Source organism: Neoarius graeffei, chromosome 26 (genome assembly GCF_027579695.1).
Source record: "Neoarius graeffei isolate fNeoGra1 chromosome 26, fNeoGra1.pri, whole genome shotgun sequence".
In the NCBI taxonomy this organism is placed as follows: domain Eukaryota; kingdom Metazoa; phylum Chordata; class Actinopteri; order Siluriformes; family Ariidae; genus Neoarius; species Neoarius graeffei.
In genome coordinates this window covers 3314005-3458183 of record NC_083594.1, presented here as the reverse complement: position 1 = coordinate 3458183, position 144179 = coordinate 3314005, and the positions used below count along the sequence as shown (strand labels likewise).

The window sequence follows — 144179 nt, the reverse complement described above, 5'->3', positions numbered from 1 at the left end:
AAGATGGTCGTTAAGGGTCTTTGTTAAATGATAACGAGGATAAGTTCGGAGTGACTGTTCGCACCCTGATGTTGATTATTTTCCAATAACAGCACATTGCAAAATCTTTTATTCCTCTTAAATAAAATGTGATTTCAGTATTTTATTTATTAAACACTGACACATTATACTTTTATCCATTTAACAGTTATTCCATGAAATCAAGTCATACATGAGCTGATCGCCGACGAGGCGCGTAGCACCGAGATTGAGTGGAATAACTGTTTTATTCTAACCACATTCACTGGATTTTGAGAAACGGAATATTTTTATTTTTAGCAAATTCGATAAACAAAAACTTTATACAAAACATCGGACAAAATTATTTCCGCTTAGAATGTAAACAAACCGGCGAAATGACAGGAGCAATTTGTGAAAAATGCGATAATAATTATTGAAAAATAAAAAAGATACGTTCTTACCATCAAATACTTTTATTTCATATTTTGTTGCTTTTTTTTGTATTTTTTTTGGGGTGGGTGGGTTCTTCTTCTTCTTTAAGGCTTTTTTTTGATGGTTGGCAAATCAACTTAAAGGTGCGTTACCGCCACCGACTGGGCTGGAGTGTGGAACAGGAGCTACTGGGAGGGGAACCCCAACTATATTCTTTTAGCTATTTTTGTTTCTTTTAAATGCTTGATAACAATTTTTGGGGTTTTGTTTTTGAGTAGAGTTTTTATTTCGTCCTCGGTTGGTTCAGCAACACGCTCCGCCATTTTGTTTTTCTCGACTCACGGTATAGAGGGCTACCGCGTGACGTCACCGTACCGCAAGATTGTGTTAGGGCGCCATATTGGAAGATCAAGTACATGCATACATACTCACAATATAAAACAAAGTACGAGCGAGAGTAAAGTGACACGATGGCTGATAATTCTGGTTATGTGAGTACATTACCAGCTGCAGACAGGGCACGGTATGTGGAGAAACTGGCTGTGATTGATGGGTTTGACCCATATGATAAGACTCGGGGCAAGGGAGAATGGATTTTTTTATTTCATAATTTATTTTTAATTTACTACTTATCTGTTTTTATTTATATATATTTGAATTATTTGGACATGGGGAAAAACTATATTTAAAATCCAAAGAGGGATGGAGGGAGGAAAATTAAAACAAAAGAAAGAAATGAAATATAACAAATGTGATAAAATTAAGGATGTTTTTATTCAGTAAACATTTTAAAAAAATGTTCTACAACACTCTAGCCTAGTGACTTACCAGTAACAAAATGGTCTGAACATATTCTGTACTGTTGTAGACTTGAAGTATTCAGATCCGCTGTGCATAAAGCAGCTAAATCCTCTCGCTGTCTCCCGGCAGAAAGCTCCTTGGTTTGCTCCCCTTGAGTCTCAATCACAGCTGGTATTCTGTAGAAAGACTTCTTTTCACCTTTCCCATCAGCTTTGTTAGAACCCTAACACAGCACAAAAGTTTACCATTGTAGGTTTTTGATGAACCAAGTGCCTCGTGGGTTCACATACCGCGTGCTGCCGTTATTTCCCTCTAATCACGAGTTTGTTGGTCTTCCAATATGGTGCAGGGTTTGTTTACTTCCGGTTTCGGGTGATGTCAGTGAAAGGGGTCTATATGAGCTGATAGCCTAGTAGTAGAGTAGCCAATCAGAGCACACGATTGCTCATATCCAGTGAATGTGGATAGAATAAACACACACACACACACACACACACACACACACACACACACAGATAGATAGATAGATAGATAGATAGATAGATAGATAGATAGATAGATAGATAGATAGATAGATAGATTGTTCCTGTTCTCACTTGCATTACAGCAGCTTTAATGGTTCCCTTATCAGCCTCTCATTTTTCTCTCTCTCTCTCTCTCTCTCTCTCTCTCTCTCTCTCTCGATGTTAATAAGACAAAAAAGAAAAAGACAGATTGTCACGTTAGCAAGAAAATGCAAAACGTAAACTCCTCAGAAAACTTAATGTTGCAACTTTACTGGACGCTCAGAGACTCATTCCATAAATTATCATTTAAATATTTCCTTACAGAAAACTTCACCCCTCCCACCACCACCACCAACAACAACAACAACAAGGAATGAAGTCAATCAGTGAAAATCATATGCTAGTTCAGGAGTCAGATGCATAAAACCCAAATCTCCACCTTCACTAACAGGCTGTTAAGAAGTCTTATCCGTGGCAAGAGAAAAGACATTTTGGAACGTTCAGCACCATCGGATTAATGATCTAAGTGGGTGTATGTATATTTTTGGCCCTGTATGTATAATTTTGACCCGGTGCTGATTTCAGAAAACCCAAAATAAATTAAAACTCCTGCACCAAATTCTTTTTTTTTCTCTTAAAGCTACATGTGGTCCAATCATTCTGCCAGAGAAAAAGAACAGTTCAGAGAAATCATTGAAAGTCCAATATTACCATGACAGTCATGTCCAGGATGGGTGTATGCAAACTTCTGACCTCAACTGTATATTAATTAGACAACCACTAACGGGAAATAACACTTAGTTTTTAGCTGATTGTTATATGATGGTGTGTTTCTGGAGCAATATTAAGTGTCGTCTAATTTCAGTGCATTTCTGCCCCCTACGTGGTGTTCTATATCAAGCAGAAATAGTGAACAAGCGAGCGAGGGAGTGATATCAGATGCCGAGAATATCCTGTCGTAGTTTTCAGACAAATGGCCTATTTAAAAAGTCTCCGAGGAGTTTCAGGCGCATTTCACACTGAGCCCTAATTGTGTTCTCTTCACTCAGATCCACCTGAGCGTGTGCTGATGGACCAAGAAATGGCTTTTACGAGCAAAACCTCTACCTTTTTTGTTCAAACCTCTACCTCAGCTCACCCTTGTGCTTTACTTGGCTCGGTTTCTCTAACAAATAAAAATTCAAGTTCAAAAGTCATTTATATTTGCAAGATAATGTTCTGGATTATTTTCAACTTGGATCTCATCTCGTCTCATTATCTGTAGCCGCTTTATCCTGTTCTACAGGGTCGCAGGCAAGCTGGAGCCTATCCCAGCTGACTATGGGCGAAAGGCGGGGTTCACCCTGGACAAGTCGCCAGGTCATCACAGGGCTGCACATAGACACAGACAACCATTCACACTCACATTCACACCTACGGTCAATTTAGAGTCACCAGTTAACCTAACCTGCATGTCTTTGGACTGTGGGGGAAACCGGAGCACCCGGAGGAAACCCACGCAGACACAGGGAGAACATGCAAACTCTGCACAGAAAGGCCCTCGCCGGCCACGGGGCTCGAACCCGGACCTTCTTGCTGTGAGGTGACAGCGCTAACCACTACACCACCGTGCTGCCCAACTTGGATCTGTGAGGTAAAATAAAATATATATTTGTTTAGGGAATGTTATCACCTGTATCTCATATTCCTCCTCCGATCTGCCATTAGGAAAGATGTATCAGATATTTTCTTAAATTAATATTAAAGCTATATATGTATACATTTCTATAAAATTCTATAAAATTGATGACATGGACCAGCATGACATAAGGTTCCTCAGTAATGAACAGAATGAATCAAAACAACTCCGAAGCCCCACAGTATCATGTTGGACACATTACAAAACTATTCACACATTCACTGTAAAGTATTTTTGATGGTTTTTGTTCTTCTTAGTAACAGACGTCACACTTGTTTCTAACGGGCCTCCATGGAAATATAAAACTGTGCTGAGATCTGTGTACTTTTTCTTAATGAGTGCTTGAATCAGATTCAAGGATTATGGGACTGTTTTGGATCAAACCATTATTAAATATTTATATATCTTTATTTAATTGGGTCTGTTTTTAATTAATCCTTTGTCCCCAATCATGACAAACAGTGGATAAGAACATGGCCCATTGTGGTAACCTCCTTCGCGTGGTACGACCAGATTATTATTAAATCTAACACAATCAGAAATGGGGCAGCATGGTGGTGTAGTGGTTAGCGTTGTCGCCTCACAGCAAGAAGGTCCGGGTTCGAGCCCTGTGGCCGGCGAGGGCCTTTCTGTGCGGAGTTTGCATGTTCTCCCCGTGTCCGTGTGGGTTTCCTCCGGGTGCTCCGGTTTCCCCCACAGTCCAAAGACATGCAGGTTAGGTTAACTGGTGACTCTAAATTGAGCGTAGGTGTGAATGTGAGTGTGAATGGTTGTCTGTGTCTATGTGTCAGCCCTGTGATGACCTGGCGACTTGTCCAGGGTGTACCCCGCCTTTCGCCCGTAGTCAGCTGGGATAGGCTCCAGCTTGCCTGCGACCCTGTAGAACAGGATAAAGCTGCTACAGATAATGAGATGAGATGTTTTGCCCATTTCATTAAGAACACTGAGATGAACAGAGGGAAAATTCTCTCCTTTACATTAAATTACAAAGTAAACCACTTTATGGACATATCCTCAACATAATATTACTGACAGTGTGTCTCACCTGAGGTCTCTCATCAGCCTGCATCCTCACACTGATATCCAGAGCTTTGGTGATGTCTTCAAGTGCCCAAGATCTCCTGGTGTTTCTTGAATAAAGTGTAGCAGGACCTTCTCACCACCTTCACACAGTGAGACTCATACCAATGTCCAATATCAAAGTACATTACCAACATCCAGTACCAATGTCCAATATAACTGTCCAGTGTCAATGTCCAATACCAGCATCCAATATCAATGTCCATTATAACTGTCCAGTGCCAATGTCCAATACCAATGTATAGTACCAACATCCAATACCAATGTCCAATATCAATGTCCATTATAACTGTCCAGTGTCAATGTTCAATACCAATGTCCAGTATAAATGTCCATTGTAACTGTCCAGTGTCAATGTCCAATACCAATGTCCAGTACCAATGTCCAATATCAATGTCCATTATAACTGTCCAGTATGACTGTCCAGTGTCAATGTCCAGAATTAATGTCCAGTACCAATATCCAATATAAGTAAAACTGTCCAGGGTGAATGTCCAATAACAGTGTCCAATATCAATGTACAGTGTCAATTTCCAGTATAACTGTCCAGTATCAATGCCCAGTATAACTGTCCAGTATCAATGCCCACACTGTAAAACATTTCAAATTGATTTAACTTGGAAATGCAAGTTCACCTGCTGCCTTGAAAATGCAAGTTAACTCAATTTGACGATTATCTTTGTTTCAACTCAGAAAAAGTCTCAATTAGTCAAGACAACTAAGTCATTCAAGTCTAACCTTTGAAAAGTTGCACAGATTAGTTCAAATTAAAACACTTTTCAGAGCTCATTGAGTTAAAGAGAAAAAGTAAGTGGACAGAACTAAACAAGTTAAACATGTTTTACAGTGCAGTATAACTGTCCAGGATCAATACCCAGTACAACTGTCCAGTTTCAATGTCCAATATCTATATCTAGTATCAATGTCCACTATAACTGTATAATTGATACTGGACAGTTATACTGGATAATTATACTGTCCCGTATCAATATCCAGTATCAATGTCCAAAATCAGAGCCTTCTAACAGACAAAAGCAAACATGAATAAACCTACACTGCCATCTAATGACAGCCTGAGTAAATACAAGGTTCTACAGATTTCCTGTGAGGGTTCCAGTTGATGGACAAAAAACCCAAAAGGTTTAACCATCTATGGTATGCATTATGATCGCAATGGGTAAAAAAATTTGTAAAGTTGCCTGAAGGTAACACCGTACCATAGAGGGTTAAGACTCTAGATTTAACTTGTGATATCTAAGGTAATTAATTGTCAATCTACAGTGAAAAGTGAAATATCTAGCACCCTTTAAGGGTTCTTTGTAGAACTCTTTGTAGAACTTAACAAAAGAAGGTATCCTCTTCAGAGGGAATTCCAAATTTAATCCCTTTTGGGAAGCTAAGAACCCTTAACTATCCAAAGGACACTCCCACTTTGAGGACTTTGAACACCATAGAGTCAATTTTAATGTTTTTGTTTAGTAAGTGGCAGCACAGTGGTTTAGTGGTTTGCACTGTCACCTCACAGCAAGAAGGTCCTGGGTTTGAGCCCCGTGGCCGGCGAGGGCCTTTCTGTGCGGAGTTTGCATGTTCTCCCCGTGTCCGCGTGGGTTTCCTCCGGGTGCTCCGGTTTCCCCCACAGTCCAAAGACATGCAGGTTAGGTTAACTGGTGACTCTAAATTGAGCGTAGGTGTGAATGTGAGTGTGAATGGTTGTCTGTGTCTATGTGTCAGCCCTGTGATGACCTGGCGACTTGTCCAGGGTGTACCCCGCCTTTCGCCCGTAGTCAGCTGGGATAGGATCCAGCTCGCTTGTGACCCTGTACAGGATAAGTGGTTACAGATAATGGATGGATGTTTAGTAAGTGTTCAATAAGTAATTAAGTGAAAAAGTGGACTTTTTTTTACCATTATTATGATTATTTCGCTATAATCAGCACGCCGCTGCTCTGCAGAAAGTCTCCACTGAAGCTGCCTTGAATTCCTTCATTGCTTGCGTGTATGAAATACAACCCCAATTCCAAAAAAGTTGGGACAAAGTTACAATTTGTACTTTGTCCCAACTTTTTTGGAATTGGGGTTGTAAAAACCAAGACATTTTTGCAACACATATACAGTATTTTTCTAATTCATAGCTGCTAGCAATGATGATCACAAAACAGCAGATGTGATTATTATTATTATTATTACCTTTGAAGCAATTTCTTCTACTTTCTTTCCCATAGCAGCAAGCAGCACACTGATTGCAATATAACAGTGAAGAGTTATAAAGGCTCAGTGACATGCATACAGTCATTCATCAGCATTTGTTGTTGTTGTGTGTTCTGCCTACAGGCAGGTCCTTCCTTATAGCTCCCATTCCATGGAGCATCTCTTCACCGTTACATAGGGACCACCATTCTTTACTCTGTCCAACATTCCTGCTCGGGGTCTTCCAGGAAGCATCCTCCCTTCTATTCTCCCCTCTATTACTAGCGGGAGAAGATCGCCATGCCGCAGAGAATGACCAAGCCATCTACTCTGTCTTCTATTGATAATAGATATGATAGCTCTCTTCTCACCAACACGTCGCAGTACTTCTTAGTTGTTTACTTTGTCTGACCAAGAGATATTCAAGACTTTTCTCCAAAGCCACATCTCACAGCTCTCCAGCTTCCGCACATCCTCTTTCTTCAAAGACCATGATTCGGCCCCATACAGTAGAGTGCTCCAGATGACAGTCTTAATAATTCTCTTCTTCAGATCAAGGCTGAAGGCTTTTGTGAGCAACTCCTTTCGTTTAGAAAACGCTTCCTTCGCACGGGCTATTCTTGATCTGATGTCTTTCTCACAATATCCATCCTGGGTAATCAGACTCCCAAGATAGTTGAAGTGTGTTACTTGGCTTAGTTGGTTGGCCCCAAGGAAGATCGCGACTTCCTCACCTGGGGCCTCATGTACAAAGACCTGCGTGGATTCCCCACTAAATATGTGCGCACGTCAAAATCAGGAAATTTGCATACGACCAAAAAAATCCGGATGTATCAATCAGTGCGTACGAAGGTTTCCACGCACTCTCCTGTTGTACATCCCAATCAATGTGGAATTTGGCGCACATGCACGAGCCCCGTTCCCCGCCCCGTCTCCTCCCTCAATTATTCCACACTGAATATGTTAATTAGTATAAATAGACCTGCAGTAAGGCCCGCGTTAGGTAAAAGACATGGCAACTTTTACTAAAGCGTTAATGTTAATTAAATGTTAGAAATCTCGCGTTAATCAAATTAACATTTAACATTTATTATTAACATTTAACATTAACATTTATTCGGGCAGCACGGTGGTGTAGTGGCTAGCGCTGTCGCCTCACAGCAAGAAGGTCCTGGCTTTGAGCCCCGGGGCCGGCGAGGGCCTTTCTGTGTGGAGTTTGCATGTTCTCCCCGTGTCCGCGTGGGTTTCCTCCGGGTGCTCCGGTTTCCCCCACAGTCCAAAGACATGCAGGTTAGGTTAACTGGTGACTCTAAATTGAGCGTAGGTGTGAATGTGAGTGTGAATGGTTGTCTGTGTCTATGTGTCAGCCCTGTGATGACCTGGCGACTTGTCCAGGGTGTACCCCGCCTTTCGCCCGTAGTCAGCTGGGATAGGATCCAGCTCGCCTGCAACCCTGTAGAACAGGATAAAGAGATGAGATTAACATTTATTCGCGTTAATCCCTGCCTTTAGCACAGTGTAATAGAATTCACATACATCACTTAATTGTTCTCATCTCATTATCTCTAGCCGCTTTATCCTTCTACAGGGTCGCAGGCAAGCTGGAGCCTATCCCAGCTGACTATGGGCGAAAGGCGGGGTACACCCTGGACAAGTCGCCAGGTCATCACAGGGCTGACACATAGACACAGACAACCATTCACACCTACGGTCAATTTAGAGTCACCAGTTAACCTAACCTGCATGTCTTTGGACTGTGGGGGAAACCGGAGCACCCGGAGGAAACCCACGCGGACACGGGGAGAACATGCAAACTCCGCACAGAAAGGCCCTCGCCGGCCCCGGGGCTCGAACCCAGGACCTTCTTGCTGTGAGGCGACAGCGCTAACCACTACACCACCGTGCCACCCACTTAATTGTTCTGTCACCTCCAATTAAAGTGATGTTCAAAGTGTATGCTATGAGACATGCAACGGTCACTGATTGTATGCCACTGAATGTGAATGTAGCCTATACCAAGATAACGGTATGATTCGCATCGTCCGCAGTGCCTGCGCCACAATGAGTGTCTATTTGAGTTACATGGGTTTTGAAAACAAAAAAACACCTTTAGTGCTCTAATGTGTACATTTTTTCAGGGACACCCTGTATTTGAGGAAATGTCTTCCTCTCTTAGTAGGCCCAATATTCCTAGCCACATTTAACCAGAAATAAAACATGTGCACATATTTTCCACAATAGGATTTTAATGACAAATGTATTCTAGCAGGGTGCCAGGGAACAACAGGAGGCCCCCAGTCCATCCCACCCGAGCAGGAAGAGGACCCCCAGCCGAGCGGATCCAGCGTCACTGTCACCTGCCCCCCTTCTCCACCGCCTGCCCCTGTCACCGGGTCCACAGGCCGGGTGCTGATGCGCGCGGTCCTTGAGTTGCAGGCGGAAATTTTAAAGGGGATAGAGGTGATTAACGACAACCTCGAGGGAATCCGCGAGGAATTGAAGGAACTGAATAACACATTAAAAGAATATCTTAAAAAATGAATGGTGTCCCGTGTCCCGTCTGTCCTTACCTTTCACATTGTGGCTATTAAGCGCTGCCGGGTTTGTATGCCATGTCGCTGTGGCACCTCGTTGTGAGGCCCAGGGTCTGGGTCCTCTGGCAGGTCTCACTCCATTATTGGCACGCCGTGCCGCTGCGCCACATTGTGTAACACGCCACACACCGCGGTTGTGTCTGATTTGTACACACTTGGAAGTCGTTTCATATATTGATCTTGGTAATTATGTGATAAGGCTACCCCACACAACATCAACTAATAATATTTCAGTCTGACACCTCGCGGCAAATGCGCGAGGAAGATCTATTAAGCTAGCTGCAATGCATGGTCCTGCATGTGCATTCTTTAATTTAATTAATTAACCAATAGTCAATGGGAATAATATCGAAATTATATTGCTGGGGTTTCTCATTTCCCGTAATTACAATATGGAAGGGATGGTTGATGGATCTGTTGGCATTTACCCAACAGTCTCGCATTATGTGTCTCGACAATGTCGTATGACTGACATACATTTCAATTCACGCATCCTGATGTTCCGATGCATTTTTGGATGCCTCTTATCGCCATGTCATGACTCTTGACCGAGTAGGCCTAAATGTAGTTGCGTTGCTCTGCCTCTAAGTGTCGCCAAGTACCAAGATGCACCAGAAATGTGCGTACGCCAGCCATGAGGTTTGCGTAGAGTACCGCACTTTTCCACGCCAAGTCAATCTTTGTACATACAAATGTTTCCGCAGAAAGTGACGTACGTAGCTTTTTTGTGCGTACGCAAGCTTTGTACATGAGGCCCCAGGTCTCTTATTGATTTTCATTACCTTGGTCTTCTTAATGTTGATCTTCATACCATATTCCATTGCGGTCTCCTGCATTTTATCCATCATGAGCTGTAGCCCTTCAACCAAACTGGCTAAGGTTGCTTGATCATCCGCATAACGCACTGTCTTTAAGAGATGACCTCCTACTCGAATACCTTCGTTCATATCGCTTAAAGCATCTCTCAGCATGACTTCAGCATATATGTTGAAAGTATGGGGGACAGTAAGCAGCCTTGTCTTGTGTCGTGACCAATCACTGCTGGGTCTGTCAAGCCATTGTTCAACCTGACTCTCGCACTTTGCCCTATATATAGCCTCTCAACCAGCCGCCGGTCACGCCAATCAATTCCTATGGATTTCAAAACTTCCAGGAGTTTTACCCAGTTTACTCTGTCAAAGGCCTTCTCATAATCCACAAAACACAAATACACATCCTGCTCGTGGTCAGTGCATCTTCTGCTCAATAGTCTCATCACCACAATAGCTTCTCTAGTGCCAACTCCTTTCCTAAAACCAAATTGATTGTTAGCATTATAAAGGCTCTATAATGATTTCCATATTGTTTGCAATTCATTATATTAAATTAATGGCATTTTTGTAGAGACTCTTATCCAGAGCGACATACAACATACCCAGAGCAGCCTGGGGAGCAGTTAGGGGTTTGGTGCCTTGCTCAAGTCAAGTCTAGTCTAGTCAAGTCAAGTCTATTTGTACAGCGCTTTTAACAATAAACATTGTCGCAAAGCAGCTTTACAGAATTTGAACAACTTAAAATATGAGCTAATTTTATCCCTAATCTATCCCCAATGAGCAAGCCTGTGGCGACGGTGGCGAGGAAAAACTCCCTCAGATTTCAAAGCTGTATAAATTCTCTGACTCCTCAAACTTGTCCCTAAAATCAACAGCCATGGGCTCAAGGGCACTTCAGCCATTCCTGCTGGTCCAGGGAATCAAACCGGTGACCTTTTGGTCCCAAAGCTGCTTCTGTAACTATTAGATTCATGCTTCCCCCATGAGATTCATCTCAAAGACCCTGTGCTTTAACTGCAAGAGATTGCATGATATCATTACAATTTAGTGATGACATTCCCATGCAGTACTACTTTGTAGAGAGTTATTGCTCTTGTCGCCTTACATTACGAACTCAAGGCAACACAATAATATCATCATATGATGTATAAACCATTTAACATCATGACTAAGGGTTAGGAGCAGTGAGCACAGACAGAACATGCTGCAGAAACAACCGCAAGTTTGTCCTGAATCTGGGAAATTGAAAATACATTTATTTTAAAACAGTAACAGTTTAAGACAGGTGCATCTTAAATAAATAAATAAATGGATAGACATACAGGATAGATAGATAGATAGATAGATAGATAGATAGATAGATAGATAGATAGATAGATAGATATGCAAAAGTTTGGGCACCCCTGGTCAAAATTGCTGTTACTGTGAACAGTTAAGCAAGTTGAAGATGAAATGATCTCCAAAAGGCATAAAGTTAAAGACGACTCATTCCCTTTATATTTTAAGCAAAAACAATTTTTTATTTTCATCTTTTACATTTTCAAAATGACAAAAAAACAAAAGGACCCGAAGCAAAAGTTTGGGGCATCCTGCATGGTTAGTACCTAGTAACTCCCCCTTTGGCAAGTATCACAGCTTGTAAACACTTTTTGTAGCCAGATAATAATCTTTCAGTTCGTACCTGCGGGATTTTCACACATTCGTCCTTGCAAAAGGCTTCCAGTTCTACAAGTTTCTTGGGCTGTCTTGCATGCACTGCTCTTTTAAGATCTATCCACAGATTTTCAATGATGTTTAGGTCAGGGGACTGTGAGGGCCCGGGCAAAACCTTCAGCTTGTGCCTCTTGAGGGATTCCATTGTAGATTTTGTGGTGTGTTTTGGATCATCGTCTTATTGTAGGACCCGTCCTATTTTTAACTTCAACTTTTTTACAGATGATGTGATGTTTGCTTCCAGAATTTGCTGGTATTTATTCGAATCCATGCTTCCCTCGACCAATGAAATGTGCCCTGTGCCACTGGCTGCAACACAACCCCAAAGCATGATGGATCCACACCCATGCTTCAGAGTTGGAGAGGTGTTCTTTTCCTGGAATTTGGCACCCTTTTTTCCAAACATTCCTTTGCACATTGTGGCCAAAAAGTTCTATTTTGATTTCATCAGTCCACAGGACTTGTTTCCAAAATGCATCAGGCTTATTTAGATGTTCATTTGCAAACTTCAGACGCTTAATTTTGTGGCTCGGACGCAGGAAAGGTTTTCTTATAATGACTCTCCCATGAAGGTCATATTTGTTCAGGTGTCGCTGCATAGTAGAACAGTGCACCACCACTCCAGGGTCTGCTAAATCTTTCTGAAGGTCTTTTGCAGTCAAACAGGGGTTTTTATTTGCCTTTCTAGCAATCCAACGAGCAGTTCTTTCAGAAAGTTTTCTTCATCTTCCAGACCTCACCTTGATCTCCACTGTTTCTGTTAACTGCCATTTCGTAATAACATTACGATCTGAGGAAACAGCTACCTGAAAATGCTTTGCTACGTTCTTGTAGCCTTCTCCTGTTTTGTCAGCATCAATTATTTTATTATTCAGAATGCGAGAGAGTTGCTTTGAGAAGTCCATGGCTGTTGATTTTAGGGACAAGTTTGAGGAGTCAGAGAATTTATACAGCTTTGAAATCTGCATCATCTGACCTTTCCTAACGAAGAATTTGAACAAGCCACAGCTCAATAAGCTAATTAAGGTCTGGAACCTTGGTAAAAGTTACCTAAGAACTCAAATGTATTGGGGTGCCCAAACTTTCGCATGGTGTTCCTTTTCTTTTTTCACTTTCCAATTGTACAAAACAAAAATAATACACAAATCTTGCAGAAAACACTGAAAAGAAATGCGTCGTGGGCAGCACGGTGGTGTAGTGGTTAGCGCTGTCACCTCACAGCAAGAAGGTCCGGGTTCGAGCCTCGTGGCCGGCGAGGGCCTTTCTGTGTGGAGTTAGCATGTTCTCCTCGTGTCCGCGTGGGTTTCCTCCGGGTGCTCCGGTTTCCCCCACAGTCCAAAGACATGCAGGTTAGGTTAACTGGTGACTCTAAATTGAGCGTAGGTGTGAATGTGAGTGTGAATGGTTGTCTGTGTCTATGTGTCAGCCCTGTGATGACCTGGCGACTTGTCCAGGGTGTACCCCGCCTTTCGCCCGTAGTCAGCTGGGATAGGCTCCAGCTTGCCTGCGACCCTGTAGAACAGGATAAAGCAGCTACAGATAATGAGATGAGAGATGAGATGAGAAATGCGTCGTTTTTACCTTTATGCCTTTTGGTGATCAGTTCATCTTCTGCTCACTCAACTATTCACAGTAACAGACATTTTCAGCAAGGGTGCACAAACCTTTGCATGCCACTGTAGATAGATAGACAGTCAGTCAGTCAGATAGATACACTACCGTTCAAAAGTTTGGGGTCACTTTGAAATGTGCTTATTTTTGAAAGAAAAGCACTGTTCTTTTCAATGAAGATCACTTTAAACTAATCAGAAATCCACTCTATACATTGCTAATGTGGTAAATGACTATTCTAGCTGCAAATGTCTGGTTTTTGGTGCAATATCTCCATAGGTGTATAGAGGCCCATTTCCAGCAACTCTCACTCCAGTGTTCTAATGGTACAATGTGTTTGCTCATTGCCTCAGAAGGCTAATGGATGATTAGAAAACCCTTGTACAATCATGTTAGCACAGCTGAAAACAGTTGAGCTCTTTAGAGAAGCTATAAAACTGACCTTCCTTTGAGCAGATTGAGTTTCTGGAGCATCACATTTGTGGGGTCGATTAAATGCTCAAAATGGCCAGAAAAATGTCTCGACTAGATTTTCTATTCATTTTACAACTTATGGTGGGAAATAAAAGTGTGACTTTTCATGGAAAACACAAAATTGTCTGGGTGACCCCAAACTTTTGAACGGTAGTGTAGATAGATAGATAGATAGATAGATAGATAGATAGATAGATAGATAGATAGATAGATAGATAGATAGATAGATGGCGCAGTTCTCTTGCCTTTACAGTAACACAACCTGGTGCTGATGCTGCAGCTTTGGGTGGGCGTGGTTTAAATGTGACGTCGCTGCCTAGACGGGGATAGCCGGGAAACAGAGGTGGGGAGATGAGGTGAGCACCAGAGACGGGTAAAAGAGAGAAAGAGAGAGAGAGAGGCTGAGCAATGCCTGCACTACAGATAACACAAAGGAAAAAGAGCCAGAGGAAGTGAAAATGATACCGCGCTCAGTCCGGCTGAGGAAATGAACAGAAACCCTGACAAGGTAACGGATTTTAATGCTTCTCTCTCCCTGTCCTGGTAGTGAAGAGTGGAGTTCATCCCTCACCTTCAGACACAAGTCTCCTTCATCACAGAGGGTTATTCTGATCAGATATTTCACAGGAATCTACATTACTGCAGTCCAGGATGTGATGCAATGACCAGGATGCTCTTATATCTCTAAATACAATACATTGAAATAATAATAATAATAATAATAATAATAATAATAAACAGAACTATATATAATAATGAAATTGTTTGTCTGAAGCCAGTGAAAATGAAATTAAAGCGCCATGTGAGTGAGAGCTTGATCATTTTGCCTGGAGGAGAGAGTAAGCACGTGCAGTGCGCGCACCCCGCTCGGGCTGCGCATTGGCTGCAGTGATGCGCGCTCCCGATTCCAAGGATCTCCTCATCAGCTCCTTATGTAGAAATGGCTGCCTTCTCTGCACCTCAGGGTTGTTTTATTTATTTATTTTTTAACTCTACATACTTATGGTGCTTGTTGCTGCTCTGCTTCCTCATTTTCGTGAAATTTTGCACGTCTGCAAATGTTACTGGGTGTTTTTTTAATGCTCAATGTCACCGTCAGACCACTCATGCGGTGAAAAAGTACCCAGTACGCATGTCTCAATAACCGGTTATTTGATATATCGCGATCTGGAGCGCTGTCGGAATATTTTCGAAACAGCATTACTACCCGTTTATCCTAAACACTTTACCATGAATCCATATCTAGTGCTTTCCTTTATCCGTCTATCTTTTACTTAATAATACTTATCTCCAAAAAACATGCGGCACATTGTCGCCTCATAGCAAGAAGGTTCCGGGTTTGAACCTCACAACCAACGAGGCCTTTCTATGTGAAGTTTACACGTTCTCCTCGTGTCTGTATGGGTTTCCTCCCACAGTTCAAAGACATGCAGATTCGTGCCAGTCCAAAGCCCAGCTAGACTGTGTCAGGAAGGGCATCCTGGAAAATAAAAAACGATCAGTGGCAGTTGGGCTGACCTCACAACAATGAGGGCTGCGACCACAGAAGATAGGTTGAGGTGTACGGAGCGAAACCATCCTGCTAAAACAGCTAAGTGGTACCTCCTGATGATCAGATGCCCGTTGCCATTCTGTGAAGGAGCTGTTGATCGGTTAGCACTCGAGTGTTTATTAATTCATCCGGAAGGGCATCCGATGTAAAAACCTGTCCAAATCAAATATGCGGATTATAAATTGGGAAGAATGATCCACTGTGGTGACCCCTAATGGAAGCAGCTGAAAGTTGATTTATCTAAAACCTGTCCATAACAATGCTGTTCACTGTGTAACAGTAACACGCTAGCTAACAGTTAGAAACAGTTAGCCAATAAATTTTAACCTAACAGACCTTGTACGCTAATTACAACAACAACGCATTATGATAAAAAGTTAGCTAATTACCGTGGGCTAAAAATGTCTTCTGAGACACTGAAAATGTGAACCATAGACGTTAATAAACGATTCCTTACAGTGAAATTCACAGTATCTTTTTATCCCTCTCCATGGAACGTCCACATGAACGAGCTGTTACTACAGAAACGCTAACGTATTAGAACGAATGATTTGCAGCTGCACCACTGTCAGAGCTGCTGTTGTAGAAAACAAATCAACACTTTCTGACCAGTCAGAATCCAGAACTCAACAGCACTGTTGTATATAGACTTATAATCTCATCTCATTATCTGTAGCCGCTTTATCCTGTTCTACAGGGTCGCAGGCAAGCTGGATCCTATCCCAGCTGACTACGGGTGAAAGGCGGGGTTCACCCTGGACAAGTCGCCAGGTCATCACAGGGCTGACACATAGACACAGACAACCATTCACACTCACATTCACACCTACGCTCAATTTAGAGTCACCAGTTAACCTAACCTGCATGTCTTTGGACTGTGGGGGAAACCGGAGCACCCGGAGGAAACCCACGCGGACACGGGGAGAACATGCAAACTCCACACAGAAAGGCCCTCGCCGGCCCCGGGGCTCGAACCCGGACCTTCTTGCTGTGAGGCGACAGCGCTAACCACTACACCACCGTGCTGCCCGCATTTCCTGATTATTAAAAATAAAAGTTGCAATATAAACATAATTAAGCTGGATGAATAACTGTGGTAAATAATCATAATATTTCACGACTGAGCAAAATATTTGTAACATAATTTTTTGATAGTGCACGCAGAACTCCAGAGCGTGATGTCCTCTTCCAGAATGGGCACGCCTAGTGACCCCCTCTTAGCCAGCCCAGGGCGAGACGGTTTTGGGATGGCACGAGGTGACACCTGGAGGCCAACTCTTCCCAAAACCTGCAGCTTCCCGACGTCCACCACACGTCACCTCAGACACCGGGCTAACAGCTTCCAGAGGAATCCGAAACGGCGCAAGCTCATCCATCCATCTCCGCCCCCTCCACCCAACACGCCTTGCCCTCTGGAGCAGCTGGATTTCAGTGACCTGCCTCCACGCCGCACTTTTCACGAGCTCCTCTTCAACGGCTGCATCATGTTCGGCATCGAGTTCGGTTACGCCATGGAGACGGCCTACGTTACCCCTGTGCTCCTTCAGATGGGTCTGCCTGATCAGTTCTACAGCCTCGTGTGGTTCATCAGCCCCATATTAGGTACCTCAGGAGCGTATGGCTACTTTTTTTTTTAATGTACTTCAAATTAAATAAGATGTAATTAATTAACTATAAGTAATGAGGTAATTAATTACATGATTAATTATAATATAACTTAATAATAAATCAAATAAGGATTAAAATAAGACAAATAATTAAAATTTGATTTCATAAAATGTGACTCTTTGATGCTAAATTTTCACATTTTTTTAAAATTCAAAAACTCATCATTCAGTGGGTTTCTTATGCCTCTCTCTTTTTAAAAAAATTATGTATATTAATAATAATTGGGATTAATGTAAGAAAATGAGAATAGAACATCAGACATCTTTCATCATTACATCACACCCTCTCTCTTTTGGTCAACCTCAGGGTTCCTGATTCAGCCGATCCTCGGCGCGTGGAGTGATCGGTGTATGTCACGCTTTGGCCGACGAAGGCCTTTTATCTTTGCCTTGGCCATCGGTAAGCACTGTGATATCACCTCACAATACACAGAGTCATTGTTTTCCGCTCTAGATTGTATCTAAAGCTGAGTAAAAGTGGATCATAGCCAGTTCATGTGACTCAGCATGGGTATGGGATGATAAAAAAATTAAAAAGAGAGAGAGCGAGACAGAATGATATGGAACAGGAATGAAATGCCCATCCTGAATTTTTGAGCACTATTTAATTAAATATTTATATTTTTAAAATATTCTGTGTCAGGTCTCATTGCGAAATTAGTGTATAAAATATCTGATTTCACATTATAAGAAGATAAAACACAAGAAGTCCGACCTTCTCATAACCGTATACGTACCTGCGATGACATAAATTCGAACTGCCGTGCTATAATGCTAAATGTAACTATAAATGGAAATAAGGTATGACGTCGTGTAAAATCCTGTGGTATAAGATGAATAAAACACTCTGGCATGTGCCGTTATAGGAAAAGAAACTTCGAGCTGGTAACAGTATCTGCTTCATCACACCACTCCGTCACTTATAATTTTACTCTCACATCCTGATACAGAGTATTATATTCCTTCCTCTCTTACTACAGAAAGAATACAACTCCATCACTGAAGCCTCGCTCAAAAGGATCCCCAAATCTAAATCTACAATAACGTTAACTCCACCAATCTCCTTGTTTTTATCTTTTAGTGCTCAAGTTCCCAACCCTGGTCCTGGAGAGCCCGATGTCCTGCACATGTTAGTGTTAGAGCAGGATAGTAACTTCTAGGGAAGCATATCAAGGATAAGAGAAAATTACAGTTGCTATTCACAAATTACAGTTAATATGCTTTTAAGCTTTCCAGTCCGTGTGGCGAGACTCTGTTTCAGGAATAACACGCTCTCTGTGCGACCAGGCGCTCTGCTCGGTCTAACGCTGGTGCTCAATGGGCGGGACATCGGATCTGCTTTGGCAGACACTGCTGATAATCACAAATGGGGCATCGTGCTGACTGTATGTGGAGTGGTTCTGATGGACTTCAGCGCTGACTCAGCGGATAATCCCAGCCACGCCTACATGATGGATGTGTGCAGTCCAGAGGATCAGGACAGAGGCCTCAACATCCATGCACTCCTGGCAGGTCAGAGTTCAGTGTTTATGAGCAGATTACAGCACTGTTCTTCCGTCCATTATCTCTGCCGCTTATCCGTCAGGGTCACAGGAGCCAATCCCAGCTGACATCAAGCAGGAGGCGGGGTTTACTCTGGGCAGGTTGGGAATCTGTCGCAGGGCTGATTACAACACTGGAACTTGGATAATACTGTATTAATATACTGTGATTATGAGCTTTTTCCTCCAATAGCGTTTACATCATTTCAAGCAACATTAGGCAGGAATTTTACGTTAAAATATCAGCTTCAAGGCGGCACGGTGGTGTAGTGATTAGCACTGTTGCCTCACAGCAAGAAGGTTCTGGGTTCGAGCCCAGTGGCTGGCGAGGGCCTTTCTGTGTGGAGTTTGCATGTTGTCCCCGTGTCCGTGTGGGTTTCCTCCGGGTGCTCCGGTTTCCCCCACAGTCCAAAGACATGCAGGTTAGGATAATTGGTGGTTAATTGGTGGCTCTAAATTGACCGTAGGTGTGAATGGTTGTTTGTCTCTGTGTGTCGGCCCTGTGATGACCTGGTGACTTGTCCAGGTCGAACCCCGTCTCTCACTTATAGTCAGCTGGGATAGGCTCCAGCTTGCCTGCGACCCTGTAGAACAGGATAAGTGGCTACAGATAATGGATGGATGGATATCAGCTTCAAAATCATTTCGATAGTACATTGACATAATAGGAAGAACGGCTTGTCTTCCATCCCAAATCCGTGCCTGGTTCACCAGTTATAGTGCTATGTAACTCTGGTGAGCATCCTGGAGAGAGATCTCGCAAGGACTGACGTCCTGTGAGAACTGTGTAATGCTTTACAGCACCACTGCCTTGCTACTTCTGGTGTTATCACACTTGCTTGATGTTTGGCTGTATTAGCAAAGTTTTCGACTTGCTAGCTTTTGATCATAAGCCAAGTCAGTCCATTTTGATGGAAGTTTGGCTGCTAGCTACATCTCGAGGTGATGTTAGCACAAACTTCCTAGATAACACTCAGACATCGGCACTGATAATAAGTGCTCGTGTTAGTTGCTGGCTAGCATCGATGGCTAGTTTGACATCCAACTTTGCATCATTTTGTGTCAGGGGCATCAGGTTTTGTAAGGTTAATTTAGTTGACTAGCTGGATATGTCAGTGTTATGGTTCTGGTTACATTAGCTTTGTTAGCATGCAACAATTTTGCACTGTGTGCAAACTTTGACAACTGAATGGTTACTGCAAGACAAGTTTTCAAGATATAACGTTGTTATGATGTCATTAAGTTTTTTTGTGGTTAGCATGTATAGTACATCTGATAACAGTGCTACAGAAACCATCATGTCGCTTACACACAAACTCCACATTCAACCGCTTAGCAAACAATGTACACTGACTGAAAATGTAAGCAGGATATTTCAGCAATAACCTGGCGACTCGTCCAGGGTGTACCCCGTCTCTCGCCCATAGTCAGCTGGGATAGGCTCCAGCTTGCCTGCGACCCTGTAGAACAGGATATAGCGGCTACAGATAATGGATGGATGGATATTTCAGCAAAACTAAAACTTTGTCATTCTCTTTTGTAAGAATCTCAAATGCGCAGCAAATGTCCAGCGAACATAAAACCAGCTTTACCGTGGTCTATGAGCTGATGTTGTTTCACGTAACGAACTTGTCTGTGTGAATGAGTTCAAGCTGCCCAGTGGCCACAGCGCCTACCGAATACAATGGTCACAGAATTCAGTGTTACACCACATCTGTATCCTTCAGCTTGTCAACAAGCACAGGGAGCTCAAAGCTCGAGTTGTCTTTACAGTAGTGGTATAAAAGTGAATTACTCTCCACAACTGTAGGGGGCGCCCAGGAGCAAAAAAATACAAATTCTCACATAACTGTAACATAAAAAATATCGTAATAATGGGTGTACAGTTAATGCACTGTATTTTTCATACTGTTTCACTAACTGTTAAATAATTCCTACAAAGATACTTTCGCAACATTGCCATGGTAGAGATCTGACTTGGTGGGGGGGTGGGGGGGGGTTGTCCTCCTATCGTGGCTTCTGTTTACATTTCTCAGGCCCGGACATTAGCTTCTGAACAGATCTCATCATCTCTACCACTTCTCCTTAGTTTTAACATTTGAGGTGGGGTTAGTTTGGGGTAAAGCAAAAGGCTTTTCACTGCAAATGAAGTTCACATCACAGACAGCAAGTGACTCTAAAACTACAAACCGCTCCTTCAAAAAGAGTTCAGCTTTACTACTGTGCAAATCATTCACTTAATCTGTGCAGGTCTGGGTGCTGGATTTGGCTACATTGTGGGCGGGGTGAACTGGGACCGCACCAAGTTTGGCAAGTCGATGGGAGGTCAGCTTCGGGTCATCTACCTGTTCACCAGCATAACCCTTGTAATCACTACAGCTCTGACGCTTACTAGCATCCCCGAGCGTCCTCTTCTACAGCCTCAAAAAAGGAGCTCGAAACATTTGAAGAGCCCCGTCCTACATCTGCCACCTTCTCCTCCTCCACCCCCCGCTGGAGCCTCTCGGGAGGAGGAAGAAGAGGAGGAAGGTCTCTACAGATACCAGTTTTCTGGCCGTAGGTACCCGGATTGCCTGGGACACTCGTGTAGTGCTAACGCGAGGCTCTGTGCGGGTCTCACCAGCCCCATCTCCCCTCTCAGCCCTCTGACACCCAAATATGGCAGCATTATCAGCCGAGACAACACTCTGACAGACATTAACGAGTTTGCGTCGTCCTTGGGAACATCATACATAGACAGTGTGCTGATTGACTGTTACACCGGACAGCATATGCCCCAATCGTTGAAGCCCGAGACCATGACTCCATGCCTTCCTATGGGAGAAACTCCTCCTGCTCAGGTGTCACAGCTGGTTGAGGCACAGTCACCAGCTGCCAACTCTCAGGAAAGGGAATTATCTCAACCGAACGGAGAGCTGCAGGAAGCAGAAAGATTAGAGGCTATTGATGAAGTTCAAGCCAGGGAATGCTTGGAGCTGAATGAAGCATCTGAGCTCAGTGAGGCTCCGCAGGATGGTGGCGGATTAAAACGAGGAAGCAGCACCTCAGGGATCCTGAAACGCCCTCAGAGTCTGGCCTTAATGGACGAGCCACTGATCGGCCCCAGCAACGGCCTGGAGAACGGGCGTCGACGCACTGTTACTTTCAGCCAACAGGTGAGTCTTTAGTGCATCTTCAGTGACAGAATAATGAGGATCACTACAAGGTATGGCCTTTCAGTCTGTACTGTAGTTGAAGAAAGAAGAAGAAGAAAGAAGTAAGCATTTTTCTTTATTTTAATAATATTAGACACACATGCTAGTGATGAAGAGATTTCCTGCAGTCATGTATTGTCACAACAGCTTTCAGGAAACTCTGCTTTTGTTCACACCTGGTTATCTCATGCATACCAAGTAGGTTTATCCACATAAAAACATGGGTGTAAAAGCAACCAAGATATTTATACATTTAAAAAAACAAAAATATATTAATTGATACGGTGAACAAGACATTTATTTATTTAATATTTATGGAAAGTGTGTTTAGTGTCAGCACTTTGCAACGTTCAGAAGCTGTAACTTTGTTTTCTGACACGGGAAAGTCTTCAGGACAGAGGACCTTAGGCTTTGTGGCTTCTCTGTTTTTTTTTTTATGTTTCCAGTTTGTCCATCCTTCCGTCAAAGATTCTTGTTAGTGTGATATTACATTACATTAATGCCATTTAGCAGATGCTCTTATCCAGAGCGACAGACAACACACCCAGAGCAGCCTGGGGAGCAGTTGGGGGTTAAGTGCCTTGCTCAAGGGCACTTCAGCCATTCCTGCTGGCCCAGGGAATCGATCCAGGAATCTTTTGGTCCCAAAGATGCTTCTCTAACCATTAGGCCATGGCTTCAACACTGAGCTATTGAATGTTTTTAGGATTTATACATATGGAATTATCACTGTAACCAGCAGATTACCAGATTAGATTTTGTAATTGATTCGAACAGGATCAAGGTCGGGCGGCATGGTGGTGTAGTGGTTAGCGCTGTCGCCTCACAGCAAGAAGGTCCGGGTTCGAGCCCCGTGGCCGGCGAGGGCCTTTCTGTGCGGAGTTTGCATGTTCTCCCCGTGTCCGCGTGGGTTTCCTCCGGGTGCTCCGGTTTCCCCCACAGTCCAAAGACATGCAGGTTAGGTTAACTGGTGACTCTAAATTGAGCGTAGGTGTGAATGTGAGTGTGAATGGTTGTCTGTGTCTATGTGTCAGCCCTGTGATGACCTGGCGACTTGTCCAGGGTGTACCCCGCCTTTCGCCCGTAGTCAGCTGGGATAGGATCCAGCTCGCCTGCGACCCTGTAGAACAGGATAAAGCGGCTACAGATAATGACATGAGATGAGGATCAAGGTCACAGTAACATCAGACGTCTAAAACAATTTTTCTTCATTTGCTTCTTTCATGTTTGAAGTAAATCTTAAGGGCATTTCTGGCACAAAAAATCCTAACGAGAAGGACTAGACTTGTAGATGGCAGATGTGTCCCTGCTGTTGGCATCAAGTTCAACTTGTTTTGTCTTAGCTTCAAGAAAGAGAAAGACAGGCTGGTGAGCAAATGAGTGTTTATAGCTGCTGGGACATAAAACTTGTTTTGCAGATGTTCCACAACATTCAGTTGTAACTATAGATGGATAAACAGATGATGATGATGAAGTTCTTTGATCAATAAAAACTAAAAATCTGGCTCAAAACAGAACAATTTGACTGCAGGTGGAAATAAATGTCATTAAAATATCATTAGGATTCTGTTCAGATAGATGATGCATGAAACAAGCAGGATTCTAACACCAGCCAGAAGTTGTCCAGTCATGTGACTTTTTACTTTGTTCTGCATCTTTTAATATTGGTCAAACAATTGTAAATTGGTATTAAAGAACTGCAACAGGAATTTTGTAGTTTTACATTATTTCTGCAATACACTTTCCCTCTCCAGGTTGCTAACATCCTCTTAAATGGGGTGCAATATGACAGCAAGCTCAGTGACAACGTAGAGGTTATAGACACTCAGATGTCTCTGAAGCTGCTCTGTATCGCCATCTACAGGATGCCCCCGTCCCTGCGCAGCCTGTGCACCAACCACTTCCTGGGTAATTCCAAGCAGTGAACATATTTAGCCAGGATTCAGTGAGACGCAGAAATATCATTGTGTGTGTTCTTCAGGTTGGCTGTCCTTTGAAGGCATGCTGCTTTTCTACACGGACTTTATGGGCGAGGTGGTGTTTGGGGGCGACCCCAAGGCGCCAGACAAGTCCGAGGCTTATGAGCGCTACAACGCTGGGGTCAGCATGGGCTGCTGGGGCATGTGCATCTTCGCATTTAGTGCTGCTTTCTACTCAGGTCAGTAATCCGGTACATGAGAATACCACCATGGTGAATTTTCAGCTTTTATTATCTGGGAACGTTTGTGTGTTCCTCAGCCATCCTAGAGAAGCTGGAGGAACGCTTCTCTCTGCGCTCTCTGTATTTCTTCGCCTACCTGGCATTCGGCTTGGGCACGGGTCTGGCCACGCTCTCCACCAACCTGTACGTGGTGCTGTCTCTTTGTGTTACCTATGGAGTCCTGTTCTCCTCGCTCTGCACGCTGCCTTATTCACTGCTCTGTGAATATTACCAGAGCCCGCAGGTAAGAAGAGAGCACAGTGCATCAAGTGTCACACTATATGGCCAAAAAATATGTGGACACCTGACCATCACATCTAAATGTGGTTTTTCTTCAAACTGTTGAGAAGATCACGATTGTATAGAATGTCTTTGTACACCGTAGAATTTCAATTTCCCTTCACTGAAACTAAGAGGTCCAAAACACTTCCAGCATGACAATTCCCCCTGTGCACAAAGTGAGCTCCATGAAAACATGGTGTGTTATGGTTGGCGTGGAAGAGCTCAAGTGTCCTGCACAGAGCCCTGACTGAACTCAACCCTTGTCTGTCTGTCTGCTGCCATCCTCATAGTTCATGGATGGCAATCCAGGAAGCCATCAACTAGCTTCCATGAAATTTTTTGAGTGATTATAGCACACCAGAGGGACCCAAACCTTCATCTAGTGGTGGGTACACATACAGACCTATGGGCAATTTAGAGCAGCCAATTGGACTGTGGGAGGAAACCCACACAGGCATTACATTACATTACATTAATGCCATTTAGCAGACGCTCTTATCCAGAGCAACATCCAAGATACCCAGAGCAGCCTGGGGAGCAGTTGGAGGTTAGGTGCCTTGCTCAAGGGCACTTCAGCCATTCCTGCTGATCCAGGGAATCAAAGCAGCAACCTTTTGGTTCCAAAGCTGCTTCTCTAACCATTCGGCCATGGTAGGAGGAGAACATGCAAACTCCACACAGAAAGGCCCCGGTCGAACCCAGAACCTTCTTGCTGTGAGGCAACAGTGCTAACCACTGCACCACCGTGCTGCCCAAACTCAACCCCACTGAATACTTTTGGGATGAACTGGAACACCAGCTGCACCCCAGACCTCAGTGGTTCTCTTGTAGCTGAAAAAGCCACACTCCAAAATCTCGTAAATCCATCCCAGAAGAGTAGATCTTATTATAACAGCAAAGGAGGACTAAATCTTGAATGGGATATTCAACATATACAAATGGGTGTAATGGTCAGGGGTGCACATACTTGTTCCATACAGTGTATGTTTGATCAGGGTTGCAAAAACAAAATCATGTTAAAATCACAAACCCAATTTGTTTCCCAATGAAATTTGATTCAAGAACATCAATTTCTCAGTGCTGCATAAAACAGAGCAACACTATCCCTCCTTATTTTGACTGTGACCAGTGAACATGGACGTTGGTACCACATGACCTCACGAAACAAGATATTAAAAATGCAGCAGCCCATTTTCATGGCACTTAGGTTGCATTTGTGGACAACATACATCCAAGCATTAATCTCTAATGAGCCTCGCCCTGCAAACTAATACTTGCTTTTCCTCTTTGAAATGAAATCTCTTTCATGTCGGGCGACTACACTCAGTACGAACTTCGAAAGCATCCTGAATGGGAGTGTTGCCGAAGCTGACTGAATATTATGTATTCGATCTATTTAGTGTTAGTTCTAATGGTGTGAGAACATTCCTGTTTAAATAAAACAATGTTAGCAAATGATATACAAATAGGTCAGATTTCACAATTGAAATGTCTCACTATTACAAACTATTGATTAAAATAGCATCATTTGAATAAAATGTAATTGAAATACATTTTGTGTGCACTCTGTCGTAGTTCTGTGGCTCCACTGAGGACGGCACCAGGAGGGGCATGGGGATGGACATCTCTCTTCTCAGCTGCCAGTATTTCCTGGCTCAGATCCTGGTCTCCGTGGCGATGGGACCTCTGACCTCACTGGTGGGCGGGGCTCAGGGCGTGATGTACTTTGCGAGCCTCATGTCATTTGTGGGCTGCCTGTACTCCTCGCTGTGTGTGGTGTACCAGCTGCCACCTCCGGAGGGTGAGCGCTCGCAGAGTGAGAGCCAACCACTACTGGTGCACATATAAATTCACCACACACACACACACACACACACACACACTCATAGAGGCCTGTAAACATACATATACATGCACATGACTTCTTACACAGCACTAATCACTGACATCATGTAAGAAATTTTTTGTAAACTTGTAAACTTTTTTTATTACCCAAGGCATGTTTGATTCCCTTTCTATACACTAAGTGTGTTCACATGCACAATGATAATCTGATCTAATTATCTGACTTTGGCAGTTGTAGGTGATTAAGTTGGTTACTGCGATACTGTTTATTAGATCATGACACCTAGGTTGTATATTATATTGAATAATCACATTATTCCACAAATACACATATACTGTTAATCTAATATCAGCCGTTTACCCGTTTTGTGCAATCCCAAAACAATAAGAACTCCCTTAAACATATGTGCCCCGTGTTAAAAAACACGTTGCAGTAAAGTTGAATTTTTATGGCTTGTCGCAGTTGGAAAATCACTGTGCATTCCATTTTTATTTCAAAAAAAATTTGATTATTGACTCACTCAGGTTTCTGACGTTCCCAAAATAGTGCGTGCTAAACAGTGAGCCTGTTGCGGGCGATTTACAAAGAATAACTGCGTGAATTATGTCACGTGTACACTAGGGTTAGAAAACATAGTGTCATACAGGGTAGTGTGTGTGTGTGAGTGCTGTTTGGTCTTAAAAGCTGTGATGAGTTCAGATCTCCAAGAGACTCCTGGAAGAGCCAAATTGAAACGGAAACTAAAAATTTAGTCTGTGAAATTATCTTTTCAGTCCTGTTGGATTCGGAGGTCTAAAAAAAAAACAACTTGCCGGTGGTTATATTGTCATCATTTTAAGATCCAACACATAATCTTGACTTACCTCATGAATACATAAGATTTATATTGTGTCTTTGTCTGCTGGAAAGATTTCTAGTACATGCTTCATGGATGTACTGTATTAAAGTGACTTGTGTTTCATAAATTGTGCTGCATGTACTAAACAAACGTGCTTGAATTTAAATTTTAGCAATTTATAGTAAAAACACCCCAAAGTGCACCTTCATTAAGGCAAGCACTTTTTTTTTTTGTTCATACGAAAGACGTAATTCTCTGTAAAAGTTGTCAGTAAATCATTTGACACATTTTCATGGGTGCTCTCAATTTTGCACGTGTTTTTATAAACACAAACATGCAATCAATCCGGGCCCCATGATCGCTTTACTTCGTATCAAATTAGTTCATATAATTTTTCAACAAAACTAAACAAATGCCTAAAACAAAGGTGACGCATTGAAGATGATGCACTTGATTAGTTTTCCGAAGGTGCCTTTGAAATTAGCTGATTATTAACTAATGCAGCAAAAAAAAATCTTTTTTTCCCAGTATCAGATTACCTTGCATATGTAAACATACTTACTGTAGTCTCATGGTATAGAAAAACAAAGCCTACACACATCCACATGTACCACATATTTCATTAGCCTGTCTTTCCTCTCATGATGCTGTTCAGCCAAAACATCATGAATGTTGGAGATATGTGAGAGCGTCCGAGTTCATTCTGAGTCGGGGTTTGTTTTTTTTAACACAGAAGGAAACAGGAAACGTTCTAAATCCAAAGCTGTGTAATAAAATCAATGATAAAACAGAAACCACTCTCACATATCAAGATGCAGTGATGCGCTCAGTGTCTGTGAACACGGAGATGATTGAAGATGTCAGGTGTAAATGTGCATGGGGATCAGCACTGATGCTTCACCCTACGTTCACACTTGCAGGTAGCTTCGGTTTCAGATTAGCAAAGTATTCTGTACGAGCTACAAACGCACCAACAATCTCAGATACTTCCTTCCAAGCTTTACATTTAGTAAGAGGTCACATATAAGGATAAGATGAAACCATGGTTGCAGTTTTTTCCCACCATTTACATTTTTGTATCGAACTATAAAAGGGAATTAAAGTTTTGAGTGGGGAACTGAAGAAACATCGGACCACACAAAATATCAGTCTGAGGAATCATTAAAGCAAACTGTTTGGATTGATCATTTCAAAATCTCAAATCTAAATTCACTCAATGCTGAAAATGTAGCTGTTTTCGCACTTGTCCACAGAAAATGAACAGTCACCTGTCACTTGCTTGGGTGAACGAAGGGTTACTTCAGGCCTCTGTTTCTGCCTGTGAGACAGTAAAACAGAGAATGTATCTACAAATTTCTTAGTTTGCATACACTAGCATTAGGCTAAGTGTAGTGTACTTAATGCCCCCCCCAAAAAAACACCATCCTTGTCCACGTGCATGTTTCTGGGACGCAACTTGACACTTTACTCAGACGGATGCAAAGATTCAAGAATCAAAAAAACATGGCTTTCTGGCAAATATGTGCTTTCAGTTTTCTACTCAGCTGAGCGGTGTTCGAGTTGACTGCATGCGCTCGTTGAAACTTACCCGTTAAAATACATCCTCAGAATACTCTGGGATGGTCACAAACATGTCACGCCACCCTACGCTTTTTTTTTTTTTAATTATAAAACACTCTTCCGCCTGCTGCCATGTGATCTGGCATGATGGTTGTAATGATGACGGTGGTTCTTGTCATTATCAGGCAGAGCGGATGTTGAGACTGGAGTGTGAACGACTACAGCTCAGCTGTAACGGAGAAGCACCCACTACAGAAGAGACAAGCAAGCCAAATCTACTTTTTTTTTGGCTTGGCCACCAGGCAACAGATCAGGAAGACACATTAGGAACTAAAGTGGACTCTACTTGAGACTCAAAAAGTATGATTTCACGTGCCACTAGGGGGCAGACTTACTGCTTTTTCAGTGCAAGTAACAAAATGTCGAACTGTTCTGCAGAAAATCTTAACAGAACACAAGCTGAACATGTAAATAAAGCTTAATATTGTCTCTAGTTTTCCCCCCAGTTTATCTGAACACGCTATAAAAAAATTAAAATGAAAATTGTAGAAAGGATGAATGAGCAATATTAAGATAGGGATCAATCAGGTAAGTGCTTGAATTAAATTTTTCTGAACTTATTACAGGAAACATTTTCCCACTAGTGTATGCAGCACCAAAATAAATCACCTAATTAACTAATAAATTTGAAAAAAAAAAAAAAAGAAATAGGAGCATGCTTATCGTCAAGGACGCACAGAAAACTTACGTCAGATGAGAAACAGAAACACAACCTCAGTTTAAAAAGATGTGATTTTATTTATATGCTTGAACCAGAATATACAAAGCAGTGGTCAAAAGCAACCAAGACCTAAAACACCAGTGCCTGCATGTTGACTGCTTCCCATCCTGCACTGCCCATACAAAAAAAATTTATAAAAAAGGTGACAAAAACAACCCAAACTGTACATAAGGACGTGAAAAAGTACAAACCTTTTTTGGAATGCATATGAAACAAAAGACCAAAAACGTTAAGGTTTAAGAGGGGTTAATTAACATAAGCTAGCCAGGAAAGGACAAAGTTATCTTTTCTTCTCAACTCTTGCACAATAAGGAGACCCATTCATGGATGCCATCTGTTGTGTTAACAGATAAGCCAAAGCAAGGGATTAACTACTAGCAGCAGAAAACAACCAGAATCAAAATGTTGTCCATTAGCCCCTGCTTAAAACTTTTATCTTTGGTCTTAAGTGAATCTGAATTATATGACCATCCATATAAACGTCAGAACATGAAGGGGAAAAAAAAGGGTACGTTATATATGGCGACTTGCAAGATTTTATGGGTGTTTCCTCTCTGCTGGTCAAAAAAAACCTCAGTAGAATATGTGCTTGCACGTTTAAGCTTGAGCATTAAGAAAAAAATTTTTTTTTCTATCAGAACTCTAACGTGTTGTTCCTACACCAATAAATAACACCATATAAACAGGGGGAAGGGGGTCATGATGTTATAGGCTTCGCTGTGATCGAGTATCTCAGAAGGGGCAGGGCGAAAACATAATAAAAATATACACAGAAGCACAAACTCTACTAAGAGGTCAGACTGACCGAACAGAACTGCTGAGGAAACACTAAGCCGTCGCTTTGGCCTCAGCTTCTGTGGACTCGCCGTTCTCATCTGTCTTCTGTTTCTTTGTTTCGACTGACTCCTAAGGGCATAAAAGATTAGTAAGACAAAAGATTCCAACACTGGTCATGATGTTAGTGTGTGTTTTCTTTTCCCTCTTTCTTTTGTAAAACATCTTTTTTTTTTTGAAACCCACCTCCTCCTCTGCAGGACGTTTCACTGCCTGCCCATCTGCTTCCTCTTCAGCAGCCTTCTCCTCTTCCCCCTCCCCCTCTGCAGCTGCTCCACAACACAATTTTCAGTTTAATTACTGAACAACAACGTACCATACAACGTACTACTGACGCATGAAGCGGTAGTGACTTACGCTCTTCAGCTGCTTTGTCCTCTTTGTTGGTTTCTTCATGAGACGCACCGTTAGTCTGTCAGGGGATTTTTTTCTTTTTAAATTGTAGTTTGTGAATTATTGTTTAAAAAAAAACAACACAGAGATACAAGGGGAGGTTTTTCTTTGGATGCATGTCACTAACTGAGTCACTAACATTAGCAAGTACATGAGTTGTGGGAGGTCCACCAATAACATTCCACAGACACTGAGACTTCGTACTGCTCTGATAAACCAGGCATGCAGCCAACGCTAATACCATCTCTGACTGCGCTACATCTGTGGAAGTTCACAAACCTAAACAAAGAGCACAACCTGCACACACAGCAGCAGGGCAGAGACCGGGCCTGCTGCGAGTCGCCTGACACCTGCATCATGAGCTGTGACAAAAGCCTCACAAGGCAAGGCCTACTGGGAATCCCCCCCCCTTCTTGCACTTTACATACCTCTGTACCATTAGCAGGTGCGTCTCCGGTGCCATTCTCTTTCTTGTCCTCCTGCGCCTCCTCCACAACTTCTTTCTTCTCCTTCAGTTCCTAGAAACACAGTTTAGAAGTAAACAGTTACAGGCTTACAACACATATGATAAACATGTCGGGTCGTTCCTTTACTTTTCACCTTTCCAGTTCCGCTTTCTGGTGTTAATTTTACCTAGTTACTGAGTGGAAGTTTATTTTTTTCTACCCACGAAGGTCATGACGGCAGAGCTAACAGTTGCTTAGGCAAAGAAAGAAAGAAAGAAAGAAAGAAAGAAAGAAAGAAAGAAAGAAAGAAAGAAAGAAAGAACTATTCGAGCTGAACGTTCAAATGTACTTTATCTAACAAATGTTACAGGTTATAATCCCATTTTCATCATCACGCTGTTCGTTAAACAACAACAACAACAACAAGTAAATAAGCTACAAGATTAGTCCCCCCGCCCCCCTCCCCCGCACACAACTGTTTCCAACCAATCAGATTCCCCACGCATCTCGCGCTTTTCAACGGCGCGTGCCCGAGCCCCAGACAAAGGGCAGCGCGTGGCCATAAGGAACAATGCTCAGTGAGTGAGTGAGAAAGTGAGCGAGGGAAGGAGAGCGCGCGCTACTCATGCACAGCCATTTCCCGCCTATTTGTTAAAGCTCGCGAGATCATTTCAAAATGAAAATTCGTTATGACAAGCGGTTTTTTTTTTACTTCACAAACCACCTCAAGCTGAACCTGGTGGCCATTTAAGGCCAAAACGAAATAAAAACGAAAACCAGTCACATTTCCCCTCGTTAATCAGTCAGCAATTAACATAAACAAAACATACGAGTTAATATATCAATAATAAACGCGTAAGTACATCGAAACAAAGCTCAAACAGTTAACTACCTCCCGCGCGCGTTAGCTACTAAGCTAACACTGTTCCCAACGCTCCGCTGATGGTTTTCTGTGGTACCCAGTGATGAAACCTAGCTTATATATCATCTACTTCAGGCAGTAAAACATTAAACTACTCACTTTGTGTCACCACAATCTACCATTTTATCGATTTTTCACACCAAATGGAATAAAACCCGTTTTACTTGACTGGAAAGTTGAGGCTTTGGAATATATTTCTCTCTTTTCTTTCCCCGAAACATACCTTTGCGGTAATCTCTGTGGCAGTGGTCGTATCTACAGCTGTATCGGCCATTTTTGTTGAGGAAAAAATAACTTTACAAAAAAAAGGTAGTTGTTTTAAAAAAAAAAATCCTCGTGTTACAGGAGTGAGGTAGGACACAGTGAGGCGCGGTGAGGAAGAGTGAATCAAAACCGCTTCAACCTGAGAACTGAAAGGACCGAGCTAACCGCTGCCGAACCTGATTGGACAGAGAATACCTCGCGAGTTTTCATTGGTCGAGAAAATGCAGTGCTGCATTCCAGACACTCTGATTGGACAAGCGAGCGTCGATCATTTGTAAATCCCGCCTCCAACAGGCTCGACTGTCCGTGTTCCTATTGGTGAAATATTATACGCTGACTTTTACAAAATGGACGCGCGCCAAAAAGGTTCATACACAGAAAATAGCCAAATAAAGTGAACGTTAGAGTTTGAGGTAACACTTTTTTATGATTTGTATTCACATCCTGTCATTAATATAATTTTTTTTTTAGGGGAAAGTAGATCAGAAAGTCGCTAGAAGTCTCCACAGGCTGATTTGCATATCTGCATATTCAGTTAATCCTCATGATAATTTGCATATCAAAGAGTTTCATGTTATGGAATGGAAGATAATAGGTTGTAATATTTCTTAAAGAAGGAAGAAGTGTTTGGTCATGTCACTAATCCAGAATTCTATCATTCTTATCATGGTAGTGATTAGTCAGGAAATAGACATGTGGAAATGGTTACAGATAGAATAATTTGGTTTTAGCATGATAAATATGGCCAAGAAGAGAGCTTAAAATATTGTACAAAGAAGTTGTAAACCTTGTTGCAACAATCAGTAGTGATCCCTGGGAATGGTCTTCTTCTTCTGCTTCTTCTTCTTCTTCTTCTTTAGTGTTTTGCCTGATGGCAGGTCCGCTCTGACAGCTTCAGCCATTCACACACATTCACAATTTAGAGTAGCCAATTAACCTAACTAGCACAGTGGTTAGCACGGTCACCTCACAGCAAGAAGGTTCTGGGTTCGCGGCCGGCGAGGGCCTTTCTGTGTGGAGTTTGCATGTTGTCCCCGTGTCTGCGTGGGTTTCCTCCGGGTGCTCCGGTTTCCCCCACAGTCCAAAGACATGCAGGTTAGGTTAACGTGGGGCGGCCTTGGGCTGAGGTGCCCTTGAGCAAGGTACTTAACCCCTGACTGCTCCCTGGGCGCTCTAGTGTGGCTCCCCACTGCTCTGGGTGTGTGTGTGTTCAATGCTTCAGATGGCTTAAATGCAGAGGATGAATTTCACTGTGCTTGAAGTGTGCATGTGACAAATAAAGGTTTCCTCTTCTTCTAACCACATGTCTTTGGACTGTAGGGAAAACCGGAGCACCCTGAGGAAACCCACACAGACACGGGGAGAACATGCAAACTCCACACAGAAAGGCCCCGTCAGCCACTAGGCTTGTACCCAGAACCTTCTTGCTATGAGGTGACAGTGCTAACCACTAAACCACCGTGCCACCCCTGGGAATGGTGCACCCAGAAAATAAAGTATGTTGTTGTACATTTACATGTACAACGGCTTGTCACTGGCTCAGTTCCCTCTAAAGTACTTATTTATACCCTTTATATACTGCTTGGGAACATAATGTACCATTTTGGTCATAAAAAGGTACACCTTGAGGACCAATAATCAGCCCTAGGGGATACATTTGTGCAGATTGTACCTTGGGGGACAGAAGTGGACTCCTGCTGTACCCCTGTTTCTGACAGTGTGGTTCACACAAGTGCAGCTCAGTCATGCTTTACACACTGGTGATTAGTCGGGTGAACCTGCTCTCTCAGTGAGCTCTCAGAGTCTTAGTAATGTCTGCTCGAAACATCACAAAGCTCTTTTTTATGAAATATGAACACTAAATGTGTCTAAAACTACAGTGAGAAAGTTCCTAAATTGGAAACACTACTGATTACATACATGCTCAATAATTATTTTCAGCAGCCGGACTTTTCCAATCCCATCGTGGCCATGTTGTGATCCTGTATGCCCCTGACTCTACAGTCTACACACACAGACCCAAACAACCGCTGTGTCTTTGTTTACCGCCTCTGTTTCATTAGCATGTTGTGTGTAAAGGCCATTGTGCCTCAGATTGAGATGCTCCATGTGGTTGTTTTGTTCTCGCTCAGGAACTTTGACATGCTAACTCCTCCCTCACCCCTTCCTCCAAAAGTCCATACACAAATCTCCTCCCTTTCCATATTATTACACATTGTGAAATCTTCATTGTTTGGCTGTGATCGTGATTCTGCGTCTGTTAAAGGAGCATACCTGTTGCACCAGGAACAAATCTCCATTGTGCCTACTATCATCCTTCTTCCTGTTGTCACGTGGAGCTTTAAATTTATAAAAATATGAATCTTCATAGACTGTGCACATTAAGCATTTTGCCCTGTGTAACTGCGGAACGGGTTTGGAATTTTCACAGGGCCTAAAATACACTATATTGCCAAAAGTATTCGTTCACCTGCCTTGACTCACATATGAGCTTAAGTGACATCCCATTCCTAATCCATAGGGTTCAATATGACGTCGGTCCACCCTTTGCAGCTAGAACAGCTTCAACTCTTTTGGGAAGGCTGTCCACAAGGTTTAGGAGTGTGTTTATGGGAATTTTTAACCATTCTTCCAGAAGCGCATTTGTGAGGTCACACACTGATGTTGGACGAGAAGGCCTGGCTCTCAGTGTCCGCTCTAATTCATCCCAAAGGTGTTCTATCGGGTTGAGGTCAGGACTCTGTGCAGGCCAGTCAAGTTCATCCACACCAGACTCTGTCATCCATGTCTTCATGGACCTTGCTTTGTGCACTGGTGCACAGTCATGTTGGAAGAGGAAGGGGCCAGCTCCAAACTGTAAAAACAGTCTGCATGCCGAGGTGCTTGATTTTATACACCTGTGGCCATGGAAGTGATTGGAACACCTGATTCCGATCATTTGGATGAGTGAGCAAATACTTTTGGCAATATAGTGTATCACCGTATCATGGTATTAATGGTGAGGTTATGGCCAAATCATACACTGTGACTAACTGTGAATCCATGACACCGACGACTGTGGAGTAATTAGTTCTGAACACCACCAATGCAGATTCATCAGATCCTGTAGCAAGAACGCATGAATTTTCTCTCTTTTTTTTGAAGAAGTCACAGATGGCATGTAGTCATGGTAATGATGGTAATACGCTCCTTGAGAGAGCCAATCAGTTTGGTGATTATTAAGATTTAAACATGGACATCAAATGTTTGGACTGGATTTAAATTTAAAGGTTAAGCAAATTATTTAAACAGCACTATCAGTTTTTTCCCCCGCTATACTATGTTAGAATCTATCAACAGATCCAGAATAACATTTATCATTCTCCTTAGTAGAAAAAGAAAACAGACAAAAACTATATATGTTTCGTTATTAGTTTCATTGAAGTAACTTAATTATACACCTTATAACACAGCATTTTTGAAACCTTGGTTCTGATTGGTCAGAAGGTGTTGATTCATTTTCTCTGTCAGCAGTTCTAACAGTAGTGCAGCTGTAAATCACAAGTTTATACTGTATTAACGTCTTTGTTCTAATACTTTATCGTAGTAACAGCTCATTCACAGGGACTTGAACTGCATGAATAGATTAAAAATGTGTGTGATTGTAATTGTTGATATGGTGAAGTTTTCTTTCAGGACACATTTATTTACTGGTTATGGAAAGAGTCTCCAATGTCAGTGCTTTGTAACAGGAATTTATTCTTTGTGGTTTCTTGGTAACATGACAAGCTGTGTGTGTGTGTGTGTGTGTGTGTGTGTGTGTGTGTGTGTGTTTCATTTTTAATTAAATAAGAGACAGAAAGAAAGAGAGGCTGATGCTGGAATGACAGCCCTGTTTATAGCTGCTAGCTAACATCTTTTGTGGATGTTACGCAACATTAAACATAATAATTAATGGATAAAAATAAACATGGGCTTCAGAAGGTGATGTGATTGGAAAATAATCAACTTTGATCATCAACAGTACCGCCGCTTTATCACGGCAGCCTGTTGTTGATCATTTTCCAATAACAGCACAGCATGCAGAGTTTTATTCCTTATATAATATTCTCAACTAATAAAATACGCCAAGTGGTTAAACCTTCTTTGAAATTCTTGTACAGTTTCCTGTGGTCATGGAGAACTATATTTCATGGAAACTGATAAGATAATGATTAAAAAATGGACTCGACTTGAGTGCAATGTTCACCAGAACCAACTGGAACTGTTCAGAAATCATTTTTCCCACAATGTGAAGTTTCTGAGGCCTTGATCGCAAGTTTTCCAAAGAGAAGGTTATAATTATGGCCAGGCGGATGATGGCTGCAATTATGGACAGAGATGAAAGCACTAAAACGTGTTGTAATCCCAAACCTAAAACCACAGAGCTCCACACGTTGTGCTTTTGGGTGCAGATCTTGGTGTGGAGATGACAGCGTTTGAGACTGTTGAAGGATATTAATGAACATAATCACATAAAGCCTCTTGTTTGTCTTCAGACAAAGGAATGGAACTCACGCCATGCTGTATATAGAGGCTCTTTTATTTCGGAAATGAAGTCCATGTGTAGACCCGGTACACGGAGACGGCTGTCTGCTGCACAGATCCAGACAGGCAACAGTAAGTTTTGGGAAGAAAAAAAAGTAGTGCTTAGGTCCAAGCATTACTCATGCTATGCCACTGGAAAATAGGAGCAATGGGAGAAGGAAGGTTTTGTTAGGTCATTTCCTGTAGTGCATATTCCTTCTCTGTAAACCCACAGCCTGCCTACCAGCTCCATTAGTTTCCATGGATACCGCTGCTCTTTGGTGTTGTTGTTTTTTCTTATGAGGGAGGAGCTCAGTGGGTTTTTTCTCTTTTTTTTTTCTTTTGAGAGGGCGGAGTTTATTGTAAGTAGTATTATAAGCTGAATGATTTCCTAGGATTTGAGATTTTATTGACATTTTCTTATGAAAAAAAAAAAAAAAATATATATATATATATATATATATATATATATATATATATATATATATATATATATATATATATATATATATATATGGGGTAAACCCTGGATGTAATAGTTACCCTACAATTATAACTAAATTATAATTCTAAACAATTCCCTTTCTGACTTATTAGGAGGCTAACCAGTATCAAATGATAATACTTGAAATTTAGTACTAAATGTAAACTATTAGTGCATATCTACATACTTATATTATTCCCTTCTTTGTCTAAAACAAATGAAGTGATTTTACAGTCTTTAACAGTTTGTGCAGAATTGCATCATCACCTAAAAGGATTGAATGATACAGGCTCGTTATGACGTGGTTAAATAATGCCTTCAAGCAAATTGCAAATCCATCCATCCATCCATAATGATGTCAATATTATAATTATAAAATAATTATATAAAATATATAGTATAATTAAGCAGACTAGGTCATATCCATTTGCACCTGCATACAGCAAATAAAAATACAAAATGATGTGTATCTGTCTGGGATTTGGATTTACTTACAGAAAATGACTGTCTTCTGTTTAAAAAACAAAAAGTGTATGCCTGGTTGCATTGCACTGAAACTGTCGCCTGTATATCTGTGCTAGCTTTGTTCAAAATGTAATCAGTGTTGCACCTGAATTTGGGGACGAAAGGCAGAAATATGACACCTGCAACGTTGGACATGGAGGGCAACAGAGGAAGGGCTGTTTCCAAAGTCAAAGGTCAAGAATTTGGAGAGAAAGGGTTTACTATATATAACTGGAAAAACCAGAGGAGGTCGTGTGTGTGTGTGTGTGTGTGTGTGTGTGTGTGTGTGTGTGTGTGTGTGTGTGTGTGTGTGTGTAAGCTGTGATCTTTTGTTCAGAACAGCAGTGGCTTATACTTTAAGTATGGTTTTCTCATGTTTCAATAGGGAACTTGGTAAGACCCATTGTGCATGTCCTGAGGGGAGAGATATCTCAGTCACTGCAGGTTTATTAGCTATAAGGTCATTCCTGCAATCAATAACATGCAGAAATTTTCATATGCTGAATGGAAATGTCTTCATAATAGCTAATGTTAATTATGCTAATGATGCTACATACCAAATTCTGATTGGTCAGAAAGTGTTGATTAATTTTCTCTAACAGCATTCCATTCATTTTCTCTGACTGGATGCTTCACATAAATGGATTAAAATTTCCTCTGGAAGGAGTCTCCAGTGTCAGTGTTGTGTAACAGTCAGAGGTAAAGGTGTAACATCTTCTGGCATTTTCAGGACAGAGGAGTTTACACTTTGCAATCTCTCGGTAACATGACAAGTTGTGTTTTTTGTCTAACTTCAAGAGTGAGAGAAAAGGGGGGGGGCAAGTGAGGGAATGACTGTTTACAGCTGCTATAACAGAAGTGTGTACCAGGGTTTGATGAGTGATGTGAAGTAAAATAGCCTTTATTACTAGTCTCTGTGTGCGTTTTGATATTTTAATTTTTTTAATGCATGGAAACAATGTATAAATATAAAAAAATAATTCTGATATGTTAATATGTTGAGTTAGCTCGCTAATAATGAAAGCTAGCTTTAGCTAGGAACATCGCTGATTAATGCTATCTACTCTCTTCTGGTATATTTTTAAAAAATAATTTTATGGACATATCAAAAGCTAGCAAAATGTTAGCCAGTCCTATCTACACTATACTGGTTTTAAAAAATTCTAGTTCCATATCCGAAGCTAATGTTGGCTAAATGCAAAATTAAGAGACAAGCTTTCAAAAAATGTTTAATGAATGTTACATTTCAATTCACTCAGGTTTTGTGATTTTTTTTTGTCTTTTTTAAAAAATAGATTGTTCATCTTATTGTGCGTTTTATGGCCAAGATATACTTTCTACAGAAAAGTCTCCACAAAAAGTATCTGTTTTTGTATAATAACACATATATAAAGGATATTACACTGTTGAGTGATGATATGAAGTTTATCTTCCAGTGGTGAATGCATATATTCATGAGTAAATGAAGTGCAGGAGTGAAATATTTTCAACAAGAGAAGATAAACTTCATATCTTCGTGCCACCATGTAATGTTCTTTATATTATATGGACACATCCACAAAAAAAGAATTTTAAATTTGAACCAGTTCACCATTTTGACAACGCACATCTAGTCAGTGGGAAAACACTGGGAGTGACATCATCAGAGTGAAATATCAGGAATTATTATCCATACAGGACACTTTTTCGATGGAATAAAAATGTGTTCTATTCCCTTCTAGTGCGTTTCATTCATTTGGTTTGATAGCATGCAATATTGTTAGCATACCACTTATTCTACGTCTACTTATTCTACCCAATGGAGAATGAGCATTGAATATGGTTTATTTCATGGTTGTCAAGACAACATGACATCAGACGTCAGAGATATAAAACTTCCGCGCTAGTGAGCGACTGGGACAATCTGTAAACAAACATGGCCATCAGGTTTGCTTTGTTAAATATGGAAGATTTTGAGAGAATTTTGAAAGAGAAAGATGCGTTGAACACCCGAAAGGAATGTGTATGGATAATAATAATAATAATAATAATAATAATAATAATAATAATAATAATACTGGCTGGCTTTTGTTTGTGGTATATCAGATATATTCCATTCAGCTACTCGTCTTCGACTCGTTCAGTATCATGCTAGCTGAATGGAATATATCTGATAGACCACGTATGCTGCATTCATGTGCTATGGGAATTATGGTAAATACCAAACGCCGACATGGAAAGCACACATGAACGCCCCCTCTTGTGGTATTTTCCACTGGGCAACTCGTAGAAAATTTTGATACACGAGTTGCCGAGATGAGATGAACTTTAACCTTTTCAACATGGCGGCGAGCGGTACAAGACACTTGAATGCTAAGCATTGTATGCTACTAAAGTTTTTTTTACTAGTACTAGTGGGTAGTTTTTGGTGTCTATGCAATGTTGCATCATTAACAAGTGTAATATAATACGTTAGAAATCAGTTTCCTTTAAAAATGTGTTATGGTTTGTTTTTACCTATCCAGAGCAGACGCTATTGCTAACGATAGCTAACTAACTATTGCTAACTTGAATCTGGTCCACCATCTTTAATTTGTCAACAACAACAAAAGCATGTGAACACAGCACACTGGTAAATACCACTTCCCAACTGGAAAATATCATCTTCCCATAGCACATGAATGCAGCATCAATGCCAGCTAATATTATTTAAATATGTCACTCAGATCCGCAATGTATTTCATCAAAATGCGAGTTTTTCAACACAAGAAGATAAACTTCATATCTTCAAGCCAATGTGTGATTTTCTTTTTATTATATCGACACATTCACAAACAAAAAGTCCCCAAATTTATCAAAACAATTCATCAATTTCCTCACGAGTGACATATAGAGATTTATGTCACGGTTTTGGTCCTCCATGCCCTGAATGGAGCTCGGATGAAAAATATGAGTGGCGTACTTCTCAGTAAAACACTTGTGTCTATATAATATATATCTATATGTTTGTATCTATATCTGTGCCACGGCCCCCAAACCCTGGGACTCTCTTCCTCTATCTCTTCATGACTGCGCTTCTTTTTCTACTTTTCAATCTGAATTAAAGACTTTTCTCTTCACTGAACTTCACTCTTCCTCCTTTATGGCTTAATCTGCTTTCCTCCCCTTTTCTCTCCGATGTAAAGTGACCTTGGGTTTGTGAAAGGCGCCATATACATGTAATTTATTCTTCTTCTTCTTCTTCTTCTTCTTCTTCTTCTTCTTCTCCTCCTCCTCATTAACACACTAGTCAATTTAAAATGAACTGAAAAGGCATTGTTCTTAGCTCAATACATGGTCGTGTTGAAAGAATAACATGCTACGTGAAGCATGTTGCAAATCTGTAAGGATTCCTAGATCGGAAATTACCATGAAAGGGTTAAAATTTGAGTACAGCACTCTAAAAGCAGTTAGGATTACAAACTAAGCAGCATGACACTTCAAACTCATAAATAAAGTAAATTTTAAAGTCAGTGTAAAATTTTAAGAGGAAATAGACTAAGCTCGGCCTCCTCAGTCAGCTCTGCCTTTCTGGTGGAAATTTCCATCGATTGAGACTTGAATGAGGTGGATCTTCTCAGCCGTGCCCTCCCCTTTACCTGCACTCACCACCCACACTTTGTTTTTTTCTTTCTTTTTTTCATTAAAAGCAATACTGTCTGGCTAATGATCTATCTTTCCTAACTGCACAGTCCTGACAGGTCTTTGCTTGCATTTGGCTTTCAGTTCCAACGGTGCTGTTCAAACATGTAGCACCTCACTTTTTACAGTTTCATACCCAGTCTTCCACACTTCCTCAGAAATCAGTGCCTCCAGTGAAGTCCAGGCGGGGAATAGAAGCAGAGGTTTCGTGCTTGTCAGAACTTTGGTTTTTCTTCACAGTCTACTCGCATGAGGCAAATGGGGGACGGCCTGATAACCCAGAAGGCAAATTTGCATTTTTTTCCTCTTAGCTCCAGCTGACGTTTTCTTTTTGGATTGCATTTCATCCACGTCACCTAGACTTTCATTACACTTTTTTTATTTTCCAAATCCCACAACCTTGTTCATGACTCGAGTAAAGTTGCATGCCATGTACAGACTGCAGATTCTGAATAAACACTATGAGAGATCACCGTCTTGATGGAGTGATATTAAAGCATCAGATGGAAGAGAGATAAACTGACCTGAAGCGCCTGTGCCAATTGCGCTCCACAGCCACCTCGGTTCTATTGTAAACCTTCAACAAAGAACCATCTGCCTAGCAAATGGGGCTAAAACAAGGGACACACACTCAGGGGATGTAGTAGGGGAGCAAGGGTGTGGGGAGGGGACTTTCAGACGTCCCTGAAGAGCTTTCTGGGTGCCTGATGAGAGGATTTTGTATATGTTTGTATATGTGTGTGTGATTAAAGAGCAGACCAAATGCAGGAAACAAAATGAAGGCTTATGCATGATTATGAAATCTTAAAAATCATTTTTTCCCAAAATGTGTACTTGATGGAGCTCATTAAATATCAGAGGGAGGGTTATAGCTGACCACAGGTACAGTTTTACATGCTGTGATGTCATGCATATTAGACTTTGGTCAACTTTTCCAGTTGTGTTTGGATTTTGCAGCATGTGTATGAATCTGAGCTTGTTCACAAGGTGTCATCATGGATCCACATGGATTCACCAAAGTGTAGGACAGATATGGCTTTTAAAGCTAACTAGTTAAACACAAATTATATACACTAATCAGTGTGAATATTGGTTGGTTGATTTACATGCTACATGCACTGGTTCCAATTAGCTTTATTGGCGGATTAGCAAAGCAAGCTAACTGAGGCATCAGCGATCTCTGCTGCTTCCTTCCAAGCTTTATTTTTCATAGTAGCATCGCTATACACAGTCAATAAGAGGTTGATGTGACAGGATAAAACGAAACCACGGTTATATGTTTACATTTTTACACATCAAGCAATTATTAGGAACTAAAGTTGTAAGTATTGAATTGAAGAAATGTTGACCTACATGCGCTGTAAGATTGGTCCAAGGACTCATTTAAGACTGTAGTTAATTTGGGCTAGCAGCGCTGGCACAAATTGTTACTCTCACTCAGGATCATTCTTTTTCTTCATCTTCTTCTTCTTGTAATGTTTTTTTAGGACACTATTTCTCCCTCAGCTTTCAACCAATCATCACCAAATTTCACATGAAGAATACCTCTGGGCTGAATGACATTACTATGACTTTTGGTGCTGATCTGGATCACCAAACTGGAATGATCCATGAAAAATGGGATTTTTTTCAATCACTTATAACTCTGTTAATTTTCATGATTTTTTCAATAATTTTTTTTTATTTTGTTCAGGGCGGCAGGGTACAACTTTGCCTCACTAAACATCATTCTCTATCTCTTACCATTCTGGATCTATAGGGTACGGTGACCAGACGTCCCAGTTTGTAACAGCTAGCGCAAATTACTGTGACTTTAGTCACAGTCTCTATCTAGTTTGAATTTGCCACTTTACCTTGTCGTACCTAATTTACATAAAGTATGAGAAAAGCGTGATTCAGATGTTGCTTTGTTACTGAAATCTTGACTCCATGTTGTGGATGTGCACAGGAAATGAAGGGTCACTTTGCTGTTTGTTTGGTTTTCCCATTATGCTTACAAGATTTTGAAAGTAGTGTTTGCTTTAGGGTTGTGCCATTTGCGAACAGGTCGAGTCTTATGTCCCTGTGCTAAAAATTCAGCAGTGTTCTGAATTCATGATTTTCCACTGTCTTATATCATCATCCCAACCATGACGGAAATACATCTTTTGTGAATCGTATGAACACCTGAATTGTTTGCAACCATCATAAGCATTTAGAGTGAGAAACTTATATTTGTGTTTGCAAAATACTGTATAAATTTATTGAACAATTGTTGATTGGGAGCCAACAGAGTGGCTCTCATTGGTGAACTAAGCCACACGAGCCACTTGTTTTTTGTTTGTTTTGAATTTTGTAAAATGTAATGAAATACAGCTAATCAACCAGAACTAAAGCATATCACCTCTGTGAACAGGTGAGTAAATTAACATGTGTTGTTATCACACTAACAGGATACGGTTCATGATTGCTTAGCAACAGCAGATACCAGCAGTTACTAACAGCAGTTACTACCATCTAGTGGTGAGAAACAATTGCAAGTTGCATTGCACATCATAACCTAAAAATTATAACCTAAAGACAAGTTTTAAGGGCGCACTGGTTTACGATTTACCTCTCCGAGTGATACTCGAAACTGATTTAAAACTGAACAGAACACACAAGCAAACACCAACATCGAACAATGGATCATTCATGGATGATGAAATCTATGAAAATAAATGTTTAACTGATAAGATTAGATAAAACCCTATGATCATCTGTCTTTAAAACATAGCTGATTGGTCTGGTCCCAGAGCTCTCAAGTTTCTTACTCATTAAACCTTGGGTTTGGGAAAAAGCCCCCGAGGGAAGATATCTCCAAACAGCATGGAGGAGGAACAAGGAATAGTTGGAGCTCGGCCAATTAAAATAAACAAGAGAGGGCAAGAAGGAGGGAATGGAGGGGGGAAGTATGGCATAGAGCTCCTTCTCAAATGTATTGCAACCAGGAACCACTTTAACTGTAAAATAAACTCCACTGACCCCTGTCCAAACATAATCCAAATATTCGGCTTATTACGTAAAAAGTTTACAATATTTTTCTGGCTATATATAGGAGCTATCAAGCTTTTTATTCCTGAACTTTCCACCCACAGTTGGTATTATTCATAGACTGACTTGTTTTTGAGTTTAAGTTTGGATTAAACCCAATTAATTCATTGACAAGCAGGTTAATAAATACAACAGGGGTATTCAATGAAACATTTTGAAGGTCCAGTAACAAAATTACTTGCTTGTAAATGTGTAGATAAACTAACACAACCGAACGATGATAACTGCCAGCTTTTAGTGCTTAAGTGTTAATGATTAGGTTTTGTCAACCAGTAAGACAAGAAGACTGGGTTATATTCTGTTTCTTAGTGTTGCTTCAGGTTACAACTTTTCACCAGTGCCACAGACTCAAAAGACAAAATGTCTGTTTTGAATTTGACACATATAGAGAATAAATGCATTCTTTGTCAAATTGGTTTTCATCAAATTTTTTAAACACGCCAGCAGGTTGCAAATCAGACCAGATAGGGTATATGAAAATATATAAAAACTCCCCTGTTTCTGAGCTAATGTCTCTAGCCCTGTAGCTAGTTTCTGTGCGATGAGTTGCCTTCAGCTAATAATTTCCTAAATGCGTGTAATTTTTCACAACAGAAGATCTGCCACAGAAGCTTGACGCTAGTTCATGCTAGAGTTGCTGAAACACAACTATGAGCTGACAGGAAGGGTTTGGTAACTCTGGGTTCTTTACTGAAAGGACTGGAACGCAATTTGGTCTTCTGCCATTGTAGCCAAGCCCCCTCAAAATTTGAGATGTTGTGAAAAGCGTTTCTGCTCACCATGGTGGTAGAGTGCTTATTTGAGTTACGGTAGCTTTCATTTGAGCTTAAACCAGTTGTGCCACTCCTCAGACCACATCAACAAGGCGTTAGCCACTAACACCCCCCTACAATTCTGTGTAACTCTGTAAACAACTAAACTTAAATGACTGTTGTGTGTGAAAATCCCAGGAGATCAGCAGTTTCTTATATACTGGCACCAACACGATAACAGTCATTGAAATGACATTTTTCTCAATTCTGATGTTTGATGAGAACATTAACTGTGGCCTACGCACATGTACTCACAGACATCCGACCAACAAGAGAAGTATTCAAAACACAACCAGAATGTCATTAAGAATTCTAATTTTCATATTCGGCATGCAAATGTGACTTCTTGTTTGTAATGTTAATTTAGACTTTTACTCCTAGTCAGGTGACCTTACATACTCCATGCTGCAATGTCATGCTTTAAAGCTATAATTTATCATGCATGCATGTCAGGAATCAGAGTGAAGGAGAAATACAGAGCAGAAACGCTGATAAAAAGAACCTAACAGGATCTTTCTGTGCAGTTAAGATAGACAGAAAACAAATGAACCGGATATAGAGCTGTTTGGAGGGCAGAGATAAGGCGATATGTGTGTGTGTGTGTGTGTGTGGGTTGGTGGGTGTTACAAAGCAGTCATACAATACACTAAATACAATATCTTAAGTCGAAAAGAATGAATATATATATATATATATATATATATATATATATATATATATATATGACTAGAGGAAAATGGAGTGCCTGAGGAAAACAAAATGGCGTCGCTGAAGCAGTCGAAGAAGAACGCGCGCGCGCACACGTCCACGAGAAGGCAGCCTGCGACTCATGAGAGTCAGCTGTCACTCTGGCGCTCGCGCGGCCTCTGATTGGCTGAGCCGCAGCGGTTGTGGGTGGTCTCAAGTGAGTGGGCGGTAAGATTAAAAAAAAAAAAACGCACTGAAAGGGGGAGTGGGGGTGTCGTTGCCACGGTAACGCGAAAGGGCCGCGCGCATGGCACAGAGCCGTGGTGAACGCGGAAGTAGCTCGGTCGAAGAAGAAGACGAAGAAGAGAAAAAGCGAACAAAACATCCATTGTTTGATCTCCTCCTCTCCAGCATTATATTTCACGAGTGTGTTTTAATTCTGAGGAAGGGAGCAATTTATTCAGTGAAAATGAACAACTTCCGGTTTCTCGCACGTTGTAAAAATGCTCACAGGCCAACTTCCGTGTTTTGCTTTCCCTAAGTCCTAAAATGACATTATACATGGATTTGTTATCACTCTCTCAGTCACACATTGAGTAAACCACTGTGATATGAATGAGCGTAGATATATCACTCACTCACAAAAGATACAAGCTGTACTTTCCCTTGTCTCTGGAGTGGCTATCCTACCATGAAGGAGCCATCTTGTGTACCTTTAGTACTTGGGACTGTGTACATGATGCACTTTTAAGTAGTCTGCAGAATAGACTAAGGCTTATGAGGTATATCAGTAATCCATTTTTGCATATTAAATTGCTTTTTGGACGGTGTAGTGGTTAGCATTGTCGCCTCACAGCAAGAAGGTTCTTGGTTTGAGCCCGGTGGCTGAAGAGGGCCTTTCTGTGTGGAGTTTGCATGTTCTCCAGGTGCTCTGGTTTCCCCCACAGTCCAAAGACATGCAGGTTAGGTTATCTGGCTACTCTAAATTGTCCATAGGGGTTTGTGTGTGTGTGTGTGTGTGAGAGAGAGAGAATAGTTGAGAGGAGAAAACCTCTATAATAATCCAGTAGATGGCAACAGGAAACCACTACTACTGTAATGTTCCCTAGAACCTCTGATGGACGTCAGGGTTGGACCTGCCATCAGGCAGAACGCTAAAGAAGAAATTACTTTTTAACTCTATGCTGTATTCACATTTCCAGGTAAAGCCCACCCCGGCAACAAGGAAAGGTAAACTGCAGTTTAGCACCAGTTTTCCTGAAAAGGGGCTTTTTCATGCACTTTTCTGAATCCCAACTTTTAGGGAAATTATTGAATTCTAAACTAACCCACCATCATTCATTCTTTTATCATACCCTTTTTGTATCTTTCATTAACTATAATCTAATGTATACACTCTCAGAAATAAAGGTACCAAGCTACTTGATCTTGTTGCTGACATGGTACCATAAAGGGTACATCTTTCGTACCATTTGTATCTAATCTCATTATCTCTAGCCGCTTTACCCTGTTCTACAGGGTCGCAGGCGAGCTGGAGCCTATCCCAGCTGACTACGGGTGAAAAGCGGGGTACACCCTGGACAAGTCGCCAGGTCATCACAGGGCTGACACATAGACACAGACAACCATTCACACTCACATTCACACCTACGCTCAATTTAGAGTCACCAGTTAACCTAACCTGCATGTCTTTGGACTGTGGGGGAAACCGGAGCACCCGGAGGAAACCCACGCGGACACGGGGAGAACATGCAAACTCCGCACAGAAAGGCCCTCGCCGGCCCCGGGGCTCGAACCCGGACCTTCTTGCTGTGAGGCGACAGCGCTAACCACCACACCACCGTGCCACCCCACCATTTGTATGTTTTTTTTTTTTTACCTAGAAACTTGAAAATGCATGAGATGTGCTTTTAAAGTAAAGCTTTAAGGGTAAATCAGTGGTCAGTTTACGTATATTAAAAGTAAATTACTGTATTTTCAGATTTCCAGGTAAAAGATACAAACTAAAGATGCAAACATATCACCTTGATGGTACCATTAGGGCAATAAGGAAAGGTCCAGTGTGGTATCTTTATTGCAAGCTCCTTTCCTTGAATAGAGAGCTTAAAATAGTCATTAGTTAGTTATCTTTCTGTGGAAATCTGTGGTTTTGTATAAAAATATCCCATTGAAATGCATTTAAATAAATGACAATTGCAGGAAATATTGAGCTTGTCCATTTAATCAGTTATTTATATACAGTGATATCATGTGACATCCTGAAAAAGTATTAAAATAAAGAAACATGACATATGTGCGACATGAGTAAACAGAGTGAGTCCCATACACACATACGATGTGAAGTTGAGTTAGACGGTGCGATTTCAGTGGTCTTTTCAGGTTATTACTTGTCACACTGGACGAGAGGATTCCAGTCAAATCTCAGTATTCTCAATATTCCAGTATAATTCTCCATGTTCGATTATACGATGACGATCCTCTAACGATAGACCTGCAATTAAAGAAAACGACAACATTATGCTTAAGCATCAATCAGCGTCATCCGGAAATCAGCTTGTGCGGAAAACAATCACATAAACAAAAACATTCTTCAAGGAATATTTTTTGTTCTGTTGATTAACTTGGTTCGTTTATGTTTCTCCATCACCGCTACCTTATTTGTAACTGTAGCGTGAGTTAGCATTAGCATCATCCTGTGCAGTCCTGTCGGTGACTTTTAGACGAGCGTCGTAGCAGTGCTGACACACGGAGATTTTAATAAAACACTTCTCATGCTGAAAGAATGTTGCTGTCTGTTGTCTTTGGTCGCAGCAGCACTAAATCATCTGCTAATATCGTGAGCGTGTCACGTTATATGTTCTAAGACGACACATCACAGTGCACTTTTACAATTATTTTACAGGAAAATTGGGCTGAAACTCCTACAGAGTCAGTCATTTTTTATTGGAAAACTCCACCTTGAATGAATTCCTTAATGCTTATTGTCTTTATACACTACCGTTCAAAAGTTTGGGGTCACCCAGACAATTTTGTGTTTTCCATGAAAAGTCACACTGTTATTTCCCACCATAAGTTGTAAAATGAATAGAAAATATAGTCAAGACATTTTTCTGGCCATTTTGAGCATTTAATCCACCCCACAAATGTGATGCTCCAGAAACTCAATCTGCTCTAAGGAAGGTCAGTTTTATAGCTTCTCTAAAGAGCTCAACTGTTTTCAGCTGTGCTAACATGATTGTACAAGGGTTTTCTAATCATCCATTAGCCTTCTGAGGCAATGAGCAAACACATTGTACCATTAGAACACTGGAGTGAGAGTTGCTGGAAATGGGCCTCTATACACCTATGGAGATATTGCACCAAAAACCAGACATTTGCAGCTAGAATAGTCATTTACCACATTAGCAATGTATAGAGTGGATTTCTGATTAGTTTAAAGTGACCTTCATTGAAAAGAACAGTGCTTTTCTTTCAAAAATAAGGACATTTCAAAGTGACCCCAAACTTTTGAACGGTAGTGTACTGCTCTATTTTCTGGTAAACAGTGAGCTAATTTGTTGGCCATCTAGCAGATTAGCACCTGAGTCACTTTTTTTGGTGATGTCACTTTTTGTGACATCACAAATATTGCAGTTGAAACATGTTTAATGTGTTTCAGAGTGAAGTATTCCTTGAAACGGTGCAAATCACAACAAATGTACACACTGCCCCCTGCTGGTCTGTTGCTGAAATGCAATATATCAGTTAATACCAAAGGTTAAATTAAACTGAGTCTCCTGTAAGGGAATCCTGCTTCTTACTTTAGTGTCATTACAGAAAACTGTGATTAAAGCATAGTGTTATTCAACATAAACAGATTATGTGTTGATTTAAATGACGATCATCATGTGACCCCAGTTCTTACTTTTCCTTGTTTGTCAGTTTTGCATTCAAAATATTCAAAATTTTTAAATTTACTAAAATTATGGTCACATGTAGTAACACACATGCTTCAGAAATATAAAAAAAATATATTTTGTCTAGAATGCAATGTGTATTATTATTATTATTATTATTATTATTATTATTATCTTGGCATTCACTGAAATGAAAGAGCCCTGGTTTAACCCCTGACCTGAAAATGCTGGACTCTGGTTTTTACATTTCAAATACTTTCTTTTAAACCGTAGTAATACAAATATCACAACTCAACAGTAATATGTTTATTTGTCTGTTCATAACCACTATTTAAACATGAGCAACTTTGATGAAGGCTTTAAGCTTCGCCCACTTCATGTTTTATTACAGTATGTTCCTTTTCCGATCTATCAAATTGTCAGTATGCCAGTATCTTTTATAAAACCCTATAAATCACTCACTGGTGTAATACATTATTTTTATTTGTTCAGAACAGTAAAAAATAAATAAATAAATCTTGCATTTCTGACATTTTACATGCACCAGCCACTTTATTAGGGACACCCATACATCCACCTGCTGTTTGATGCAGTTCTCTAATCAGTCAATCCTTTGACGGCAGCACGATGCATCAAATCACACAGATACAAATCAGGAGCTTCAGTTAATGTTCACAATGTTCAAACATCAGAATGGGAAAAATTGTGATGTCAATTTTTGTGTGACTTTCTTTCACTGTGGTATGGTTGCTGGTTTTAGCCAGATGGACTGCTGGTTTGAGTATTTCAGAAACTGCTGATCTCCTGGGGTTTTCACACACAGCAGTCTCTAGAGTTTACATAGAATGGTGCGGAAAACAAAAAACATCGAGCGAGTGACAATTCTGTGGGTGGAAACAAACACCTTGTTGATGAGCGGTCAGAGAGAAATGTAGATTGGTTCGAGCTTTTTTTGCCAGGAAGGACATAGTAACTCATAATCCCGTGTCTGAAAATCACTCGCTGCTCACTATACAGTGGACTATAGAGTGAGTTTGCCATTCTGTAGTGCTGTCTGAATGTACAGTGGTGCTTGAAAGTTTGTGAACCCTTTAGAATTTTCTATATTTCTGCATTAATATGACCTCAAACAATATCAGATTTTCACACAAGTCCTAAAAGTAGATAAAGAGAACCCAGTTAAACAAATGAGACAAAAATATTATACTTGCTCATTTATTTATTGAGGAAAATGATCCAATATTACATATCTGTGAGTGGCAAAACTATGTGATCCTTTGCTTTCAGTATCTGGTGTGACCCCCTTGTGCAGCAATAACTGCAACTAAACGTTTCTGGTAACTGTTGATCAGTCCTGCACACCGGCTTGGAGGAATTTTAGCCCGTTCCTCCGTACAGAACAGCTTCAACTCTGGGATGTTGGTGGGTTTCCTCACATGAACTGCTCGCTTCAGGTCCTTCCACAACATTTCCATTGGATTAAGGTCAGGACTCTGACTTGGCCATTCCAAAACATTCACTTTATTCTTCTTTAACCATTCTTTGATAGAACGACTTGTGTGCTTAGGGTCGTTGTCTTGCTGCATGACCCACTTTCTCTTGAGATTCAGTTCATGGACAGATGTCCTGACATTTTCCTTTAGAATTCGCTGGTATAATTCAGAATTCATTGTTCCATCAATGATGACAAGCCGTCCTGGCCCAGATGCAGCAAAACAGGCCCAAACCATGATACTACCACCACCATGTTTCACAGATGGGATAAGGTTCTTATGCTGGAATGGAGTGTTTTTGTTTCTCCAAACATAATGCTTCTCATTTAAACCAAAAAGTTCTATTTTGGTCTCATCCATCCACAAAACATTTTTACAATAGCTTTCTGGCTTGTCCATGTGTTCTTTAGCAAACTGCAGAAGAGCAGCAATGTTCTTGGGTTTCTCCTTGCAATCCTGCCATGCACACCATTGTTGTTCAGTGTTTTCTTGATGCTGGACTCATGAACATTAACATTAACCAATGTGAGAGAGGCCTTCAGTTGCTTAGAAGTTACCCTGGGGTCCTTTGTGACTTTGCCGACTATTACACGCCTTGCTCTTGGAGTGATCTTTGTTGGTCGACCACTCCTGGGGAGGGTAACAATGGTCTCGAATTTCCTCCATTTGTACACAACCTGTCTGACTGTGGATTGGTGGAGTCCAAACTCTTTAGAGATGGTTTTGTAACCTTTTCCAGCCTGATGAGCATCAACAACGCTTTTTCTGAGGTCCTCAGAAATCTCCTTTGTTTGTATCATGATACACTTCCACAAACATGTGTTGTGAAGATCAGACTTTGATAGATCCCTGTTCTTTAAATAAAACAGGGTGCCCACTCACACCTGATTGTCATCCCATTGATTGAAAACACCTGACTCTAATTTCACCTTCAAATTAACTGCTAATCCTAGAGGTTCACATACTTTTGCCACTCACAGATATGTAATATTGGATCATTTTCCTCAATAAATAAATGACCAAGTATAATATTTTTGTCTCATTTGTTTAATTGGGTTCTCTTTATCTACTTTTAGGACTTGTGTGAAAATCTGATGTTTTAGGTCATATTTATGCAGAAATATAGAAAATTCTAAAGGGTTCACAAACTTTCAAGCACCACTGTATAGTGAGAATTATTACACCCTATATCCCACTCAAAGTATCCCACAGTGCATTGAGAAAAGTAGTGAACAACCGATGGTCACTAACCAAGCAATATATCCCATCATGCATCACAGTCACGCTGAAAACAAACAAACAAACAAACAAACAAACAAACAAACAAAAAAGTGTGTCGGGGTGAATGGACAGAGGAAGAAACATTATAAATGGACATTCAAGTCCAATTAAAAATAGTAAGAGAATAGAAAATAATCTAAATTAGAATAAGAACTAAAATACAAGAATAAAAGTTCTAGTGCAGATCAAGGAATTAATCAAAAGCCTCAAATGTGATTTAATAAAAGGTAGCGGCGAAGAAGAAAGTATTCAGCCTCCATTTAAAAGAACTGAAAGATGCAGCAGACACAAAGTACTTTGTATTTATTATGTGGGAAATACGCTCAGTATACAGTAATATGGATTTATTATTTTGAAAACCCACCAACTGACTGATCTGGCACATTTTAACTGTGCCACAGTAATGACATAAATAACGGCGTGGCAGAGGAGTGTGTTTTTACATTTTACCAACGAGCTCACTGTATAGTCCTCTATATAGTAATTCCCTAGATAGTGAGTAGGGAGTAGTGAACGAGTGAGTGATTTTGGACACAGGGAATCACTCTCTACACCCGTGGTGAGCAGAAAAGCATCTCAGCATGCAACAGCAGAAAGAACACCACACTGGGTTCCACTGCTGTAGCCAAGAACCGAGATCTTAGAATCAACAACAAGTTCCTATTAAAGTGGCCGGTGAGTGTATATAACACAAGTGTTGCTTTTCTTTGTGATATCTTCAAAGATCAATACAAACCATATTTGTAACAGTACAAGGTGTTTTCTTGGTTGAACGATTAATGATTTTCCAACAAATTGTTCTCTAGAAGTTTTGTCAGCTGTCTAAAGCAAAGATTAGATTTTTGGGTTTATAAAGCAGGCAAATCTACAACCCCAATTCCAAAAAAGTTGGGACAAAGTACAAATTGTAAATAAAAACGGAATGCAATGATGTGGAAGTTTCAAAATTCCATATTTTATTCAGAATAGAACATAGATGACATATCAAATGTTTAAACTGAGAAAATGTATCATTTAAAGAGAAAAATTAGGTGATTTTAAATTTCATGACAACAACACATCTCAAAAAAGTTGGGACAAGGCCATGTTTCCCACTGTGAGACATCCCCTTTTCTCTTTACAACAGTCTGTAAACGTCTGGGGACTGAGGAGACAAGTTGCTCAAGTTTAGGGATAGGAATGTTAACCCATTCTTGTCTAATGTAGGATTCTAGTTGCTCAACTGTCTTAGGTCTTTTTTGTCGCATCTTCCGTTTTATGATGCGCCAAATGTTTTCTATGGGTGAAAGATCTGGACTGCAGGCTGGCCAGTTCAGTACCCGGACCCTTCTTCTACACAGCCATGATGCTGTAATTGATGCAGTATGTGGTTTGGCATTGTCATGTTGGAAAATGCAAGGTCTTCCCTGAAAGAGACGTCGTCTGGATGGGAGCATATGTTGCTCTAGAACCTGGATATACCTTTCAGCATTGATGGTGTCTTTCCAGATGTGTAAGCTGCCCATGCCACACGCACTAATGCAACCCCATACCATCAGAGATGCAGGCTTCTGAACTGAGCGCTGATAACAACTCGGGTCGTCCTTCTCCTCTTTAGTCCGAATGACACGGCGTCCCTGATTTCCATAAAGAACTTCAAATTTTGATTCGTCTGACCACAGAACAGTTTTCCACTTTGCCACAGTCCATTTTAAATGAGCCTTGGCCCAGAGAAGACGTCTGCGCTTCTGGATCACGTTTAGATACGGCTTCTTCTTTGAACTATAGAGTTTTAGCTGGCAACGGCGGATGGCACGGTGAATTGTGTTCACAGATAATGTTCTCTGGAAATATTCCTGAGCCCATTTTGTGATTTCCAATACAGAAGCATGCCTGTATGTGATGCAGTGTCGTCTAAGGGCCCGAAGATCACGGGCACCCAGTATGGTTTTCCGGCCTTGACCCTTACGCACAGAGATTCTTCCAGATTCTCTGAATCTTTTGATGATATTATGCACTGTAGATGATGATATGTTCAAACTCTCTGCAATTGTACACTGTCGAACTCCTTTCTGATATTGCTCCACTATTTGTCGGCGCAGAATTAGGGGGATTGGTGATCCTCTTCCCATCTTTACTTCTGAGAGCCGCTGCCACTCCAAGATGCTCTTTTTATACCCAGTCATGTTAATGACCTATTGCCAATTGACCTAATGAGTTGCAATTTGGTCCTCCAGCTGTTCCTTTTTTGTACCTTTAACTTTTCCAGCCTCTTATTGCCCCTGTCCCAACTTTTTTGAGATGTGTTGCTGTCATGAAATTTCAAATGAGCCAATATTTGGCATGAAATTTCAAAATGTCTCACTTTCGACATTTGATATGTTGTCTATGTTCGATTGTGAATACAATATTAGTTTTTGAGATTTGTAAATTATTGCATTCCGTTTTTATTTACAATTTGTACTTTGTCCCAACTTTTTTGGAATCGGGGTTGTACACATTGTACCAAACACATTATGATTAGGAGATCAGTAGTTGATCTATTTATTAAAATCACTAGAAAAAAAGTTTCAATAGAAAAAAATACTTGTAAGAACATCAGCAGCTGGAGTCAAGTCAGTTCATTTTTATTGTGCTTTTAACAATATTGTCAAAAAGCAGCTTTATAGAGGGAAAAAAAATAGACTTTACACATATGAATTAATTTTATCTTTCATAAACATATCTTTGATGAGTAATCCTGAGGCAACGGTGATGAGGAAAAACTCCCTCAGACGACACGAGGAAGAAACCTCGAGAGGAAACAGACTCAAAACGGAACCCATCCTCATCTGGGTGATAAACTAAAATTAAACCAGTTTGCTCTTTAAAATATTTTCGAGAAAGCGACGGTGCGACTTATATCTCACAGCATTTCTATGCATTAATATATTTCTGTATTTTTATACCAGACACTGTCCACGCCCCAAGACACACGTACAGTAACCAAGGTTACTGCGCAGTGCTGAGTCTTCAGAGGGCGGGCTCGGGCGTGTCCTCTCTGTGACTGGAAAGAGCGCTGACTTTCGCAGACCTGGCCTCTTTGCTCATCCCAGCATGCAATGCTTTGTCCTTTTGAAGAATCTGCATTGAAACACATTGAAATTTAAACCCAAAGCAGTCAGTAACCTGATAAAACTCGAGCCCGTTTCCAGTGTGGGTGTGTCCTTACCTTCATCATCACGCCCTGGTGGATTTCTTCCTTAGTCAAAGGTCGTTCGTCCTCATGCGGGATTGCCAACTCGTGTGCATCATGGTCATCCCTGGAGTATAAACATGCTTGGTCATGCACAAATTCTGAGTCGAAGCTCACTGATGAGTAAAATAAAACATCAGCTTCAAATCAACAAGGACAAAAATAATGGCACCCTACGAAATGACCAAGTGTTAGTTTCTGACGCACTGCAGTGGCTGAGCTGCATTACTGGAAGTTTAGTCAGCTTGCTTATCTTTTATCGAGTTTTTTGGGCGTGGCCAAATTCAAATCAGTTATATCATGGATGCAGAGGGGAACTGTCAGGGCCTTCTAGGAGTTCAGAGAAGCCCAAACATATCAGCATTTAAAATGTTATATTTAATTTCTTTCATAATGTCATTATAATTATTCTCTTCTAATTTGGCCTCATTTTCTATCAAATGTGCGTCAGAAATGAAAGGGTTACTGTCCTGAAAACATTAAAATCAAGTTATCCAGCGAGATTGTTTTTTGTTTTGTTTGTTGTGTCTCGGCTGAGAAGAGTTTAGAGCTGCTCACTCATTGGTTAGGACTTCATTGCCGGGACAGAAGGCCATGGCAGTGTATGTTTATGTAAGAAGTGACAGATTAATTAACCATTAACCAATCAGATTTTGATTTATAGTGGGAGGGACAAAATATTTACTGCCTTCTGCCTTCTCGAACCCCAACGCGAGCTTAACCGCAAGTCAGCGCAGCAGTGAAGTCGCCTTCCAGCTAGTGTAGCGTTCATCAGTAGTGTTAGCGAATGCTAATAAAGCAGTCAAGCCAGTGCTATCTATTGAGAGCTACAGGCTAACGACCAAGAAACTAAGATTTCTGTCTCCAGACTCTTCTTCCACGCTGCACGCTCGCTACAGTATTTTTCACTCAGACTTAAGTATTCATTTCCCTGTGTAATTTACTGACTTACTTTTAAAAAAATCAACAACGGTGCGACCTGGCAGCCTGCCACTAATCCCTTACAAAATCCTTTGCCCTGTTGCTTTTTTGGCGTCTGACTAAGGTTTGGTTGAGCTCAAGTTCCAGCTCTATGGTAATGGTTCACCACTGCGCGAATGTGCTTGGTAATTTACACCTGGCACATGATTATGAAGAAAGTCAGAGAAACGGTTTTAAATCTGGTGGGTTTTGATTCAGTTTGGCCTTTAAAATCACCACAACTTTAGTAAACTGGTGATAAATGAGACCCGATGTTGTCGAACATCCATGAAACGAGTTAATTCCTGACTGTTGATGGTCGCTGACTTTACTCTGAGAAGGGAAATTTTTAGTGAAGGCCCTGAAAAGTCACCAATTATTCATTCATTCATTATCTGTAGCCGCTTTATCCTGTTCTACAGGGTCGCAGGCAAGCTGGATCCTATCCCAGCTGACTACGGGCGAAAGGCGGGGTTCACCCTGGACAAGTCGCCAGGTCATCACAGGGCTGACACATAGACACAGACAACCATTCACACTCACATTCACACCTACGCTCAATTTAGAGTCACCAGTTAACCTAACCTGCATGTCTTTGGACTGTGGGGGAAACCGGAGCACCTGGAGGAAACCCACGCGGACACGGGGAGAACATGCAAACTCCGCACAGAAAGGCCCTCGCCGGCCCCGGGGCTCGAACCCGGACCTTCTTGCTGTGAGGCGACAGTGCTAACCACTACACCACCGTGCCGCCCCCCCAATTATTCATATGTGGTAAATATAAATAAAACTGTGGATCAACATTAACTTCATTACAAGGCAACGTGATTGGATTTAGGATCCCTGGGGCTTTAATTAACTGCCTTATGACTAATAAGGACTACTGTGTTGAACTGATGTGCTCAGTTTTCTATAAATAGGATGTGAGACAGGGTGAGCCATCACCAATCAGCTGCTTTAACAGCCCTGGACATGCGATTCACTTGGACTCAATTTTATTTAAAAAAAACAAAACATCTGTAATACGCAACTTTACATTTTCAGCCTTACCAAGTTACTTGACGTACTTACCATAAAACAGCAGGCTGCATGACAGGAGCTTGTTTCTGTATATCTATACTTTGTCCGAGCAGCATTGGACCCACCAATTTCAGATCGTATTCCTTCTCCTCATCCTGTTAAGATATAAAAATACAGATAACGCAGTCCGATCTGGCCAAACTAGACCAAAACTCTTCTGTATACTCTTTGAAATGTGTTTCTCCAAATCTGCCATAAATAGAAAAGAAAACCCCAAGCTCAAATGCATAATAAACTACATTTTTAACACTTTTCAGTGAAATTCCCAGATATTTGGGATTATTCTATCCACATTCCCTGGATACAAGCAATCGTGCACTCTGATTGGCTACTCTACTACTAGGATATCAGCTCATATACCATGAGTAGAGAAAAACAAAATGGCAGAGCGTGTTGCTGAACCAACCGAGGACAAAATAAAAAACTACTCGAAAACAACCCCCCCCCCCCCAAAATCAGCAAGTATTTAAAAGAAACAGAAATAGCTAAAAGAATATAGCCCCCCCCCGTATCTCCGTTTCACACTCCAGCCCAGTTGGTGGCAGTAATGCACCTTTAAGTTGGTTTGCCAACCGTCAAAAAACCCTAAAGAAGAAGCCGGAAACTCCAAAAAAATACAAAAAAAAGCGCAACAAAATATGGAATCAAAGTATTTGATGGTAAGAACGCATCCTTTTTTATTTTTCAAGAATTATTATTTCAGTATTTTCCACAAATTGCTCCGGTCATTTCACCAGTTTCATCTCATCTCATTATCTCTAGCTGCTTTATCCTGTTCTACAGGGTCGCAGGTGAGCTGGAGCCTATCCCAGCTGACTACGGGTGAAAGGCGGGGTACACCCTGGACAAGTCGCCAGGTCATCACAGGGCTGACACATAGACACAGACAACCATTCACACTCACATTCACACCTACGCTCAATTTAGAGTCACCAGTTAACCTAACCTGCATGTCTTTGGACTGTGGGGGAAACCGGAGCACCCGGAGGAAACCCACGCGGACACGGGGAGAACATGCAAACTCCGCACAGAAAGGCCCTCGCCGGCCACGGGGCTCGAACCCGGACCTTCTTGCTGTGAGGCGACAGCGCTAACCACTACACCACCGCATTTCACCGGTTTGTTAAGCGAAAAAGATTTTGCTGGACGTTTTGTATAAAGTTTTTATTCATCGAATTTGCAAAAAATAAAACCGCTCCGTTTCTCAAAATCCAGTGAATGTGGATAGAATAAAACTGTTACTCCACTCAATCTCGTCATCCATGGCTTTATAGACAACTCAGTGCTACGCGTCTCATTGGCCATCAGCTCATGTACGACTTGATTTTGTGGAATAACTTAAACATCTGCCACAAATGTCTAACATATCCAAATCCTGTACAGTAGAGCTACAAACTTGGTTTGTATCGAAGCAAATCTAATACAGTACAATAAAAAAATTGAGAAATAAATAATACTGACCGTCACCATGAGACTTTCATTGAGATGAGGAGCTTTATATATGAAGTTTAATGACTTTCTGATTATATAAATAAAGAGTTTAAAGATTTTGCAGGTTATATTACTTCATTAAAGCAATTCACTCATTCTTGCTAAATGAAAATTATTCTTTCTGATCGAATTCCTGAAATCTCCTGTAATTGTTGCTATCCTCTTACTCAACTTTTTTTTTAATTAAAGCAAAAACAATAGAAATAACATTTTGTTTTGACAAAAGACAGAGGAGAAGATTTAGAGCGAATCACTGGATTTACATCACAGTGACGCCAAGTGTTCAAACAGAACTTAAAAAAAAAAAAAAAAAAAAAACACACACCCTTAACAGTAGACCAACTTCGAATGCATTTTTAATATATCTTTTAAAATATTTTGATTACACCGTGTCTGTTGTACACCTCACAGTCACAGTGATGAGGCTATAAAAGGGAAGTGATACAGCCTTAATCAAAGAGTCCTGATCTTATTCCATCTAGGTGTGAGAGATTCTCAGTAAAAAGAAGAAATGTTAAAAATGTGGCTCTTGTTTCATCGTTATTGTACCCTAGATTTGATGAAAGCCTGCATGGTCAGCAGCTCGTTGGTTTTCTTCTCCACCAGCCTCAGGTATGTCATGATGTTGGAGTCTGTGATTTCAGCTGAAGCACCGAGGAAATCGTCCACTGCTGCACGGTCGCAACTGAGCTTATCAAACACAGCACTCACTCCTACATTAACACACACAGTTAAAAAAATAAAAAACAAAAAGCTTTTTTTATTTGTGCATCTCTCAGCACATAAAAAACCCCACCAGTATTTGGACTGACGATGCTAAATTACCCCATCATGTGAATTAGTGTGTGAATGGAGCCTGCAGTGCTCTTACACCCTGTCCACACGGCAGCGGATTCAGGTGAATCCGATACAATTGTTTATCGTTTCGGCCTGGCGTCCACACGGCACCGGCGTTTTGGGTGCCCCAAAACGCAATCTTTTGAGAACGGGTTCCAGAGTGAAAAGATCTGGCAACGTTGCCATTGCGAAGTCGTCTGGATGAGTAGAACGGATTTGTTTACGATGACGTCACAACCACATGACTGAGTGCTTCACGCCGGGTAGAAGTGTAACAAACTCGATGCGAGTTGTCAACAAATCCTATAACTTGGTTCATGAAATGCGCTTACAAAATATTTTCACTGTGAATATTTATTGTGTAATGGTGCAAAGTGAGAGAGAGAGAGAGAGAGAGAGAGAGAATAGCCCTTAGGGCAGAGTCAATCCCGCCAGCAAAAATAGGGAAAAAAAGGAGCGAGCTCACCTCTTCAGATGTTGGTTTAAGTCCTACAATACATTCCTCAAAAAGGGCGTAGAAGAACAAATTAATCCATCAACGTGTAGCATTCAATTTATTCCGGACCATTAAAGACGCCGCCTTCCGCGTAGAATCATACGTCATCCTCGCCGCCATATTGGATAGGTCAAAGCGGAGAATAAAGATGCCTCATTCATGTGCTGCGTTTAACTGTACCAACAGGTTTACCGTCCAAACGAGATCACATGGGATTACCTTTCACAGGTGAGACTGGAAAAATACTTTTCATTGTATTTGGTCATTATAATGTAATTTTACGAACAGATTTTTCTGACTTTGTGGCTAATATGAAGTCTCGCGCATAATAGTTTATGCGCATGCGTCCTTACTTCTTCTATTGTTCTGGTGTCTCCGAAGGGACCGTCTTACAGCGCCCCTAGAGGTGTGGCATGTGTATTGCATCGTTTTCAGCAAGCGTTGCGTTGCCATATGGACCTGATATTTTACTGATCGTTGCCCATGTGGACGCGATATTTTTTTAAATAACATCTCGTTGCCGTTGTCGTGTGGATGTAGCCTTAATCCCTTCCAGTGTGTATTCCTACTTCCTGGGACAGAAACCCGACTCCACCGTGACCATGACCTGGATAAAACGCTTACTGAAGATTAATAAATTAATTTTATGACCTCAGTACACGTTCAAGCTGAGATTCTGCTCATATGTTGTGTTTTTTAGTCAGTAATATCTTTACAGATGTTAAGCAGTTAGGAGGTGGGACAGGAATGACGAGCGGAGTTGTTTTCACATTACTAAATAATCGCCGCCTCGTCTCACCTGCTTTAAGCTGATCCAGGATGATGGTTAGTTCTTTAGCCTGGGCCTCGTACTCCAGGGCCTGAGCTTCAGCGTCTCTCCGCTGCTCCTCCATCTGACTGAGGGCGGTGTGATGCTCCTGCTCCTGCTGCAGAGCCTCCATCTGGAAGCTCTCCATCTCGTCTGCGATCTGAATCATCAAACAGAGACACATAGTGAGCCATTTTTAGGAAAATTGTGTTTGTGATGTAACGTATGAACATAAAAGGAACGAGTTGATCACCTGAGACTTTTTTTTTTTAAACGAGATTAACGTAAAGCATGTTAATCTGCACTGGCTCGGTTTGTGTATTTCCCAACATTTTATTTACTATTCTGTGTTTTATGTTAATTTATTTTCCTTATATTTATATTTTACATAGTTTTACATCTGAGTCTAATTCTACATCCGGTCACGATTTCATATGCAGTTTGCAAAATGCTAATCTGGTAATTAGATTACAGGAAAAAAATAGAAAAACAGATTTTGGACTTGCCTTATTGATTTCAGCTTTCAAAGCCTCAGCCTGTGTGTTTTGCTCGTTCACGTAATTAAAAAGAGCAAAGTTCTTGTCTTCATCTGCACACAATATCATACAGCAATCAGTTAAACCAATAAATCACTCACACACACACACACACACACACACACACACACACACACACACACACACACACTATGACATGTCCATTCTGAAGCATTAATCACCTTATTACATCAAAAACATCATCTCGGAACAGATTAAATGGAGATCAGACAGAGTTGACTCACCCTGGATAAATTTGGTGATGAGCATTTCTAAATCGTCCTCTCCGGTCATCTTCTGGAGCCTCTTGAAAACTTCCTCTTGAGTCTCCACTGTTTCCGGCTCCAAATTGGGCCTCCGCTGCTTCTTCATTTCTGCCATCATAATCATCATCATCATATTTCCAACTATGGAAAACCTCTTAACTGAATTAAGTAAACTGTAAAATCTAAAGCATAACTTAATCCTATATGTACAGTCAGCTCCAGAATTATTGGGACCCTCTTTAAAGATGGGTAAAAAGTTTATGAATGCTTCATGAGCTCAATCTGGACACTTCTCGAACACTGAACTGAAGTAAATTTCTAAGAAAATTAAAAACCCTACAATGAAAAGCCATATCTCACAATTACCGCCACTCATACACACTCCTGTGAACAAAATGTAACTCAGGCTGACAGGTGAAGAGTTTATGCCATCATGTGTCATCCGTCATTCGCCTGTCATCCGGCGTCGTCCACATTTCACGAAAATCGCTTCTTCTCTCTCGATTCTTCACTGATTTTTATTGTTTTTGGCAGGAAGGTAGGTCTGCCTGGGGTGCATATGGCTTCTACGCAAATTTGCATAACTGCAGTTAATAATGAAGATATGGAGTAATTAAACCCTAACGAGCAGTTTCCACACAAATTGCTTCTTCTCCCTCAATTCTTCACCGATTTTTATTCTTTCTGGCATGAAGGTAGGGGAACCTAGGGTGCATAGAACTTCTACCCAGATTTGCTTAATTACAATTATTAATGAAGTTATGGACTAATTAAGCCTTAATGAGCAGTTCAACAAAAATCTTTTCTTCTCGGTCAATTCCTTGCTGTTTTGGATTCTTTCTGGTAAATAGGTCGGTATTCCTAGGGTGGATATCGCTTCTATATATAGCTTACAACATTTATTGCACAATGTGGCCCACTTTAGATCGTTCCTTCTGGACTAGACGGGGCCAGAGTGAGCTACGCCGTCATTGACGGTCTCGTTATCTATTTTACTCTTTCCAGTTCTCCAGAGTGTTTCGGAACTCATAAGGGGTCAACCATGACTTCCTGTTTCACTGGGGAATAAATATAGCGTGATCAGCGTGACTCATGGGTCAAATTCACTGATGCACTCTCCAACAAGATGAACGAAGAGGATTTGAAGATCTGAAGATTAAATAATGGGGAAAATATACAAATGAAATGAGAAGGGGAAAAAAAAAAAAAAAGTGTTGACCTTCATAAGTGAACTATGTACTGTCTTTGGTCACATGAGACAAAAATAGAGCCTTTTTGGTGTAAAAAATAAGTAAGATGGTTTGACAGAAAAGAACCTCAACTGGAGGAGAAGCCAAAGGGTTTGAGAACCTTATCATGGAGATATTCTTTGTGAGATATTATGAATCTGACACAATGCTGAAAGTACTCTCATCCTGCTCGCTCTGTGTTCTCTAATGCCGCTTTTCCACTACAAACGCGGCTGAGTCGGGCTGAGCCGTGCCGTGCTGAGTCGAGCTGAGCGGGGCTGTTGGAGTTGCATTTCGACTACAACCGCGCTGAACCGTGCTGGCTGGAAGTGGGTGGACACATTGGGTGGAGTTAGCGAAAGTGGGTGGACGTCACGTGATGTCGTTAAGCAGCACAAACAGTGACATCAGTGAGCTTTTAAGCGGTAGTCTCACGACCCGAATAGTAAACAATAAACATGGAGGACATGGAGTAGTTAGTGTTGCTGGTCTTGGTGCTGTGGCTTGTTGTCACCGACAACGCGGACAGATACTGGCAAGAGCGTATAGATGAGGCGAGGTGCATAAGGCTTCAGAAATTCTCGTAATTCGTAATTCTTCTCCTTCCGGGTTTGCGGTGTTTACAGATCCCAGCGTGCTCGCGGGGCGTGTGTGGGCATGTGAGGACACGCCTCCTCACCAATCAGTGCACAGGGGAGTGTCTGCTCACGTCCCCAGCCTCACTCGGCACGGTTTGGCTCGCTTCAGCCCCACTCCAAAACGGTGCGAGTTTTAGGGGCTAAGCAGGGCTGAAACGAGCTGAGTCGTGCTGGTTTTTGGTAGTCGAAACGCGAGCCGTGTCGGGCTGAAGTGAGCTGAAAAAGGGTAGTGGAAAAGGGCCATAATGTTCCCAGGTGTGATACGAGTGATATAATGTCAGCAAAAGACGGTTGTTCAAAGTATTACTAGACGGGTGCCAATAATTGAGACACGAAAGGGTTTAATATTTTTTTCAGAACATTTTCTGTCATATGTTCAGCTTGAGATACATGAGCGAGAGAGTTTTTCAGAACCGTTCCCTCGGTCTTTAACGAGAGTGGTAATGTATCCGGAGCTCTCACCGTATCTGTAGCTGAGCGAGTCTTCCAGGTTCGACCTCTCGGTGGATTTGGTACTCATGAAGTCTTTAAGGCGCTGGTCGTGTGCAACCTGCCTCTCCAGCTCCTTCATCTCAGCACTGCACTGCGCCAGCTCCTTCTCCGCCTTCTCCTTCATCGTCGTCAACCTCATCTGGGCTTCGTGTCTGAAGAGCACAAAAACACAGAGTGTGTTACATACACACTAATAATAATGAAGTAGAATATGATCACCATTATCTGATTGATCATATGAACATCACATTATTACACATCAGATAATTAATACGAGCCGGACGGAATGATGTGAAGCTTCGGGGCTCGACCTGCAGGATCTTAGATCAAGAATAAAACACTGTTTTTATTGATTATTTTACCAGAAAATAATCAAATCAATCACAAGGCAGTGGAGGTATTGTTACCACCCTAAAGCCGATTATTGTCCGATAACAGCAAGTCCTGGAGTGTTTTATTCCTCGTGTATCAAGCAACGTCACTTAAAGAATTAAAGGAAAAAAAATGACTGTCTTATTTTTAAAATCTGTTTATAGTTACGTCACAGCACCTTGGTACAAAACTGTAAACTAACCACAACCCACATAATATCTTTGAGTGGTGAATGTATATATTCACGAGTGAGAAATATTTTCAACACGTGAAGATAAACTTCATATCTTCACGCCACAGTGTAATGTTCTTTATATTATATGCACACACACACACACACACAAAAAAAAAAAACACGCAAGTTAATCAAAAGAATTTTAATTTTGAACTGGTTTTTAACAAGTCAGCGGGAAAACACCGGGAGTGATGTCATCAGAGTGAAATATCGGGAATTATTATCCATTCAGGACACTTTTTCGATGGAATGAAAACGTGTTCTATTCCCTTCTAGCGGGTTTCATTCATTTGGTTCAATAGCATGCAATATTGTTAGCATGTCGCTTATCCTACGTGCATTACGTCACTCTACCCAATGGAGAATAAGCGTTGAATATGGTTTACGATATTGCATGGTTGTCAAGACATGACGGCACACATCGGAGACGTAAAACTTCCATGCTAGCGAGCGATTGGGACAATTTGTAAACAAACATGGTCGCCAGGTTTGCTTCGTTAAACACGGAAAATTTTGAGAGAATTTTGAAAGAAATGTATAATAATAATAATAATAATAATAATGGGGGCGGCACGGTGGTGTAGTGGTTAGTGCTGTCGCCTCACAGCAAGAAGGTCCTGGGTTCGAGCCCCGTGGCCGGCGAGGGCCTTTCTGTGCGGAGTTTGCATGTTCTCCCCGTGTCCGTGTGGGTTTCCTCCGGGTGCTCCGGTTTCCCCCACAGTCCAAAGACATGCAGGTTAGGTTAACTGGTGACTCTAAATTGAGCGTAGGTGTGAATGTGAGTGTGAATGGTTGTCTATGTGTCAGCCCTGTGATGACCTGGCGACTTGTCCAGGGTGTACCCCGCCTTTCACCCGTAGTCAGCTGGGATAGGCTCCAGCTTGCCTGCGACCCTGTAGACGGATAAAGCGGCTAGAGATAATGAGATGAATAAGATAATAATAATGGCTTTTTTTCGCGGTCCATCAGATATATTCCACTGAGCTACTTATTTTTGATTCATTCAGTATCATGCTCGCTGAATGGAATATATCTGATAGACCACAAAAAAAAGCCAGACAATATTATTTAAATATGTCACTCAGATCCGCGATGGATTTTGTATGAAAAAACACAAGTTTTTCAACACAAGAAGATAAACTTCATATCTTCAAGCCAACATGCGATTTTTTTTATTTTATTATATCGACACATTCACAAACAAAAAGTCCCCAAATTTATCAAAAACAATTCATCGATTTCCTCACGAGTGACAGAGATTTATGTCCCGGTTTTGGTTCTCAGTGTCCCGGATGGAGCTCGGATGAAAAATACGAGCGGCGAGTGCCGTATTTCACAGTAAAACACTTGTGTCTGTGTAATATAAATATATCTGTGCAGTAAATTCAGTTCACCTGGCATCATAAGCTTCAGTTGACAAGCCGACATCAGCGATCTCCCGATGGATTTCCTGAAGCACCTGTAAGACAGAAAACCTCCCACGTCATCCACAACCCACAACTTTTCATGCATGGGATTAAATCCTGACCCGTGTCACACTAAACACTGACCTTTTCCAGTTTGTGTTTCAGCAGCTGGAATTGGCCATGGTCCGTGCGCAGTATCTCCAGCTCCTTTCTCAGCTGGTTGTTTTTCACGAGCTGCTGGTTGAAGTGAATGAGAGCCTGTGGGGGTAAAAGAGAGACAGAAAAACATCAGCAACCTCAAATGGGAACAAATTCAAAATTACAGCTTAAAAAAAAAGGGTTAGGGAATATTTATATCATATTATTTCAGGAATAAAACACGTGTGGATGTGATGTTCTGGGAAAATAATCAACATCAGAGTGGTAACAGTAACTTTGCACCATCACACCACCTCAGCATTGATGATTTTCCTAACACAGCACTGCACAGAGTGTTTTATTGCTCTGGGGCTCATATTCTTCTTTTCAAAACGCTGCTCTTGCGATGCGAGAAGGCAGAATGTAAAACGGCTTCAACAATAACTCACCAGGTTCAGTTTATTTTCCAGAGTACGAGTGACCTTTTGGCAGTAGCGAGCTTGAAACTTATGATGGGGAAGGGTGTGTAATTTTCTCAGACCGTCCAGTCTCTTCTGCATACTCTGTATCTGTTAAAACACACACACACACACACACACACACACACACACACACACACACACACACACACACACACACAAATGTCAACGTTTTCCAGAAAAATAATCAAACTGACTTTTTGTAAGGGTCTTTCAATCAGTGTTAGCATAAAATGTGTTAGAAATAAATCACTTGGAGCTTTTACAGAAACAACTCCAACCAGATCCAGTTCTGGCGGCGTTCAGAGTAAATCCAGACACAATCGAGCTCACAAACAACCAGGATAATACAACCCTGATTCCAAAAAAGTTGGGACAAAGTACAAATTGTAAATAAAAACAGAATGCAATGATGTGGAAGTTTCAAAATTCCATATTTTATTCAGAATAGAACATAGATGACATATCAAATGTTTAAACTGAGAAAATGTATCATTTAAAGAGAAAAATTAGGTGATTTTAAATTTCATGACAACAACACATCTCAAAAAAGTTGGGACAAGGCCATGTTTCCCACTGTGAGACATCCCCTTTTCTCTTTACAACAGTCTGTAAACGTCTGGGGACTGAGGAGACAAGTTGCTCAAGTTTAGGGATAGGAATGTTAACCCATTCTTGTCTAATGTAGGATTCTAGTTGCTCAACTGTCTTAGGTCTTTTTTGTCGTATCTTCCGTTTTATGATGCGCCAAATGTTTTCTATGGGTGAAAGATCTGGACTGCAGGCTGGCCAGTTCAGTACCCGGACCCTTCTTCTACGCAGCCATGATGCTGTAATTGATGCAGTATGTGGTTTGGCATTGTCATGTTGGAAAATGCAAGGTCTTCCCTGAAAGAGACGTCGTCTGGATGGGAGCATATGTTGCTCTAGAACCTGGATATACCTTTCAGCATTGATGGTGTCTTTCCAGATGTGTAAGCTGCCCATGCCACATGCACTAATGCAACCCCATACCATCAGAGATGCAGGCTTCTGAACTGAGTGCTGATAACAACTCGGGTCGTCCTTCTCCTCTTTAGTCCGAATGACACGGCGTCCCTGATTTCCATAAAGAACTTCAAATTTTGATTCGTCTGACCACAGAACAGTTTTCCACTTTGCCACAGTCCATTTTAAATGAGCCTTGGCCCAGAGAAGACGTCTGCGCTTCTGGATCATGTTTAGATACAGTTTCTTCTTTGAACTATAGAGTTTTAGCTGGCAACGGCGGATGGCACGGTGAATTGCGTTCACAGATAATGTTCTCTGGAAATATTCCTGAGCCCATTTTGTGATTTCCAATACAGAAGCATGCCTGTATGTGATGCAGTGCCGTCTAAGGGCCCGAAGATCACGGGCACCCAGTATGGTTTTCCGGCCTTGACCCTTACGCACAGAGATTCTTCCAGATTCTCTGAATCTTTTGATGATATTATGCACTGTAGATGATGATGTGTTCAAACTCTTTGCAATTTTACACTGTCGAACTCCTTTCTGATATTGCTCCACTATTTGTCGGCGCAGAATTAGGGGGATTGGTGATCCTCTTCCCATCTTTACTTCTGAGAGCCGCTGCCACGCCAAGATGCTCTTTTTATACCCAGTCATGTTAATGACCTATTGCCAATTGACCTAATGAGTTGCAATTTGGTCCTCCAGCTGTTCCTTTTTTGTACCTTTAACTTTTCCAGCCTCTTATTGCCCCTGTCCCAACTTTTTTGAGACGTGTTGCTGTCATGAAATTTCAAATGAGCCAATATTTGGCATGAAATTTCAAAATGTCTCACTTTCGACATTTGATATGTTGTCTATGTTCTATTGTGAATACAATATCAGTTTTTGAGATTTGTAAATTATTGCATTCCGTTTTTATTTACAATTTGTACTTTGTCCCAACTTTTTTGGAATCGGGGTTGTACGATGTTTTGTGATGTTGTTGGCACGACGACTGATTTTGTTAAATGGGGGGGGGACAAAACAAAAAACAGATCATTTAACCTTGCTAAAAGTAATAAAACATTTGCAGTTGGAAAAAATTTAATTCATCCTGAAAGATTAACAGTACAGTGATATGTTTTTGATGACATTCCCTTTTGGTTTTTATTTTTTTGTTCTTGTTGTCTTTCTTGCTTGCACAAATAAATGCACAATAATGCATTCATGTAAAGTTTCTAACTGTGTTAAAAAAAAAAAAAAAACAACAAACACAAAAACAAGCAAACAAACAACGCCAACACTGTCTATACATCGAATATATAAATGATGTTATGACTTTTTAATATTAAGGTCTTTACATGTAAAGCGTGATCTGACGTTATGATTTAAATTTTTTATTTTTTTAAAAATCCTGAACCAAGCAGTGAACCTCCCCACGTTCTCACCTAGTTCCCAGGACAGGATGTACCCAAAACTTTCTTTTCTTGTCCTTATTATTATTAATTTTTTTGTAAAAGATTAAGCACCAGCTCAGATCAGCTCAGCATCAGATTCTTTCTGTGGAATGCTCACATCGCGTTGCATTTAACATAAATATTAATGTTGCAGGGCGGCATGGTGGTGTAGTGGTTAGCGCTGTCGCCTCACAGCAAGAAGGTCCGGGTTCGAGCCCCGTGGCCGGCGAGGGCCTTTCTGTGTGGAGTTTGCGTGTTCTCCCCGTGTCCGCGTGGGTTTCCTCCGGGTGCTCCGGTTTCCCCCACAGTCCAAAGACATGCAGGTTAGGTTAACTGGTGACTCTAAATTGAGCGTAGGTGTGAATGTGAGTGTGAATGGTTGTCTGTGTCTATGTGTCAGCCCTGTGATGACCTGGCGACTTGTCCAGGGTGTACCCCGCCTTTCGCCCGTAGTCAGCTGGGATAGGCTCCAGCTTGCCTGCGACCCTGTAGAACAGGATAAAGCGGCTACAGATAATGAGATGAGATGGGAGATTAATGTTGCATTAAATTCATCAACAATTTTTTTGCATGTTTATTCGTGTCATGACCGCAAGCTGGCCTAGTGGTTAGCATGTCCGCCTCTCGATCGGGAGATCATGAGTTCTACTCGCGGTCGGGTCATACCAAAGGCTGGGAAGGCATGCTGCAATACAGACGTGAACGGAGTCAAACTCTCGTGATTACCAGAGGACACGCCCCCTCACTGTAACCCTAGCTGTATAGGTGAGAGGCCGAGGGCCACAGAAACAGAGATTGGTGCCGACCAATGCGCCTTAAGGGCCTGGTTAGTACTGGGATGGGAGACTGTCAGGGAAGACCAGGTCCTGGCACGGGAGGGACTTTGATTCGTGTCGTGCTGTACAGCTAAAGACCAGATCACTAGATTTGTCTCTCTGATACTGAGCTTGTAACAACAAACCGAGTTGTCTATAAGCCATATACGATGAGATTGAGTGGAATAACTGTTTTATTCTGTCCACATTCAGTGGATTTTGAGAAATGGTGCATTTTATTTTTTGCAAATTCGATAAATAAAAACTATACAAAATGTCTGACAAAATCATTTCTGCTCAGGCGGACTTCTTAAAAACCTATCGATGACGGCACGAATTGACTTTAGTGTTGTTTTTTTTATAGAAAGTGCCGTCTTGCTATCGTGTCGAGGTATAGAATAGCTTTAGACATTTATTTAATTCTTCCTTGGATATTTCGGTTCTGTAATTTTCAAACTTCTTTGAGTTTTTGAACCAGTCTTTAAAAAACAAACAAACAAACAAACAAACAAACAAATTTTAATGCTTAAAGATAAAGAATGTTAACAAACTGGTGAAATGACAGGAACAATTTGTGTAAATGCAATAATAATTCTTGAAAAAAAAAGATATATTCTTACCATGAAATACTTTCATTCCATATTTTGTTGCTTTTTTTTTGTATTTTTTGGGGGTTTTGTTTGTGAGTAGTGTTTTTATTTCGTCCTCGGTTCGTTCAGCAACACTCGCCGCCATTTTGTTTCTCTCTACTCATGGTATATGAGCTGATCGCCTAGTAGTAGAGTAGCCAGAGTGTGCAATTGCTCATATCCAGTGAATGTGGATAATAATAATAATAATAAAAAACACCAATCGATCAGGTTTGTTTTCAGCTCTGATGTCTGAACATGCTCCTGGAGGAAGATGGCTGCTGTTTGTACAGCATGTGTTTTGAATTGTAAATAACTCAGCCACTTTGTTGCATGTGTGCGTGCAGTGAGCGCGTGCAGCGAGTGCGTGCAGCGAGCGCGTGTGATGTTGGAAGGTCATCACCTCTCGCTCTCGCTCTGCTTGACTGAGCTGGTCTCTCTGCAGCTGCTTGTTGAGCTCGTTGCAGCGGTCCAGGAGAGCTCGGATCTGCCGGGTGTCTCGGGTGTCGGTCTGCTTGCACGACCGGTTCTCGGCTGCATGCAGGCTTTTCTGCACCTCCTCATATTCCTTGCACAGCTTCTCTATCTCCAGCCTGACAGGCAGCGCGCACGCGCACACACACACAGTGTATACAAAAATTAGAAGAATAAATATTATGAGAATTTGAACTTTTGACATCATGAGTATAAACATGTTAAACCAAACCTCCTTCTTGAAGAAAAACTTGTTTTAAATACACAAAGTGCTTATTACTGGAACAAAAACATTATACAGGCTGTGCAAGATGGTTCTGTTCAACAGAGTCTGTTTGGAGTGTTCTGTGTTCTCTACATGTCTGTGTGGGTTCTTTTTACGTTCTCCACTCTCCTCCAACTCCCCAAAAACATCTCAGTAGGTGGATTCACACCCCATTTAGACCAATTCAACTCACTGGCATGTTTTTTGACAGACGGAGGAAACCGGAGAACCTGAAAAGAACCAAGAAAGGCATGGGAAGAACATCTAAAACTCCACACAGATGCTCACCTGAGCTCTGGACTGAACCAGAACCCTGGAGTTATTTATGAGGTAGCGGCGCCTCAAGATGTGCAGTGTTCCAGGAAAAAAAACAAAAAAGTGTGTATGTATGTTTGACTGACCTTTGTCTGCGAATAAGTTCCTGTGACTGGATTCTGTAGGTCTGCCGATCAGCCTCCATGACGCGTAACTGCCTCTGCAGCTTGGCTAACTGTGCCTCTGTTGTGACACACACACACACACACACACACACACACACACACACACACATATCTTGGACCAAAGCCACATCTAATTATTATTAACAGCTATGTGTTCTTCAGTGAGAGCTCATTTCTACAGGACGGTGTGTTTACCCAGTGCACTGGAGGAGTCAGAGGTGATGCTTATTGCTGATCTTCCAACATTCATGGCAACAATGATGATCGAGAATCACTGAACTGTGAAGATATGAGACATGGAGACGTGTTTAAAGGCAACTGGATGGAGGGAAAAGAGCAGTGAGCTAGTTATTAATGTTCACAACCTCGTTATTGACGTTATTCAGATAGATAGATAGATAGATAGATAGATAGATAGATAGATAGATAGATAGATAGATAGATAGATAGATAGATAGAACCCCGATTCCAAAAAAGTTGGGACAAAGTACAAATTGTAAATAAAAACGGAATGTGATAATTTACAAATCTCAAAAACTGATATTGTATTCACAATAGAACATAGCCAACATATCAAATGTCGAAAGTGAGACATTTTGAAATTTCATGCCAAATATTGGCTCATTTGAAATTTCATGACAGCAACACATCTCAAAAAAGTTGGGGCAGGGGCAATAAGAGGCTGGAAAAGTTAAAGGTACAAAAAAGGAACAGCTGGAGGACCAAATTGCAACTCATTAGGTCAATTGGCAATAGGTCATTAACATGACTGGGTATAAAAAGAGCATCTTGGAGTGGCAGCGGCTCTCAGAAGTAAAGATGGGAAGAGGATCACCAATCCCCCTAATTCTCATCTCGTCTCATCTTCTTCCGCTTATCCGGGGCTGGGTAGCGGAGGCAGCAGTCTGAGCATGGAAGCCCAAACTTCCCTTTCCCCAGACACCTCGGCCAGCTCCTCGGGAAGAACACCGAGGCGTTCCCAGGCCAGCCGAGAGACGTAGTCCCTCCAGCATGTCCTGGGTCTTCCCCAGGGCCTCCTCCCGGGGGGACATGCCTGGAACACCTCCCCAGGGAGGCGTCCAGGAGGCATCCGAAAGAGATGCCCGAGCCACCTCAGCTGATTCGTCTCAATGTGGAGGAGCAGCGGCTCTACTCCGAACTCCTCTCAAGTGACTGTGCTTCTCACCCTAAGGGAGCGCCCAGCCACCCTGCAAAGGAAACTCATTTCAGCTGCTTGTATCCGCGATCTTGTTCTTTTGGTCATTACCCAAAGCTCATGACCATAGGTGAGAGTCAGAACGTAGATCGACCGGTAAATCAAGAGCTTCGCCTTTTGGCTCAGCTCCTTCTTCACCACGACGGACCGGTAAAGCGATCGCATCACTGCGGAGGCCGCACCGATCCGCCTGTCGATCTCATGCTCTATCCTTCCCTCAGTTGTGAACAAGATCCCGAGATACTTAAACTCCTCCACTTGAGGCAGGACTTCTCCACCAACCTTGAGAGGGCAAGCCACCCTTTTCCGGTCGAGATTTATAGCCTCTGACTTGGAGGTGCTGATTCTCATCCCAGCTGCGTCACACTCTACTGCAAACCGCCCCAGTGCATGCTGAAGGTCCCGGTTTGAAGAAGCCAACAGGACAACATCTGCAAAAAGCAGAGATGAAATCCTGTGGTTCCCAAACAGGATTCCTTCCGGCCCCTGGCTGCACCTAGAAATTCTGTCCATAAAGATTATGAACAGAACCGGTGACAAAGGGCAGCCCTGACGGAGTCTAACATGCACTGGGAACAGGTCTGACTTACTGCCGGCAATGCGAACCAGACTCCTGCTTCGTTCGTACAGGGACCAGACAGCCCTTAGCAAAGAGCCCCGAACCCCATACTCCCGAAGCACCCCCCACAGAATACCACGAGGGACACGGTCAAATGCCTTCTCCAAATCCACAAAGCACATGTGGACTGGTTGGGCAAACTCCCATGAACCCTCGAGCACCCTATGAAGGGTATAGAGCTGGTCCAGTGTTCTGCGACCAGGACAAAAACCGTATTGTTCCTCCTGGATCTGAGGTTCGACTATCGGCCGAATTCTCCTCTCCAGTACCCTGGAGTAAACCTTCCCTGGGAGGCTGAGAAGTGTGATTTCCCCTATAATTTGAGCACACTCTCCGGTACCCTTTCTTAAAAAGAGGGACCACCACCCCAGTCTGCCACTCCAGAGGCACTGTCCCCAACCGCCATGCGATACTGCAGAGGCGTGTCAGCCAAGACAGCCCCACAACATCCAGAGACTTGAGATACTCAGGGCGGATCTCATCCACCCCCGGTGCCTTGCCACCGAGGAGCTTGTTAACCACCTCAGTGACTTCGGCTTGGGTAATGGATGAGTCCACCTCCGAGTAATCAGCCTCCACTTCCTCAATGGAAGATGTGACAGTGGGATTGAGGAGATCCTCGAAGTATTCCTTCCACCGCCCGACAATGTCCCCAGTCGAGGTCAACAGCTCCCCACCTGCACTGTGAAACAGTGTTTGCAGAGTACTGCTTCCCCCTCCTGAGGCACCGGATGGTTTGCCAGAATTTCTTCGAGGCCGACCGATAGTCCTCCTCCATGGCCTCACCGAACTCCTCCCAGTTCCAAGTTTTTGCTTCCGCAACTGCCCGAGCTGCGGCATGCCTGGCCTGCTGATACCCATCAGCTGCCTCAGGAGTCCCGGAGGCCAACATGGCCCGATAGGACTCCTTCTTCAGCTTGACGGCATCCCTTACTTCCGGTGTCCACCACTGGGTTTGGGGATTGCCGCCACGACAGGCATCGGAGACCTTGCGGCCACAGCTCCGAACAGCTGCATTGACAATGGAGGCAGAGAACATGGTCCACTCAGACTCAATGTCCCCCGCCTCCCTCGGAAGCTGGGAGAAGCTCTCCCGGAGGTGCGAGTTAAAGACCTCCCCGACAGAGTGCTCGGCCAGACGTTCCCAGCAGACCCTCACCATACGTTTGGGCCTGGCAGGTCTGTCCGGCTTCCTCCTCCGCCAGCGGATCCAACTCACCACCAGGTGGTGATCAGTTGACAGCTCAGCCCCTCTCTTCACCCGAGTGTCCAAGACATAGGGCCGGAGATCCGATGAAACGACAACAAAGTCGATCATCGACCTCCGACCTAAGGTGTCCTGGTGCCACGTGCACTTATGGACACCCCTATGATCGAACATGGTGTTCATTAAGGACAAACCGTGACTAGCACAGAAGTCCAATAACAAAACACCACTCTGGTTCAGATCGGGGAGGCCGTTCCCGGGGAGGCCGTTCCTCCCAACCATGCCCCTCCAGGTGTCACTGTCGTCACCCACGTGAGCGTTGAAGTCCCCCAGTAGAACAATGGAGTCCCCAGTCTGAGCACCTCTCAGTACCTCTCCCAGGGACTCCAAGAAAGCCGGATACTCTATACTGCTATTCGGCCTGTAGGCACAAACAACAGCAAGAGCCCTCTCCCCGATCCTAAGGCGCAGAGAGGCAACCCTCTCGTTCACTGGGGTAAACTCCAACACATGGCGGCTGAGCTGGGGAGCTATAAGCAAGCCCACACCAGCCCGCCGCCATTCACCATGGGCGACTCCAGAGAAGTGGAGAGTCCAGCCCTTCTCGAGGAGCTGGGTTCCAGAGCCCAAGCTGTGCGTGGAGGTGAGCCCAACTATCTCTAGCCGGTACCTCTCAACCTCCCGCACAAACTCAGGCTCTTTCCCCCCCCAGCGAAGTGACATTTCATGTCCCAACAGCTAGTCGCTGTGTTCGGGGATCAGGTCGTCGAGGCCCCTGCCTTCGACTGCCGCCCAATCCACACTGCACCAGCCCCCTACGGCTACCTCTGTGGGTGGTGAACCCGCAGGAGGTCGGGCCCACGTCACCGCTTCGGGCTGAGCCCGGCCAGGCCCCGTGGGCAAAGGCCTGGCCACCAAGTGCTCGCATACGAGCCCCAACCCTGGGCCTGGCTCCAGGGTGGGGCCCCGGCTGCACTATACCGGGCGATGTCACGGTCCTTGATAGATTGTTATCCATAAGGGGTTCCCCCTAATTCTGCACCAACAAATAGTGGAGCAATATCAGAAAGGAGTTCAACAGTGTAAAATTGCAAAGAGTTTGAACATATCATCTACAGTGCATAATATCATCAAAAGATTCAGAGAATCTGGAAGAATTCGGATATTACTTCTAGACTTTGTGTAAAGCTAGCTCTTCTGAATGTTAGATCACTTTCAAACAAGTCATTTTTAATTAATGATCTTATTTGTAAACACAATCTTGATTTTTTGCTTCTAACTGAAACATGGCTGGATCAAGCAAAGAGTGCTACCACCCTTATTGAAGCAGCTCCCCCAAATTTTAATTTCATGAGTGCTACCCGACAGGGGAAAGGTGGAGGGATCGCAAATATATTCAAAGCCTCTTTTCAATGTAAACAGTTCTCACTTGGTGATTTTACATCCTTTGAACACTTATGTGCACTTGTTACATGCTCTCCTAACATATTATTATTATTAACTATTTATAGGCCTCCGAGACATTCAGCCAAAGTTTTTCTGGAAGAGCTTGGTGAACTGTTGTCAGTCATTTGCTTAGAGTTCGACTGTCTTATTATATCTGGGGGTTTTAACTTGCATGTAGATAATCCTGAAAACACTTATGCCAGAGAACTACTTGCACTTACTGACAACTTCAACCTAGTACAACATGTACAGGGGCCGACCCACTCTCGTGGTCATACCCTTGACCTCGTTATCACAAAGGGTCTTACTGTTTCTACTACTGTTGTTGACCTGGCCTTATCTGATCAGTTCTATGTCTCCTCACATTCAGAACAGCTCAACGACTATGGGTAGGAGAGTCATAAACGACAACACGTGTTCTCTTTGAGCAAGCTCTCTCTCGGATCTCAACTAAAATGTCAGACTCTGTAGACGACTTACTGGAAATTTTTTATTTAAATATGACCCAAATTATGGATGATATTGCTCCATTCAAAATCAAAAGAGTCAATGATAAGCAGAAAGCACCATGGAAGCAATACCCAGCTGTTAAATTGCTAAAGAGAGAATGTAGGAAGACTGAAAGAAAGTGGCGCAAATCTAAACTTCACATCCATTATCAAATCCATAAAGAGATGCTTTGTAAATATAATTATGAAATTGGTAAAGCAAGACAGTCTTTCTTCTCCAACATCATCAACAGGAATATGAACAATGCCCGTGTGCTATTTTCAACAGTAGAGAAGCTAACTAATCCCCCACCACAATTAGCACCTGAACTTCTCTCAGTTAATAAATGCAATCAGTTTGCATCCTTCTTCAAAGGTAAAATTGATAAAATACGGCAGAATATTGCTCATAATATATCTCAGTTGCAAATAACTGAAAAGCTGCAATCACCAGTGACACAGACAGAAAATTTCAACACAATGTCAGAATTTTGTTTGATTGATTACAAGACTCTTGAAAAAACTGTACAAAATCTCAGTTCCTCAACATCTGAATTGGACATTCTGCCCACCAACTTTTTTAAGTCTGTTCTTCACCTTATAATTACAGATGTGCTTCAGATCATAAATACATCCCTAGAGACTGGCATTTTCCCTGTATCCCTGAAAAAAGCCGTTGTAAAGCCCCTACTTAAAAAGAATAATCTGGATGCTTCAGTATTGAACAACTACAGGCCAATATCAAATCTACCATTCATCGGGAAAATCCTTGAAAAAATTGTCTTCAATCAATTAACTGCCTTCTTGATATCAAACAGCTGTTTTGATAACTTTCAGTCAGGATTTCATGCCAATCATAGCACTGAAACAGCGCTGATTAAAGTTATAAATGACATACGTCTTAATACTGATGCAGGCAAAACAACGGTCCTGGTGTTACTGGACCTCAGTGCAGCTTTTGATACTGTTGATCACAACATACTGCTATATCGACTTGAACACTGGGTTGGGTTGACTGGTAAAGTTATCAATTGGTTAAAATCATACTTAAAAGATAGAAGCTTCTTTGTTACCCTGGGAAATTGTACCTCAACATCAATGTCCTTGACCTGTGGTGTCCCCCAGGGGTCGATTCTTGGACCATTACTATTCACCCTTTATATGCTCCCACTTGGACAAATTACCAAGAACAACTCAATTTTGTATCACTGCTATGCAGATGACACCCAAATTTATTTTGCTCCATCACCTAATGATTATGCCCCCCTTGAATGTCTCTACCAGTGTATCGACCAAATCAACAACTGGATGTCACAAAATTTTCTTCAGCTGAACACAAATAAAACAGAAGTAATTCTATTTGGGAAAAAAGATGAAAGACTCAGGATTACCACTATTCTTGACACAAAGGGGATTAAAACAAAAGATATGGTTAAAAATCTTGGTGTTTTCATTGACAGCGAACTAAACTTTGATAGTCACATGAAAGCAATCACTAAATCGGCATTTTATCACCTAAAAAACATTTCCAAACTAAGAGGACTTATGTCAAAAAATGATCTGGAAAAACTAATACATGCCTTCATCTCTAGTAGGGTTGATTACTGCAATGGCCTTTTCACAGGCCTGCCAAAAAAGACCATCAAACGACTTCAGCTGGTTCAAAATGCAGCGGCGAGGGTTCTCACACGAACAAAAAGAACAGAGCACATTACTCCAATTCTAAGGTCCCTTCACTGGCTTCCAGTAAGCTACAGAATTGACTTTAAAGCATTGCTGCTGGTGTACAAATCTCTAAATGGTACAGGGCCCAATTACCTCTCTGATATGTTGCAGCGGCCTAACCCAATCAGATCTACCAGATCGCAGCAGAAAAATTTACTGGTAAAACCAGTTGTTAAAACAAAGTGTGGTGAAGCAGCTTTTAGCTACTATGCAGTGCAGCTATGGAACCAACTGCCAGAGGACATCAAAAATGCTCCTGCTGTTGGCAGCTTCAAATCTAGACTACAGACCAAGCTGTTTTCAGATGCTTTCTGCTAACTGATTAATATCATCATCTTTACATGTTTTAAACTTTACTTAACTTTTATTCTATTTTATTCTGCTGTTTTTTACTGAACTTCTACTTCATTTTATTATTGTATTTCTACTATTGTTTAATTCTTATTTTTTTCTCTTCTTCCCCTTTTATTTTATGTAATTTTATTTTCTATTGTTTACTGTTTTGCTTTTACCTCTGTAAAGCACATTGAACTGCCACTGTGTATGAAATGCGCTATATAAATAAACTTGCCTTGCCTCTGTGCGTAAGGGTCAAGGCCAGAAAACCATACTGGGTGCCCGTGATCTTCGGGCCCTTAGGGGCTCTGCATGCTCTTGCGACAAGGCTTTCGCAGATAGCTTTTCGCAGACAGTTGTAATTTATCGTTGAGCAGGGAGTATAGGCGTGCGCGATGTTATTCACTGCCACAACGCAAGGGGTCGCGAAATCGCTAGGAGTAGTTGGTGGGTGTGGTTAGTGGAGTGTTTATCCTCCGGTTACTTATAATTATGCTTATAATGACTAGAACTGGAGTCGTATAGATGTACGTACTTCCTCACTTCCTTGATCAACCGCTCTTCGTGCTGCTCCATCTTCGCTCGTGTTTTTAAAAATGGCGGTCGTGAAAACAAACCAAACCGGGAAAGTAAGGAAGCGGAAGTGCGTGTACAGTGGATGTACAGTGGACCAATCAGAGCACTCTTGTCTGCGACGCTGTCTGCGGTGGTCACAATTTTTGGGAGGTGCGCGCAGGGTGCGCGCAGATCGTCTGCGAAGGTGGGGGGGCTACGCAGACGCTGTCTGCGACGCCATCTGCGAGGACTGGGTTGTCAGAATAAATTGGCCTTTATACGGCACTGCATCACATACAGGCATGCTTCTGTATTGGAAATCACAAAATGGGCTCAGGAATATTTCCAGAGAACGTTATCTGTGAACACAATTCACCGTGCCATCCGCCGTTGCCAGCTAAAACTCTATAGTTCAAAGAAGAAGCCGTATCTAAACATGATCCAGAAGCGCAGACGTCTTCTCTGGGCCAAGGCTCATTTAAAATGGACTGTGGCAAAGTGGAAAACTGTTCCGTGGTCAGACGAATCAAAATTTGAAGTTCTTTATGGAAATCAGGGATGCCGTGTCATTCGGACTAAAGAGGAGAAGGACGACCCAAATTGTTATCAGCGCTCAGTTCAGAAGCCTGCATCCCTGATGGTATGGGGTTGCATTAGTGCGTGTGGCATGGGCAGCTTACACATCTGGAAAGACACCATCAATGCTGAAAGGTATATCCAGGTTCTAGAGCAACATATGCTCCCATCCAGACGACGTCTCTTTCAGGGAAGACCTTGCATTTTCCAACATGACAATGCCAAACCACATACTGGATCAATTACAGCATCATGGCTGCGTAGAAGAAGGGTCCGGGTACTGAACTGGCCAGCCTGCAGTCCAGATCTTTCACCCATAGAAAACATTTGGCGCATCATAAAACGGAAGATACGACAAAAAAAAACCTAAGACAGTTGAGCAACTAGAATCCTACATTAGACAAGAATGGGTTAACATTCCTATCCCTAAACTTGAGCAACTTGTCTCCTCAGTCCCCAGACGTTTACAGACTGTTGTAAAGAGAAAAGGGGATGTCTCACAGTGGTAAACATGGCCTTGTCCCAACTTTTTTGAGATGTGTTGTTGTCATGAAATTTAAAATCACCTAATTTTTCTCTTTAAATGATACATTTTCTCAGTTTAAACATTTGATATGTCATCTATGTTCTATTCTGAATAAAATATGGAATTTTGAAACTTCCACATCATTGCATTCCGTTTTTATTTACAATTTGTACTTTGTCCCAACTTTTTTAGAATCGGGGTTGTAGATAGATTAGAATGAATAGATAGATAGATAGATAGATAGATAGATAGATAGATAGACAGACAGACAGACAGACAGACAGACAGACAGACAAGAACCGACTGTCTTCTCGTAGCGGTAGGGTATTAGGCAGAAAAAGAAATTTACCAGTCAAAAATAATATTTTATATAATCCTGATAAGCGCCGCAGGTGCGAAGACGAGCGCCGCAGGCGCGAAGTCCCTCTAGGGGGGTCTGGGGGCATGCCCCCCCAGAAAATTTTTGAAATTTAGACTTCATTTCCTGCATTCTAGGACATTTTCAGGGTGAAATGGCGTGTAATTTTTGATCAGAAATATTGCATATTTTTACTTTGTATTTTTTTCAGTTTCACTCCTGAATGTATCAGATGTATGTATGGTGTTTGATTTGGTAACAAAAGTGAAAAGAAAATAAACAACAATGAATTGTATATAATCTTTTGATCTAGTTACAGTATTTAATAAAAAAAAAAACCCAACAGTATTCTATTTTACCATACCCCAATGAAACCCCCTTGTTAATCAATGTATCACACATACCTTTTCTGTCTTTTTGTGGAAAAACGAATCAGTTTTTGTCACATTCAATTTGGGGCATTTGTTGGGATTCATCTTGATCCAGAAGAGTGAGTCAGCAAAAAAAAATGCGGTTCTCCCGCCAAGAAAGAGGAAACTACAACGCAGGGTGTTTGGCAATTTTCGACCAATCAGAATTCGCGATTTATTCAGTCCGCATGTTACAAGATTCAGTGCGGGCCAAAATGGCGGAAACGATGAAATATTCTGATTTTTCATTTCAAGTTTTCAGTATTTTTCGTATTAAACTGTGTTTCTTACGATTTGTAAATGATGGCGGAACCACACACGGACTGGCCATCGGGAGTAGCGGGAGTTTTCCCAGTGGGCCGGTGGTTCAGTGTGGGCCAGCGGAGAAAAAAAAAAAAAAACAGTTGCGCGCTGGCCTTTAATATGATAAGCAATGTTAACAGTTTCTTTAACAAACTGTTAACATTGCTTATCATATTAAAGGCCAGCGCGCAACTGTAATAAGCAATGTTAACAGTTTGTTAAAGAAACTGTTAACATTGCTTATCATATTAAAGGCCAGCGCGCAACTGTTTTTTTTTTTTTTTTTCTCCGCCGGCCCACGCTGAACCACCAGCCCACCGGGAAAACTCCCGCTACTCCCGATGGCCAGTCCGTGTGTGGGCGGAACATAACTGGATTTATCGGATGACATGTGGGAGTATTCATGTGCGAAAATTTTCAGCATTATCGTCCGTTTCAGTATCCGTCTGTGTGTATACTTGCCCGTTGAAATCGGCAATCGCCCGTCAAATTTACGGGTGGACGGGTCTCTGCCTAATACCTTACGTAGCGGGGACCCTTTAAAGATTCCTCGCACCCTGAACACAACCTTTTCCAACTCCTGTCCTCCAGCAGGTGCTATAGAGCACTGCACACCAATTAAAGAGAGCTTCTTTCCCTGTACCATCACCCTCATAAATATCTATTTGAACCATCTTTGCCATACACTATTATACCACTTGTGCCATATATTGGTCCCCTTCTTTTTATATTATATGTTTCTCCTATAGGCCAGATTATTCGTAACCATGGCCTTAACTTTCATTGTTATGCTGATGACATTCAAATCTATATCACTATCACTCCTTCCATAGCCTCTGTTCAGCTGCTAAGGTCTTGCATCACTGACCTTAAGCAATGGCTGCATAAGAACTGCCTTAAACTTAATGCTGACAAAACGGAGGTTCTATTAGTAGGTACCAAAAGACAGGTTCAGAATTTCTCCAGTTTTACTATTGATGTAGATGGTGTGTGTTAGGTTAGATGGTGTTAGATGGTGTGTGTTAGTCTCTGAATAGACTCCGTAGACTAGACATTATCTGTGTTTAGAAATTCCATGCTCTATGTTATAGCTGGCCATAAGCAGAGACTCTTATATCTATCTGTACCTTACTATCATGTCATGGTCAGAAATATGTTATTATATTATGATTGATTCAAGATCATTACACACACTTCTACAGACGCACACACACACACACACACACACACACACACACACACACACACACACACACACATGAAGACAAAACAAACACAGAGATGCTATAAGATGTTTCCAAGAATGTTTTCATTTCGACGAAGTGACTGTGCGAATAAACTGGCATGTGAAACCTTCCTGGTTCTCCTGTCTGTTTCTCTCGCGTTTTCCATTCGTCCCGGATCCGAGGGAGCACGAAGGAATCAGGGGTCTCTGACTGGGTTGAACCCCAACAGTGTGTCTATTCATCCTTCCCAAGTTATAAAAAACCTTGGAGTTATCTTTGACTCCACCCTTACATTTGAACCCCATCTTAAACTAATTACTAAGAATGCTTTCTTTCACCTCCGCAATATTGCTCGTCTCCGCCCTTTTCTTTTGGAAACTGATGCCAAAATGTTGGTCAATGCGTTTATTTTTTCTCGTCTTGACTACTGCAATTCTCTCTTTTATGGTCTCCCTGCCACATTGCTCAATCGCCTGCAGTACATTCAAAACTCAGCAGCAAGAATCCTCACACTCACCAAGCGCACTGCTCACATCACTCCTGTTTTACAGCAACTGCATTGGTTGCCAGTTATCTCCCGGATCAAATACAAAATTTTGCTGTTAACCTATAAAGCTCTTCATAGTTTCGCTCCTTCCTATCTCTGTGAGTTAATTCATTTGGACTGTCCCTCCCGCTCCCTCAGATCTTCTGTCTGTGGACTTCTGACTGTTCCTCGTTTTAAATTGGCATCTATGGGTGGCAGATCATTTAGTGTTGCTGCTCCTAAACTTTGGAATTCGTTACCACAATCGCTTCGTGACTGTTCCACACTCTCTTCCTTCAAAGCCAACTTGAAAACTTCTCTTTACCTCACTCTTATTCTTCCTAATTTTTTTTTTTTGGTGGTAACTCTTTTGTAAAGCGTCCTTGGGTTTGTAAAAGGCGCTATATAAATTGAACTCATCTCATCTCATCTCATTATCTCTAGCCGCTTTATCCTTCTACAGGGTCGCAGGCAAGCTGGAGCCTATCCCAGCTGACTACGGGCGAAAGGCGGGGTACACCCTGGACAAGTCGCCAGGTCATCACAGGGCTGACACATAGACACAGACAACCATTCACACTCACATTCACACCTACGGTCAATTTAGAGTCACCAGTTAACCTAACCTGCATGTCTTTGGACTGTGGGGGAAACCGGAGCACCCGGAGGAAACCCACGCGGACACGGGGAGAACATGCAAACTCCACACAGAAAGGCCCTCGCCGGCCCCAGGGCTCGAACCCAGGACCTTCTTGCTGTGAGGCGACAGCGCTATAAATTGAACTTATTATTATTATTATTATTATTATTATTATTATTATTAATTATATATTCTTATTTGTGTGACCACACACACACACACACACACTACTGCGCTTTCCACACACTGACTGTCTTACGTGCATTTTTTTGTCTATTGTGTCTTGTACTGTAAATAACCTGTGCATTGTCTGTATACTGTGTGCTGTCTATTATATTACTGATATTATAGATTGTGTAAAGTCTATAATGTTTATATTGTACCTGACATACACAGTGTACGCTTTCTTCTTTTTTCTGTATCACCAGAGAGACGCAAAATTCCGGAACCAAATTCCTTGTGTGTGAAAACATGCCGAGCCAACAAACCTGACTTCGATTGATTGATTGATTGATTGATTCCGAACAGTAAAGAAGATATAAAAGCAAACAAAAAATAAAAATAAAAAATGCAATCATCAAAACATAGTCATAAACAGAATAGCGTAGCCACAAGGCAATAACAATGTTCGGAAAGGATTAGGAAGAAGTAAATAACTTAGCAAACCCTAACCCTCTATACCACCGTTAATCAAACATCACTTTCCACCATAATAAACTATATATACAAAAGAAAGCAAAATCAACAAAAAAAAACCCAACATGGTATAATATCGCCCAAATCATATATATACAGATACTTATGCTATGCATATATACACACACACACAATACATATATACAGTACATACATATACACATACCTATAACTATACACATCCATACGTACACAGACACCCATATCATAATTATGCATAATGCTTATATATTATATACAATTATGCATACACAAATACTCACTTTTTATATACCGTAATATATCCGTATGTACCCATACCCACATATATACACTTATATTATCAATAGCATATTATTGTAATTCCTCCTCCCTATACCTCATAAACATCTGTTCCTTATACCTTTTTTTGAACTGGTTTATAGTTGGACATTTCATGAGCTCCACATTCAAACTGTTCCATAGCTTTACTCCACAAATAGAAATACTGAACATTTTTAACGTTGTCCTAGCACTGCGAATTTTAAATTTCAATTTCCCCATAAAATTATAGCCCCCTCTCTATCCGAGAACATTATTTGGATATTCCTTGGTACTTTATAATTCCTTACTTTGTACATTACTAAGGCAGTTTTATATTCTATAATATCCCTGAATTTTAAACATTTTGGATTTAAGAATAGTGAATTAGTATGATCTCGGTAACCAGCACTATGAATTATTCTTATAGCTCTTTTTTGAAGTATAGTTATTGCATGAAGTGAACATTTATACGTATTTCCCCACACCACTGAGCAGTAATTTAAGTACGGTAAAACCAGGGAACAGTAAAGAATGCGGAGTGAATTATAGTCCAGGATGTGCTTAGCTTTACTCAACACAGATATGCTTCTTGATAGTTTCATTAATATGTATTTTATATGTGATTTCCAATTAATTCTATCATCTATTATTACCCCAAGAAATTTATTATTAGAAACTCTTTCAATATCAACACCATCTACCTGTACATTTATTGCCCTATTTATTTTATAATTATTAAATAACATGATTTTTGTTTTAGACAGATTTAATGGTAATTTATTTCGATCAAACCAACTTTTTAACCTGCACAATTCTGAAGAGATTATGTTTTCTAACTCATGTAAATTGGACAAAACATATTTGTGTCTTCTGCAAATAATACCATCTTAAATATCTTTGATACATTGCACATATCATTTATATAAAGAATAAACAGTTTAGGACCCAATACTGACCCCTGAGGGACACCACAATCAATATTCAAACGAGTTGAGACAGTGTCACCCAACTTCACAAATTGTGTCCTGTTGCTCAAATAACTTTTTATCCAATTTAATACAACTCCCCTTATCCCATATTGTTCCATCTTATTAATTAATATATCATGATTAATAGTATTAAAAGCTTTTTGAAGATCAATAAATATCCCAGCAACATATTTCTTATCATCTATAGAGTTACTGATTTCTTCAATTGATTCCATTAGTGCCAGCTCTGTTGATCTATTTGCTCTAAATCCATATTGACTATCACTGAGTAGTTTGTATTTTTCAATGAATTTATCGAATCTGTTATTGAATAGTTTTTCAAGAATTTTGGAGAATTGAAGAAGTAAAGAAACAGGCCTGTAATTTGTGAAGTTGTGTTTGTCCCCAGATTTATACAATGGAATTACTTTTGCTATTTTCATATTGCTTGGAAATGCACCGGTTTGAAATGACAAGTTACAGATGTATGTTAATGGTTTAGAAATCCCCCCAATAATAGTTTTCACTAGTTTCATATCAATATCATTACAATCTGTGGATATTTTATTACTACATTTATTAACTATATCAATAATTTCCTTCTCATCTACTCGTGTAAGAAACATAGAACAAGAATTCCTCTTTAAAATATTATCTATACAATCATCATTTGTTACTGGATCAGAGATATTTTGAGCTAATCTTGGTCCAACATTAACAAAAAAATTATGAAAACTATTAGCAACTACATCCATGTTATAATTTTCGATACCTTTGTCATTAAAGTATTTAGGGTAATGTATTTGTCCAGAACCATCTTTAATAATACTATTTAATATATTCCATATTCCTGTAAGATTCCGATTCCTATTCTGATTCTGATTAAATGCATTTAAGTAACTGTGAAAAACCTGGCTGAGTGTCTCCAAAAATAAATTATTCTACACTAGAAGGAAGGAGCACCGATAAAGAAAAAATAAATTTAACATTTAACAACAAAATCAGCTGCTGATCTGTTATAAAAGCGATAAGAAGCTTCACAGTGTCTCAGTTTATCACATTATTAAAATCACTGTATTGCCCAGCCCTAATTATTGGGGTGCCAATACTTTTAAAACCAGTGTTTACTCATCTCATTATCTGTAGCCGCTTTATCCTGTTCTACAGGGTCGCAGGCAAGCTGGAGCCTATCCCAGCTGACTACGGGCGAAAGGCGGGGTACACCCTGGACAAGTCGCCAGGTCATCACAGGGCTGACACATAGACACAGACTCCATTCACACTCACATTCACACCTACGCTCAATTTAGAGTCACCAGTTAACCTAACCTGCATGTCTTTGGACTGTGGGGGAAACCGGAGCACCCGGAGGAAACCCACGCGGACACGGGGAGAACATGCAAACTCCGCACAGAAAGGCCCTCGCCGGCCACGGGGCTCGAACCCGGACCTTCTTGCTGTGAGGCGACAGCGCTAACCACTACACCACCGTGCCACCCCATTGTGTTAATAATAATAATCACAAAATACAGTTCAGGAATGACATTTATTCCTAATTTATTCAAATCTATTCAGTTTTTTCGGAGTAGTTTGAAAATAGCCAGCGTGTTTTTTTGTATGATAGTTTGCAAGGTGTGTTTATTATTATTATTACTCTATTCAGTAGTGTCATATAATTTAGTTAAAGGTCACACAGTGATGAATGAATGAATGAATGAATGTTTCATAACATAAAAAACAAATGCATAAATAAAAACATCATTTAGGCAGATCATTACCACTACTCATTATATATACACACTCACCTGCCACTTTATTAGGAACACCCAAATATGCACCTGCAGTTTTATGCAGTTATCCAATCAGCCAATCCCTCGACAGCAGCACAATGCATTAAAATAAATAAATAGAAATTGTGATCTCAGTGTGACTTTCTTTCACTACGGCGTGGGTGTTGGTTTGAGCCTGATGAGTATTTGGTTTGAGTATTTCAGAAACTGCTGATCTCCTGGGGTTTTTACACACAACAGTCTCAAGAGTTTACACAGAATGGTGCGAAAAACAAAAAACAGACTGAGTGAGTGATAGTTCTGTGGGTGGAAACAAACACCTTGTTGATAAGAGAGGGTCAGAGGAACACGGACAGATTGGTTCGAGCTTTTTTGCTAGGAAGGACATCGTCGGTACGCCGCAATCTTCGGACAGTTTGCTGCTTTGTGGCTAAAAAAAATCGTTTCTGTTTCCGTAAGCGCGCTGCTACCTGAGAGTTCTCCCAGAAAATTGTTTCTGACAATTTTCGCAGCTTTTCTGCTCATTATACAGGGAGAATTAATAGTTTATCTTTCACTACATTGTTATATTTTTTTCAGTTCGGTTGCAATAAAGTGTATTAGGGTTTTTTTTTCCCCCTGGTGAAATTTTTGCTTGGATTCAATCGCTGATAAAACTACTTCATGGACTAATGATCACAATTTAAAGTAAAATGATTATAGTAGTTTGGTGAAATTTTAACAAGATTTGATGATCAGGAAGTTGTTTTTGAGTGTCCAAAAATCAGCTACCTCGATTTCCATCAAGCAAACGCCACTGATGTTCCACCCTGCATTTGATATTTGCTAACATTTTAATCTGTTTAATTATGATCTTAGAGATCTGAACAGTATTTTATAGGTAGTTGGATACTGGACCATGAGCATCGCTGTTCGTGAACCGTCCTGAACGAAGTCAATTAAGTCGTGGAACATGAAATGGCGTACGTGTTACTCTTTTGTCAATAAATATGAATAACGCAAACAATAATACTGTGCTTATTGTTGTCCTTTAAGACATCAACACTGTTAAAGTTTGATTTTTTTTTGTTGCAAATTATCACAAGTTGTAGCATGAGAATAAAACTGGCTTTGCGCAGTTATTTTATGATTTTTTTAAAATGGCTTTGTTGTACAAAACTGTATTTTGTACCATGTTAAATCAATTAGAATTACGCATAATACTTTTAACGAAGGCATCATTTGAAAGCACGTGAAATTTAGGACATCTCCTGAACATTTTGTGAAGTTTAATCAGTTTTGAAGAACGTTATAATAATTTTTGTGCCTTGAACCAAAGACAGATTTGTGGTCACAGATTTATTTATTTTTTTTTCATTTCAGTGCAAAATGTCAAACCCAAACTCTGTGCTATTTAATGAGGTTCATTTTGATGTCACTTTTTTTTTTTTCAATCCCACATACAGTCACCACACACACACACACACCAATGCAAAGGGATTTCTGAGCTCTATCTCTGTGACATGACATTTATCTCAGGTCAAAATACTATACTTGAAGAGGGAAAAAAATCCAACAATCCTAGATACAGTAACTCCCATCACTCTTTACATCCGTGGTGAGCAGAAAAGCATCTTGTGCAACAGCAGAACACCACCACACTGGGTTCCACTCATGCAGCCGAGAAGAACAGGAACCTTTAATCAACAACAGGTTCCTCAGTATTAAAGTGGCCGGTGAGTGGAGCACATGCATTTAAGTTCGATTTAGTTACCCATAATGCACTAGTTAGTTAATAAAGAGTTGTTAGTTAGCTAAAATGATACCAAAATACTTCCTTACCTCGAAATTTAACTTTAAAACTGGTATAAAATGGAACAGGACGGTAAATTCCGTGCACTCACTGACCGAATCCTTAGGAGACAATGTTGTTAGCAACCGTTGCTAGGTGCTTTTATATCCGCCCTGCATACTAACGCACTAAATAGTATGCACAACAGCACCGCTTACGTCAGTGTTATAAAGCATACTACTTAGTAGCATAGTATGCGGTTTTGAATTGAGCCTAGGGCGGCGCCAAATCTCATAAAATTACTTTTATTTTGTTGTGAATGCAAAGAGAAACACAAAAAGATTTTAATTTGACTTTATTTACAGTAAACTGACAGAACAGTCACAGAAACAACAGAGGATATTTATACATGTATAATGTGTACAAACTGATTTACAGTGCCTGCCTGTGTTAGCATTAAGCTAACGCTTTATGCTATGAAGCATATAATAGCATAAAGTTATGACTTTATTTAGCCTTATAATACATAGGGCCAAATTACTCAATTCTGATTGGTCAGTCAAGGAGGGCTTTTTTTCCTTAACATGGGCCGTATTTCTGAAATGCTATTGGCTAGTTCGTTGCTTGGTTACGGTTACAAAAATTAGCAAATTTTGTCAACAAAATGGCCGACTCTGCTGACTCAGCAATGCCGCGTTTCGCTATATTTGACGAAGAAATGATAAACCGATTGAAAGCTGCAAGCGAAAATGAAAATACCAAAAAAGGACGAATTTTTGGCTTTCCGTGTTTAAGAAATGGGCCGCAGAAAGACAAATAAACGACTCTCTAGTGGCGTATGAATGCTGCGAGTTAGAATACACCGTGTCGCCGTGTCATGATGAAAGACGCTTTAGAAACTGATTCAAACGTGCAAGATTGTCTCGCGCCCTGATTGGTTCAGAAAACGTGAATGACAAACGTTGTGAACTTGAATGGCTTCCAAAGTATGAATTTGGCCCTATATATTATAAGCAAGTAATCGTATGGTTCCTCGTAAAATTAAGGATCAATTTCACTCGTGATTTCAAAGTTTTGAAATTTCAAATTGAATTTGAATTTGAATTTTCAAAACTTCAAAATCACTCGTGAAATTAATCCTTAATTTTACTCAGCCCCATATGATTACCTATACTAAATGCTAATCAGGGGTGGAATTTTTTTTTTGAACAATTGTACTTTCTTACTTGAAGTATTATTTTGGTGTATTTACACTTCACTTGAGTATTTTTGAAAGCTTGTAGAAGCCACACTAACTTTATAACATGTCGGCTAGCTGGCTAGCTAGCTCACATTGATTGATTTGTACTTTACTAGATATTAAAGGCGCTTTCGGTGAAATTGATGTCCCTTGTTCTTTTTCATCTTCATCTGATGAGTTTTCAAAAGTTATATTTTAAGTCAAAAGTTATATTCCTTGAGTTCCGCCGAACTACTATTACTACTACTACTACTAATAATAATAATAAAAGACCGCCAACTTTTGTGTTTATATTCAGACACAGTATAATAAATGTTTAGACGGGTGAACTGACCAGATTTCTGCAAATTATGACGATATTTGAAAATGATGTCACTATATACACACACACGCGCTATCTTTACGGTAGCTAAGAAAATGGCGTACATATTTCTTGATAGTTACAAATATGACATCATAAGTGAATGGATTTTCCGAGAAATGTGATTTCCCACATATTAGAGTGTTCTGTTCCGTGTTACTACAATATTTCTACACAGGGACAAAAAATACCACCCAGGTTTTGTTTTTTGTTTTTTTATACTGAATGTATTTGACATTTTATGACAATTTTTTGCTGGAAAACGAAAAACAAATTTTTTTTCACATGATTAAGCCTAATAATTGTTGTAATTTCAATAGCTTACCTTCCATCCAAGCATGGCTGTTTTGGTGGGTTATAATATGAAGTGTGGATCCCTTTTCAATGTAATGAAGTTTATCAATATATTTCTTGGTGAAAGTTATTTTTTTCTGAAATCGTTTCATTTTCAAGCTTCAATCACTTTTGCTGGTAATCAGTTTCCAAATTCAATTCAAAACACAAACATTCAATGGAAGAAAAATTGAAGAGCCAAAAACGTTCAGACGACATGCGCTGCCGTGATGAATCACCTTGAACAAAGATAAAATGAATGTTTTTGTTGGTAGGCAAAAAAGAAAGAGTGGAAAAGTGAAATGTCTACATCTAAACCTGAGTGCAGTGAAAAAACTCCCCTTCACACAGAACATTTTTCACAAGAAGTGATGTTTTTATGATTGGAGATGTGATTGGGTTAATCTGTGACATTACATTACATTAATTCATGCCTTTATCACCTCCAGACTCGACTACTGCAATAGCATCCTGTATGGCCTTCCCTCTACTGTTCTTCAAAAACTACAGTATGTTCAAAACTCTGCTGCCCGGCTGCTCACCCGCTCTCCCTCCAGAGAACATATCACCCCTGTCCTCCGTCAACTTCACTGGCTTCCCATAAAACAACGCATACACTTCAAGATCCTCCTCATCACCTACAAGGCCCTCAACGACCTTGCACCCTCGTACCTGACTGATCTCCTCCATCGCCACTCCCCCACCCGCCGACTACGCTCTGCAGATGCCAACCTCCTCACTCCCATCACCACGTCCAAGTACCGGACCCTCGGAGACAGAGCCTTCGCCATCGCTGCCCCCACCCTCTGGAACTCCCTCCCCCTGGCCATCTGTAACTCTGATACACTACTTTCCTTCAAGCGCCATCTCAAAACCCACCTGTTCAAGACTGCATATGACACTTGACATGTCACCTTCCTGCAGATCACCTTCCTATTTATCTGTTGTCTGTGTGTGTGTGTGTGTGTGTTTGTATATGTGTGTATTTTTGAACCTCCTGTAAAGCGTCTTTGAGTACCATGAAAAGCGCTATACAAAACAGATGTCTTATTATTATTATTATTATTATTAATGGCATTTAGCAGACACTCTTATCCAGAGTGACATACAACATACCCAGAGCAGCCTGGAGAGCAGTTAGAAGTTAGGTGCCTTGCTCAAGGGCACTTCAGCCATTTCTGCTGGTCCAGGGAATCAAACTGGCGACCTTTTGGTCCCAAAGTTGCTTCTCTAACCACTAGGCCATGGCTTCTGACATCAAACAATCGGAAACGGGACCGAAATAGAACGCTATCGAGAATATGGTTCTATTGGGAACAGGTTATGCGACGACACTATAGTAACTGTTTCGGATTAGGAAGTGGAATTTTATGCGGAGGACACAGACAAGCGGAGTGATACACACGCTAAAACATCCCAGTGTCGTTATGCAAAATATCAGCATTCTTTAACCACTTGACCAATCAAATTAATGAACTGGAACAAATTGCTGTATAATTAAGAGTAAAATATAGCCTACTTTTTAAACCATGGATTTTTAATTAGACCTTTAAAGTACTTTAAAGTACAAATTCCAGGATTTTCTTCTTGCAACTAACAAAGTACCTCAGTAAAATTTCAATACACTGCACTAAGCAAAGACCCATATATCATGAGGGATGTCCTTTACCTTCCGAGAGATTTAAACTTCGCCTAAGTTGAAAAAGCATTTTGAGATTAAAATACCTAATTTACGAATGTTCACTGGTTATACAAATTAGCCCGTTTTAAAACACCATAATTGCTGATAACAGTTTTATACAAGTAATAAAAGTTCACATGAAAAGATGACATTGCTTAATTTCATAAGTTACTTTTTATGTTTTAATACTTGACTACATTTAAACATAGCAAGCAATGATAGTTAAAAACAGACAGCGTAAAAACAGACTAGCGCCCCTGCTGGCTGGCTGCAGTATAACGTAACATTGCACATTCCTATGTGTTTCATTGACAAAATAGCCTATTTTCCATGTCACTTTTCTTCTCTAAACTGTCTTTCAGTCTACAGTGTCTAATTTGAACAGTTAATTTTCTTGATGCTGATATCCACACATTCCCCCTCCCCCCGAAATTAGCTTTTAAAACGTTATTCTACGATATGATAAGAAGACTAAGCAATGAAGTGATTGATAGCCTTGGTGATGTGCTGGACTTTGGTATTGGGAGAAGAGGGTGGGGCCTACCAAATGAGCAGGTGTACCTGGCTCCAAATTTCACAATATGGCAGAAGAATTTTGGCTTAATTTCTATCAAACAGAAGGGCATTAGTCATAATTTTGTTTATTTTTTGGCTGGACACTTCCACTTTTAATTGCGAGAGAGTTTGAGTATAATTTCTCAGTACATTTTCCACCCCTGTCTAGATGTCTATTACTGACACAACAGACCAACATGGTCAGTTGTTATCCTCTTTATTTTCCTCCTTACTTTCCTCTTTACTTTCCTCTTTATTCTCATTTTTATCCTCCTCTTTGTTGTCCTCTTTATTATCTTTTTTATCATCTGGCTTATTTTTATCTTGTGGTGGCTCCTCGGGTGGTATCGGTGGGATCCCCTCTAAGATCGAGGCGAAATATTCATTTTTGTTGAGGTCTGGCTCCTTGACCAGGAGGTGACACTTTGGAAGGTAATATCCAACTGTGAGCGCTGTATTGCTAATCAAAGCGAACACTACTTGAGCGATCGTCTTCTCTTTGTCCCCCAGGCCTGCATAAATTGGGATAAATATGACCCATATTACACAATAGATCAGGCTGGCGATGGTAATGTCTCTTGCAAAGTTATACTGCCTGACTGGCTTTGGTGCCATGAAGGTGCACATGAAGCAGATCAAGGCCAGCAGGCCATTGAAACCCAGCATGAGGCCAAAGTTCAGTATGGGCTCAATGGGACAGGGTAGGAACTGCTTCACAAAATTAATTTCCAGACTGTCTACCCACTTGGTGAGCGAAGGCCCTTCAAGGATAAACCAGCCAACAAGCCCTGATTGAACGCCACAGCATGCTAACACCAGACTCCAGCTGCCAATGCCTTGCAGGCTCTCCATGTTCTCTGGAGCTTTTTCCGGGAACTCACATACATAAACAATCTGTCAACACACACACACACACCAGAAATGGATCACGCAATTTGAACATAATTTCTATAAATACTACAATTGTGACTTTTTTGCTCACCTGCATGGAGATAGCCAGGATGGTGGACAGGGCCACAGTGGGGAACATGACATACAGAAGTATCTGGACACGGCAAATGTCATCATTCGGCTGACCCAGGTACAACACCAGACTAATACAGCTTCCCATCAGACTGATCAGACCCAAGCCACACAGAGGTCCTCCCAATGCTTTCAGGAGTGGCGTCCCTCGGTGTTGGAAGAACAGGATGCCCATTGCAGCCTGGCAGGACAGCAGCAGAAGTCCAGCCAGCATCAGAGACACTGATTCAAAAGATGAATAAGCCAGGTATTCGTAGGTGGGGAAGACGCAGCTGGTACTGCGGAACGTGGACCATTGGCGTGGAGGACATTTGGTGCATCGGATATCATCTTTGAAGGAAGGAAAATAATATGTGAAAGTGGTTTTGATATATTTAACTCCTTCAGACCTGGCATATATTGTAATGTTGTTGCGTAATTCATTTAAATGCGTAAATTAGAGAAAGTCAGATGATTGGTTCTGAGAGACTAATGGGAGACCAGTCAAGGTCAAACACTGCTCCAGTGAGTGAGTTATGTTTTTGCCTAGATAATAATAAATTGCAACAAGGAAGGTCAGTAAGTACAAACTGGGAAAGACTTTTAAAAGTTAGAATAAAAAGACATTGAGATTCACAGCCTAACATACTAAAGGAGCATTCGTTATTAGGGCCTGAGCACCGGAGTTGCATGGCCTCTGGTGTCCACCAGAGGGCGCTGCACCGAGCTGCATGGCCCTACTGTTTTCCTAAGGATTCTTCTTCTTCAAAACTTGGCCATTTTTGAGGTGGTTCCAGTGGGCGAAAACTCATGAACTTTGGTACACACATCAGTCCTGGCCACTGCTACTCAGGGATAGAGGCTTGGCCCCGGGTGTGTCCGGGGGACTCCACAGCACTCCCACATGTCATTGAGAATTTTGTCCGGTATATAGTTTCACCTGTCTGCGTCAAATTTGATAGGTGTGTGTGGTGCCCCAAGACAAACAAAATTGTAATGTACATTGTATTAGCCATACTCAACAGGAAGTGAGTTATTTTTGGCTTTGTGTGTTTTGACGTGTTACATTTTGACGTTCTTCTCTGAGGCGGTTTGTTGGATTCATGCCAGATTTGATATACGTGATGTCAAGTTGTTGCTGATTTTGAATTGTGAAGGGATTGTGAGGTCCTCATTTCACAGGATCCTTTACAAATCGACCATAATGTCATCTACATGTACACAGTCTGTCTATGTTCTAATGCCACCATCTGGACCTGGACAGTAATGATTCCATTCCCTAAAAACTCATCACTGGTGGTGCACACATCAGATACCCAGGCTTTTGTCGCATATTTCAGATGTGTGTGCATTGTATGATGACCACGTGTGATGGGTTGTGGAACTGGAGGTGCTCAGGCACTTCATCGTCGCTTGCGGCTATATTTTAATATATAATTTGTATTTATATATGTATACACTCTCAGAAAATAAAGTACATTATTGTACCTTTAGGGGTACAATGGCTTGTCAGTGGATCAGTACCCTCTCTAAGGTGCTTATTTGTCCCCTTTATATACTGCTTGGGAACATATATGTAACTTTTTGGGCCTACAAAAGTACATACAGTTACCTTGAGGTCCAAAAATGAGCCTTAGTGAGGATGTGCTAATCGCATCGTAAAAATCATTCACGTTAGTATTAGAACACATACTGTATCTAGTTGGTATTGCTATTATTGGCACTCGAAACATTAGAACAACAAAATACTAACAATAAGAAAATGCAGGAGTGGATGGGATTTGTCCTAATCCTTCTGAAGTTGGCAGAGGAGGAATTAAAACACCTTTACTGAATACTTATAAAAAGTTTGACAATGTCTCACCTGTTCTGTTTTGGTAGGTTCCCTCTAAACAGTCACTGCAGTCAAAGCAGCAGGAATAAAATCCTTTAACTATACGCACTTGTCCTGATAGACAGTCTGAGGAGCATGTAGATGTTGGGACCTGTTGTAAAGTAAGATCTGATGTCAGATTTACATGAAACAAACAAACAAACACTAAACATGAAAGTAAATTCATGGAAGATTCCTTGATACCGTATTATTGGTTGTATGCCATTTGATGAGTTTCTTATAAATCGTCAGGTTCTGGACGAAGGTCCCAATGTTTTTGAAGATCACACTGTGGTTCTGGAAGACCCATGCTAACAAATCATATCCGATACTTGGGTTTCCCTTTGCGTCAAAGCTGATTTGTGTTCCATTCAACGTCACAGAAACCTTCTGTACCCATGGCAGCAACTGCGCACAAAAAACAGGAATCAGTGCTGATTTTCTGATTTGAGAACAGATGTGGATTGAAATCCTACCTGCCAGGGATAGATATTGTCAGTCTTGGGATGTCTGGTGCATGTGGTTGCGTTGCAGTTGAGCATGTTGTGCAGGGCCTGGGCCACGCTGTAAACAGCGGAGTAGACGCTGAAGGCAGTGCGCCGCACCAGCTCTGTTTCCACGATGCTCAAGTTTGCAGGAGAAAGGCTCCAGCAGCCTGGACATGGGTTCTCCAGCGGGGAGACGTCAGGAGATGGTGGTGTGATTTGCATTTGCAGCCTTTCTTGCTCCATCTTGGTGAAAAGCTGCTGTACGTACGGGCTGAGCAGATCGATGGGTTGGGCCATGTCAGCGAAACCCAGCACAGTGCCAATAGTCTCAATGCCAGGCAGGCTGATGATGCTGTTGTGTACAGCCCACGCTGTGCTTGCTAGCCAGACTCCTGTCATGTTCATCCTGATTACCTGCAAAAAGAAATAAAGATCCATTGGTGCTAAGAATATTAGTACCTCATCATTAAGCTTTTTTTTACCTCGCCCGGGATGGAGTCCACCAGGGGGCGAGGTATTGTTTTCGGTGGGGTTTCTTTGTTAGCAACATTACGGGAAAACGGCTGAACCAGTCTTCATGAAACTTTCAGAATAGATGGGCATTGGTATCAAATAGAACCTCCAACATTTTGAGGGTCATCCAGTCAAGGTCAAGATCACCAAAAAGGTCAAAATAGTTTTTTTTTCATGATAGCTTCCTTCATATTCATCATATTTACTTCAAGCCAATTCCAAAATGTTCATCATTCAATTCTGCTTCCATTGATATGCTACATGATGGATATCTCTCATAGTTTTCTTTCAAACTTTCATTTGTTTGTTTGTGTGTGTGTCTTCCTGTTAACAATCTAGCATCTAGATGGTTGCACCAATTGACTTCAGATTTTCAGGGTAGGTGGACAATGGTCCGTAGATTACCCGAATAAATTTTGGGGGTAATTGGGTCAAGGTGAAGGTTAGCGTCATCGGAAAGGTCAACCTTTTGGTCAAAATAACATATTTTCCATTATAACTCAAAAACGGTTGCTGATAGACAGATGTTTACTATTATGAGCATATAGGAACTCCCATATGGCCTTTCATTTGGCACCATGATCTGTGAACTTGAAAGGTCAAACTCAAGGTCATGGGTTTTCAGAGGGCTGGAACTTGAAAACGGTTGATGGTAGACAGATATTTACCGTTATCAACTTACAGGAAGTGCCATATGGGGTTTAATTTGGCATCATGACCTTTGACCTTGAATGACTCTGAAATGTCAAACTCAAGGTCATGGATTTTCATTGGACTATAACCTGACAACTGAGGATTGAGAAATATTGCCATTATCAACATATAGGTATAAACTAAGTGCTGCTGGGCGAGATTTGTTTTTCCTGGCAACACTTGTTCTTTGTTTTAACCCTGCTTTAAATGATCCTATGTTTATTGAATAGGTCATATCTAGAAAACCTGATCAGTACTCAGCACCGCACAGTACTATCTACGGTTCATCACCTGTTTTGATTTTACAGCAATGACATTTTAAAATGTTATTTTAAAATACCCAATATAGCACCATTTCATAATTAAGAAAACAGACCAAAGCCCTTTCACATGTCATCATACAGTAGATGTGATGGAAATAAGAAATGAAAAAAAAAAAAGTAAGTCATGTCACAGGAAGTAAAATCACTTTTTGTATTTTAGGTCAAAATGACATTTTACAGGGGCGGCACGGTGGTGTAGTGGTTAGCGCTGTCGCCTCACAGCAAGAAGGTCCGGGTTCGAGCCCCGTGGCCGGCGAGGGCCTTTCTGTGTGGAGTTTGCATGTTCTCCCCGTGTCCGCGTGGGTTTCCTCCGGGTGCTCCGGTTTCCCCCACAGTCCAAAGACATGCAGGTTAGGTTAACTGGTGACTCTAAATTGAGCGTAGGTGTGAATGTGAGTGTGAATGGTTGTCTGTGTCTATGTGTCAGCCCTGTGATGACCTGGCGACTTGTCCAGGGTGAACCCCGCCTTTCGCCCGTAGTCAGCTGAGATAGGATCCAGCTTGCCTGCGACCCTGTAGAACAGGATAAAGCGGCTAGAGATGATGAGATGAGATGACATTTTACATTAAATTTAGCAGATGCTCTTATCCAGTGCGACATACAACACACCCAGAGCAGCCTGGGGAGCAGTTGGGATTAGATACCCTGCTCAAGGGCACTTCAGCCATTCCTGCTGGTCCAGGGAATTGAACCAGCAACCTTTTGGTCCCAAAGCTGCTTCTCTAACCATTAGACCCTTGCTTTTATATTTTTTTGGAATATAAATATGAAATATGATTTTAAATATTAATTTAAAGAAATGTGCTTTCATTATTGATTTTTTCCATCTGATTCATTTATTTACACATGTTAATTTTTCACATGTAGGATCAGACTCAGACTCACACTCAATTTATTGTCATTCAAACCATGTGATATGATAAGAACGAAACGCAGTTACCCAGGTGTGCAGCTTGAATAAGAAACTAAGATAAATAAAATAAATAAACAAATAAATAAATAAAAAAGTAGAAATAGTTAAATAACAAATAGAATAAAATAGCATAAACTAAGGTTGGATTTAAAAATAGAATAAACTAAAATTAAAGCCAGAAAGATGTGTGGTTTTATTTATCACATATCATTCACGTGATGTCACATGCGAATCAGTGTGAAAGTTCAGGACATAATGTGTTGAAGTGTTTTGCACATGTTTTTCACATGTGCAATGTGTGTGATGTTATGTTAAAGGAAATGCGAAAACAAATCCAAGGTGAAGGTGGATTTTTACATGAACACTTAAAGCGCGACGGCCTTTTGATTTCATACAATCGGTGAAATTTAGTTCCGTCTGAAATGTGGTGATTGTGATATCTGTTTATTTCTGTAATATCTCACAAAATATCAGGACGTTCTGTGGCTGGGAAGTTATTTAATTTGAGGGGATTAAAGCAAATAACGTGCATGAAATCGCTCGCTTCGCGCAGTCAAGCAGACAGAGGAAGTCCGTGTGCGCATGCGCAGGTTTACCTTTGAGCGTGCACTGACAGTTCCATCATTCTGTCGCTAAACGAACAGCTGATCACACCGAGGTGCTCGCTGAGCGCCCATATTTATTAGTTTGGTCCTGCATTTCCTTTCCTTCGTATAGAACATAACGTCTTTTCTTCTCGCTTTCTTTCCGTTACTGTAGTTGCTCTTTCACGTTTCATTCGCACACTCGCGCCCTCCATTTTTCTCTCTTGTTTCAAATTTATATCCCACAATGCCTTGCGTGAACGGGGAAAGCCCACCACGTGGTGTGATGCATGATGTAGTATCTTGAATTGGGTCATGGTGAAGCAGGGAAAAATAGCGGAGAATTTAGGGCCATGTGGAGATAAATTCATTAATTGTTCTATTTTTAAAAAAGCCTAATAAAATTGGAAGTCTGCGATTCGAATTCAGTAGCTTTTGGTCACTAAACAAAAATAATTGGGTGTCGGGGAAAATTCTTTTTATGACCTACACTTGAAAAATCTGAAAGGCGGTACAGCTTTAAATTCATATGGATCTCATCCAGATTTGCACCTCACCTGTTTTTTTTTACCTTTTTGATAATTAAATGTCATGCATTAATGCTTTACATGCAATCAATACACTCAATACTTAATGCATTTAAAAGAAAATGTGTCGCTTTAAGGTCAGATTCCTGTTTGCATGGTCTTAAATCAGCCCGATCTTATTTGTCAAGATTGAATCATCTTAACCTTTTTTTTTTTTTTACTTTTAGCTGAATATAATTTCATCTGAGATTACTAATAGGCTCATTAATATTTCACATCTGTGTAAGCGCACAGATATTTTCACTTTCATTAAACAAAGCATAGGTTAAAAGTTACAGATGGGTGCTAAAAGTTTGCATACCCTTAGGACCAAATGACTCAGGCAAATCCATTTAAATTACAGCAACAAGGCATTTAGTGTGTGAGGTTTCAGAGATGGTTCTTCCTCCGAGTTCAAAATGATATTAATTCAAAAGTTAAATACATGCACCTCGCTTTGTAAATATGCTATAAATATTTTCTAATGACATGCATGATGAGTTCACTTTTATAACACAACACATAACAAATGCGGTTATAAGTTGATAAAATACACTCACTATCCACTTTATTACGAACACCCATACATCCACCTGCTGTGCTGTTTTCTGCAGTTCTCTAATCAGCCGATTCCTTGACAACAGCATGATGCATCAAATCACGCAGATACAAATCAAGAGCTTCAGTTAATGTTCACAATGTTCAAACATCAGAATGGGAAAAATTGTGATGTCAGTTTTTGTGTGACTTTCTGTCACTGTGGTACGGGTGTTGGTTTGAGCCAGATGGACTGCTGGTTTGAGTATTTCAGAAGCTGCTGATCTCCTGGGGTTTCCACACACAACAGTCTCTAGAGTTTACACAGAATGGTGCGGAAAACAAAAAAAAAACATAGAGTGAGTGAGTGACAGTTCTGTGGGTGGAAACAAACCCCTTGTTAATAAGAGAGGTCAGAGGGAAATGGATAGATTGAGCAGTTTGAGCGTTTTGCCAGGAAGGATATACAGTGGTGCTTGAAAGTTTGTGAACCCTTTAGAATTTTCTATATTTCTGCATAAATATGACCTAAAACATCATCAGATTTTCACACAAGTCCTAAAAGTAGATAAAGAGAACCCAGTGAAACAAATGATACAAAAATATTATACTTGGTCATTTATTTATTGAAGAAAATGATCCAATATTACATATCTGTGAGTGGCAAAAGTATGTGAACCTTTGCTTTTAGTATCTGGTGTGACCCCCTTGTGCAGCAATAACTGCAACTAAACGTTTCTGGTAACTGTTGATCAGTCCTGCACACCGGCTTGGAGGAATTTTAGCCCGTTCCTCTGTACAGAACAGCTTCAACTCTGGGATGTTGGTGGGTTTCCTCACATGAACTGCTCGCTTCAGGTCCTTCCACAACATTTCCATTGGATTAAGATCAGGACTTTGACTTGGCCATTCCAAAACATTCACTTTATTCTTCTTTAACCATTCTTTGGTAGAACGACTTGTGTGCTTAGGGTCGTTGTCTTGCTGCATGACCCACCTTCTCTTGAGATTCAGTTCATGGACAGATGTCCTGACATTTTCCTTTAGAATTCGCTGGTATAATTCAGAATTCATTGTTCCATCAATGATGGCAAGCCGTCCTGGCCCAGATGCAGCAAAACAGGCCCAAACCATGATACTACCACCACCATGTTTCACAGATGGGATAAGGTTCTTATGCTGGAATGCAGTGTTTTCCTTTCTCCAAACATAATGCTTCTCATTTAAACCAAAAAGTTCTATTTTGGTCTCATCCATCCACAAAACATTTTTCCAATAGCCTTCTGGCTTGTCCACGTGATCTTTGGCAAACTGCAGATGAGCAGCAATGTTGTTTTTGGAGAGCAGTGGCTTTCTCCTTGCAACCCTGCCATGCACAGCATTGTTGTTCAGTGTTCTCCTGATGGTGGACTCATGAACATTAACATTAGCCAATGTGAGAGAGGCCTTCAGTTGCTTAGAAGTTACCCTGGGGTCCTTTGTGACCTCGCCGACTATTACACGCCTTGCTCTTGGAGTGATCTTTGTTGGTCGACCACTCCTGGGGAGGGTAACAATGGTCTTGAATTTCCTCCATTTGTACACAATCTGTCTGCCTGTGGATTGGTGGAGTCCAAACTCTTTAGAGATGGTTTTATAACCTTTTCCAGCCTGATGGGCATCAACAATGCTTTTTCTGAGGTCCTCAGAAATCTCCTTTGTTCGTGCCATGATACACTTCCACAAACGTGTTGTGAAGATCAGACTTTGATAGATCCCTGTTCTTTAAATAAAACAGGGTGCCCACTCACACCTGATTTGTCATTCCATTGATTGAAAACACCGGACTCTAATTTCACCTTCAAATTAACTGCTAATCCTAGAGGTTCACATACTTTTGCCACTCACAGATATGTAATATTGGATCATTTTCCTCAATAAATAAATGACCAAGTATAATATTTTTGTCTCATTTGTTTAACTGGGTTCTCTTTATCTACTTTTAGGACTTGTGTGAAAATCTGATGATGTTTTAGGTCATATTTATGCAGAAATATAGAAAATTCTCCAGGGTTCACAAACTTTCAAGCACCACTGTAGTAATCCATATAATCACTCTTTACAACCATGGTGAGCAGAAAAGCATCTCAGCAGAACAGCAGAAAGAAGAACACATTAGGTTCCACTCCTGCAGCCAAGAACAGGAATCTTAGAGTCAAGAACAAGTTCCTATTAAAGTGGCCGGTGAGTGTGTCATCATTTCATGAATTGGAAAAATTGCCGTGGTAATAATATAGCAGGAATTAAACACTTCAGGGTGTGCTGTTATAAGAAAATAATCAACTTCAGTATGTTCACAGTAACTCTTCATCACACCACTCGAACACTGACTCTGTGACTCTTAGTCACAGGATATAAACCTTTGCTGTTCTGTAAATGACTTATCAGACATTTTCAATCAGTATAAACAACCATTAATCATTTTATTGCCTCAAGTCTGTTATAAGATTAGTCCGAACACTGCTGGGTTTCTGTATGTAGAGTATCATGACTCTGTGTTTAGCTGCTGGTGAACAGGGCACTGGGGAATCGGAAGGATGTGAGCCCCCTGCTGGGCAAACAACTCACAAAAAATTCAAGTATCACTGACAACATTGCTCACCTCTTTGAAGAAGGTGGTGCTTGCTTGGGAGGATGCGAACACCACCACTACACCCACTTTAGCCTTCACTATGCCATCCAGGATCTCCAATATAGTAGGCACCGGGTTGTTGTAGACTGGTATTAGCCCTTCGTATGCTACACAAATGCCCCCATTGGCAGCGTTACGGGACACCTGCTCTTGACCCTCTTTGCCGTACGTCTCATCACTGCCGATCACTGCCACCCAGTTCCAGCCGAACTCCTGCAACAGCTGCACCATCGCCATGGCCTGCCAACTGTCACTGGGAGCAGTGCGCATAAATGATGGGTACGTCAGCTTATCACTGAACCCCTCACTGGTGGCTCTGTAGCTGACCTGCAGGGGGAAGCAGCAAGCATGGAACTGAGTTCCAGAATTTTCTTCACATAGAAGACATGATAAAAGCTTTATTTATTTTATTCATTAATTTGTTTATTTGCTTGGTGCTTATTAATTCATAGAAATACAGTACATTAATAAAATGTACATTTAAAAATATTTTATTAACATTATATTTTTATATGTTAGTAAAACAGATGCTTGATTTAACGGTCATTTATTACAATTTTAATGTTTTCCTTTGACTTTCCCAACACATGCTTTTTCCGCTGCTTTTCACCCAAGAACCTTTAGAACTTGTCCTCACCTGTGGCATCAAGAAAAAGCTCACCAGCTGGCCAATGATAGCAGCCATCTCGGAGCTGGACGGGCCAATGACTGCGTGAACTCTGGTCATGTACTCGGTGTAGTTACACATGACGTCCACCTCGTCTGAGTTGGGCGTGGTGAAGAAACGCAGCGTGGGCTTCAGGATGATTGCCGACTGTCTGCAGTCATCATAGTTCTCGAAGCCCAGCTTCACATTAGGAAGAAGGTCAGGCATAGCGTTGATCTCGTCTATCGTGTACTTCATCACTAGTGCCAGCGCGAGGCCATGCTCATCAACACTGTCACAAAAAACAAAGCAGACTTCACCCAGAAGGTCGAGAAAAGCAAGTGTGGAGGAGTACAGTATTAAATGAACCTAGGCCTGTGTCGGTGTCAGATTGAGCTTATTCAGTTAACCATGTGAAAATAACCATGTTAAGCAGTTAAACTATTGGCCCAGATGTCAATAGTGATGAAGACCGTGATTTATATTTTACTTTTTTTACGTTTCATTTCCACAAAGTCTTTTCAGACATTGCAATGAGACCATCAATGTCGGCGTAGCTCACTCCGGCCCCGTCTAGTCCAGAAGGAACGATCTAAAGTGGGCCACCTTGCGCAATAAATGTTGCAAGTTATATACACTATATACAAGCTCTATATAGAAGCGATATCCACCCTAGGAATACCGACCTATTTACCAGAAAGAATCCAAAACAGCGAGGAACTGACCGAGAAGAAGCGATTTTTGTTGAACTACAAGACATTAAGGCTTAATTAGTCCATAACTTCATTAATAATTGTAATGAGGCAAATCTGGGTAGAAGTTCTATGTTCCCCTACCTTCATGCCAGAAAGAATCAAAATCGGTAAAGAATTGAGGGAGAAGAAGCGATTTGTGTGGAAACTGCTCATTAGGGATTGATTAATTACTCCATATCTACATTATGAATTGCAATTATGCAAATTTGTGTAGAAGCCATATGCACTCCAGTCAGACCTACCTTCCTGCCAGAAAGAATAAAAATCAGTGAAGAACTGAGAGAGAAGAAGCGATTTTCGTGAAATGTGGACGACGCCAGACAACTCATGATAACGTAAACTCATCACCAGTCAGCTGGATGAGCTAATAATAAAAATCAACTTTTTTGACTTGTTCTGGAAGTTTCTCCTAAAAATGTTTCCTGTTCATTCCTTTGTACAGGGAAAATGTAATTATTGTCTGTGGTAACGGCACATTAGCTACTGGTGCAGAAGTATCTATATTTTTTGTTCTAGATTTTTATTTTCTGACTTCTACGTTATCGATTCAGTACAAAAACATTTTAGATACCAAGCGTTCATTTTCCAGCCTAAAATTAAATGTTACAGCAAAAATGTTTGTATATCAGTAAATAAAGCAGCATATTACATAAAGAGAGCACTTTTCAGTCAAAAAAAAAACATCATGAAAGCTGCTGGGTTTTGTTGTGAGCGTGACAGTCAAAGTGTCCAGAAGAACTGTGGCTGCTTCTGTAAGACGCTCAGTAAAACCTACAGCTCGTTTCCGCATAAAACTGAACAAGCTATCCCTGAGACTACTTTTCTTTTTTTAAAGAATGGGTCATTGCACCAAATATGGACTTTATTTGTTAGTATTTTTAACGTAGAAACATTTAATTTAATCATTTTTGAAGGCATCTTTGCTCTCGAGTATTTCTTTACTATATGATTTTTGCACAGTATGGATAGAAAATGAGTTTGTTTTAATAACAATCAAAGTGAAATCCCTTTACATTTATTATATGATAATTGTATGTAAATTCCCATGACCAATATAGCACCTTTATGCAACAAATCATGCATTGTAATTTTCTGCTATAGTCTTTAAAGTCTTCTTAAATACGAAAAATCAGTGTTAGCCAAATTCTTATCCTTTTCCTTTGTAAGCCAGTTCAGCACTCTTCCTCTGAGATCTTCAAGACCTGTGAGCACAAATGATTCCTTCTAGAATAATCTCAGTACATTACCTCTGGCAGTGAATATCATCCGGTTTCACTCTCTCAGTCAGGTTACTGGTCAGTTGGTTGATGGGAAAAAGTCCACCGAGTAGAATATCTCCAGGAGAGCTGAAGAGATTTGTGGAGATGTTCTGGAACCACGGCGGATTTGCACCACGAGCAGAACTGAGTAAGAAACAAAGAATCAGCAGCTTCGCCTGTCTGGCCATTCTGCAAAACATATTCATTAAATAAGAGAAAGCCAATTAATGAGTCAGTTCAACTCGTTTTGCTTCAGCTTTTGGGTCAGGATGGATTTTCCTGATGGTCTGGAGACACTGGCGTGATAAGTCCAAATAGTTTGCTCAGGGTTTGTGTGCTTTGTTATTATGTATATGGTCGGATGTGTATTTAAATCAGTGGTTTACGTAAAGCTTCCATCGAATCCACGCAAGTGTATGAAAATGAGTTGGTAGCTCTGTGAACAAGCTCTGGGTCTTTTTCAGAGGTTTGACAAGGATTTCACAAAGGTTGATTCAGGAAATATTACAAAGAGAAGCAAACTTGATGATATATATACAGTGGGGAAAATAAGTATTTGATACACTGCCGATTTTGCAAGTTTTCCCACTTACAAAGAATGGAGAGGTCTGTATTTTTTATCGTAGGTACACTTCAACTGTCAGAGACAGAATCTAAAAAAAAATCCAGAAAATCACATTGTATGATTTTTAAATAATTAATTTGCATTTTATTGCATGAAATAAGTATTTGATCACTGACCAACCAGCAAGAATTCTGGCTCCCACAGACCTGTTAGTTTTTCTTTAAGAAGCCCTCCTATTCTCCACTCATTACCTGTATTAATTATACCTGTTTGAACTCATTACCTATATAAAAGACACCTGTTCACATGCTCAATCAATCAGACTCCAACCTCTCCACCATGGGCAAGACCAAAGAGCTGTCTAAGGACACCAGGGACAAAATTGTAGACCTGCACAAGGCTGGGATGGGCTACAGGACAATAGGCAAGCAGCTTGGTGAGAAGGCAACAACTGTTGGCGCAATTATTAGAAAATGGAAGAAACTCAAGATGACTGTCCATCTCCCTCGGTCTGGGGCTCCATGCAAGATTTCACCTCGTGGGGTATCAATGATAATGAGAAAGGTGAGGGATCAGCCCAGAACTACACGGGAGGACCTGGTCAATGAACTGAAGAGAGCTGGGACCACAGTCTCAAAGATTACCATTAGTAACACACTACACCATTATGGATTAAAATCCTGCAGTGCGCGCAAGGTCCCCCTGCTCAAGCCAGCACATGTCCAGGCCTGTCTGAAGTTTGCCAGTGACCATCTGGATGAGCCAGAGGAGGCATGGGAGAAAGTCATGTGGTCAGATGAGACCAAAATAGAGCTTTTTGGTATAAACTCCACTCGCCGTGTTTGGAGGAAGAAGAAAGATGAGTACAACCCCAAGAACACCATCCCAACCGTGAAGCATGGGGGTGGAAACATTATACTTTGGGGGTACTTTTCTGCAAAGGGGACAGGACAACTGCACCATATTGAGGGGAGGATGGATGGGGCCATGTATTGCAAGATTTTGGGCAACAACCTCCTTCCCTCAATAAGAACATTGAAGATGGGTCGTGGCTGGGTCTTCCAACATGACAATGACCCGAAACACACAGCCAAGGCAACTAAGGAGTGGCTCCGTAAGAAGCATTTCAAGGTCCTGGAGTGGCCTAACCAGTCTCCAGACCTGAAGTCGATAGAAAATCTTTGGAGGGAGCTGAAACTCCATGTTGCCCAGCGACAGCCCCGAAACCTGAAAGTTATGTATGGAGGAATGGGCCAAACTCCCTGCCGCAGTGTGTGCAAACCTGGTCAAGAACTACAGGAAACGTCTGACCTCTGTAATTGTAAACAAAGGTTTCTGTACCAAATATTAAGTTCTGGTTTTCTATTGTATCAAATATTTATTTAATGCAATAAAATGCAAATAAATTTTTAAAAATCAGACAATGTGATTTTCTGGATTTTTTTTTAGATTCTGTCTCTGACAGTTGAAGTGTACCTATGATAAAAATTACAGACCTCTCCATTCTTTGTAAGTGGGAAAACTTGCAAAATCGGCAGTGTATCAAATACTTATTTTCCCCACTGTATATATATATATATATATATATATATATATATATAGGCATTTAGCAGACACTCTTATCCAGAGCAACTTACAACATACCCAGAGCAGCCTGAGGGGCAGTTGGGGGTTCAGCACCTTCAGCCATTCCTGCTGGTCCAGGGAATCAAACTGGCGACCTTTTGGTCCCAAAGCTGCCCAAAGTTAATTTAATTTAGTCATTCCATTAGTATCTAATACATTTCAGGACTGTGCTGCAACATTATTTAATTCACTTCCAGCTAAGAATAAATTGTGTGTAGATGTGAGTACGTTCTCTAGAGAAACTGACAAAATCCTTAGAAACCGTTGGGAAAACAATAATAATAATAATTAATGACCTAGTTTAACTTTATCAGTATAATTCCCATTAGTATCTTAGTACTTTCATGATGATTATTATATTAATTTGTTTATTGCTACACCGTTCTTTTTTCCCCTCATTATACTATCACTGTGACATTTACACTTTTTGTTTATCAGTTAAGTAATCATCTCGTTTCAAGTTTCAGATTTGTTTTATTTTTCATATATTTCCAATATTGGGCGGCACGGTGGTGTAGTGGTTAGCGCTGTCGCCTCACAGCAAGAAGGTCCGGGTTCGAGCCCCGGGGCCGGCGAGGGCCTTTCTGTGCGGAGTTTGCATGTTCTCCCCGTGTCCGCGTGGGTTTCCTCCGGGTGCTCCGGTTTCCCCCACAGTCCAAAGACATGCAGGTTAGGTTAACTGGTGGCTCTAAATTGAGCGTAGCTGTGAATGTGAGTGTGAATGGTTGTCTGTGTCTATGTGTCAGCCCTGTGATGACCTGGTGACTTGTCCAGGGTGAACCCCGCCTTTCGCCCGTAGTCAGCTGGGATAGGCTCCAGCTTGCCCGCGACCCTGTAGAAGGATAAAGCGGCGAGAGATAATGAGATGAGATGAGATTTCCAACATTTAGTATTATAAGAGGTTTTTTTTGTATCTCAGGCTACAAAATTTTCTTATATCTTTTAGATTTAGTATTATAAGCTTAAAGCTAGACGGCCTTTTGATTCCATAAAATCGGTGAAATTTAGTTCCGTCTGAAATGTGGTGATTGTGATATCTGTTTATTTCTGTAACATCTCACAAAATATCAGGCCATTCTGTGGCTGGGAAGTTATTTAATTTGAGGGGATTAAAGCAAATAATGTGCATGAAATCGCTCGCTTCGCACAGACAAGCAGACAGAGGAAGTCCATGTGTGCATGTGCAGGTTTACCTTCTTTTGGGTTTTACGGCAGCTGGCATCCACAGTGTCGCATTACTGCCATCTACAGGTTTCCCTTTGAGCGTGCACTGACAGTTCCATCATTCTGTCGCTAAACGAACAGCTGATCACACCGAAGTGCTCGCTGAGCGCCCATATTTATTAGTTTGGTCCTGCATTTCCTTTCCTTCGTACATAACATAACGTCTTTTCTTCTCGCTTTCTTTCCGTTACTGTAGTCGCTCTTTCACGTTTCATTGGCACACTCACGCCCTCCATTTTTCTCTCCTGTTTCAAATTTGTATCCCACAATGCCTTGCGTGAACGGGGAAAGCCCACCACGTGGTGTGATGCATGATGTAGTATCTTGAATTGGGTCATGGTGAAGCAGGAAAAAATAGTGGAGAATTTAGGGCCACGTGGCCTTAAATTCATTAATTGTTCTATTAAAAAAACCTAATAAAATTGGAAGTCTGTGATTTAAATTCAGTAGCTTTTGGTCCACTAAACAAAAATGATTGGGTGTCGGGGAAACTCTTTTTATGACCTACACTTGAAAAATCTGAAAGGCAGTCTAGCTTTAAGCTGCTTCTCTGACCTTTAGGCTGTGGGAGAAGCCATAACCTAATGATTAGAGAAGCAGCTTTGGGACCAAAAGGTTGCTGGTTTGAACATCTCCACAGTTGCTCTTGAAGGAATATGGAGGATCTATAGACATGATTTAATGACTATTTTGCATTCTTGCAAAATGGCTGCAGGACTCATTAGTTATTTCAAGACTTTTTAATGTGTTTATTGTGTGTGTGTGTGTGTGTGTGTGTGTGTGTGTGTGTGTGTGTGTGTGTGTTAATTCTTATTGATTATCAACTTGCCACACATATATTGCATAAGTGAGAAAGGCTAGCCAGCTGCATGTTCTCATATTTCAGTCACTTGAAGCACATTTCCATGCATTTGTTTGTGGGAATGACTCATAGCTCTTTAGTGAACTTTTGGATCAGGGAACAGTCAGTACAAATACTGTACATTAATTATACCTTCATTAATTATGGCAACATTAGAGCAACATACACACTTACACTTGTAGTTTCTCTGTAACCTGACAAGCTGCACTTCCTCTGGGAGGAGGGAACGGCGGTTTATCTGTAGCTGCTGTAATATCAGTGATCACAGGAACTAATCTGTTTCATGGAGCTTCCACAACATTAAACATAACTGTAGATATGGATAGAAAAGTATGACGTATGACATGTTGTCTGTTAATAAATACAAATATTAGACCTTAAGTTCCACAGCTTCTGACTGGTCTATACCAGGTCTGGCTCCGCCTCTTTGTCCTTCATCACTCACTTAGCTGTGTCTTGAAATCACTGCATCAATCATCATCAGAGTGCACCGTTTGGAAATTGGCTATATTCTGAAGTGAACATACAGCACCCTGATGAGATCCCATGATGCACTGCAGTAGACCCAAACAGTGTACCGTACTTTAGATGATACAGAGCAGCCATTCTGCCTCTGGTACAGACCCAATATCATCAGCTGTATTTTAGTCGGAAATTAACTCTGTGGGAAAATAAATTTCCTGGAACAAATATAACCACTGGTGGATGGTGATTACACATTTGCCCACAATATCCTGGTGTCCATGGTGTCCGTGTGTGTGTGTGTGTGAGTGAGAGAGTGTGAGAATTCTGTTGATGCCAATTCTTGCATTTGCCAAAATGTGTTCGAGGTAATTTAATCACTTTCGTCAGAGGTGTGATTTTGGTCATAGAGAATTTGCATGTGTTTACTGTCGAGTGAAACATTAAACCAAAGTAATAGTGCAATGTTTGCATAAATATTTTGGCTGTTCTGACTGCGCCACAGATTTCCAAGTGTTTTGCATGACTTAGGGCAGGCATGGCGTCGCAAACGCTCTTCTGAACTCTAACCTTCAGGTTTTTTTTTTTTTTTACAGGACGCAAATCAGCAAAATGTTGCAATTCTCAAATTATTATTTTTCTTTTGGACCTTGATTGTGGTGATGTTTAAGTTACATCTATAACCAGTCATACACAGAAAGAGATTGCATTACAGGAATTTAGCAGATGTCCTGATCCAGCCTAAGAGCGTTTGGCGGTTCAGTGCCTTGCTCAAGGACACTTCAGCCATTCCTGCTAGTCCAGGGAATCGAATCGACAACCTTTTGGTCCTAAAGCTACTTCTCTAACTTTTAGGCCATGGATTCCTGAAAGGCATAGATTTAATTATGTACTATATCCATGGAGTTCATGGACGCCCATTATCAGATCAACCTGGCAACGCTGGTAGTGAATTAAATTAGCACTCAACACATCACAAAAATAAACACAAGCCGATCAATAGACAGCAGCACGATGCATCAAATCACACAGATACACATCAAGCGCTTCAGTTAATGTTCACAATGTTCAAATATCAGAATGGGGAAAATTGTGATGTCAGTTTTTGTGTGACTTTCTTTCACTGTGGTATGGGTGTTGGTTTGAGCCAGATGGACTGCTGGTTTGAGTATTTCATAAACTGCTGATCTCCTGGGGTTTTCACACACAATAGTCCCTAGAGTTTACACAGAATGGTACAGAAAACAAAAAAAAACATAGAGTGAGTGAGTGAGCGACAGTTCTGTGGGTGGAAACAAATGCCTTGTTGATAAGAGAGGTCAGAGGAAAAGGAAAATGGACAGATTGGTTTTGAGATTGTTTTGGGTTTTTTTGACAGGAAGGATATAGGAACTCATATAATCACTCTTTGCAGCCGTTGTGAGCAGAAAAGCATCTCAACAGAACAGCAACAGCAGAAAGAAGAACACATTGGGTTCCACTCCTACAGCCAAGAACAGGAATCTTAGACTCAACCTATTAAAAGTTCCTATTGAAGTGGCCGGTGAGGGTGTATTCTATATAAAAGTGTTGCTTTTCTTGTTGCTTGTACATCTTGTGGACGTGCATAATGATCCTTGATTGTCCAGTTTGAATGTGAGTGTGAATGGTTATTTGTCTGTGTGTCAGCCCTGCAATGACCTGGCGACTTGTCCAGGGTGTACCCCGCCTCTTGCCCATAGTCAGCTGGGATCGGCTCCAGCTTGCCTGCGACCCTGTAGAACAGGATAAGCAGCTACAGATAATGGATGGATGGATGGATTGTCCAGTTCCAAGCTTCAATTATCAGAATTAAATAATAGATTTGCACTTGAACCTCGCTGATGGAATGCGCTGAGACTGGATCCACCAACAACCTGTAGGTCAAGTGAGAATATTTCATATAAACCCTGCTTTGATGAGCTTGCTTCATGGAATACTTCTCAGGTCCTCCAGAGGGCATGTGCTGCACTCTTCAGTCTCCTGTATGAACTTCCTGTTTCTCCCCAACAGGGGGCGATCTACAGTCAGTGCCAGAATCCAGCTTCCTAATTATTACTTACTCCAGTTCCTTCTAAACACAATCTTGTTCGAATTAAATTGAGGCTCTGCTTAAACAATGTGATTCATTTTGCCTCAGGATGTGTATCTGTGACATCACCAAAGAATAAATATGAGTTTACAGGATATTTATTTAATACCAAATGTTCAAATATGGATTGGACAATCCTCAGTCCTGGAGATGAAATCTGTGTACGGTGCAGTGGTGCAGCAGGTTGCGTTCGAGGTTCAGGTTCCTGTCTGTGTGGGGTTTCTGCACACGATCTCATGCTCTCCCCGTGTCCGTGTGGATTTCTTCCGGGTTCTCCGGTTTCCTCCCATCCCCTCCAAAAACATGCCAGTAGGTGACTTTGTGAAGATAAATCACCCCTAGATGTGAATGTGTGAATGCATGGTGCCCTGAAATACCCTGGCATCCCATTCAGGGTGTATTTCTGCTTCACACCCAGTATTCCCAGGACAGGCTGTGGATCCCTGTGTCCCTGATCAGGATAAAGCAGTAACTGGAAGTGAGTGTGAATCAGGGATCAATAATTAACAGTTATTCCACAAAATCGAGTCGTACATGAGCTGATATAAACCATGTACGACGAGACTGAGTGGAATAACTGTTTTATTCGATCTGCATTCACTGGATTTTGCGAAATGGAGCATTTTTATTTTTATCAAATTCGATACATAAAAAAACTTTATACAAAACATCAACAAAATCATTTCTGCTTAGAATGTAAACAAACCGGTGAAACGAGAGGAGCAATTTGTGACAAATGCAATAATAATAATAATAATAATAATAATAATAATAATAATAATAATAATTATTATTATTATTATTATTTAAAAAAAGATGCATTCTTACCATCAAATACTTTCATTCCATATTTTGTTGCTTTTTTATTTTTGGGGGTTTTGTTTTCAAGGAGAGTTTTTATTTCATCCTTGGTTGATTCAGCGACATGCTCGGCCATTTTGTTTTTCTCTACTCACGGTATATGAGCTGATATCCTAGTAGCAGAGTAGCCAATCAGAGCGCACGATTGCTCATATCCAGTGAATGTGGATAGAATAAAATGTGTTTATTATTTATTCATGAATGGCACCTTATACTTTTTATCCAGTTAAAGTGATGGATCTTTGGTGAAAGAAGAAGTTAGTTTCTGCTGTGAAGTATTCTTTTTAGTTCAACTAAACACACACACACACACACACACACACACACACACACACACACACACACACACACTGAATGTACTGTAATGTACCTGTTTTTTCTTCATTGTGTCCAAGTGTACAGTGTGTGTGGGTGGAAAAGTCAACCTAAACCTGTCCTGACTCTGTGTGTGTGTGTGTGTGTGTGAGAGAGAGAGAGAGAGAGAGAGAGAGAGAGAGAGAGAGAGAGAGCGTGGGCGTAGGCCTAAGCAAGCGCGTGTGTACCTTTTTTTTTCTCACTGAAAGTGGCATTGCAACATGCAGCCCAGTTCGTGTTATGCTCCAGATTGTGATCTGTTTTTTCCCCCTCGTTGGAATGTTAAACCCATGTGGCGAGTCCTACTTGATGAAAAGCTGCGTAAGGCATAGAGCCAGTCACAGAGGATTTCCTATATTACACACACACACACACACACACACACACACACACACACACACACACACACACACACACACACACACAGATGGTCTGATTTACTGCAGCAATGACATCAACAATGCATACATATTTGATACACTGATAATATTTCTGATTCTTGAGAATTTCTTTCACACTGCAGGACAGCTCTGCTTGATAATGCAAAAAAAAAAAAAAATCAATTACCCTGTGATATTGTTGCTAGGACAATCTAAAATGCAGGCTGCCTTGCTTTTCCAGTTGCTTCAGTGATATTCAGATTGAACCTTCAGAATGCTACCACTAGGTGGCAGATGTTTGTTTTAGGATCGACCCTTCAACCCTGGTGCAAAAGAAAGAAAGAAAGAAAGGAAAGGAAAGGATGCTTTACTTCAGCTTTTCACCAAAGTGTCTTAGCTCATGCACAGAATCTTAAACTGCTCCCAGAAATGTTTAGCTGAGGTTTCGCTCATTTCGGATGATGGCTGGTTTTGTAGTGTTTTCGCAAAACAGCACAACTCCATGTGTGTGTGTGGGTGGACGTTGATGTCCTTCGGGTCAGTGCTCGGGTACGCTGTGTAGTCAGGGTGTGTTTGTACAGCTGATAACGCACCTGATTTTGCATATTAAGCAAAGCTAGTCATCCTCATGAAGTTAAGCTTCTGTATTCGTCTCGCCTCTGAGAGCAAGTGTAAGTTCCACAGCGGCGTTGTTTAAGAATTTTGTTAGTTGAGTTTAAACTCATCAGGTTATGCAAAGGTCTGCGGTAAAATCTTTCAATCCGCCTCCTCAGAGAGGTTCATTAACGTTTTCGTCTCGCTGTCCTCAGAGCAGTTGGATCAGCTTCGGTCTAATCTTCATCAACAGCCCAAAGAACACTAGGCCCCTTGTTAACTTGTTGGCCAGACTTACTACAGCCACGGACAAATTATTAACTAGCCCCCATCTCACACACACACACACACACACACACACACACACACACACACACACACACACACACACACACACACACACAATCTCTCTCTCTCTTTCTTGCTCATTCGTTCTCCCCCTTTCTGTCTCTCTCATAATCTTCCTTGCCTCATATCACCATCTGTCTTCATCTGCACGCCTGTGTGATGTCGTCCAAATAGGCGAAAGCGTGTGTTCTGTAAATCTGGCAAAGTTGCACCAATATTTTTTAAAAACCTGTACTGTCACAATAAGACTTTTCATTAGATTCCATGCACCGTGTGTGTGTGTGTGTGTGTGTGTGTGTGTGTGTGTGTGTGTGTGTGTGTGTGTGAGAGAGTGTGAAAGCAAGGCAAGGGAGTGTTAATGGTTGTATGTATTGGCTTAGCCTGCCTCATAAGGTTAAACACACGACACATCCTCGCTTCCTGCTCACCCCCTTTATCTCCAGCTGTCCAACCTGTTCTTCTAGTTGACAAGGACTGTGTAACCATGGGTGTATGCAGTTCGCACGCACCCACACACTTTTCATCTAGGAAATGTACTCTGTTCAGAACTTTTTTTTTTTAAATCAGACATCAACTTGAACTGTCATCCACTCCTAAAATATGACCTCTGTAATTTCACTGGTGCCGTAAAACGGAGTGACAGAAGACTGCCGAAAGCGCTGGGAGGGGAATGAACAGGTAGAATAAAAAACTGACTAATACACAGAAACACTGTCCTGTAGCGTGTGTGTGTGTGTGTGTGTGTGTGTGTGTGTGTGTGTGTGTGTGTGTGTGTGTGTGTGTGTAATAAAAGGCAAACAGCTGGAACAAATTGTATTTGAACCACAGAGGCCAAATAGACAAATTGTATTTCAACCCTCAGGCCAAAGTTGCTGAACTGGACCGGATGTTATCTCCATTTCTGCCATCTTGGAAATTTGAGCTTGGTTTGTATGGAGCTAATGAGCCCTTCAAATTGCAGCATTGTGGTCTCTTTGGGCGTCTTGCACAAGTATTCGCCCTTCCAACATTTTCCACAGTTTATAGTGTTACAAGGTGGAACTGAAACGGATTTAACCTTCATCCTACCAAGTGGGGTCCATCTGGACCCCACACCTATATGTTTGTTTGCCATTTTAAAAATATGTGGCATACTGCCTCACCGTTTTATGAATTTGTCGGAATTTATGTCTTAATTAAAACACTAAAGCACCGGAAGATCAGCTTTTTGCATTGTGAAGGTATAATTAATTTGTTACTGGGGTCCAACCGGACCCCAGAGTAAAGTTTATCTGTCTTTCATTTTATAATTGAATAGCACACTGAAAGTTAACTTCTTTTATTTCTTTTATGTTCCATAATGAAACTACCAAGGCATTCCTTCTTGGGCTCCGTGTGGACCCCACTGCTGCAATAAGCACAGGCTGCAAAACAAAAGCCCTAAATTATTTTACAATTACTTTTTTGTTTTAAATTCTGTAAGAAAAGACCTAAGTTGTAATCCAGAATGTTTTACAGCTGCATGAGCTGCAAAAATCATGTATATAATGCCAATTTTTTTGTGGCGCTATAATTTGCTACGTGTATGCTAGTTATTGCAATATTATTGCAATGTTATTGCATTTATAATACATCATTGATATTCAGCCATAGTGGATTTTGTTCTTCAATAAAGTTATGTCTGTTTGCTGCATTGAATTGGTTCTTACTGCATTGATTTCAAGGTATTCCCTCCTGGGGTCCATACGGACCCCGCCTGGTAGTTTGTGTATGTAAAATTGGCTGGTAGGATGAAGGTTAAGTGTGTTCTTTATGCCTTGGGCCCTTTAGTGTATTGCTGTTATTAATACAAGATGTTCTGAACAAAACTTTTCTGGTGATTTTGTCTTTATAAGCTTTAATTTTAAAGAAAAGTATTGGGGTCCAAACAGACCCCACATGGTAAGATTAAGGTGTAAAATAGCATGGTAGGATGAGGGTTAATTTCGATTCTATGTCATGAATCAACCCTGAATAACACATAATGACCCTTAATACTGCATTACATTAATTACATTTAGCAGACACTCTTATCCAGAGTGATGTACAACACACCCAGAGCAGCCTGGGGAGCAGTTAGGGGTTAGGTGCTTTGCTCAAGGGTACTTCAGCCATTCCTGCTGGTCCAGGGAATCGAACCAGTGACCTTTTGGTCCCAAAGTTGCTTCTCTAACCATTAGCCTCCCCCCTCAATAAATAAATAAATAAATAAATAAATAAATAAAATTTCACTGATGAAATCAATGTAATTTCCAACATTATTTCTAATGGAAAAAACCCCCATAAAAGTTGTGATTACACACACAAGTATTCACCCCCCCCATTATTGTGAAACCCCTTCATTATTTTTTTTTGGTGCAACCAGTTTGAATGTACTGCAGAGCATAACTACATTTATGATTAAAGTCATCGAAAGGATATGGTGCAACTCTACTCAGAGGTCATAAATCAAAATTCAGAGACCGGATTAAAAAAAAAAAGGGGATTCATCACAAAAGGAGCTGTACAGGGCCACAGCTCAGAAGAAAAAAAGCTTTATGAAATTAAATCTCACAGGCATGTTGGGGAATCTGGAAAGCTCTACATTTGGAAGAAACCCAACAAAGATCATCATTGTGAGAACACATCCCTACAGTAGAAGCATGGTGCTGGGAGCATCATGTTGCAGCGATGCTCTTCATGAACAGGGACTGGAAAATCGGTCAGGGTTGAAGGCAAAATGGATGGAGCCAAATACAGAGTGATTGTAGAAGAAAACCTGGTCCAGTCTCGTCGTCTGTCCATCACTGGTGATGATGACTGCTTCATTAGGATACGCAGAAATGCAGATGGGCCATGAGGCCTGCACCAGAGTGACAGAGTTGCCCGCAGCAGTGCCACGAACAGCCCAGCTGAGCTGCCACAGAATGCCTGGCGTTATGAGCTCTGGTATACTATTCTCCTCTCCTAACGAAGCACCTTGCACAGTAAAGTAAGACAAACAATGTCGTGCCCCCATCATGTTTTCTCTCTGGACCTCCAGACCTGATGCCAAGTGGTGTACAAAAGTGCCACAGACCTGACGGGTATGGAAGTTGCCCCGCAGTGACCACTGACTTGCTGAGTGATGCCATCCATTGGCCATTTGAGTGGCTCTTCCACATGCCATCTGGTGGTGTGCCATTGACCCTGTTGGGTTCATCTGCCACATTGCACCAAAAAACACCCTGCTGCCAGCGCCTTATTCGTGATGTACTATTTAACCTATAGCTGGAACCCAGGCAGGTGCTACCACTCCAGGTCAGAGCGGACCTGGGAGCAATGGTGATTAAGGGGTAACTCCACTTTCCCCCAATACTCAAGTCCTCCTGGACCTGAGAATCACCACCGGTTGCAGTTTAAAGTCATTCCCAGGACTATACTATCTTGTAGACTGGTCCAAACTACAAGAAACTTGGCCATAGCATATCATTTAGATCATTTTCATCCTCGTCAAACGTTCAGTGAGTCCTCCTGCCCTGTGGATGTCGGCTCTGAGAGGATAGAAATGATTCATCACGGAATAAAAGTGATCAGAGAGAAGAACTTCATCATGTTTTTGAATGATGCTTCCATCTAAGCTGACAAGACGACTCGAACCATGCCAGCAAAATAGATAAATGCCTCCTACACGGTGTTTTCTTTAATCCATCACATCTGTTTAAAAATACTAGAACAACAAGACCAACATAAATAAAAGGTACACATAGCAATTGCTATATTATTATAGCTGGAGGCTTATCATCAAAGAAGCTCATTGGTTGACCCGGCTGTAGATTGTGTTTGGGTTTTAGCTCATAAAAATTAGAACAAGACATTCTCAGAGTCCAAACAGAGAGAACTGTTTCAAGATGCAGATTTGTCCAAGTTATGATCTATTTTTTTTTTTTAAATGGCATCTGCCGTGTCCTTAAAGTCCAACCGGAACCGTGGAGTCATAAAAAGGGTGAAAGAACAATGAAGCTGACACTGTGGGCTCGGGGCAGCAGTTTAGACCATGTCATTAACCTCAGCAGGTGGTCATTCCTGGAAATGTGTAACTTGTAACACACACACGCACACACACATGAAAGCTCATATACACTGGCTCATGTAGTCTATGGGTGAGCAGCTGGACAAACATCCATGAAGTGGGTGGCTGCTCGTGAACAGGACCAAATTGTTGTCGTCACAGTGTGTGTGTGTGTGTGTGTGTGTGCGTGCACATATGCATGTGTGTATGCATGTGTGTATTTTGTGGAATTTTACCAGGCCAGGCTTATATAAGAGAACGAGTGGGCTGGGACGAGGCATACAGAGCAGCAAGGTCTCTGGCCTCCTGTTCATTTCACCCTAGCAACTAATAGTCTCAGTTACCTGCTTCGCTTTCTGCCAAAGTCACAAATCAGTTCTGAGAAGATAAGGGCAGAGTTCGGTGCAAAAGTTTGCTCACTTGAAGAACAAACAATATACAAAGACAGTCTGAGTGTGAGGTTGCACTCATTTTTCTTTAGTTAGGCATTTCAGATGAAAATTCAAATTCAATCCAAATTGCTTGAAACTGCTCTTATTGAATTCAGAACTGAAGGCAGAACAACAGACTTTTTACAGAATTAAAATATGTTTATCCATTCTTGAGATATTACAAATCAAAGATAAAAAAAAGGTTTAATTTTTAGAAAACTGCCGTGATATTCTGTCTGAGGGTCACATGGTCCAAAATGGGCCTCATTAACCAATGAGATCACATGTTTTTTCTTCATAACTTTTCTATTTTTCAAGATATTTACATGGAAATTGGCAGCACATAGATGGTTGTAGACTGAATACAAAGTTTTAAAAATTAGTAAAAAACCAATTATGCAGATTAGTATTTAATTAGTATTAATTATGCTAATTAGGTAAAATGTTAAATCGGTACACTCAATAAAAAATTAATAAAAGATTATTTCTAATCCCCTCTTTGTGCTCTGTAGGCCTTTGTATTTTTCAGTAAGGCCTACTAGTGTTTATATGAAAGAATATAAATGATTATTTCGATTAATGTTCACAGCTTTCAAGGCGAACCTTGAAAAAACTGTCTGATCCACATCCAATAAACAATTCACATTCACTGAACTGAAAGCGACGCTCGCTTTACTGACTTCCGTTTTTTAAAAAAAATCTCATTCTGACCACTAAGATCTCAATATTTTTCATCAGAACAACTCCAATTATATTCTAAAATAGTTATTTATTTACATGAATCAATTTGATTTGAAAAAGTCTCCCATGAATCATAACGTCAAAACTAGCAGATGGAAAATTTTGCTGAATCCTTCATCAGAAACAGTGAGCGTGAGAGAAAGTGACCTGATTGATATTGATGAGTAATCCAATCAGAAACCGATCAGAAGAGAGAGAGAGAGAGAGAGAGAGAGAGAGAGAGAGTGCCTGACCGCTTTCCCATGACTTAAAAAGAAAAGCACCGGCAGTTTCCCGACGTCCCGCGAGCAGAGTTTTTACTCTGTTGTACCGACTTCAACCTGCTGTTACTCCCAAAGTACTGAACAGATCTTAACCAGATACATTTCTCTGGAAAACAGAGATTATAAGCTTTTTAATGAGAGTATTCACGATAGAAAGTATTCAAGAGTTAAGCAATGAAAGGTTTGGAAACTTAGATGAGCATCTGCATGCACAGTTTTCACAGCATGACCAGTGAGCGTCTGATACGCCTACTTTAGTTCCTTTATTTTATTTTCCTTTTATTTTGCACATTTTGGATCCTCTCACTTGGAGCTGATATGCCTTCCCTGCCTGCCATATCTGTTAAATAATGTGTGTGTGTGTGTGTGTGTGTGTGTGTGTGTGTGTGTGTGTGTGTGTGTGTGTGTGTTATGCCCTGTGATGGCCTTGCATCCTATCCAGTATATACAATATCTTGATTAAGTATTTACTTTTCATTTTGTCGTGTTACAATCTGGAAGTGAAATGGACTGAACTGGGAGTATATCCAAGAATCTACACAAAATTGGCCATGATGTTGAAGTGGGTGAAATTCTGCAAATGTATTTACCAATAAGGAAATGTAATGAGCATAAACATTCACCCCGCCCTCCTTGTTAGTTCTAGAGTAACCAGTTTAAATGTGTTCAATTAAAGTGTCACGTGATCTCAGTCTCATATGAGACCTGTTCCTGGAAGGCCTTGGAGTTTGTTCGAAAACATAATATATGTACAAACAGCACCGTGAACCCCAAGGAGCTACCAAAACACATCTGCACAAATATCCATCACATTTCCTGTGACATTAAACGCTACCTAGACGAGGCTAAGGGTAACTCTGAACATGATGCTGTCACCAGCATGCTTCATAAGATGAAGATCAGTGCATTTTGCGCCAAACTAAAAAACTAACGAGTTTCCGTCGCATCAGATGAGCGAAGCCTTTTCCACGTGCCAGGATTCTGTTTAGTTTTTCTTTGGTAGGTTTTCCCTTTTCCATTAAAACACAAACACATGGAGAATGCACTTTAGAGTTAAAATCAGCACTAAATTTTCTTTCATGTCTAAATCTCATGCCTCTTTATTTAACCTGTTTTCATTGTTCTAGGTGGATCCATGTGGGTTGGTAGAACAAAAGGAGTGAATAATCTTCAGTCTTCATCTTGGTCTCCAGTGCAGGTCTGAATCTGTTTAAGCTGTTGCACATCAGTTTTATGGCCATTCTGATTGCTAGCCATGAAGTGCCCTTGAGGAACAATGTGCACGCAATTGTCTCACTCCCAGGTGTTAGATTAGTCACTGGCCACAGCATGTACATGCAAGTGTGTATTACTGATGTCATTTTATAGGATAATACCATCGTGATCTACGTGAAGAATAAATACGACAAGAACAAAGGGTGTGAACAATTCTGCAAAAAACGAATGAATGGAAGACAAAAGGAGGAAATAAATGTCATGATATCTCTCTGCGTAGGGCGGCACAGTGGTGTAGTGGTTAGCGCTGTCGCCTCACAGCAAGAAGGTCCTGGGTTCGAGCCCCGTGGCCGGCGAGGGCCTTTCTGTGCGGAGTTCGCATGTTCTCCCCGTGTCTGCATGGGTTTCCTCCGGGTGCTCCGGTTTCCCCCACAGTCCAAAGACATGCAGGTTAGGTTAACTGGTGACTCTAAATTGAGCGTAGGTGTGAATGTGAGTGTGAATGGTTGTCTGTGTCTATGTGTCAGCCCTGTGATGACCTGGCGACTTGTCCAGGGTGTACCCCGCCTTTCGCCCGTAGTCAGCTGGGATAGGCTCCAGCTTGCCTGCGACCCTGTAGAACAGGATAAAGCGGCTACAGATAATGAGACGAGATGAGATCTCTCTGCGTGATCTGGGCACGTTCAATGATTCAGATCCTTATACACACACACACTCACCGGCCACTTTAATAGGAACTTGCTCTTGATTCTGAACCCAATGTGTTTGTCTACTGTTGCATGCTGAGATGCTTTTCTGCTCAGCACGTTTGAAAAGAGTGATTATATGAGTTACTATATCCTTCCTGGCAAAAAAAAAGCTCGAACCAATCTGTCAATTTTCCTCTGACCCTCTCTTATCAACAAGGCATTTGTTTCCACCCACAGAACTGTCACTCACTCACCCGATGTTTTTTGTTTTCCGCACCATTCTGTGTAAACTCTAGAGACTGTTGTGTGTGAAAACCCTAGGAGATCAGCAGTTTATGAAATACTCAAACCAGTCCATCTGGATCAAACCAACACCCGTACCACAGTGATAGAAAGTCACACAAAAATTGAGATCACAGTTTTCCCCATTCTGCCGTTTGAAGATTGTGAACGTTAACTAAAGCTCTTGATTTGTATCTGCATGAAACCGCTGCAGGTAGATGAAGGGGTGTTCCTAATATAGTGGTCGGTGAGTGTATAAACTGGTTATAAATAGCGAGTTGATTAGTATATTTAACAGTTATTCCACAAAATCGAGTCGTACATGAGCTGATAGCCGACAAGGCGCGTAGCACCGAGTCGGCTATAATCCATGTATGACTCAATTTCGTGGAATAACTGTTTTATTCTATCCACATTCACTAAATTTGGAGAAATGGAGCATTTTAATTTTAATTTTTAGCAAATTTGATAAATAAAAACTTGTCCGACAAAATCATTTACACTTAGAATGCAAACAAACCAGTGAAATGACAGGAGCAATTTCTGAAAAATGCTATAATAATAATAATAATAATAATAATAATTCTTGAAAAAAAAAAGATCCGTTCTTACCATCAAATACTTTCATTCCACATTTTGGTGCTTTTTATTTTTTAATTTTTTGGGGTTTTGTTTTTGAGTAGAGTTTTTATTTTGTCCTCGGTTGGTTCAGTAACACACTCAGCCGTTTTGTTTTTCTCTACTCATGGTATATGAGCTGATATCCTAGTAGTAGAGTAGCCAATCAGTGCGCGATTGGTCATATCCAGTGAATGTAGATAAAATAATTTATTAAAATAGTACAATTATTGATGTTGAGCCAAAATGATTTAAAAAGTCACAAATTAATGTAAGCAGAGACATTTCCTTTACATGGATGAGACAAAGGCTACGTTCACACTGCAGGCTGAAGTGACTCAAATCCGATCTTTTTGCCCATATGTGACCTGTATCCGATCTTTTATTGACAATATGAACGACACAGATCCGATTTTTTCAAATCCGACCCAGGCCGTTTGGATATGTGGTCCTAATTCCGATTCCTATCCGCTCTTTTCATATGCGACTTCAGTCTGAACCGCCAGGTCTCATTCATCCGACTTACACGTCATCAACAAGCCACAAACGTCACTATTCTGCGCTGAAGTAGGCGGCGGGTCTCTCAAAAAAAGTTACAACAACATGGCGCATAATCACGGGCGCAGATAGAGGGGGGGACGGGTGGGATTCGTCCCACCCAGATTTAAATTCACTTCGTTCGGTCCCCCCACTTATAGGGAGGAAAAAATGTCTATGCTGTCTTTCTTTGCATAAGGCAAACCTCACGGAAAAATCAAAAGACTAATTACCATTCGGTTTATTGAGGCGCACAGCAGTGTATACACAGTTGCAACAACTCACATAAAACAAAACAAAGACTGATATTCGGTTGGTTGAGCTGCGCAGACCGCACAGGTTGCGAGCTCGAGCTTGGTTGCTATGGTAACCCACAACAAGTTTGACAGGCATATCGGGATTGGGGTTGGTTTGCTGGCAGCTTTGTCCCCCCCAGTTTTTTGTCCCCCCCAGTTCAAAAAACGTATCTGCGCCCCTGCGCATGACATCAATGCGAGGGACGCTTCGGGCTGTGAAGGTTCTGAATCTTCTCAATGGAAGGACGCAGAGGTTAGGGAGCTGATTTCCATTTGGGGGGATGCAGCTATTCAAGCTAGATTGGATGGGTCATACCGCAACCGGGCGGTTTTACTTCCGTAAACACTGGCCATGCTCACTGCGTGTGACGTCGTCGTATCCTGCAATGCGCATGCGGAACACTTTTAGGTCGCTTTTCGTTCATACTGAGGATCACATACAAGTCGCATATATTTGTTAATGTGAACGACTTCACAAAAAAATCGGATTTCACAAAAAAATCGGAATTGAGCATTAAGCCTTACAGTGTGAACGTAGCGAAATGCTGTTTTCAAGAGGTCTTGAGGTTGTGTTTTGCTTTAACTAAGAAAAAAGAAGCTGATTAGAAGCCCTTATGTAAGAGGTAAGCTGTCCATCACCATCCTGTAAAATAAATAAGCATTACGACTCGTGTTGTAAGTAGATTTAGCAGCGGCGTCTCTCTGACGGAGCCAGATCACTCTCAGCCTACTCCAGGCCTCTAAAAACCCTCTAATTATCAAAACAGTAGTTGTCCTACAGAGATTTCTGCTCTTTTCCATTATTTTTGGTGTCACAGGCCCAGGGGCAACTGCGTAGGCGAAGGAAGGAAGAAAGACAGAAAGAGAAGGCAAGATGAAAAGAAACATGAGAGCAGGTCAGTGGGAAAAATGACAGGAAGAGAGATGTAAAGAAGCGCTGCTCATGGATGACACACGATCCGTTCATCTGAAAGGAAAAGGATTGACTTTCAAAGTTAAAATGCAGATCTATAGCATGCTGGTTCTGGTTGGGATTGCATTTGTATTTTAAGTGCTTGCTTTTCTCAGAGTAAAGAGTGATTGTTTTGTACACCTGCGACTGGAGTAAGACATCTATGCAATTTCCTGTAATTGATACTTTAAATAGGTTGCAAAACGAATCAGTCACGGTCACTTGTGGCACGACACTCATCTCTCGCTGAACTATACCTGCAGTGAAATGATGATGACTCAAGCTGCCTCTTTTGACACTCGAGGTTCTTTATGATACAGTGGCCATCTGACAGGAAATTCCACATTGCATGATTGTGTGGCTGAGGATGACAATAGCAGTCAGTGACTCTGTCATGCTTTACAGCCAGGTCATTCTAGAACTCGGGGTATATTTCACGTCTCTGAGATAAACCTTTTCTTATTTTCCGCAAAATAAATCTTTATTGAATCAGTTTTGAACAATAATGCGAATAATTTTGTTAAACCTTCCCCAATAGCGATGCTTGATGTACATTTTAGACCCAATTTATCCATAAAACATTAACTATATGACTCCCACCCCTCCTCTCACATTATCGGCTGTCTTCGACTCCTGATTCAGGCATTCAACTCAAATAAACAGGAAGTGATTCAGTCGAACAGTCTGAGTTTTCTTTGGAGCTTATTCTATTAACTCTTATAAAATCAATTGCAGTTTTAATATAAAGTCTGTTTTCTGTATTATGTGAAATTTCAGTCATATTTATATTTTTTATTTTTTATCTGTCCCAATGTTCTTGTCAACTCTGTTAACTCTGTTATAAATTCCACAAAGACTTTTAAAAATACGCATGACACCAGCGCCGGTTGATGCCACTTCCTCTGGCGAGAAACTTCAGAAAGGCAGTGAGATATGTTCTGTTCTGTTTCTTCTCTCATTAATTTGAACAAAATGTTGAGGATTTTACACCAACAGTAGATTAATTATTCATCAACTCTGTTATTGTGATATTGGAGTGCATCGCTTGCTCATTTAAAAAAACAAACAAACAATAATACGATTAAAATCCATACAATTCTGTTTTTATACGTGCCGTGTGGTAGCTAGTTCGAGGTTCGCGTGTGGAGTTAAGACACAAAATGGTGGAAAATGTCAACTCTGTTATCGTCCATTCTGTTAACGGACTGCGCAGTTTACCGATAACAGAGTTGACGATGACTAACAGAGTCAACACTTGAAATGTACCTGCGATTATAGAACGGGCCAACCGTCCATCTCAAGCAAGTAGAGATGTGCATCAGGGATCCCATAGGACAAAAAAACAAACATTTTATTACCTTGAACAACTTGCGTATTAATCTTTATAATTAACGTGTGATGTTCAATGGGATCCAAGATTTACTTTGTTGTGAAATTTGGATTAAAGCTCTTTCCCAGGGTTCTCCAGGAAATCTGAAGTAGCCAGCTAAAAAAAAAAGTAGTAGGTGGCTAATGCTAATGCGCTAATGCTAGGGGGGTCTGGGGGTCAGAAAATTTTGAAATTTACATGCCTTCTGGTGCATTCTCAGCTAATCAATTACTAAACATTTCCCTGTAAAATACTTGCAAAATATGTATGAAATTTCCCTCCAGGTGTGTGTGTGTGTGTGTGTGTGTGTGTGTGTGTGTGTGCGCTTAGCTTTCTCAGTTACTCTCTGTAGTACACTGCTCTGAAACATAACTACATATGCTACGGCATGGTCACGTGGTCCGGCTCAGCCAATCAGAGCACAAGAACCGATCAACAAATATGGCGTCACTTCTGGTAATGACCAGGACAATTTCGTGGAAATAAGTGGATTTGTAGCAAATTCTGGGCAGCAGAGATGATATAAATCACTTGAACATTGAAAGGCAAGTTTTTATTTTTTTCTCAGACTGAGTCAGAGAAATCCGCCGGTTGCTGGTGCTTATGGACATCTCTGTTTCCATAACATTTTCATCTCATTATCTGTAGCCGCTTTATCCTGTTCTACAGGGTCGCAGGCCAGCTGGAGCCTATCCCAGCTGACTATGGGCAAAAGGCGGGGTTCACCCTGGACAAGTCGCCAGGTCATCACAGGGCTGACACATAGACACAGACAACCATTCACACTCACATTCACACCTACGCTCAATTTAGAGTCACCAGTTAACCTAACCTGCATGTCTTTGGACTGTGGGGGAAACCGGAGCACCCGGAGGAAACCCACGTGGACACGGGGAGAACATGCAAACTCCGCACAGAAAGGCCCTCGCCGGCCACGGGGCTCGAACCCGGACCTTCTTGCTGTGAGGCGACAGCGCTAACCACTACACCACCATGCCGCCCCCATAACATTTTTTTCCCTAATTTTACTTTTAGCAATGCAGCTCGATCTTTATGTGAAGAAAGCGATGCGGCAGCACTTTAGTCCTTTAGTCTGTCCAGCTGTCTCACCTCCTCATCTGTACAGCATCACATTCTCAAACTTCAACTTTCACACTAACACCACCATCAACACCATCGCATTCGTCATCTCATAGATCGCCAGCTTGCCAAGCCAAGCCTCTTAGTGCCTTCAAACGGGGTCACATTTATACAGCACCAGTCATAACGTTGGACACGCCTACTGAGCCAATGCTTTTTCTTTATTTTTATTAATTAAACATCACTTCATATCTTATAGTAATGATGCACTGTTCCAACTACAGCTGTGGATGGAATCGGGCTATTTTATTATTTATTTGTATTTGTATTGTTTACTATTTACTGTTTGATGATGTCAAGCACATTAAGAAGGCAAGAAACTCGTCCACTAATGAACTTTTGTAAATTAACAAGGCACAGTTGAAAATCATTCCAGGTGACTCCCTCATGAAGCTGGTTAAGATAACGCTAGTGTGCAAAGCGTCATCAAGGTAAACACTGGATATGCTGAAGAATCGAAAATATCAAACATATTTTGTTTTATAACACTTTTTTTTTTGTTTACTACATAACTCCATATGTGTTCCAGATGTTATTTCATAGCTTTGATGTCTTCAGTATTGTAGAAAATAGTCACAATAGAGAAACACCTATGAATGAGTAGAGTAAGGGTGTACAAACTTTTGGCTGGTAACACTGGTACTGTAAGTCTGTGTGACTGAGATTACAGAATGAATGTGTGATGATTTCCGTGTGATTATGATGCTTTAATCGCTTGTGATTGCTGCGTTAAAGTTGTAGCTCCAAAAATATTTGATCCCAAAAATGTCTCCCATTTAATACGTTGGAGAAACGTGTCAATTTTGAATAATTTTTTCTAAACTATTTATACTATTATGCAAATTTTCAAGACAGTAAAATTATAGTTCAGAGAATAGCAAAGATTTGGTTCAGTAAACTTTTTTTTTTTTAATGTACAGTATTTGTTTCCGGCTTTGCTGTATTGTTGGTCTAGTCAATGCATTGCGTTCGTTGCATGTAAGTACTTTTGAAACACTGATGTCCACATGTACACATTTTTTCCTCTTTCCTGAACTGTTTTGTCTCCATTTATTCTGCTCTCTACTCCCTCCCTTCCTTCCTAGATTCCTTTCCTCCACGCTCCTCTGAAAACCAGTTATTTTGCTGCTACTCGTCAAAGGATTTCGGCGTGGACGTTCGCACCTGCGTGTGTGTTACACCTGACTTGGTAAAGCTGACTACAGAGCGTGAAAGTAATCTTTTTAATGAGACCTTCCCGATTGGGTTCAGTACAAATGAAACTAGGTATTAGTACACTTTATACCCTTCTCTCGTTCTCTTCTTTCTTTGACGGAAAAAAGCACGCTCTCTGTTTTGTGCGTGTGTGTGAGTCCTGAGTGCAGTAGGCTGGTGCAGGTAGAAGTGTGATTAACCCTGATGCAGGTGTTTTGTAAGTGGAAGGACGCACCTGAATCACAGCCTCCTGCTTATTTTAGCTTTACCGCTACAGACCTGCCTGGCTCTTCACACGCAACCCACCACGTGACTCTCTCACTCTCTCACACTGAAGCAGGTAGATCAACGACAGGTGCTGGGCCATCCCAGATTACATTACTGACAGGTGAGGGGGAGATTTAAAGAGAGTAAACCTACACGGGGTTTCTCGTCCCGTACTAGAGGTGTGCATGAGATTTTTTGGTAAAATGTAACTATAAACAGATTAAAAAAAAAATTTGTCATATAGAAAAATAATCCACTTTCAAGGAGTACTGAAGTCATTTTTAAATTTGTTTTATTTCTTAATTAACGTGTTATTCAATTACGTTTTGGGTTTTAGTAACCTTATATCGTGACTTGTATTGGCAACTAATTGCAATTAGCCTATTCGTTTTTTAGCCGTGTTGAATTTAGTTCGTTTGGTCGACGGCAGGCGTCGCTTATCCACGCGATCTTCATGAGACTTGTACGAGACTTCGAAACGTGAAGAAGTGTCAGCCAGGTGTCAGCGCCACCATTTTGAAAACTGTTTTCCAAACTAAATATTGCACAAAAACGAGTTTAAATGACGATTACTGCCTACTTTTTTCAAACTTTCCTGATTGCTATCAAAACAAACAAAACTTCCGGCTTGATTACATCAGCATTCGAAAGAGGGCGCGCGCGTCTTTTGACAACATTGGCAGATGTTGCCCTGTGTCCGAAATCGCTCCCTACTCACTATATAGGGCACTATACAGTGGTGCTTGAAAGTTTGTGAACCCTTTAGAATTTCCTATATTTCTGCTTAAATATGACCTAAAACATTATCAGATTTTCACACAAGTCCTAAAAGTAGATAAAGAGAACCCAGTTAAACAAATGAGACAAAAATATTATACTTGGTCATTTATTTATTGAGGAAAATGATCCAGTATTACATATCTGTGAGTGGCAAAAGTATGCAAACCTTTGCTTTCAGTATCTGGTGTGACCCCCTTGTGCAGCAATAACTGCAACTAAACGTTTGCGGTAACTGTTGATCAGTCCTGCACACCGGCTTGGAGGAATTTTAGCCCGTTCCTCCATACAGAACAGCTTCAACTCTGGGATGTTGGTGGGTTTCCTCACATGAACTGCTCGCTTCAGGTCCTTCCACAACATTTCCATTGGATTAAAGTCAGGACTTTGACTTGGCCATTCCAAAACTTTAACTTTATTCTTCTTTAACCATTCTTTGGTAGAACGACTTGTGTGCTTAGGGTCGTTGTCTTGCTGCATGAGCCACCTTCTCTTGGAATTCAGTTCATGGACAGATGTCCTGACATTTTCCTTTAGAATTTGCTGGTATAATTCAGAATTTATTGTTCCATCAATGACGGCAAGCCGTCCTGGCCCAGATGCAGCAAAACAGGCCCAAACCATGATACTACCACCACCATGTTTCACAGATGGGATAAGGTTCTTATGATGGAATGGAGTGTTTTTGTTTCTCCAAACATAACGCTTCTCATTTAAACCAAAAAGTTCTAATTTGGTCTCATCCGTCCACGAAACATTTTTCCAATAGCCTTCTGGCTTGTCCACGTGATCTTTAGCAAACTGCAGATGAGCAGCAATGTTCTTTTTGGAGAGCAGTGGCTTTCTCCTTGCAACTCTGCCATGCACACCATTGTTGTTCAGTGTTCTCCTGATGGTGGACTCATGAACATTAACATTAGCCAATGTGAGAGAGGCCTTCAGTTGCTTAGAAGTTACCCTGGGGTTCTTTGTGACCTCACCGACTATTACACGCCTTGCTCTTGGAGTGATCTTTGTTGGTCGACCACTCCTGGGGAGGGTAACAATGGTCTTGAATTTCCTCCATTTGTACACAATCTGTCTGACTGTGGATTGGTGGAGTCCAAACTCTTTAGAGATTAGAGATGGTTTTGTATCCTTTTCCAGCCTGATGAGCATCATTTTCTGAGGTCCTCAGAAATCTCCTTTGTTCGTGCCATGATACACTTCCACAAATGTGTTGTGAAGATTAGACTTTGATAGAACCCTGTTCTTTAAATAAAACAGGGTGCCCACTCACACCTGATTGTCATCCCATTGATTGAAAACACCTGACTCTAATTTCACCTTCAAATTAACTGCTAATCCTAGAGGTTCACATACTTTTGCCACTCACAGATATGTAATATTGGATCTTTTCCCTCAATAAATAAATGACCAAGTATAATATTTTGTCTCATTTGTTTAACTGGGTTCTCTTTATCTACTTTTAGGACTTGTGTGAAAATCTGATGATGTTTTAGGTCATATTTATGCAAAAATATAGAAAATTCTAAAGGGTTCACAAACTTTCAAGCACCACTGTATAATGGGGATGCCATTTTGTAGTGCTGTCCGAAACCTTAGTGAGGATTATTTGCACCCTATATAGTGCACTCAAAGTCTCATCTCATCTCATTATCTCTAGCCGCTTTATCCTGTTCTACAGGGTCGCAGGCGAGCTGGAGCCTATCCCAGCTGACTACGGGCGAAAGGCGGGGTACACCCTGGACAAGTCGCCAGGTCATCACAGGGCTGACACATAGACACAGACAACCATTCACACTCACATTCACACCTACGCTCAATTTAGAGTCACCAGTTAACCTAACCTGCATGTCTTTGGACTGTGGGGGAAACCGGAGCACCCGGAGGAAACCCACGCGGACACGGGGAGAACATGCAAACTCCGCACAGAAAGGCCCTCGCCGGCCACGGGGCTCGAACCCAGACCTTCTTGCTGTGAGGCGACAGCGCTAACCACTACACCACCGTGCCGCCCTCTGCACTCAAAGTATCCCACAATTCATCATGAAAAGTAGTGTACAACCAATGGTCACTACCAGCTAGTGGCCTAGTAGTTAGCGTGTCTGCCTCTCGATCAGGAGATCGTGAGTTCTACTCACGGTCGGGTCATACCAAAGACCATCATAAAAATGGTACCTACTGCCGTCTGGCAAGGCACGTTACAATACAGATGTGAGTGGAGAGTCAAACTCTCGTGGTTACCAGAGGACCCGCCCCCCACTGTAACCCTAGCTATGTAATAGGTTAGAGGCTGAGGGCTACGGAAATGGAGATCAGCGCCGCCCCATGCACCACATGGCATGGGAAGGACTTGATATAGTGCACTCAAAGTATCCCACAGTGCATCATGAAAAGTAGTGTACAACCGATGGTCACTAACCAAAACAATATATCTCATCATGCATTGTGGTCTCGCTGAAAGAAATCAAATTAAAAGTCTCAAATGTGATTTAATAAAAGGCAGCGGCAAAGAAGAAAGTATTCAGCCCTGATTTAAAAAGAACTGAAAACTGCAGGTACTTTGTATTGATTAATGTGGGAAATGCGCTCAGTATAATATGGATTTATCACAAAAACACATGCATGTATTCATTATTTTGAAACCCACCAGCCGACTGATCTGGCACGTTTTAATTGTGCGACAGTAATGACGTAAATACCAGCGTGACGGAGTAGTGTCCGAAAGCGTTTTTTCATTTTACCAATGAGCTCACTGTATAGTCCTCTATATAGTAATTCCCTATATAGGGAGTAGGGAGTAGTGAATGAGTGAGCAATTTCGGACACAGGGAACGTTGGCAGATGTCAGTCACTTTGATTTCTGCTGTACGTTTTACTTCCGTCCTACGATGTCTCGCACAGGTCTCAACGAATCTCGTTTATGGCCATTGCTTTGACATATGGACCGATATATTACAGAGCATATTTCAAACACTCATAACTTGCTATAGCAGCGACAAAATAGCGATCAAATATGCATTCCTATATTTAATAAAATGAGATCAATAGAATGTTGATAACAAAAAATTTGCCTTCAGTTCTCCTTTAAGGCTTTATATGATGTTGGACCACATCACACCACCGTGTCATAGATTACTTTCCCATAACAGCCTTCCCTTTGTGTTTTATTCCTCACTAGCAACCCTGACCAGAATAAATCATTTACTGAACACAGCAATCGAGAGCCATGCAAGCTCCTGTTACAGTATCTCCATCAACTCCACCCTGAAACACAGTCAATATGTTTATCCTGAAATATCTCTCATGGCTTCAGTGGTGCTAATTTGTTGGATGGTGCTGTATTTTCCTGTGAGAAGGTCACGGCCGTGCGACGTTCCTATCAGAGCACCGATCTCAAACACGAGTGATAACGATCAGGTTTCACTGGCAGCCTCGAAAAACAAAAGCAAGAAGGAAGGAACTTCTTTTCTCACACTTTTCATTTTCCAGTGATGTTCAGGATCATATTAATGAGGAATCCAACTTGGTTGTTGAGACTCAAAGTTTCTGAGATGCAGTGAAGATGTGTGACACAGCTGCAGCAGATGTTGCCTTCAAATGGACCTTGTAATTAAGTGGGAAATCGTGCAGACGAAATGCTTGGCATTGAAGCGGTGTCAACGTGAGAACACCATCCACACCGATGCTCAGTAACAGCAGCATGAACACCAAAAGACTCCTCGTTCTTTTTGCAATTTTGCAAGCTAACGAGGAGGTGACGTCATATAGGAAATACAGAGGCGTAAAGAAAAGACGCGCCGTTTCCGAAAACCTCAGCAAACACGTCACAACTTGTGAACGTAGAGCTTTCAGAAAATCTGTGAACACCACAAGAGAGGGCCGTTTATATGGACTCTTCTCATGAACATACAGTACCAGTTAAAAGTTTGTACACCCCTACTATACTCATTCAAAGGTGTTTCTGTATTTTGATTATTTTCTACAATACTGAAGACATCAAAACTATGAAATAACATCTGGAACATATATGGAATTATGTAGTAAACAAAAAAAGTGTTTAAAAAACAAACAAAGTATGTTTGATCCTTTTAGATTCTCCAGAGTACCCAGCATTTACTTTGACACTTTGTACACTATTGGCATTATCTTAACCAGCTTCCTGAGGGGCGGCACGGTGGTGTAGTGGTTAGCGCTGTCGCCTCACAGCAAGAAGGTCCGGGTTTGAGCCCCGTGGCCGGCGAGGGCCTTTCTGTGCGGAGTTTGCATGTTCTCCCCGTGTCCGCGTGGGTTTCCTCCGAATGCTCCGGTTTCCCCCACAGTCCAAAGACATGCAGGTTAGGTTAACTGGTGACTCTAAATTGAGCGTAGGTGTGAATGTGAGTGTGAATGGTTGTCTGTGTCTATGTGTCAGCCCTGTGATGACCTGGCGACTTGTCCAGGGTGAACCCCGCCTTTCACCCGTAGTCGGCTGGGATAGGATCCAGCTTGCCTGCGACCCTGTAGAAGGATGGAGCGGCTGGAGATAATGAGATGAGATGAGATGAGCTTCCTGAGGTTGTCAGCTGGAATGGTTTTCAATTAACAGGTGTGCCTTGTTAATTAAAAAAAGTTAATTAGTTGATGAGGTTCTTGCCTTAATGCATTTGAGATCAAACAGTAATTATTCGATCCACATTCACTGGATATGAGCAATCGCACGCTCTGATTGGTTACTCTACTACTAGAATATCAGCTCATATACCGTGAGTAGAGAAAAACAAAATGACGGAGCACATCAAGTCAGATAGATCACTTTGTTATTAAGTATTTAAAAGAAACAGACATAGCTAAAAGAATATATTCCCCCCCCCCGTATCTCCTGTTCCACAGTCCAGCCCAGTTGGTGGAGGTAATGCACCTTTAAGTTGGTTTGCCAACCATCAAAAAAACCCTAAAGAAGAAAAACAAAATGGTGGAGCGTGTTGCTGAACCAACCAAGGACGAAATAAAAACTCTACTCGAAAACAAAACCCCCCAAAATACAAAAAAAAAAGCAACAAAATATGGAATAAAAGTATTTGATGGTAAGAACATATCTTTTTTTTTTTTTTTCAAGAATTATTATTATTACAGCATTTTTCACAAATCCCTCCTGGCATTTCGCCGGTTTGTTTACATTCTAAGCAGAAATGATTTTGTCGGATGTTTTGTATAAAGTTTTTACTTATCAAATTTGCAAAAAATAAAAATGCTGTGTTTCTCAAAATCCAGTGAATGTGGATAGAATAAAACAGTTATTCCACTCAATCTCGTTGTACATGGCTTATAGACAACTCGGCGCTACATGTCTCGTTGGTTATCAGCTCATGTACGACTCGATTTCGTGGAATAACTGTTCAATAGTCAATAATAAAAATACAAATACAGTAAATCACTGTATTCCATCCATAACTGTACTAATCTCTATATTATTATATCAAGAACTGAACAACTAAGTGAAGAGAAACGACATCCATCATTACTTTAAGACATGAAGTGACCTTTAATTCATAAAGATACAGAATAAACACTGAATTAGAAGGCGTGTCCAAACCTTGACTTTTTTCAGTAATAAACTGAAGTGTCATGACAATTTGTCTTGTTGATGTACATGACCTGGCCTGCTAGAGTCTTTTACATTGTGCAGTAATTAGATGATTACATAATTGTATTCCATCAATGTTTTCAATATTTGCTTCTTTCTTAGTCGCCTCTGTGTCAGCTGCTTCTGTCTTGCCTCCGTCTTCATGTTCTGCGTCTCTGTGCTTGCTCTGATTATATCTGATGATATCAGGGCAAGCAGAGAGATGATAAGCAAAAGGCTCATGAGTACGTCATCAGGAAGTACATCACAGTATGTCTCCAGCCTTTCATTTTTTCCCATAACAATAACATTTCATGCGATGATTGAGGCTCTTAAATGGTGCAATGGGAAAAGTGTTTGCCCTCTTGTCAGGAGAGCGCCATCCGTTGGAAACCAAGAGAACCCACTTGGTCCTCTATGTCGTGTTAATCTTAGTAGCGTTAGCCAATCACTGGTGTTGGAGAAGTGCTGCGTGTGGATGAGGGCAGTGAGGGCTCTCCTCTGAGCGAATTGAGCTTCGTTATGAAGGTTCAGGATGAACAGGGTGATAAAATCCTGTGGATTCATGTTTTTTGGGTGAAGAGGATTTCTGTGTGTGTGATGGGGAGAAGGAGTGACTGGGTGAAGGTTGGTGTTAAATAAAATGTATGCAAAGGAATAAAACAGGATGTGGTGGTGTATACAACCCTGATTCCAAAAAAGTTGGGACAAAGTACAAATTGTAAATAAAAACGGAATGCAATAATTTACAAATCTCAAAAACTGATATTGTATTCACAGTAGAACATAGACAACATATCAAATGTCGAAAGTGAGACATTTTGAAATTTCATGCCAAATATTGGCTCATTTGAAATTTCATGACAGCAACACATCTAAAAAAAGTTGGGACAGGGGCAATAAGAGGCTGGAAAAGTTAAAGGTACAAAAAAGGAACAGCTGGAGGACCAAATTGCAACTCATTAGGTCAATTGGCAATAGGTCATTAACATGACTGGGTATAAAAAGAGCATCTTGGAGTGACAGCGGCTCTCAGAAGTAAAGATGGGAAGAGGATCACCAATCCCCCTAATTCTGCGCCGACAAATAGTGGAGCAATATCTGAAAGGAGTTCGACAGTGTAACATTGCAAAGAGTTTGAACATATCATCATCTACAGTGCATAATATCATCAAAAGATTCAGAGAATCTGGAAGAATCTCTGTGTGTAATGGTCAAGGCCGGAAAACCATACTGGGTGCCCGTGATCTTCGGGCCCTTAGACGGCACTGCATCACATACAGGCATGCTTCTGTATTGGAAATCACAAAATGGGCTCAGGAATATTTCCAGAGAACATTATCTGTGAACACAATTCACCGTGCCATCCGCCGTTGCCAGCTAAAACTCTATAGTTCAAAGAAGAAGCCGTATCTAAACATGATCCAGAAGCGCAGACGTCTTCTCTGGGCCAAGGCTCATTTAAAATGGACTGTGGCAAAGTGGAAAACTGTTCTGTGGTCAGATGAATCAAAATTTGAAGTTCTTTATGGAAATCAGGGACGCCGTGTCATTCGGACTAAAGAGGGGAAGGACGACCCAAGTTGTTATCAGCGCTCAGTTCAGAAGCCTGCATCTCTGATGGTATGGGGTTGCATTAGTGCGTGTGGCATGGGCAGCTTACACATCTGGAAAGACACCATCAATGCTGAAAGGTATATCCAGGTTCTAGAGCAACATATGCTCCCATCCAGACGACGTCTCTTTCAGGGAAGACCTTGCATTTTCCAACATGACAATGCCAAACCACATACTGCATCAATTACAGCATCATGGCTGCGTAGAAGAAGGGTCCGGGTACTGAACTGGCCAGCCTACAGTCCAGATCTTTCACCCATGGAACACATTTGGCGCATCATAAAACGGAAGATACGACAAAAAAGACCTAAGACAGTTGAGCAACTAGAATCCTACATTAGACAAGAATGGGTTAACATTCCTATCCCTAAACTTGAGCAACTTGTCTCCTCAGTCCCCAGACGTTTACAGACTGTTGTAAAGAGAAAAGGGGATGTCTCACAGTGGGAAACATGGCCTTGTCCCAACTTTTTTGAGATGTGTTGTTGTCATGAAATTTAAAATCACCTAATTTTTCTCTTTAAATGATACATTTTCTCAGTTTAAACATTTAATATGTCATCTATGTTCTATTCTGAATAAAATATGGAATTTTGAAACTTCCACATCATTGCATTCCGTTTTTATTTACAATTTGTACTTTGTCCCAACTTTTTTGGAATCGGGGTTGTACCATTTTATATAACCATCTTCATTTCCAAGCAAATACACTGCAACTGTGCTGTAACGAACTCCTTGGGGCACGTCCAAATAGTTCATTATACTGAAATGGACCCACTTGTCACACCAAACACTCACACATTTCTCCTTCCGAGTCAGTATCGCAGTTCACTGACTGAGTTAAAGGATCACGATGATTTCTTCATGTGTTATGGAAATGACGAAGGTGACTGATGTATCATTCGTTGTCAATGTCCACCCACTGACTCGCTCTGTTTTCTAAATCCTCACCATTCATTCATGTGCTGCAAATCACTGATGATGTCATTTATGTTGCGGGGCAGGGCGGAGGTATAAAAACACTGCCAAGCCACTTTAAGTAGGTGTTTTGTTTATCGGTATCAGCAGTCATTTTGTCCTTTTATCGATCCTTTGATCACTGTTCTTGATAATTGTTAGTGATCGACACCTAAGTGAGGCTTGTTAAGCCTTTGTTTTGTGGCGTTAACACGTCTTGTTAACTCGCCTACGGACTTGATTACTTATTGTTTGTCTCTGGGGGAAGAGGAGTGCATGACTCAGTCATTGTGTCATGTACGGTAAGCAAGCGAATGATGGATGTAACTGAAGGAAGAGTGTTTATTTACAAACAGGCAGGCAAACAGGTCAAAAATGTAAGACAAAGGCAGGATCGTGAAATGAGCAATGAGGCACAAACAGAATGGTGGAGGCAAAGACGAAAGGCAGAGTCCAAAGTCAAAACCAGAAAGGCAATACACAGATACAAAGGCTTAGTAATGTGAGACACTCAGTACAGTGTGTGTACTTCACCAAGTCTGTGTATTTAGAGAGTCTTTATAAGTGCACACTGTGATTGCGCTCTAATCTGGAACAGGTGCATGGTACTATAGTCCTAATGGCGCTGCGCACTCTGAGCACCAGTGTGCATGGACGTGACACAGTGATTTTTTTTGAAGACTCTGACTCATTGTTACTAAAGGCGGGAGACACAAATGTAGTTTGCTATCTGGGTCAATCTAGAATTCGGGGTACATTTCGCGTCTCTGAGATAAACCTGTTCTTATTTTCCACAAAATAAATCTTTAATGAATCAGTTTTGAACAATAATGCAAATTATGATAATCTTTCCCCAATAGTGATGCTTGATGTAAATTTTAGACCCAATTTATCCATAAAACATCAACTAAATGACTCCCACCCCTCCCCCCACATTATTGGCCATCTTCAACTCCTGATTCATCCATTCAACTCCAATAAACAGGAAGTGATTCAGTCTAACAATCTGTTTTTTGGGGTTTATTCTATTAACTGTTATAAAGTCAACTGCATAGAAAGTCTATTTTCTGTATTATGTGAAATTTCAGTAATAAAATATATATATTTTTTATCCATCCCAATGTCCTAGTTAACTCTGTTATAAAACTACATAAAATACACAGAGACTTTTAATAATACGCATGACACCTGCACCGAGTGATGTCACGTCCTCTGGTGAGAAACTTCAGAAAGGCAGTGAGGTGTGTTATGTTTCTTCTCTAATTAATTTGAACAAAATGTTGAGGATTTTACACCAACACCAACCGCTCATTTAAAGAAAAAAAAACAATAATACGATTAAAATCCATATAATTCTGTTTTTATACGTGCCGTGTGGTAGCTAGTTTGAGGTTTACGTGTGGAGTTAAGACACAAAATGGTGGAAAATGTCAACTCTGTTGTTGTCCATTCTGTTAACGGATTGCCCACTTTACCGATAACAGAGTTGACAATGACTAACAGAGTCAACACTTGAAACGTACCCGCGATTACAGAATGGTTTTATGTGAAGGTTCGTAGTAAAACAGTTCGTTATAGCGGGGTTGCAATGTACAACGTTACTTCCTGGTCTTACTCACGTTATACAGCTATAAACAGTTGTTTCCTCACTAGACGCTCTTCTCTCTCTCTCTCTCTCTCTCTCTCTCTCTCTCTCATCATGTTCCCAAGAAGCTGCAAACACTCAGGACAGAAAACTCCTCCATCATAAAGTTTTACCTCTGACTGTTACAAAGCACTGACACTGGAGACTCCTTCCATAAATGTCACATAAACAAACACATTTCTCCTCACCAAAAACTTCACCGTATCAGTGAGTATACTTTTCCTTGGTTAACTAATTGCACATTTGAGCAAAAAAAAAAAACAGTTTATGATGGGCTTAGGTTTTGTAGATCGCCCGTGAGTCCCTCTGAAATTGTTGCTACTATAGAAGCGTATTAGAGATTTGAGCATAATGAGCGCTGCTCTGTGATTTGCAGCTGAACAGCTTCTGACCAATCAGATTCGAGTATTCAACAGCGCTGTAGTTTAGCAAGTAAGACAAGACCGTCAATGATGGCGTAGCTTGCTCCGGCTCTGGCTCGTCCAGAAGGAACGATCTAAAGTGGGCCACCTTGCGCAACAAATGTTGTAAACTACATACACGATATACAAGCTATATATAGAAGTGATATCCACCCTAGGAATACCGACCTATTTACCAGAAAGAATCCAAAACGGCGAGGAATTGGCCGATAAGAAGTGATTTTTGTTGAACTGCAAGACATTAAGGCTTAATTAGTCCATAACTTCATTAATAATTGTAATGAAGCAAATCTGGGTAGAAGTTCTATGCACCCTAGGTTCCCCTACCTTCATGCCAGAAAGAATCAAAATCGGTGAAGAATTGAGGGAGAAGAAGCGATTTGTGTGGAAACTGCTCATTAGGGATTGATTAATTACTCCATATCTTTATTATTAATTGGAATTATGCAAATTTGGGTAGAAGCCATATGCACCCCAGGCAGACCGACCTTCTTGCCAAAAAGAATAAAAACCAGTGAAGAATTGAGAGAGAAGAAGTGATTTTCGTGAAATGTGGACGCCGCCGGATGGACGACAGACAACACATGATGGCATAAACTCATCACCTGTCGGCCGGATGAGCTAATAATAACGCTTATGACCACTGATTAGCAAATCTCATATAGAAATTTTCTTTAGTTTCTGACATAATGGAGACATGAACAGATCTGAACAGAAGCATGACTAAGCTCGTGCTCAAGAGAACGTGAGTGCCTGATAAAACTATATTGAAGGTTAAATGATGCAGAAAACAAACACTGGCGAGTCAACAGAAACATATCTATTGGATTTATAATCCTGATACACATCACAGCAAATGAATGAAGTTGTATTTTCTTTGTTGTTGTTGCTCAATGAGGAAGAGAAACGTATTGTAATAAGAGACAGACAGTGAATCTTCCAGAACAGGGTCAGTGTCTCTTTTGCTGCACGACCAGCTGAGACGCTGCCGTGTGTTTGATATCACATCACGTCTCTGCAGGTCGCTCTACTTCACTGTCTCTGCTTCCCTGATGATGATGATGATGATGGTGGTGGTGGAAACCATATTTTCAGGAAACCACTTGTCCTCAAGTGCACTCATCCCTCTCACCATCCTTCCCCATTCGCACGACAGCGGTTTTATCCGTGATTTTCTGACGTACTCCAGCACTGGCATGCACAGCTATGACTCACAGGACTCTCCGTGCACCCTACTAGACCACAACTGGCTTTTTCACACACGACTGACTCGCACCCGATTGGACAATTGCACAAGGAGTTTACTATTACAGGGGTGGTCTTTTCCCAGCAGTCTTTACTTGTGTATCCTCAGAGTATTGGGTATTTATACATTACACACGTCTTGAGCTGAGATTATGGTGTGGATTAGGCCGCTGACAGGCAGATTAGTGAGATTAAAAGGATCAAACGTGATGTTGTGGGAATGCACAGACAACCACTCGGTTGCTAAGAGGAAAGAAAAAAACACTCCATTATCTGTTGTTTTATCAGAGGTTTTTTTTTTTTTTCCTTGTCCATGTCACGGTTTCTCCATTGGAAAGGATGGATTTCTGGGTCATGCTGGAATGGGAAAAAAATGAAAATAAAAATGACACATGAAGGAGTTATGATTAATAAGTTTGATTAGCAAGGAGCGCAGATTCTGAACGCTAGAAGATAAGGAGTTCATTTCCTGCTACAAAAGGAGCATCTGGGGTAATGTGTGTATGTGTGTGTGTGTGTGGGGGGGGGGGGGGGGGGGTAATTTGGCTGGTTAATGAGGAAAACTGCTTTTTTTTTTCCCAAAAAAATGCAGTTTTAATTTAAAGGATTTGTATTGGTGAGTGAGGTTAAGGTTAAGATTTGGGTTCGGTGTGGGTGGAGCTTAGCATTAATTAGATGCATTAATAATTATGTCAGCAGAGGGTCCTTACAAGGAGAGTAAGACACACTGTGTGTGTGTGTGTGTGTGTGTGAGAGAGAGAGAGAGAGAGAGAGAGAGACAGACAGACAGAGAGGATGGGCGTAAAGCTAGTGCTTGACTCCACAGGAATGTGGCTGCTGACTCAGTGTGTCTGTCAATGTGTGTGTGTGTGTGTGTGTGTGTGTGTGTTAGTGCTTGGAGTGAATAAGGCCACTGCCCCCCCACACACGCACACGTTCGGCCCTTCCTGTCTTTCCTGAGCCTTGCCTATTTGCTCGTGTCACGTCAGATTTCCGGTAACACTCCTGGAATTTGTAGAACCAAGTTTGTCGAATTCCTCTGGACTACCTCATGTTTTGGGTTTGCTGTGCTGAACCTTGGATTTCCGCCCCACTCGCAGTGTATGACTCAGAGAGTGTGTGGTATTCAAGGCCTGGCCGGATCGCGCAGCGCACCCGCTTCACTGTGTTTATCTTAAAGCCATCTGACTTCTTGTCACTGTCTTTTTTTTCTTGAGAATGGGCACAGTGACATAAGGATTATCAAGGCTCAGCTGGCACTTTGTCCCTTTACAAAAATGCCCAGGTCCTTCCTACTGCGTCATCTCCTCACCCACCTCCCAGCCTCTGGAACACCATTCATTCATTCATTCATTCATTTATTCATTCATTTTCCACCACTCCTGCATGAACCTGAATGTAAACTTCTCACCATTCTCTCAAGCTTTCAGGTGACGTCACGTGATAACACC

The 144179-nt window shown here is 41.2% G+C and overlaps 4 protein-coding genes across 6 annotated transcripts; 1 reads left to right on the top strand and 3 right to left on the bottom strand.

The window, feature by feature from the left end:
- Positions 1 to 16618: 16618 nt before the first annotated feature.
- On the top strand, positions 16619 to 28958 carry slc45a1 (solute carrier family 45 member 1). 3 transcript variants are annotated; one of them, XM_060910724.1, is made up of 9 exons: positions 16619 to 17042; positions 17415 to 17507; positions 18395 to 18619; positions 20899 to 21803; positions 23597 to 23750; positions 23824 to 24000; positions 24081 to 24286; positions 25900 to 26160; positions 28754 to 28958. In XM_060910724.1, exons 1-9 carry the CDS (start codon positions 16619 to 16621, stop codon positions 28916 to 28918), a joined length of 2610 nt encoding a protein of 869 aa, XP_060766707.1. In that variant the 3' UTR covers positions 28919 to 28958. The 3 variants fall into 3 exon arrangements, with proteins under 3 accessions (XP_060766707.1, XP_060766709.1, XP_060766708.1); XM_060910726.1 differs by having other exon boundaries at positions 25900 to 26125; positions 28754 to 28879; XM_060910725.1 differs by lacking the exon at positions 28754 to 28958 and having other exon boundaries at positions 25900 to 26320.
- Positions 28959 to 29346: 388 nt separating this feature from the next.
- si:ch211-222l21.1 (prothymosin alpha) lies at positions 29347 to 32337 on the bottom strand. The gene is made up of 5 exons (XM_060909928.1): positions 32168 to 32337; positions 31005 to 31094; positions 30541 to 30595; positions 30370 to 30452; positions 29347 to 30255 (listed from the first exon to the last, which is right to left on the bottom strand). The coding sequence occupies exons 1-5, from the start codon at positions 32216 to 32218 to the stop codon at positions 30178 to 30180; spliced, it is 357 nt and encodes a 118-aa protein (XP_060765911.1). The 5' UTR covers positions 32219 to 32337; the 3' UTR covers positions 29347 to 30177.
- Positions 32338 to 55633: 23296 nt separating this feature from the next.
- On the bottom strand, positions 55634 to 82782 carry odad1 (outer dynein arm docking complex subunit 1). The gene is made up of 14 exons (XM_060909747.1): positions 82662 to 82782; positions 72333 to 72429; positions 71596 to 71785; positions 67290 to 67409; positions 66847 to 66960; positions 66691 to 66755; positions 64660 to 64841; positions 62310 to 62438; positions 62035 to 62117; positions 61520 to 61688; positions 59937 to 60100; positions 57888 to 57991; positions 55825 to 55923; positions 55634 to 55760 (listed from the first exon to the last, which is right to left on the bottom strand). Exons 1-14 carry the CDS (start codon positions 82780 to 82782, stop codon positions 55634 to 55636), a joined length of 1764 nt encoding a protein of 587 aa, XP_060765730.1.
- An 11161-nt stretch (positions 82783 to 93943) lies between these two features.
- Positions 93944 to 107217, bottom strand: LOC132874001 (taste receptor type 1 member 3). The gene is made up of 8 exons (XM_060909855.1): positions 107018 to 107217; positions 105007 to 105307; positions 104340 to 104696; positions 97557 to 97982; positions 97285 to 97488; positions 97072 to 97192; positions 95188 to 95558; positions 93944 to 95099 (listed from the first exon to the last, which is right to left on the bottom strand). Exons 1-8 carry the CDS (start codon positions 107215 to 107217, stop codon positions 94407 to 94409), a joined length of 2673 nt encoding a protein of 890 aa, XP_060765838.1. The 3' UTR covers positions 93944 to 94406.
- Positions 107218 to 144179: the final 36962 nt, after the last annotated feature.

Bases quoted from the DNA above. Each gene is read 5' to 3' on its own strand.
- slc45a1 (XM_060910724.1), top strand. From the start codon at position 16,619: ATGTCCTCTTCCAGAATGGGCACGCCTAGTGACCCCCTCTTAGCCAGC. The intron at 17,043-17,414 runs GTACCTCAGGAG...GGTCAACCTCAG, and splicing joins GTTCATCAGCCCCATATTAG to GGTTCCTGATTCAGCCGATC. The intron at 23,751-23,823 runs GTAATTCCAAGC...TGTGTTCTTCAG, and splicing joins GTGCACCAACCACTTCCTGG to GTTGGCTGTCCTTTGAAGGC.
- si:ch211-222l21.1 (XM_060909928.1), bottom strand. From the start codon at position 32,218: ATGGCCGATACAGCTGTAGATACGACCACTGCCACAGAGATTACCGCA. The intron at 31,095-32,167 runs GTATGTTTCGGG...CTGTGTTTCTAG, and splicing joins CCACAGAGATTACCGCAAAG to GAACTGAAGGAGAAGAAAGA. The intron at 30,453-30,540 runs GTAAGTCACTAC...GTTGTGGAGCAG, and splicing joins GGACAAAGCAGCTGAAGAGC to CTGCAGAGGGGGAGGGGGAA.
- odad1 (XM_060909747.1), bottom strand. From the start codon at position 82,782: ATGGTACAGGGAAAGAAGCTCTCTTTAATTGGTGTGCAGTGCTCTATA. The intron at 67,410-71,595 runs GTGATGACCTTC...GTGTTTTAACAG, and splicing joins AAGCAGAGCGAGAGCGAGAG to ATACAGAGTATGCAGAAGAG. The intron at 62,118-62,309 runs GTGAGTCAACTC...TATTGTGTGCAG, and splicing joins CATCACCAAATTTATCCAGG to ATGAAGACAAGAACTTTGCT.
- LOC132874001 (XM_060909855.1), bottom strand. From the start codon at position 107,217: ATGGCCAGACAGGCGAAGCTGCTGATTCTTTGTTTCTTACTCAGTTCT. The intron at 105,308-107,017 runs GTAATGTACTGA...TTTTTGTGACAG, and splicing joins GATGATATTCACTGCCAGAG to TGTTGATGAGCATGGCCTCG. The intron at 97,983-104,339 runs GTGAGCAATGTT...TTCTTTTTGCAG, and splicing joins GCACCACCTTCTTCAAAGAG to GTAATCAGGATGAACATGAC.